The 124,363-nt window shown below is 31.5% G+C and overlaps 4 protein-coding genes across 6 annotated transcripts in view; 3 read left to right on the top strand and 1 right to left on the bottom strand.

The window, feature by feature from the left end:
* LOC123004047 (monocarboxylate transporter 2-like) overlaps positions 1 to 19,883 on the top strand; it is a 43,507-nt gene extending 23,624 nt beyond the window's left edge. For 2 of the 3 annotated variants that reach the window (XM_044397162.1, XM_044397163.1), the window contains 7 exons: positions 12,609 to 12,761; positions 12,808 to 12,957; positions 15,493 to 15,826; positions 17,433 to 17,715; positions 17,762 to 17,936; positions 17,987 to 18,256; positions 18,305 to 19,883. In XM_044397162.1, coding sequence (XP_044253097.1) covers positions 12,609 to 12,761; positions 12,808 to 12,957; positions 15,493 to 15,826; positions 17,433 to 17,715; positions 17,762 to 17,936; positions 17,987 to 18,256; positions 18,305 to 18,792 — 1,853 coding nt within the window. In that variant the 3' untranslated portion in view covers positions 18,793 to 19,883. The remainder of the gene's footprint in view (positions 1 to 12,608; positions 12,762 to 12,807; positions 12,958 to 15,492; positions 15,827 to 17,432; positions 17,716 to 17,761; positions 17,937 to 17,986; positions 18,257 to 18,304) is intronic. The other variant, XM_044397164.1, reaches the window with a different exon arrangement.
* A 1,677-nt stretch (positions 19,884 to 21,560) lies between these two features.
* On the top strand, positions 21,561 to 23,101 carry LOC123003643. Its single transcript, XM_044396539.1, has 3 exons — positions 21,561 to 21,781; positions 22,476 to 22,599; positions 22,654 to 23,101. The coding sequence occupies exons 1-3, from the start codon at positions 21,740 to 21,742 to the stop codon at positions 22,872 to 22,874; spliced, it is 387 nt and encodes a 128-aa protein (XP_044252474.1). The 5' UTR covers positions 21,561 to 21,739; the 3' UTR covers positions 22,875 to 23,101.
* Positions 23,102 to 31,202: 8,101 nt separating this feature from the next.
* Positions 31,203 to 99,198, bottom strand: LOC123003716. Its single transcript, XM_044396674.1, has 7 exons — positions 98,963 to 99,198; positions 81,525 to 81,701; positions 81,284 to 81,475; positions 56,478 to 56,595; positions 52,882 to 53,045; positions 32,873 to 32,965; positions 31,203 to 31,656 (listed from the first exon to the last, which is right to left on the bottom strand). Exons 1-7 carry the CDS (start codon positions 99,012 to 99,014, stop codon positions 31,646 to 31,648), a joined length of 807 nt encoding a protein of 268 aa, XP_044252609.1. The 5' UTR covers positions 99,015 to 99,198; the 3' UTR covers positions 31,203 to 31,645.
* Positions 51,642 to 52,679, top strand: LOC123003717. The gene is made up of 2 exons (XM_044396675.1): positions 51,642 to 51,727; positions 51,783 to 52,679. The coding sequence occupies exons 1-2, from the start codon at positions 51,697 to 51,699 to the stop codon at positions 52,469 to 52,471; spliced, it is 720 nt and encodes a 239-aa protein (XP_044252610.1). The 5' UTR covers positions 51,642 to 51,696; the 3' UTR covers positions 52,472 to 52,679.
* Positions 99,199 to 124,363: the final 25,165 nt, after the last annotated feature.

The following is a 124,363-nucleotide window of genomic DNA, read 5'->3' as shown; positions in this document are numbered from 1 at the left end:
TATAAAAATGCTAAAATTTTATTGATAATAACCATAAGCTTCTAGAACGTTTTATGATTTTACTTCTACACAGACGTGGTTTGATTGGAGATAAAGAAATGAAAACTTTATATCAGTAAATATATATTTTAAAGCCAATTGTTAAAGCTTCTGTTTCTGCAATAAGTAAACTTAATTTAAAAAAATTTAATACAAAAATAAACGAGACTATATAGATAAAAAGTTAAATACTGCTACTAACTGAGGGCAAAAATGTAAAGATTATTGTTAGTTTTAATTAAAAAATCATTTTATTGTTTAGAGTTTAGAATATTTACTTCGTCTTGATAAATTTGCCAAGTAAATTTTGCCTTATTATGATTTATGTTCAAGCACTCAATAACTGCAATAAGGAAACTTAATTTTAAAAAATTTAATACAAAAATAAACGAGACTATATAGATAAAAAGTTAAATACTGCTACTAACTGAGGGCAAAAATGTAAAGATTATTGTTAGTTTTAATTAAAAAATCATTTTATTGTTTAGAGTTTAGAATATTTACTTCGTCTTGATAAATTTGCCAAGTAAATTTTGCTTTATTATGATTTATGTTCAAGCACTCAATAACTGGGCTAAAGACAAAAGACGTCTGAGGTTTCAAAGAAACGATTTTAGCTGAGGTTTATTAAGGGGATGACATAAAATGGCACTCAAAGTGTTTCCGATTAATTTATAGTACAAGGATTTAGAAAGGCCACAATGGAATAAATTTGAATCTAAACTAACAACTGCCAAGTCGGAGAACTTGTTAAGTTTGTTTTAAACTGAAATATGTTTGCGATTTTGTGCTTAATAGTGGGATCGATAGTAAACATGCCAGATTAATTCTCAAACGTGTCAACCAGCATGTACGAAGGGACGATCAGCGATAATGGTTTGATTGGACCAGCGTATAGTTGGAATTTTCATGACCGAGGGCTTAATAGAGGCGTACGCTCGGCATGAATTGGACTTCATCTGCATCAATCACCAACGATGCATTTGTGATGATTGATCGTTACCCGAGCAAAATTAAAGCCTAACCTAATTAAAACGTTTCACCCACCCATTGATGTAACACTTTGCATCTCCCGTCGAACGCTCTACCAAACAAAAATCAGCGTTATTTCTGACACTTTGCAATTCAAAAGAGAAGAATAAATTTGCAACAAGACAGTATAAATTTTTGAGACGCAGCCGATATCACAAGGTGGTTAGAATGTATTTTTCAAAGAGCGCAGAATTGGAGAAATAGCGATGTTAATAAAACCTCCATCTAAAAACGCGCTCACAAAGAAACAATAGGAAAAATCGACCAGGGAGCAATAAACACGGCGAAAACCTAAAGCGTCGAACTGTATAAGCAGGGAGAAGTCTACGGGGGTTGCAACGCCCCCAATAAACATGAAGTATGCAGGGGGTAAGTGTTTTTTCTAATTATGCTTCAAACGGCAATGTTGCCTGTAAAAGGGTGTTATCAAAGCCTTTTCATGTATCAAACCCTTTATTAAGTTTTCTCTTCTGGGGGTGATTTTCATGTTCGTGTCATTCCGCTGCACAATTTTCGAATTTATGCAGATTGGCATGGGTTTACTTGCCGACTTTATCTGGAAGGCTCGACCCGGATCGATGCTGCAATAATTCGCCGGAACTGAAGTTTTTCAAACGCAACTTGTGATTTGTGCTCATAAAAATCTATTATTGTTAGGCTCTTTCCTGTTATTTTGGAAACGAGCGAAAGACTTTACATCTAAACAATTAAAAAACTGAGTGAAAAAACTGTAGCAACGAACCGGAAATGATGAATTATCTGCCTTAAGCTTTTAAGTACATCGACTAATTAAAATCAAATTATTCTCAGAAGGAACAAAACGGGAAATCCTAAAGCAATTACTAAAAGCATTCAGATAAACACTTTTGTCGTGTTTTACTTTACCAATTTACAATAATATACCAACAGAATAGTCAAAATTGCTTCTGGAGTTTTTGAACGAAACAGTAACGACTAAATAGTCAGACTATTTAGTTCTTTTAAATATAATAAATACCTACTCATGGCCAAAGAAAAGATCCAGTGGTTGGCTACATTTGTTACCCACCTAACAAACACAAAATAATTGCAAAATTCTACGAAAATTGTTTTGAGATAAGTGGATTATAATTTGTTTTCTACGACCCTGAAAGAATGGTTAATTTAACATTTTTTAAAGTGCTGATATCTATTTTCAACAAATCGATCATTAAACAAAATTGATAGACGAAAAATTAATCTATCATAGAGACAATACGGGTACATTAGCCGAATAAAAACCTTTCACTTAAAGTAAACATAAGCAAAAAGAAGACCATTAATCTTTTAGGCCGTTGGATATTGACAAGATACTTTTTTATTATTTTTTCACAGTTTCCTGACTATTCGCAATTTATCACTTATTTATTAGTATTGAATGATAAATCGTACCAATTTAAAAAAACGCAACTTTACTCCCTTAAACATAATGAGCAACGAAATTTTCCAAAAAATTATACACAAGTATCTAATTTGAATTTTAAATAAAGTCAGCTTTATACGATGCTTTAGAAAATGAGAGTGAGGCTACAAAGATTCTCTCTTTGATAATGTTAAATTGCTCCTTGGAAAAATTGAAAAATTGAAAAGCTTGGATGTAGGGAGGAAAACAAATTTAAAATAAAATTCTCGTACACAAAGTATGGAATTTTTCCGGCAAAAACCGCACCAGAATTTCCATACTCCAACCCCTCTCAAGATCAGGTGGATTTCAGTCTCTTTCCGAGATTTTATTTACATTTAGTCAGTTCGGTGGCAAAATTGCGCCGCTTCTGGGTGTAAAGTTGCAAAACGAACTCAGCTAAAAAGTAAAAGTCTGGCGAAGTTAGCCTTTGAAATACGGCACTTCCGGGGATCCTGCAGTATTAGCGAGGGTGGATATAGTAACCGCAGCGGCATTTTATTATCTTACATGTTATAAGCGTCACTAAATACACTTTTGGATTAGCTACTGAACGAGTTGCCGCTCTTGATTTGACTTCAAAGTGTGTGAATATTTCGTTTGTGACTCAATTCGGTTAACAAGGACTGAGGTTTGTGATCAAAGACGCCGTTTCTCTCAACTCGATGACTGGAAAATTAAATACTCCGAAATTTTGTTTCGCATCACGATTTTCAAGACAATTAAAATTTTATTCAAAGTTTGAGTGTTTTCAAATGTAATTCTTTTTATGGTTTGTTAAACAAAAACGAGATAAAATTTATTATATAAAAATTTTATTGTTATATTTTATTATTGTAATCTATTGTTTTTCATCCCTAGGGCACATAAACTGTGCTCATAAAAGTGAAATGATCGAGGCGTAAATGATTTATTTGTGTCTTCTCCAGGAACTTTACTCAACTTCTCGTAAATCATGAATTTTCAAAATGTATCTCTCATGCATGGGTAGGTGACAGAGAAGTTATTATAGCGATTATTATGTTAGTAGCAGCGTGTCAATGGCTGTTACTGATGCCATTTAAAGCTTGGCATGGAAATTATAGCGACATTTGAGTCGTCCAAAAGTCATACAGGTTGCCCTATAAAGATACTGTCTGAATAGCGAGCTCGTTAAAGCCGAACTCTGATAATCAACAAAATGTTATAAATTAACACAAACAGCGAATGTGCAGAAGACCAGAAACAAGCCTCGAGGTAGTTGTTTTGGCTAATGATTCTCTAATGGTCTGGGGTGGGATTACATTTAATAGGAGAATAGACTTGCTTGAAACGATGAAAATGGAATCCTTTCTCTAACTGATGATTCTTCAGTGGTTAAAGCGTTTTTTCTCACAAAAAATCACTTTTTTACTAGATGAGACGCTTTTGATAAATCACTGCCAGACGATTTTGATCTGGGAGGCCATTAGGTTAACAGAAACTTTGGAATTATTATTATTATTACACTAAAACAGCCATTCTTGATGTTCCGGCATAAACCTAATGTCTCTATTTAAATAAATTAAACTCAAGAGCTGAATTACACCACTTTGCATCAAAGCTAGTCAGGTTAAAATTCTGGCTTGTTAATATTTTTAGCCCAATTAAATTAAACGATCGATAACTTTTTATGAATGGGTTGTTTCACATTTAAACCTGTTCCTTTTATTACAGGACTAAAAATTATCGATTACTATGCAAACACAGGTTCAATTTAGTACGTGGCGCTTTTATTTAATTATGTTAATACGCATGGTTTATAACTTAATAATAATGCTATGGAACAAGCTCAAATTTGATTTTTTTAATAAATTTATAAAAACAATAAATTTTTGTGTTGTTTTATGCCGGAAATGGCAATGCGCTTGTGTGGGAGTTGCTTATTTGTACCGCAAACAGATAAATTAAAAAGTGGCATCTAAAACCAGCTAATTAAAGTACATATTGTGTGATTAATGTCGTACTCGAGCTTTTAAAACCTGATCACCGGCTCGAGGCTTCCCCAAATACGGCATCTCTGAGAAATATAGCCCAGGTGTTGTGGTAAAATAGGAGTGAAAAATAATTAACATTTCTAATTTATTTGTAGCCCATTATGTATAAGCAAATTAACATGAAGATTTATAGCGCCTCACATGGACTCGTGTGGCCCTTGTCGGCTTAGTATACGTACTAGTCGCTTTCCCAATTTGTTGATTGCATCCCGAGTTTTCGGTTAATAGAAACATAAATAATATTTTGTGACAACAACGAATGTTCACTTGACACACCCGAACAAAAATTAAATAGGCTTTAAATAATTTTACGAGCAAACACAATTAAAAACGGGTAAACATTTGCGGGAGTAATTAGGTATTGTCGTACAAAACGTCTTCTGTAAACAACGACGCTGAACGACTTGGTGAAATAACAAGACACCAAATTTATAGTAATAAACAAGGCCAGGCATTCATACCTAAATTTAATTAATGAGGAGACAGTTAATATTAATAAATTGGGAGCGAGAGCTTGAACAGATGTTACAAGGGCCAAGAATTCCTAATGCAGATAACAGGATTTACACTTCAAAGCAGTGCAAATAGTATTTTTCCTTATTCTTCATTTTACTGTCTATAACAAACTATTGCGAGAACACTATAGTCTATAATTAAATTAAATCAATTTTTACTGAAAATTTACTAGACTTTCAGCTGCAGCAGCTCGTAATGCCTCTCGTATTAAAATTTAAAATTGTTAAAACTGGAATTGTCCTACAATGTGTGATTGAAATGCCGATTTTATGTAATACAGCTGCATTTTTTTTTGTTCAGGTACATAGTAAAACCAGATCTAATAAGTCGATAATATGTAACGATTGCCTATTACTTAAACCAAAATTGAGATCTAGATAATGTTGATTGGTTTTACTAAACTGTAAACTTAATTATAAATATCGCCTTTCGTTTGATCGATTTGATTTACACACTTCCTGTTGCTGACAAGCCATTGGAGCAACAACATTTAATTACTAACTGAAGCTGAAATCGTGAAAGATTTTTTTCCTAAATCTAACACTCAGAAGAGTAAACAAAGTTTTTGTTCGTTGGCGTAAAACTGGAAGAAAAGAAAATTTTGTTTAATAAAAATCAACAAAGAAGTGAAGAGTTATTGGGTCGGAAAGAAACTAGCGCATTTGAGGACAATGGACAAATTTTGGACTTTTTTCTAAAATAAATGGCTGTTTTCCTTAATTATATCTTACAGCAACATCTGATTACGCTCTTTTTACTTTGACGTTTTTGAACTCGGTCATAAAACATTTTTTACAGTTAATCATCTAACAGTAGATGAAAATCAAGATTACATCACTTCATGACTTAAAAAAACACAAATCGTAGACACATGTCAAGTTTAAACCTTCGTTAACTTTGGTTTATTTTCTTTTCTAATCCATCCTTTGTTCATCAGACCGCACGCATTGTCAGATTTCTCATTTCAGGTGTCTAAAGTTGGAAGGTGTTATTTAAAGAGAAAAGAAATTTCTAATGAACATTGTCGTTTTCTTTGCACTGCATGATTTCATTATGAACTCTGTTACAAAGACCCTAGTTTATAAACCAGAACACGATAAAAAGATGCATAAATGTTAAGTCTCAAGGGAACACATTGTTAAATTTTATTCCTCCTATTTTCCCTGGAATATAAATAAACACACGAATAAATTTTAACCCTCCATTCAAATTACATATGACAAATGTGGCAAGAGCTTTCTATAGGCGTCTGGGGAGTTTCCCGTAAGCATTGCAAAGAAAAATTGGGGAAGAATTAATTCAGGATTCAGACAATTTGCAAATAATTTTAAAAAATAATTAATTTTGCGCGTTTACACATAAATTAATGTAACACTTGTTACATGCGTGGTTCGAGACAAATGTCACTTTTATGGGAATAAATGATGTTATTTAAAAAGGCTAATTGCTGGATGTGTCAAGCTGATTTGAAAAACCAGATGTAACCCCAGAAATATTAGATTGGATGAATTCCAGCTTGACAGATACAGGTCGGCACATGCAATGCTGTCTAATTATTAAAGTATTTCAACCATTTTCCATCGAAGGGTATATAATTAAAAAATGTTATAAACTAGAATCTGCTATAACACACAAACCGTTAACTCTTTTACAACAGCGATATAAATTGCGAATAGTCATCAATTATTTTTTGGTTCTTTTCTGTAAGTTGTACATGAACAATATTGTTTAGATGTACCCTATATTTAACGACAGTTACATATTTTAAAGCATTTGCTAACAACATACTGCGCCGGAATAAAAAAAATTTGTGTCAACCGCTTTTAGTGTGTTTATTAATTAATTTCTCCAATTTTGTAACAAAGTGAAATATTTACAGATAGAAAGTTATGAGAAAAACTCGTCGAGGATCGCTTTAATAATGCAGCGGCGGTGATGAAATTTTTTGAAGAATTACCGCCGAATTCAATTTTCTTCGTTAAGTCGTTTTTTTATTAGTAAATTTAAATTAAAATTAAAGTTGTGTGTATGTGAAAATGAATTTATGATGTATTAAATCAGATTTTTGCATTAGTATTTATTAAGAAACGTCGTGGTACTAGACGGTGTAGAGAAATTTATTACATAGGCGGCATCTTTGTCACCAACAATCTATCATCAAAGCTCATATTAAGTTGGTATCACGAACTAACAAAATTATGCATTACAAAGGCCATACTAAAATCATACTAAGAGCTCGGTATTCACTGATTAAATTTAAATTAATGATCGTACAAAGTGGATCCAGTTTGATAGATCACGAAAGTTGGAACTAAACCGACAGCGTGAATTATATTCAATGTCGGCTTATATTTCATCAAAGAAATAAACCTCACATAGCGTCAAAAATGTTAATTTGTCAAAACTCAAGTAGGTAGTTGCTGTGAAAAATTTGATTGTTTCAAATTTGCTTGCTGTGATTTATTGTTCCTTGGTTAACAATAGTTGTCCCATAATATATCACGGAAGCTGTGTCTAATTTGAACATAAACCTTGTTCACAATAAATCTCAATTTGCTCGTTGGGAAAACACCATATCTATTGACGTTCACATCTGATATCCTTTGTCAAAGTTCTCCATATAAAAACATGAATTTACGCCTAGAGTTGGAAGCAGACTTGGAATAGAAATTTCGTGTTGAGGACGATAACTAATTTAACTCTTCATCATGAATATTTAAGTCTTGTCAAATTACTGCCTATTACTAGATTCTTTTTGCCTGTGCATAATTTTTCTGCCATTTTATGTAAGAGTTCTCCATTTCTAGGACACAAATCGCTCGATATCATTTAATAAGACGCAGAGATTTAATTTTTGCAGTTGAGAAGTTCAAGTATCTTGAGAGGTGGATAGATATTATAAAAGTTTTATCAAGGCTCAACGTTCTCTAGAAAAAATCTAAAGCACTTAGCGATTTGAAGATTGCTCCTAATCTAGAATGATTATTATTTATAACGAAGAAAGTTTTTATTTTGTGCAATATTTGTTAAATAGAAGCTTGTAACAAGTTTCTGGTTCATTCTGATAAGAGTCGTTTGAGTATTGAACGCCATCAGAAGCCGAATACTTTTACACAGCATACAAGTCAGAAAATAATAATAAATAATATCTGTAAGTAGACATTGATGTTACATCCGCATTAATTTGTTTTACAAAAAGTTGACCGAAATATAAAGACCGAGAGACCGACTAATAAAATCAGACTATTTTTGGACAACTTCAGCTGAAAAACTATTACTGTTTCTATAAAAACTTCCATAGCAACTAACGACATTTTTATTTATTTTTAGAGACACTACATAAAAAATAAATGTGCTTTTCTTAAGTATTATTTAATTAATCCGTGTTTTTTATTTAACCAAGTTTTAAAATACTAATAAAATGACGATTTTACGATTTGATAGTAAAGCTTCTCGGAATGACAGCAGTATCTAAATTAATAAATACCTACTCTAGTATTTTACTTATTATACCTACATACAGGGTTCAATACAGGGTATCTGTAAAACACGTTAAAAGATGTCGGAGGGTGGTTACCTAGCTCAAAATAAGAAAAAGTGTTCCTGTAGACTCCGGAAATGCTTCGTGAGAGAGCTAAAGCTCCTGAAGGTGGTGGGAAAACACTTTTTTTTTCAATTATCTCAAAAACTGGTAAACATAAATTTACAAAAATTTGTATCTGACGTAACTCTTTGGTGCTAAATCTATTGGAGATATCAAAAATTCTTTACCCTAATTAGGGGAGCGGAGGCACTGGGGTTAATCTATTTAATAGGACGTATAATTTTGTTTTGGAAGAAGTTGTTTGAAAATTTTGTCAGATTGGCTAATTTTCTTCAAAATGTGTTTTTTGTGTTCTTTTTTTGTGTTGTACATAGTTTTCTACTCTCTTTTATAGAGTGTTAGAAGTGTTTTTATTGACTTGATTTTATTATCGTTTTAAAAAAATATTTGGAGGAAAGTAAAGAAACGATTTCCAGCGTTATAACACTTTCTCGTTTTATCGACCGAAGTAATAAATTGATGGCCTATAAAAATTGGGCACTAAAATCTCGTTTTACATATTAATTCTATCAATTCTCACGTTGGAATATTATTAGTCTGTTTAAAAATCACTTTTATAGCTTGTAACTCATCAAGTGAATCTTATTCGTTTTTTGTAAATTTCTGACGTTTAATTAAAGTTTATTTTGTCATTGTGGCCAACATTTAGAGCAAGTAATATTGTGATTGTTGTGGGTAGAGGAATGACTTCACTTAACCTATTACAATAAATAATTGCCGATAAATTTTAATTATCTTGCCCGAGGATCGGCGATGAATTACGGTTATTATTGACCGAAAGTCCCAATCTAACATGGTATGAGTGACAGGATTTGATTTATGCACAAATATCGAAAACATTACAGTTTTCTTTCGCCCTTTAATTATTACGATAACAATAATGGCCACAATAAATAACATTTTTATGGATCTATCTAATTGTTCATAAATTTGGTTAGGTTGGGGTTAATTGGAGTCGTTCTAGGCAACGCTACATCTCGTCAATTTATTAAAGTTAGTTTAAATCAAAGAGAATAGTTTAAAAACGTTCTGTACATATATTTCTGGAGAGGCAATTTTAAAAGGGAAGATGAAATCTCGACCATCTTCTAATATTTCCGGCAGTAGGGGGAAAACAGTTATAAAATCTGAGAGCTAAGTATAGATAACAGCTTTGTTGAAATGTTTTCCTGTAAGATGGATATGTCAAAGAATTTGATATTTTTCTGTTTGCGCTCGGAGCTTTTATCTAAATTACATTAATTGTTAATGGATTTTTTTTTCTAATTAATTGTTTAAATTGTAGATAACTAGATCAAAAGACACAAACATTTGTATCAAAAACGCACGAATTTTAACTTAATCTCCACCATATTTTAAAAGTAAGACAAACTACAAATGTTATCCGTTAACAAGCAAGATTTATTTCTTTGCAAGCTTAAGCGATTGTATCAACATCAAAAAGAAAAAAACTTAACATTCTGCACTGAAACATGCTAAGATGATAAGGCTTTGCATACTTTGATAAAAGTTGTGTGGTCGCTTCGACTTGCATTTACATTCCTTCAAGATAATTTTATTTTATTATTTTTGTCGAACTTATTGATGATTAATGTACAATTAAAAAGTTTAGAATGGTGTTTGGTTTGTATTTATTATACACGAAGTACCTATTCAATTTTCGTTCGATATACTCGTAATGAGAAAGTTGTCCGGAAACTTATCATTTTTTATAGTTTATTCCAGCGAAAAGGATGACATTTTTCGTGAAATACACGACGAAAAGGACGCCTAAAACAAGGTAAACATTTCCGTGGAAGTACGAGAGACCATAAAAAATGATATATCGAAATCAGATTCAATGAGATGAAGTTTTGGATCCAGAAATTCGGGAATCTGAACCTATAACCAGTGTGCGACCTACTCAATTTCATCCTGCGTGATAGAAATTACGAAAAAATAGTTCAATAGTTTTTTATTTTTATTTCTCTCAAAAACAAACACAGTACAATTTTTTATGATTTACATTAGGTAGGTTTTATAAAACATACTTATAATATTTTGTTTTGGCAAAAATGCTGGAACAGGTCAATTTTCTTTTTAAAAAATACAAATTTTCTACTTTTTGGTTTTTGAGTAATGACGTCATCGTTATTACATAGTTTTCGAAAAAAAAAATTATCCAAAAAGTGAAATAATATTAACAAAAAACAAACATATAATTTTAATCAAGTTGAAAATTTTATATTTAAAAAAAATACAGCATTTTTGTCAAAACAAAATATTTTCGATCGAAAGAAACACTATTTCTGTTTAATTGTAACATATTGTTATATATTATTTGCCAAGTTGTTAGTTCGTTAAATTGGAGATTAATGTACAGTGGATGTTCTTTCAATGATAAAAAATGTTATGCAACAATAGATGTTTTGGCCAAGTATCTAGGAGGACGAGAAGTCGTGTAAGAAGTGAAGAACGAATGACGGCTATCTGTTGTGAGTCTTGCTACAAAAGAGGACGTTTCGTGCACAAAAGCGGCATTTGTATAACAAAGGAGTGGCACAAAGGCCATCTTCTGACCGATTTCTACAGGCACAATAGCTACTCGGAACAAATCGAAAAATTTGAGACAGTGGACATTTTTGAAATAGCCTACCTTAAGGATGATCAAAACGGAAATAGATCTTGTAAACAGGATACAAACACGTTTATTTAATTTGTTGCTAAAATAATAATTTTAACGTTTTAGTTTTTGTTAGAATAAATAATAACTCTTCTGTTAGTTCGATATCAATTTCGAAGTAGGTAATGCATCTTGACAAAAATAAACTGCTGGGAGTCCTCGTTGAAAGTCTTTTTGAATGGTCTTTCAGAAGTTGTAGGAAAGTTTTAAAATCAATACCAAAACATTCCAAACAAATAGAAGTTTAGATCATTTCCGTTCGACCTGGGAACAACAAAAGCTGCTCTCAAATTTAATAAAACTAATTACAAGATATATGTAACAAAAGACTAAGGATGGAACAACCTTTCACGTCCAATTTTTCCCTAAATAGCATCTATTTATAATAACATGTCACGCTTAAAATCCCCTAGACGTTTTCTGGCCAAAAACATAAATAAAGAGAGAAACAGATGGACGTCTAACCCAGTTCATTGTATCACAAAAACAAAAGATAACGTTCCTGCTATTCTACTACACGCAGTGAAATTTAATATTTGTACCCTTTTACCGAAATACTGACGTAATTGAATTTTACTTACACGTTATGTGATATCGGATATCTTATTTATTGACAAAAACTAGAAAGATGTAATTCGATCAAGGCCGATTTTATTAGAACAAAAACGTTGACACGTTGTAGTCAAATCGCCCTCGGGCGAATCAACGCTTCCCCAAGGATTACGCTTCTTGATTGGTTCTTCAAATCCCAAGTGAAATAATTAAATAATGGGATGATGTACAATATAACTCCTTGAACTTGTTTTATTTGAAATTAAAAAAATTAAATAACATTTCTATCTATGGAAGGTTAAAATCTTTATGCTTACTAAACATTCTCTCGCATGGTTTTCTTTTATCTCATCAAGACAATTCTCTTCTTTTTCCGCAATTATTAATTTTTAATCGGGGCCTAAGTGAATGAGGAAGAGAGGGAGCATTGTGCTTTTTAGTCTTTTATAGAAAAATTGGTAGATAATAATTTTGCTCTCTTCTGTTTTAATTGTGTTTTAATTCAGTCTGGCAGTGCACAGCCTTCATCTATTGTCAATAAAAACGCAGTAAACCCGAATATAATAGAAAAAAATTTAATAAACTCGTCCATCGAATATAAAGTACTCATAAAGCACCGAAAGCAGAGTCCGGTATTACAATAAATTTACGATCGGGAGGGCTTTATGTCGTGTCATGTTTGATTCTATTAACAATTTCCTTAACTTTGGGTCATAAAAGTCGGCTCCTAAATCATGGCTAGTGTTTCCACATCGTTTTTTATTCCAGACCGAAGCACGCCTCTTCCTCGACCACCGGAAGACGAAGATTCGTTTCCTGTTATTTGCGACCGAGAATTGCATTCATTGCATCGAAACGTGCCAGCACTTCGACGAAGGGACGTCGATACAGCCACTATTAAACAACATTATTACCCAGAAGGTAAGCGGGATTAAAACGAAAAACCGTTTATAGGAAAAAATTGCAGGAGGATGGGGTTGGTTGGTGTGCGGAGCAGCCTTCTTGGCCCACCTTCTCACCTCCGGCTTCCAATTGGCTTTCGGACTGTTGTATTTGTATACCATGAAGTTTCTTATTAGGAAAAATCAAGACAAGGATTTTTACGTGATGGCAACGGGTTAGGAATTTCTCGTTTTATTTGCCCATCATTCTATGCCTTGAGCTCCGACGACATTAAGACAATGGAATGTTGATAGCTATTTTTTGGTGATGCTATTAACTAAAGAATTAGGAAATTTTACACATATGGATGCTGTAACGGTTTAATAGGCGGTTCAATACTACAACCACGCCCCGTATGAATTAATTAAACTTGGAAAAGTGCAAATGAAGGACAGTGGCGTAACGAAAGGCGGCGTTAATGGCTATAATTTTTTTATCTGTCATTTGCTTTTTGATTAAATGTAGGTTGAACATAAAATGCTCAGATCTCAGATAAAGGTTTTAGTACTAGTAAGCACGAGAACTTTTTTAATTTGACTTTTTCTAGGTATGATATTACGTAATGTCAAAAGTGAATTTATCATAATAGCACTTTACTCTACACTTTTCAGTTTAAATTGGAATATGATATCGTGACTAAAGGCACTTACAAACATGACGAGCAAGGAGCGAGTGAGGAAACAATGTTTCTTCATTCTTCATGAATTGACAGTTTGAAATTTATTTATGTCTGCTTTAGTTTCATGTTTGAAAGGCAGATACAAATTTATTAAGACATGTATAACTCCAGAAAAAATGAGAATTATTATCCAAATAATAAAATATGGGTTTACTTTAAATTTATTATCATTTTTAAATGCCTGTAGAAACCTTAGCTACAGTAACTCCCGACATTATTCTACTGATAATCTTGATTTTTATTTTTTTAATTAAGATCTTGATTTTTTAACGCTAATAGAAAAATATTTATATGTGAAATAACAAAACCACTGTCAAAAAATATATTTCTTGATACAGATAAGGGCTAGTTGCTTAAACTCAATCAACTGTTAAATATTTGATTTAGTTGCAATTTGCTCCAATTGCATTACCTCAAACGTGAAGGTAGGAAGGAAAATAGGCTTAAGCCAGCTGAGAATTGACGTTTTTCCAAATAATCCAAACAGAATTCAAAAAAGAAATTTTGTTTTAGCGCTGCAAAATATTACGACCACTCATTCACTATAACATTATGAAATGCTCGCTGTTGGCAGTATTAGACAATTAACTATTTTATATAGCTTTCCGTTCGTTGTGCTGTACGTTAATAGTATATTTTTGCAGTTTCATGTTGAAATAGAAGAGTTATGATAGAGCAACATTGTTCTATAAAATCTATTGCAACGTTATTTTATCTAACGATACTAATCTATAACCATAATGTCCTGTGCAGCTTCAACTCCTGTCTGAATTTTCCAGAGTTTATATTAAATAAAACAAGATTTATTTGTTGACTGTTTTTAAAATATTTATGCATTACATCGTATTTTTCTTCCACGTAACATTTTCAAAAAAATGCAAAATATTAAAATATATCTGAATCTCAATTTTGCAAAAATATACCCAAATACTGTTTAAAATTTTTAATAAAAGTATTTCAGTTGGTTTTAGATTTTAAAGTAAATCGTCAATAATAATTTAATTGGGGTTTGAAACTCAAGACCTTTGGTGTTGCCATCCTCAAATCTAATGAATAATTAATTGAGATTCTAATTGTGAAAATAAAGTTACCATTGGAATATTAAGTCTCTAATTGCACTAGCACTCACATTTAAAATTCACTAAATTTTAATTACCAAGAATGAAAAATTATGTTAACGATGCATATGAGAACGAACTTTTGAAAAAATGTATAATTTAAACTGTTGTTGATTTGTGTTTCATTAATAATGCATTCAAAAAGTTATTAGTTTACTTGACGTTTCAGTAATTTTTCACTGAACTTTTTATTGCTACAAATTTAAAACCGTATGTAGTTAATTGAAAAGCAACAGTTATTAATTACAAAAATAATTAAAGCTAACTGACTAATAATGTCTTAACGAACACCTCAAATTGTTTAGTTTTTTGTTGCCAATTTCGTTGAGAAAATTTAGTATCGAAATGAAACCAATTAGCAAATTCGTTATCAGTAGGGCCTTTGCGTGCAAGACAAAGCTTTGGACCTTTTGTTATCAGCAATCGTTGTTTCTATTAAGAATTAAGTATCACGCACAAGACACCTAGATAACAATGTAAGGATGAGGGTTACCTAATTTGGTATTGGTCTGAATAAACCATTTCATTTCTTAGAATTAATTGTGATTAAATTACATGCATCTCGCAGGTCAATTCACCGTTTAGCTTTGATCAAAACAACTTAGAAAACATCGCTCATAAAACTCGGAATTTAAATGAGAAATCGGATTTAAAACATCTGTGATTTAATTAACGCCTTTCCACATTGGCAAGTGTTTTAAGTCATCAAGCATTCCAGTTCACAACCACCCATTTCGATCCATTAACCGCGCACACCCAATAATAATAAAAATTATCATAATAACACGTTACATTCCATCCTATGATGATTGCTTACAACCGAACATTTATGTGTTTTTTTCTCGAAGGCATGGAAAGATTGCGGCCACATTCTCTACTCAAATCCTGTATTTAAATCCTCATTTTGTTGCAGCTTGGTTGGGAGCTTTGTGCCTGTGTATCTCTTTTTTGACCGCTCCATTAATTGTGGCAGTTTGTAGAAGAAAGTCAACGAGATTGGCAGCCGCGTTTGGGGGCCTTGTGACGGCTCTGGCGTGTCTTTTTACGTCTTTCGCCGTACAGTTCCATCAAGCGCTTCTCAGTTATGGGCTAGTGTTGGGACTGGGCGCTGGAGTAGTCCGGGAAACTTCCGGGTTAATGCTGGGGCATTATTTCAAGAGGAGGAGAGAGTTCGTGGAAATGGTCGCGCAAGCCGGAGCTGGGGTCGGAATCGCCTTGTTTTCGGTGCTTTATAAAGAAGCAGTGGGGTACTGAATTTTTCAAATGAGTTTTATGACACTAATTGATCTCCTGACTCATTTCTCTATCCTTTGATTTGATGCAATGACTGAGGACTTTCATTGTCAGTCGAACAATTGCATAGACTATAGCTTACATGTCAGCTTTCAAGCCGGCTGAAATTTTAATCTATTCAGATGACACTTGGAACGGTTTTCTCATCGTCGGAAAACAGACTTTGGACAGGAATAAAAAGTTTCGATTTGAAAGAAATAACAAGTTAACAAAAAGGATCAACATCTTGTATTTCATAAGCACTAAATTTAATTCTAGTATATATTGATTTAAAATAATAAATATAAACAAAGTGTTATGGTTGGGATACTATTTTGAATAAACACAAATTCTGTTAGGGAGGGAAGTGTTTTTCCACAAACGTAGCCACTGTTGCTTCTCTAACTTACAACATCCAATCAAGATGTTCTTTTTGTCTAATCGATAAGTCGGAGCAAAGTTTTAGTCGTTTGCTAAAATCGAAAACTTGACGTAAACACAAAACTAGTAATGGCTTTCTCTATTGTAATCGCTAGACCTTTTTCCGAAAAGATAACAATTTTGGTAATTGTTCTAATTTTTTTAAACAATTTTTTCTTGCCGATTCAGTTATTTTATTTTTCAAAATATTTTTTAGAAATATATTTTGCTTCATCTACATAACAGTTTATGCTTTATTGAAATTGTGATTATATTTTGTGTTGATTTAATTTTAAATAAAAGACAAGACAATTTAATTTTTTTTTAATGTCTAAATTTATATTTTTAATAAATAAATAAAGAACACAAATGTAATCACTTTTTTTGTGTTATGATGAATTTTTACCTTCAAAAAGACCTTATTTGTTAGGAGGTTGACTTATTTTTTGACATAAGATGATTTTTTATTATAATTTCTTTGTTTTTTGTACTTTTATTTTAAAAGGGTTTTCTTTTGAAGTGACCTCGAAACGCTAAAAATTCAAAATCTACTAGAAACCTACTAATATAGTAAAATTTTTAGGTTTCAGCTTCTTTTGATACATTTTTTCTTCTTAATTTTTCTTAGAAACAGAATGTGTGAGCTAAAAATAGGATTTTAAATGTTTGTATATGTTATACAAAGCTTTAGCTCTAGTCATTTTGCAAGGACAATAAACAGCTTTAAGAAACTGTAGTTATAGTGCTTTTGATAAGATATCTAGCGCAGACCAGCTTCTGCTTCAACACCAAAATAATATGTAATCAATCACTGCTGACAGCTAAAATTGACTTTAGGAAATTTACAGAACGTTTTTTACCCATTACTTGACCACATCCTTCTTTTCATCAACTTAAAGAAGAAGCAAAACAGGATGTGACTAACACGTAATCATAATCTCCAGAGTTTTAATTTACGAATTTTATTGACAATTTACGTTGATCGTATCGTAAAATGATGAACAGTATTGATGACCCAAAGCAACAGTAAACAGTCTTTATGATTTTTATTCAATTTATAACCGATTGTTTTCGTATCATGAAATTCGATCTTCCCAAAGGCATTAAAATTGTTTAATAAAATTGTTCTTTTTTAGTGTGTGATATTGTCATTTTTCTTAGGAAACTGGGATGGAGATTAGGCCTGCAGGCCATCACCGGTTTACTCTCCCTCGCGTTTTTCCTTCCCGTCGTCTACCGTTCGGCCAATTTATACCACCCACAACGACGTGCCATAACACATTTAAAAAATCAACGCAAAAAAATGAAAGAGAAGAAAACACACGCCAAAGCCAAGAAACCGCCAATGTTCGATTTCACGCCGTTGAAAAGTCGCGGATTGAGAGTATTGATGGTAGCTTGTGCTTTCGCTGCTTTAGGAATTTACGCCCCCGTTTTCTACCTTGTAAGTTCCACATTTCTCATATGCGAAACTTGATTTTGGTCGTTAGGTCTACCAAGGGTATAAGGAAGGATTAGAAGACAGTGCTTTAGTTCTCTTACAAACTTTCATGGGGTTTGCGTCGGCTCTGGGTTGCGTGGGATTCGGATTAGTGACTGTGAGACCAAGCTCGCAGTGCTTGATTTCGAGGCAGTATTTGTGCCAAGCGGCCATGGTAGGGATCGGTAAGTGTTTGCGGTTGTTGAGAAGAAATACAAATTACGAGAAATTTCAGGAGTGTCTCTTTTGGCCCTAAGTGCTGTTCAGGGGTACCACGGGTATGTCTTGTTTGTGTGGCTGTATGGTACTTGTCTCGGGGGTTATACCTACTCGTTGAAAATGTTTGCTTTGGAGCGAGTCCGAGGCCGCCACTTCACTAAAGCTTGGAGCTTTATTCAAGGTGCTAAGTCCCTTCCTGTGCTTTTAGGAATTCCTATAACCGGTTATATTAATCAAACTTATCCGAAAGCAGGGTATTATTTTAGTTTCGTTACGACGATCGTAGGTAAGTATAGAAATTCTCCCCATCGAAATAATTGATTAAACTTTCCAGGCGCCAGTTTAATGTTTCTGGTTGGTACCCGCAAAGACCACATCAATAGCAACACCAATAATTGCAACCTGAACGGTTGCAATATAACCAACTTGAACGAATGCGCTTGCAACTTGGCTCTTAATTACAACAACATCTGCACGTCCGACTTGCAACCGTACAATTTCTGTCGACAAAGCGGCAACCACTACGAACGGCTTTTCAATTACGGCCAGATGGATCGAAGCGATTTCCATCGACATTCTTTGCGTCACCATTACCTGCCTAAAAGTCTCAGCTACGCGGCCAACATCGACAGATCGCCCTACCACCAATATCCGGTACATTATCATGATTACGTGCGACTGACCAATCCCAGAACCAGGAACATGTTGAGACCGAGCAAAAGTGTTCCTGAAGGACTCGCGCGATGGGATTATTGCGGCTCTTACAGGAGACCGATAATTAGGAACGTTCAAGTTATCGAACAAATTACTACTTCGGTGTAACGTAACGGTTCCGGTGCCAATTCTAGTCATTTTAGTCACTCGTTGGTGGATTTGTGAGAAGTAGATAATTCGATTTGTGACTGTTCCAATTTAGATTACATTGTACCTAAAAAGCGAAACTTCGGTGGTTTGGAAACGAGTGTTTTTTTAATGTATTTCAAAATTTTGCCTCGCGTTTGTGGTAAAAGTGACTCCATTAAAGTTGATCACACATATCCAAACTATACTGATTATATTTCACCGGGTATTTTAAAATTTAGAGGACATGCTATTTTACAGAGTGGGGTAAAAGCTAGAAGTACACACCTGGGCGTGGAAGAGTTCACTATAAAAAAAAGGGGAGATTTTGGAAGCAGTGGCGTGTGGGTTTGCTTTATTATAGCAGTATTTGAAAAAGGACGCCACTAGTCTGCGTTTTCTCTTAATTAAGCTGCCTAAGTGTACAATGGCGAGCGTTAAATTTTAGTAGTCAATTCACTAATATACCCTCTTGTCAAAATTACACGGGGAAACTCCTTTTTTGACAAAAAGATGAAGTTTCAAAATTACATTATCTACCAAAATTTTATGCTCGCCATTGTACCTCTCTCTAGCTTTCATCTCACTATTAGTTTTGTTACTTTTTTTATATAAAAGAATTTAAGGTTATTCAAAAAGGTATGGAAGTTTTTAAATGAAACCTAATGTTCCAACAAAATCGTAAAATTAACCGATCGTGCTGTGCAAGCGGGTGGTTCAATTTTAAAACACCCGGAATAAACTCACTACAGGAAAAGTCACTTTTAATACAAGCAAAAGTCATTCGTCTTGACTAATATTTCTAGTATTGACCAGATTTTATAGCAATACACTATGGTTGTGACCACTTTATGACGAATCTAGACGAACTATAGTAGAATTTATCGTGGGAACAAAATACACTTAATCTAAAAACAACATTTTAGCGAAACATTAAAGTTGAATAGAATAATTATTGTCGCTTTATATTTTATAAAAGCCGATTCTTTATTATTAAACTTGTAATCTGTTAAAAATTTTGTTATAATTTATTTGTTAATCAATTTATTGTTGCATTATTTATTTAGATGCCAATAAAGAGATCCTTTGAAAGAATTTTATTACCTTAGAATAGCTGGCGCCATCTTCTAACTGAAGCTTTAAGGTAGACAAGACAGAATTCTAACTTGGACATTTAACAGTTAGTAAGTAATTTTACGAAAGATGGAAATAGACTTGTGAAAAAGTTCTTACACTGTAACCAGTGATTCTATAACCTTCATGACTGGGAGGGACTTCCAAAAATTCCAAGAGACAACGTTTTTTTTTTGTATTTTTTCTTATAAATATGTATATACATATTCTTCAGCTCTTGTTTTACAAATCTGACCTGATTTGCTAAGAGCTTTTTACTACAACAAGTGATTCATACTTTATACCCAGTATTCTAGTACACACGACGTGTCAAAGGTCAGAGCGAATCAAGTAAGAATTCCATTAAAAATAAAATCAGGATATCGCTTCGAATAACTGATGACCTAAGCAATAATTGCTCAATGTATAAAAATTATCGGGAGAGAAGTATAAGAGAAATAAATGATATAAACAGTAAAGATAGATTTTTACTATTTTAAACAAATTTTAGGAAAACAACACTTATAGTTAACAAATATTGGAAATACATAGATAACAAAAACTTGTTGACACATAACAAATAAAAATGTTTTTATGGTCAAGTTTCCATTAAAAACTAATAAAGTATTTTGCTAAATCTTCCAATTGAACCATTAATTGTTTACACAACAAATATTTGTGGATCACATCAATTGGATTATTTATTTCGTTTTCCACCAATGATTTATTTCTGACATCATCGTTTAATTTACCAAACGATGACGTATACATACACCCATGAATAATGACACCATTGACCATACCTATCTTTCCACGTGACATCAAAACGACAACGAAAACAATTTTCAAGGTAAATAAAAATAGTTTCGCTATTCAAGTCAATGATATAATCTGATAATTATTTACACACAAAACGGAATCAACTTTAATACCGCCTTCTATTTTCCAATTGGATGATAGTCATGACATCATTGGTTAAATTAGACCACAATCACAAGCCCACTCAACTAAAATATTACATATTATCTAAAATTAAACTGGCAAAAAGGTACCACACCACGTTTTTTTTTGAAGGAGCATCAAAAATACATAAAAAACGTTTAAATTAATTTTGTTATTTATGGTATTTTAGTTTAAATATTCAAAAAGAACCTATTTACTCTTGCATTCGTGCTTAATTAAAACATGTAAATTTTATCAATGAAATAGTTGTTTGCACTAAATATAATAATAGTGTGTATGAAATGCAAGATAAATAAACTGTTTAATAAATGAAAAATAATAAACGGAATATTATAGTAATTTGTTGATGTTTCCAAAATTGCTACATTTCTAAGAAAGAAATATATTTTTAGAGAATTTATAATCTAGAATTATTTTGAGCCATTTTACGATTATCGTGTGTTTACATGATTCAATTTCGAATGGTGCAAATGTGCCATTGTGATGTTTATTCTGATGGTTTTTTCTCAGTGGTTGAAGGCAACAATCACCTGTTACCCTAAACGCTATTTTTTGTGGTCAACCAGACGTAGCATGAACCTTAGGTTAGTGGAACGTAACGGCCGTTGAATCCACCAAACCTTTCCAACCTTGAAACTCTACCCTTTTTAGTTTTTATTCTCACCGATGACATCAACGAAATGTGTCATGGATGCGTGCTGTTGTATCACTTGTATATTGAGTTTGGTTGTGCAGGGAGTCACTGTCAGTGTATCACCGAACTTTTGTTGAGAGAGGTCGTATAGTGAGTTAGCTGTAATCAATAATCTTCATATTTTGGAAACGCCCTTACTGAAACACAAATACAACAATTATGGCCATCAGCAGGTTGTCTATCATCAAATTTTTGGAATTGGTAAGCATTTCTCATCATTGGGTGTGTTATTTTTAGAACTGACTGCAGTTTATGAATTATTCAGTAAATAAATGTTGTGTGATAATACGCGTTAATGCGTTTTTGCCATTTTTGATTTAATCAAAATTGTATGCTGCTGGTTGTCTAGCTATGTCATTTATTTTTAATTACTTAATTATACCCTCAAGTACGCTTTTAAAATTAATTACCTGTAACACTTTTACTTAAAAGTAATACAAGTTCTAGATGCACCAAAAGATGTAAACAAAACAGTAATTTTAGAAATGATACAATGGTGTTTATTAAGCTAATTGGGTTTATAATAGTTAATTTAATTTCTTAGTGTTAATTGCGTACTCGTTTTACATCTTTTAATACATGTTTTACTACGAGATACAATAACGTATGATTCATCAACGAATCTCGAAATTACGTAATGTATAAAATTATGGAAATTGTGAAAGTCAAGGTGCAAGTAACCTAATTTTTTATGCTTATTACGGTATTGTCACAGTGCATTTTTCCATAATGCAACAAGTTGTTGGTCTTAACTGTCATTTGTTGTTAGATTTTAATTATAATGTAATTTTTCCTTTCTTTTTAGTTATACACATTTTAATAGCATTGCTTTCGAAACGTCTAGACTGAAATTTTAATTAGAATAGAAACTAAACTATGAATATTATTTTTCTAGGCTATTGCAGTCACATGTATTGGTCTTCATTACAAAAGCGAAGTCCCTCACGACTTCAACACCAACACTCTCTCAGTGGCCGCTTTCGGTGGTTTTGTGATCATCCTTGTAGGCGGGTTTGCTGGTAATTACCAATTAATAAAATCATCGATTATTTTTAAACGTACTTTAATTTCAGGTCATCTAATGTCGACTCCAATTAATAGAAGGATCGATATTTTCTTTTGTTTGGTCGGGTGTGCCACATTTATTGCAGCAGGTGCGATGAACATAGAATATTTCAAGGATGTTCGTAAGAGCGAATACAGGGATTATGGTTTGGCGAAAGCTTCCTTAGCAATTATTGGAGGAGCTCTCTTTTTGATAGACTCGCTCTTGACTTGGCGTGGCGATTTTTAAATGATCATAAAATAAAAATGTGTGTTTTTATACAGTAATATTTATTTTTATATGGATGTTTTTTATGTACAAAATATTTCTCAAGATAATTATTATGCATTGTTGATTTTGATACTAAGGATGTGCCTGTATGTATAACTTACAAAAGAATGATTGTTATTAATTTAAAACTGATATTTATATTTGTAAAAGGACCAACATTTGTACAATAAATCTATAGTCCTTAACAGTTTTTTATTTTTTATACTTTAATTTTTTATCGATGACTGCTGATTCTTCATAATCAGCGTGTTATAATTTTTTATTCCCTTTTTATTTTTATAAAAAATTCAGTTGTGACATCTGTTAACATAACACCTATTATAACACTTACCAGTCGTTTCGAAGTTTGTAATGATACAGAAACGTGTTCTTCTATAAAATGGTTCAGGTTATAGCTACCCAATAAAAGAGGACGCTGAAGTATTTTTATTGAAATTTTTGTATCTGTACAAGATGACTTAACTTTAATGTTTCCTTTATTTAATCACAAAAATATTATGTTCTTATTAGAATAAGAGCCAATTAAAATATTTGTCTATAATGCAGGTACCACATTTTTTTTTATTTTCAAATTTATGAGCTTGGTTTACGCTAAATTAAATTGTAACAAAACATGTAAAAATAATAAAAACAAATAATAACTTTATTTTGATTGTTGCTTTCTACAGAAATTTGATAAATTATTTCTTATTTTTGATTAAATTTTAAATTATTCTATTGGTTAGTGGCGTATTTAGGTTCATTGTCGCCTAGGGCTACTTAATTCTGGCCGCCCCTATTGACACCATTTCATCACTAGTTTGGCATAAAATATTATTTAACTATAAACAATTATAAAACAATTAATTTCTTTTTAAAAATGCATTTATTTAAACCATCGCCGTCTCCATAGAAATAATCCTTTTCTCGCCAGGGCATTTTTTGAGTTCAAGTGATTCCCGTTGGCGCTTTAATCTGGGGAAATTTTTTGACATTTCCATTTTTTTAGCTTAAAGGGTTCAACCTCATAATATCAATTCTCCCTGGCGTATCTTGTTTTGTTGTATCCTTCCTTCCCAGCATTTATTAATTGCGTTATTTTTCGTTAATAATTAAAAATTATTCAGTTTTTCCTTAGTAACCCCCGTAACTAAGAAAAAATCGGAATCACTGCTTCAATGCATTTTTTACGAAATGCCCAGGCGGGATATTGATACATTTCATTAAGGAGGCGGTGATTTAAACATACATACCAGGTGAATAAAAAGTATGGAACGAAGCGTTTTTCTCGTAAACTAACCACTTTACAAAAAAAAATAATTAGTGTAGCGTAAAGTCCAATTAAAATGTGACCATTTATCAAGAATAACATTTTTCGAAATTTCTTTTAAAAAACCGGGCTCTCCAACGACCAAAGTCATGAAACGACTCCCTCGTTCAAGTTCGGAAAATCTTCGTGATGGGCTCGGAACGCAACTTTAACAATTTATTAAAAAAAAAGTACTGACTAGAAAACAATTCTGTTTAATTAGAGGTCATTTTTAGATCATAATCTTTAATTAAAAAAATTACCATAGTGGGTTGCCATTTAAAAAAAAAATTTCCAGAACTCGAAAACTAAAAAAAATTTCGAAAAATGTTATTCTTGATAAATGGTCACATTTTAATTGGACTTTACGCTACACTAATTATTTTTTTTGTAAAGTGGTTAGTTTACGAGAAAAACGCTTCGTTCCATACTTTTTATTCACCTGGTATATAAAGAGATTTTCGCCACACTAAAATTTTGCAGCCCTTAAAATTCTCACGTTCTGGGTTATAGCCCAATAGGCCTTTACATAAATATACCACAGCTACTTATAAATGAAAAATACATAGACAATTAATAATTGCCTTTGCACGTTTTTAAATTTGATATATTTTGTTGTGCTAAGATTTTTTACAAATGTCTTTGTTAGTCAAAATTAATCACTAAAAACAATAATATCAATAATAATTATGAGAAGTTCAAATTGCAAATATATGTTATTATTACTAGCTGTATAATACACGACAGTTTTAAAAATTAATAAGGTTTAATTTTTTTTTCCAGCCGCAATTTATGCTACATTAAGCTTCACAGACCTGAAAAATTAATTTGGTATGAAAGTTAAAACTGCGCAAAAGTGTGTGTTAATTTTTTGAAATATATTTTAGATGTTAGTTATTAAAAGTTACAATATCGGTAGGTATCGGACTTTATAATTTCAAAAATACAAATTGAAGCAAGTGGTGTTTATCAAACGTTTTTTATTCTTTTGCTCAATAATTTAGTTATGCTCAAATATATTCAATATATAGGTACATAATTGTTAGTTCAACAATATAAAAATAACAGCCTGAAGCTGAACACAAATTAAAAATTAATTGTATGTAGATGCACCTGAAGTTTCACAGCCAACAGAAATTCAATTAACTGTGGCAGGTAGTAATTATTAAATCGAGTTTAGAAACTCTATCTATAATTCTGATATAAAACTTGCACTTAATTGTTTTGAAGCCTCATACTTTACTAAACTGAGCTAATTGAATATTTCAGTCGAAACCTGTTATAATACTGCTTTTGGAATTTATGTAATAAACTATTTTCACATTCAGACTCAGTAGATATTGCATATAACAACCAAATAATTAAGAGTAAAATTTAAGTTTAATTTTTAATTTTTAAACAAACGTAGGAAATGTACATTTTTAGCTCTTACAGAGACTTTAGCTTGACATTATTAATGGATCAACTGAACTAAATCAACCGTTACATTTTACGATTGCTTCTGAAAGCCCAATTTATCATAAATTCAACGAACTATTTTGTTTTTTTCTACGCAAAGTCTAAAATTTTCTACCGACTGTTTAAAATTAAGGGCCGGTTGTAGAATATTTACATTTCAATTAGTTTAATTTTAAATTAAAATTTAATTCGCTTTGTGTGTCGGACCAAAATCTATCAAAGTTAACTGCAACAAGACAAGCCCATTTCCGTAATGGAAGTACTTAGTTTTTATAATCACATTCTTTGCATTTAATAATTAATAATACAAAAGCATGTAAAATATTATGATGAAAAATTTAGAACAAAGACTTTTAAAACTATTGTATAGTAAAATTTTGCATTGTTCGTTTTATAATTTAAAAGTATTTTTTTATTCAAAAACAATTGGTCTAATATTGTTTTTGCTCTTAGCGAGCTTTGTATATGCAGCAAATCTCTCATTTAAGCTTTTTCAAAAAGCGTAAACCACGATTAATTGAGTTAGACACGAGGGTTTTGTGATTGAGCGTCTGTATTCATCTGGAAGATTTGCGTCTAATCCATTTTTAAAAGAGCCTTTTGAAAACTTTGATAATATGGCGCTTTTGCTTTTTTAAACAAAATAAAATCCAGCCATAATAGATGCAAAACTTTGAAATTAATGATCTTTTTTAAGTTTAACACGATGTGCATTGTATCTGCTTTTATATGGATCTTGTACCCTGCTTCCATAAATCTTTGTTCAGCAAAAGCCAATGTTTTAGATTATAAGGCTTCACACATGCCTCTTTAAAACACTGAAATACACATTCCACCTTTAATATTCTCATCTCCGTTTCCTAATCACAAGCGAGGAGGCAAAGGCAACTTTTAATAAGGTTGGGCCAAAAAATGATTTGTAGATCAACATTAATGGAAATCCGCTTTTATAATGGCTTTTTTGACTTATGTTGTGCCGTGTTCTATTTGAGGATTATTTACTTAAAATATTGCTTAGATTTTACGTGAGGTGTATTAGAGAGAGTGTATTAGAACCGGCGCATCCACCATTTTACTATGGTTTCAATTTAATAAAACAATTTTTCATATTAGATTTTTGAAATGAAAGCCATAAGACATCATATAAAGTACGTAAATATAATGAATATTTCCGAGCTTTTTTCCTCTTTTTTCCCCATCACGTTTAAGTCGGTGGCAATAAAATTCGATTCCGGTCGGAGAGAAACATAACTAATAACTAATAATGAAAGAAGACCAAAATGGGGCGTTTTTGCGGTTAGAGAAAACTTGGAAAGATAGCGAAAAGCTCAGAAACAGAACCTATCTTTGATTGTTATTTTACTACCGAAAATAGAGATAATTTTTCAAAAGGTTTTCTGTTCTTTATACTCGTAATATCTATTGTGTGTTTGGCTAGAAAAATGCAACATTTTTTGTGATGACGTTTTTGAGTGAATTTTTTAGTGTTTGAGTAATTATTTACTAGATAATAACCGCAAGTAGAGAGTAACCGTTTAACGAGCAGTATTTCTTGTATCAATTGCACGAAAGGCTGTAAAAGTCTCGGTTGCAACAGTTCGTGCAATTTATATCATTTTCCGTGTTCGTGTAGGTCCCATTCTTCAAAATAATGTGGTTTAATACGCATTTTTCTTTAAAGTTATGTGAACTTTGGTAAGACTCAGACATGAAGTTGGAGCTTGAACTCACCTAGAGAAATCCGAACAACGGACCACATATGAAATCAATATATGTTACTGGCGGAAGGTTTCCAAGCGAACTATTAAAGATTCATAGGCTGAAACAGCATCCCCGGAGATATGTCTTCGTGTGCAGACCAGAGATCTTAATCTTAATCAAGCGGCAATATAACGTCTTTTCTAGGTATTATTTCTAATATTATTGCTGAAATCCCAGACAGGCGCTTGAAAATTAATTGCTTCCGGTGCGATTGTTGAATTAAAAATGGTGAAACACACCATCAATCAAATTTCACATTCAGGCCTCTCTTATGTTTATATTGCTCTCAATTCAAATTTGCACACTTCCGCACGTAATTAATATCAGGATAAATCTTTGGGAATTTAAAGCAAGGGATTATGAAAGGTTGAAGATGGATTACTTAATATCTATGGAATATTTTATGATTCCAGCGAGTTTAATGACACTGGCCGGGTAAGTCATTAAAGTTTTTAATTTGGAAAAGTTCGGAAATGTTTTATGTATGTTGTACAAACTGCATTATTGACCCTAATGTTGGAAACTTTCGGCCGAATATTTTAAAATTTATATTAGGCAAATCAGAAAATTAAAAGAATAATTTTTGCCCGCCTGCGCTCACAAATTTGTTTTTGTTCATCCAAGTTAAATTAAAAAGAGTTTGTCTATCATTACTTTGTCTCAAATTGAAGAATTTGCATTTTAAAGTCGCCACAAATAGGCATCGGTCAGTGTCATAATGTTAATTAAACTAGTGCATGTCTCGTAAATTTCGATCGATACGATTAATGAGTCCTATAAAAGTAACGTGTCGACGGCTGATAACCGGAAATTGCCCGAATCTAAACAAATTTCCATGCAAACAGCTGTCTGTGCGCGTTTTTATGAAAACAGAAATCACATAGACGGATAGATTGTCGAAATTGTTGGTGAATACTGTTCCGCAGATGTGTTCGAATGCATTTAGATGGCAGTGGGGTGTTGCTGCGACTAACATTCGTTCGGCTTCTGCGGAAATTAGAACCAGATCCTGTCTTTGATAACAGCTCAACAAATTTATTTCAAATCTTCCACCTGATTACTGGTATATATTTTGAGTCTGTTCGTGCGAATTTTCGATAATAATGATGTTTTTGCAATTTATATCTCAATTATGTGGGAAAAGCGTGACCAACAAAATAACGCAATCACCGTAAAGTGAAGCAAAGTGTCAAATCAATAAAACTGATTCAAACTGTCATTAAAATATTACTCATTTATATGCAAAAACTGCATTTAAATAAAATGCAGAATTAGGAATGCCATTTCAGTTAGAGCCGGTTATTAATTATTTCAACAAAATAGGTATTTGTGGATTTTCCACCGGTTCTGTGTACATATAGTTTTTTTAACTGTTTTTATAAATCAAAATACATTAGCTTTAAAAATGGCAATTATTGCAATAATAGTATATGATAAACAAGTGTTACAAACACTTTCATTGTGGTGATACGAGCCAGGCAGTGGCGAGTTTTAGCACGAGTTTTACAATAAGATATGTTTTTTATATTACGTTTTCTGTTGAGCGCTTTTTAAATTGAATTTATTATTAAATTTTACACTTAAAATTGACGACTTTTGACATAAAGCCTGTTTTTTCTTTAAATGGAAATTACCAAGCAAAATTTTGGTAAAAAAATTGGTAGCAGTTTGTCTCCATAGCCACAAATTTTGTTTGCTCTTTGTTTTTGTCCCAAGAAATTTTGTTAAAAAATTATGGTTATGGTCAAATTGAGATGTTGCCAAAATTTTGATGTTTATGAATCTTGTGTGTTTGCTCTTTAAAAGCACTATAATTGAATACCTGAGGGCCGACATCATTACCTAAGGTCTAAAGACAGAATTCAGTTCTAATCATTTTGAGAGAAACACCGCAAGTAAGTATAAAATGTTGTGGACAAAAATGAGGTTTTTGCTACTAAAACTTAGAAGAAAAAGAAAAGAAATACAGAAAAAAGTTATTTAGCAAAAGATACAAGTAAGTATTATGATGATTTGCAATAAATTTTGTGTAATTTATTGAAATGAGTTCAAAGTTGATGCATTTTATAAATTCTTATTCAGCTTTAGTTTCAAAATTGTTACTTTTTTAACTCGTTCCTCAAAAACGATGCTCTAGACACTAATTTAATTGCGTTCTTTTCGAGGTTCTTTCTCATTCATGACTATGAATGAATTTACTAGTGGTGCCAACGTTTTAAGACTGTTTGGCATTTCCATTTAAAAAAAAACAGACTTTATACCGTACCAAATCGCTTGAAACTAGTTCAAATTGCATTAGTTTCAATAAAAAACGTTGATATTTAACCAGTGAGCAAAAATATTGTATAAAATGTTGTCAAAAACAGTGCTACAAAGTTAAATTTTGTGCAGCTGTTTTCAGTTACACAAACTGCTCGTTGCGATACCGAAATAAAAAATGGTAAATTAACAAAACAAGTATTATAAACACTCTCACTGTGTTAGAAATGCACTATTATTACAATGAGGGGTTGTACCGCTCGTTTTATATCTTATTTTTTCTATCGAGAGCTTTTTAAATTGAATTCATTACTATATCTGACGACATTTGACGTATGCGGTACCCAAAAAAAGTTAAAAAACTAAAAGCAGTGTCGCAATGAGCATTTTGTGCAACTGTTTTCAGTTACACAAATGTCCTCGCAAATGGCCTAAAGATTCGGAAACATAGGTCTTTTGAAACAATTTTTTTATTTAAGCACTAATGAAAAAATGAAAAAAAAAACATGAAAAAATACCAGTTGCGACATTAATTTGTTTTTTAATAATTTGATTATTTCATTAGTGAATTATTTATAAAAAAAAATAGTAAACACATTTCAGAGAACTAGTAATCGTGTATCATCAGACAAATTAAGCTCCTTCTGTTTTCGGTGTATACCCTTCATTAGTCGCAATTTCATTAATTTATGATGTACCTACTGATATCTCAATTAAATATAATTTACCTGCTGATCAAAGGTGCACTTCTAGCTTTGACAGTTTATTCCAATTGCTGTTAGCTGGAGAAATGATTGACATCTAGGCAAATACTGTTTGAATGAAAGACACTCAGAAATAGGTAGCGCTCGTAACCAACTGTAGAAATTTTCCCAAGATGTTTATTCTATTTACGGTACAAAGTTTCAACGATAGTCAAGAACCATCTTTGGCAGATTACGTCGACTTGCAATTTTATAATAAAATTAGAAACCTTATTTCAATTAATTGGATCGAAGCCTCGGTGTGGAAGAATTTTCCACTCTGATGTAATTCTCAAAGAACAGAGCACATAGTAGATAAGACAGGGCCAATCGCCTTGGAGTCTAGTTTTAAGAAACAGAAGGCTTTGATAAACAACGAATAAAATGAAGCTGTGTCTAATATCACAGAAAAATTAGCTTTGGCATAACAAAAAAGCATCGGAATCTTGCTGTTTTTGTGCAGACAAATTGTTGCTGTTTCACGAGAAACTTAGAATCGTATGTCTTAATAAGAGTGCTTGGAAGTTTCTTGTCTCTGGAACAGTAAATTCAAGAATTAATTAGGAAAATATGATATGACAAGTACTCTCTCATGTAGGTCCTTTTGCTTTCAACTCGGCAACCCAAGTGAGCAATTACTAACTTCACACTTACAAACTTCCTAAGCATTTAATTATTTTAATTACTGGTCTGCTTTCACCAAACCCTAAGCAACAGTTTTAGCTATGGTCGTTTCGTGTTTACTAAATGGAGGGAAAAAAGCAACGACAGTACAAATTGAGATTTTACTCAGTTTTAAGCTACGTAATATGTACAACGGCCAACATATAATAAACAATCAGGAAATAGTTTTATCGTAACATGAATAGAATTAAATTTTATCACAAATAGTTATTATCTTAGACACTAACTTTGGATACATTTATATTTATTTCAATATGGTTCATTAATCGTCTTGATTAACAAAACATACTTTACAAAAAGAAATACTAAAAGCAATGTTTCTTATTTACGACAATTTATTTACAGTTGAAATGTCTAGTTTTTGTTTCTGTTCAGTGCTGGTAACTGTTGCGTATATGGAGGTGTTACAGAAAACAGTCTTCAAAGAAATTAATACAAATAACATTATAACATTTAGTTTTTAGCGTGAGTCTTCAGTTGCACACTAAAATTTACGTTAGAATCATTGTCTTGTCGTCCATTTGGATTATCTATAGTTAGCACAGACCTGAAACAAAACAGAATATTAAACTTACTTGCGGTTTCGTATCCACAAGTAAATACATTTCGACCTGATTAAAACTAAATTTACTTTTCCGAATATCAGCTTTACAAACGTTCCCAATTTTAGCAGCGACAGCAATCAAGAATTTTATTGATATTGAAACCTAGCTATGGTCGAATGCAGTAAAACTTGTATAGCTAACGAGAACGTCTCAATTTAACGAAGTCTTGAGGAAACTTTGATTGCCTTGGACAAATCTCAGAACCTATCAATAACTACTACTAGTTTTAAGACTGAAATATATGTTTGTGACTCTTGGCAGTGCTTTATATGTTTGCTTTTAGCTACAAACTCAAGTCTGGTTAAAAGACACCTATTTTTTTCTCTTAAATTAGTCTCAAAAATGCGTAAAGCAATATAAAAAACAACTTTGAATTAGACAAAATAATTTTTGCCAACAAATATATTATTTTTGATAAATGTAGTTAAATAACAACAATAAATACATTTATTTCTAAAAACTAACATTAAATCTCTTATTTCATACATAAATCGAATACTTTTATGTGATTTTGTGTATCCAATAATGAAAGCCAAAATATCTGATTGGATAGCGTAATTTACTAATGTGTTTGTTGTAATAGGATTTTAAGTTTTGTTGCGATAACCACAAATTGCTAGAAATATTGTTGTGTTTATAACAGATTTCCAAAATTTGTTTGAGTGTTATTTCAGTTTTTAAAAATTTTAAAGTATTAAAAATAACTTTTCACCTGTTATTTAAAGCGAATGTATTGATTGGCAAAGCTCAATTTATACTCCCTCTTTAATAGTTTAGTCAATAGGTCAACAAAAACCGTTCATGTGAACCAAGACAAGACGTCAATCCAAATGATGCTCTTTTAATCGTGAATACATATTAATAATTGTACTGTCTAATACGTGTTAGTTTTATGAAATTTGATATCGCATGTCATCAATCTTTCTTTGACGATATGAAGTCGTTAACTCTAGGTACACACAAAACTGTCAGCGGAAAGGTTCAGGATACTTGTACCAAGTCAAGACATGTTGTAATTATTGTACAGTAATAAGCTAGTTTCCTGTTCAATAGTTGGTTGTATCCTTGGGTCATAGAAATTTCAGGTTAATCAACTATTCAGAATCGAAACTGACTTTGAAAGTAAATTTAACTTATTATTAATTAATATTTACTCACCTATAAACTGACGTGTTAGGCCAAGGTATAGGGAAAATATGCAAGGGGAGAAAGCCAGCCATCTATCCATTAAAATTAGAGGTGCTTTGTTACCTGAAATGAAACGTAACTGATTACATTAAAAATTGAAACATGTATGAGGCAGCATTAGTTGGATTTCTATTATATCTGTATTCAATAATGGAGAAAAGTATTGTTTGTAAGCATCATTAGTGCAGTTTTTTTTTCAACAATGATCCAAGATTTTTAATAAAGTATTTGTGGATGAAAACCTTTCAACCACTGGACAATTTGATGTAATTGGTTAGAAGACATGTATACAGGGTGCGCCAGGATTTGCGCCCCAGAAAAAAATGCCATAGGTAAGATACCGGGAACATGGAAAAATGTTTAAAAAATTCTATCTATAAAATTTTAAAGTTATCAGAATTTAAATGTTGCACTTTGACCCTATTTATTTCTGTTGGAGTTTTTTGCTCCAGGCTGTTAGAAGAGGAAACAAGGAAGCTATCTTAAATTGTAACTCTATTTAATGTTATTTGTGGCTTTTATGTGCAAAATGTTTGTACTTTTATTAAATAATTATAAAAAAACATATACAAGATCATCAGTATCATTAAATAGACATAAAAAAATGTCAAATGTCAAAAAATAAAAGTCAAATTTTTTTTGACAAATAGAATTTTTTTAACATTTTCTTCATGTTCCTGGTATCTTACCTTAGTTGAAATTTTTCTCGGGGCGCGAGTTCTGACAGACTGTAATGACGAGTCGATGTTTTTAACTACAGAATAAATATCATGTAAGACGTATTGACAGTTTTCATCTTAGCTTGCCTTTGATGTTGCCAAGTGTGAATAGTATTCACTCTTTATATGTGATACTCGTTATTTGTAAGTGTAAGAATTATAAATAAGTAAAACCACATAACATTCTTATTAGAGAAATAGAGGATTACAGAACTTCCTATTTGCATAATTGAAATTATAAAAACTCGCTTCACTGTTTTGTGTCCCTCACAAGGAGTCTGTTCAATTTCTCAAAGACTTTTCGCTTCACCGAATCTCGTCACTACAACATTCAAAACGCGCTTTCAACTCAATGTCAATTTGTTTTTATCATATCGCTATCGTGTTTGAACTTTTACCTATTTTTCGCTTCACTGCTAATTGTGGAATTTGCCATAAAAAGTAATCATCGAACTAAAAGTCCTAATGTGATAATATCTCGGTGAGGTTCTTGTATATAATGAAAAGTCGCAGTCGAATAGAACGTTTCGTTCCGATTTTATCGTCGCTGTTCGCTTTATATGCATTAACGCGATATTTCCTACTGCGACTTCCAACTTATTTTAAAATGAAAATCTTTACAATCTAACGAAGAATCATAATGCAGTTTTGTTCGAGAAATTCTAGAGCCGGGAACAAAAGAAAATGTAATGAAGTATTGATTTAACTGCGATTGTATTATGGCATTTCTTGGAGTCGTCTTCTATCAGAAACGCGTCATTTAAATAACATTGCTTTGTGAAATAATAAATTCTGAAATGACACCAAACTGAAACAATAATCTTACTTACTAAGGGTGCAATTTGGTCACAGGGGGCGTTATTAGATTGCAACTTCCAAAGTTCGAAAGCAAAATATTACTGTATTTTGAAATTCAATTAGTGCTAATGCAAATTCGAGGATTAGGCGATTCTTCGTAACGTCATGCTCACGTAATGGTAAATAATTCGGTATATTGGATGGACCACGGGTTAATAATTCCATTTCCCAAACCGAAGATACAATTACAACCGCATCCATGTAACGAATCAAAATTTGACGCGTTTGGGTCACACTGTTATTTTCATTAATCCTGCAGCTCTAAATCGAGTATTTTTAATGTTTGACTCAACTTTTAACTAAATTCGCTTCGTGGGCTTTATTTATTTAAGCGCCGGTAATTTGTCACATACGCAGACGGTTTTATACCACCTGGAAATGTTGTTAAAGTTCACAGACAAACATTTATTATTCTTTACTTTTTACAAACTATGTGCAAAAAAAAGCATTTAAAATACTACATCAGAGCTTATAAATCTATATAACATATAAAGAGGCTTGTCCTGACTGACCTATCAACCCACAGCCTAAACCCCTGGAGACAGAAATTTCAAATTTTCACAGTATATACTTTTTATAACGTAGGCATCCAATAAGAAAGGATTTTTGGAAAATCAACCCCTAAGAGGGTTAAATGGGGTGGTGAATTCGAAGTTTTAAAACTATAGCCATGAAAATTGGTATTTAGGCTTTCGGTTAAAAATAAAAAAATACGTATTTGGAAATTTCACCCCCAAGGGGGTTGAACAAGGGTAAAAAAAAGGTCGTAAAATATTTGTATTTGTTTTTTAAGTTAAATTCATGAAAATTGGTATTTGGGCTCTCAGTTAAAAACAAAAAACCACGTGTTTTAAGATTTCGGAAAATTTCATCCCCAAAGAGGTCAAACAAGGGATGAAAATTTGTATAAATATTTATAAATTCGTCATTTTTGAAGTTATATTTATGAAAATTGGGATTTGGGCTTTCGGTTAAAAATGACGAAACACGTGGTTTAGGATTTTTGAAAATTCCACCCTCTAGGGGGTTAAACAGGGATGACATTTTGTATTAAAATATGTCATTTATAAAGTTAAATCAAGTTAAAAATCAAGTAATACGTGTTTCAGGATTTTTGGAAATTTCACCCTCAAGGGGGTTGAACAAGGGTAAAACTTCGTAAAATATCCGTTTTTTTTTAAATTAAATCTATGAAAATTGGTATTTGGGTGTTCAGTTAAAAACAAAATAGCACGTGTTTCAAGATTTTGGAGAATTCTATCCCTAAGGGGGTCAAATAAGGGATGAAAGTTTGTATAAATATGTATAGTTAAACATGGAATGAAAATTTGTATCAAAATTTGTCATTGTTAAGTAATATCCATGAAATAAGACTTAAAATTTTACGGTTTTTAAATAAGTTATAAAAGACGGACTTTTTATTTTTTCTACAAAGTTCATAATAAATTATGTGTTGCTATATTTTGTTAGTAAGCTTCTTGGCCATTCTGCGTTTTGAAATAGTTGTGGGTGTCAAACTACTACGCGAGCGAAGCCGCGGGCAACAGCTAGTATTCTATAAATTCCCACTTCTGATTACCTAAGAACAAAAATAATTGTGGAAATTGCCAAAAAAACACAAGTTAGTTAATTCGTTAATGAATTGTAGATGTCTATTTGCGTTTTCAAATTTTGTCTTAAATTCTTGCTTCATAAGCAATTAGTGTCTGACATTTTCAAAATTGAAATAATTACTAAATTGTTTAAAGTTACAATAGAGGTGAGGAAAAAATGTGGTTTTGTAGTTTATTGTGAAAATGCTTCAACAAATATGTAGATCGATGAGTATTCCTCGTATATTTCTCCCAAAATTAGGATTATACAAATTAGCATATTGTGCCTTTTGTTCCTATAGATCTTCGCTTCCCATTAGGTGGCGGACCCACAACTAGAAACGTCTTGCAATAAATTTGCATACCTACTGAAAGCACATACGGAAATAAAAAACGTTGGGTTTATAGTCGGTTTTATATTAAGGCAGGAGAATAAACCCAAATACCAGAGAAACGGCAACAACTTTTATTTAAAGCGATTTTAAATTTGCCCCAACTGTATCAACTCAATATTCTTCTCCAAAAATTTAGTTTTTGTCGTTATACTTGCCGAAAACATGATGAATTGTCAGTGTTTCCGGTGTTTTTCCGATGACACTGGCGTCATTTCCGCCAAGCACACAATTCCGGGTTGCAGTGCTGCAATGAAGAATGCATGTGTGTGCCGATACAGAATAATCAAGTGGGGCCCCAAAAGAGTCCGGGTTACGCCGCCGGCACAACATAACACACAGACCTCCATAATAAAGTAATAAACCCTACATAATGAACGCCAGTCGGCCGCCGTTATTAACTTAATGTGACAGAACAGAGGCCACTCTCCGGCGTATATTGGACCAGGGTGGACATGTAAATTGCAGACCGAGGCCGAAACGCTGCCCGTAACATTTGCATCTTCATGTTCACTTACTTATAATCAATTGCACCCTATCTAATTAAAAGTCAATTTTGTATGGGATGGAGGAAACGACGACGCGCCCATTTCCTCCTCATTTCTTCGCCTGAACGATTTTTAATGTTGGAAAAATACGACGGCTAAGTGGATCACGTGACAGGGGTGGTTCGCAATTACCTCGGCTTGTTTTATTGTTTGCATTGATGTGGTTAAAGACTATTTATCAAAAAAACAAAGTATAGGTTGTCTAGAAAACAAATGGTTGCACCTATTTCTAATATTCTCGTTCCGATATAATAAAGCAATCAAGTACGTCTAAAGCAAGTTTTATTTAATTTGTTGACGCTTTAATTAATCAAACAAACGTTTTAATCTAGCAGCAAAAATAAAAAGCTGGAATTAAGGTGCAACGAGACAAATCTAATTATTTTATTTTATTCTCCTTGCTGAATTTTCTGCATGTGGCTCTAGTGTTCTATTTAAATTTAAACCAAACAAATATTTTTGAAATAAATACGCATTGTGCTAACCCGATCATCAATTTTCGGTTATAAGCAATGTTTCGACTAAACAATGAAACTCCACAAATGAAACTAAATTTCACGCTGTAGATTATCAACAGAAGCGTTTGTATATAAACTAAATACAATTTTATTTAATTATTCCATTGTTGAATTAGTAAATATTAGCACCAATGCTAATAAGCTGTGTATTTATTGTAACAACTGATGCTCCCGCAGACACACAAGCTAAATGCAAAATTGAATAAATAAGGCTTGTTTGTAAGTAATTTTTTTTGTAAATTTAAGGGTGTTTACAAGCAAAAACAACTTATCCTTAATGCCAAAGTATAAACAAGTATCAAATAAATGTCTTCTCGTTGGGCAAAATGTGGAACAAAGCTTAAACATCAAACAAAATCTCCATTTATTGGTAATAAAGTTATGTATATTTACGCCGTATAAAACATTAAAAGCATATGCATATCGCTAATCTGTAATGTATCAATTTACAAATTTTATTATTTATAAAAGTAAAATTTTTGTGCCCCTGGTGACATGAAAGAACAAGCTAATGACTCACTTACACTGGTTGTTAATAATAAATGCACTTAAAATGCTTTGCTACACGTTTCTAGCTTTATTTCTTTGGAATAATTTATTTTGAAATGGTAAATGTGCCACTTAATTATTAAATATTATTGAAAATCAGTGTAAAACGTAAAATATTTCATTTCGTAAAAGAAATTTATTAATATGCACACAAATCGACGAGAGTAAATCGAGTTAGCATATTTTTCTTCCATTAAAATTTATTATTGATTTTAACGGCTCCCTGAACTCATCCACGTCCAAAGATTTATCTCAGTGAGGAGTCTTAAGATGTCTTTAATTTCCTTCGGGACACTTAGATATACCATTACGCCAAGTCAGGAATAAGCCGTAAAAGTTTGCACTTTTTTGTGATAACAAAAATATGTAGATGTAGAGGCTTTGTTGTCTTAAGTTTCAGCTTAATAGGTTTTCTCATTAAAGCACTAATCGATGCGGTCCTAAATTACTAAATATATTGACTTAAGACGTTAATAAATTTAGATAAGCTTTGTACATACTCCTTATCTCAAGTTACGGTTATTGCAGTCGAACATACGCGTGTTCCAATTTAAACTTGTCGATGTGGTGAATTACGCGTTAAATAATTTATTTACCGGCAAAAGAATTAAATTGCGCCAGTTGGAACTTTTAGACTGAGATATGGAAAAGTGATGTCAAGCTGCAGTAAATTTTTAATCCTTTAGGAGTCCCTGCGTGCCTTTCTCATCAAAACCCAAGTGGAGATTTTCGAAAGCAAACTGCACAAAATTTAATAAAACCGGGCCATTGTTTCCTGAATAATTGCGGGATAACTAGAAAAAAGTAATTTAAAGAATAATAGCTCAGGTAGAGTTAGGGTTTCTTCGCTGGGCGTCTTTAAAACGAAAACAAAAGCCCGGCGTTTCTTTATCCGTGATTTTTTTCTTTAAAGTTAATTAAGTCGTTTTGATGAAACTCTTTTAAATTAAATGCTAAATTAGTTTTTTCAAACGACGCAGACGGAATAACGATGTCATTTTTAATTGTTGCAGGAAATATTTTCGGGTTGATTAGATTCTTTATTTGAGACAGCGGAAGACGAAGGAAATTTGCCGGGAATACTGGGCTTTGCATGTGCATTGTAAACCACATTTAAATGAGTCCACACACAAGTTGCATCATTTCTGATTCTGTAGACATATGTTTGCAAACTGGCCAAGTTTCAGCGGCTTTAATTTACGTCTCTGTCATACATTTAGTGACCGGCTGGTCTAATTTTGTAACTGTTGTTAAATCATGTGTTGCATGGAACGATTCTCCATTAGTGCTTACAGGAATATGTATTTAATAATTTACAATGCGTCTAAAAGCTATTAAATTATTAATAATTTAAAAGTTGCACATGTAACGATAAAAAAATCTCCCGGCGCATTCACCTTTTTTCAGTGGCAGAAAAAATAATATCTGGTAGAATTTTTTTGTAATTTTATTAATTTGAATCATTTTTCCGCTATTTTTATAACAGCATGACTCAAAAATTTACTATTATGTTAAATTACTGTATTATGTTAAAGCTACTCATATTTTTAAATAATGTTTTATTAGTTGTACTAATTTACGATCAGTTACTTACAGATTAAAATCTAATGGAAGTAATGTGGATATCTGCATGACATATATATCCTAGCAATTTTCCTAGGTAATTATCTCCTAAACTACAAAGTTCCATTGCAGAGCTATCCTACGTTAACCTTGGTAAATAATAGAGATTGTATTGTATTTAGGTAAACACTATGCACTTTATATCCCCAACATAATCGTAGCCTAACTGTTTCTAAATTGCATTTTGTTGAAGCTACTCAGGAATTAGGGTTACACGTCTGAAAGCTAATGTATCGAACTTGATTCGTTCTCAAATTATTCAGCCATGAATTATACAGAATTTTGGTATCTTTATTAGCTTAAACTCAACTTCATAATTAATTCGTTTATTTTGTTTTAGTTACAGGATTTCTTCCCAACTCTAACAAATTGTAAAAGTTTACTTTTTAAAATTTTCTGTACTACCTCTAGAAATATCCCTAACAGTATTAAAGAAGTAAAAGAGAAAAAATTCAGTAAGGAGGTTTTGCACGTCAAAACCGTCTGTTGCTAGCAATTTAAAAATTACAAGTTTTTATACTCGAAATAAAAGTCTAAAGTTTATCAGATAAAAATCGACCAAATGTTATACGAGATCTAGACTTGATGTCGTGACGTGATGTATATGCGAATTCGATCTTGCCTCGTAATCAATAGTTGTAATACATGTGAATATGTGAAAAGGAAGTTAAATAAATTTGAAAAGATTTACTGCAAGATATAAGCATCTGAAAATTGTACTTATCCTTATTTTGCTTCCTGGTGATTCTGCATGACTGAAATATCTAAATTATATTTTAGGCAAGCACCACGTCATTCTTTATTCCAACAGAATCAAATTAGTGCAACAATACAATATGTATGAATTGGTATAATCGGATAAAAGTAACCAACTGGCCTGCAAAACGATTTTGGCTATTTCCGCCTATTTACTATTCATAATTAAGAGTATTGTTGCAGAAGCGGTATTTTGTGCCACTACACTATCGAGTTTTGTAGTAAAACTGTTCAACATCATCAGCAAACATTAGTTAAATTGGATTTGATTATACTTGCGAAACACGGAAAACGGATTTAGAGACGGAAGGGCCCTCATAATAATGGCAATTGTTGATTGAAATTGACAATGTTTTTGTGGAAAATATTGAGTTAATTAAACGAATTTCAAAAAACATCACTTAATAATAGCCAATCCGTCAATTTTCAAAAGTTTAGTTTTTATTTGTCGAGGATGCAAAAGTGAAACGAATGCAACTAATAATTTTGTCGAGCATGTATTGTATTTTTATTGTTGGAATTTTAATTTTTTTTTTATTATTGTGATGCTGAAAGTAGCTTTCAACCTTTGAATTTGAATGACAAGCAAGTGCATTCAAAATAATAGTGAGAATGTAAGTTTCCCTTTATGTACGCAATTAGGAAAATCTAAGGCAAAAACAATAAAGGAACCTCCTCGAAACTTTCCTCTTCAGCAAGTTCTTGTCTAGAGAGCAATTTGAAGCTGCAAGAAGATTATGATATCGTTGTGTGCTACTGTGCCGTGTGGAGAGTTACGTCTGTTTGTGGCTGTTTGTAATTGTATGCGTCGGCAGGATTCGATATAACGATTTCAAAGTGGATCCCGACATGATTGTATTTACTCTACACGATTAAAACGACACCACTTTATTTGCATAATGTCGAAAACTGCAAAATAGACAAACACCTGCCTATCAAATACACTCACGTTTGAAATAAAATTGTTTTTGTTTGACATTATTATCGTGTTGCGCTGTTCAAATAGCTGAAAGTGGGCGTAATTTGTTTAAAGAACCAATTTAAACAATGCAACATTTTTTATACCATATTTAAAATTGCACAAAATATATTGTCACAAATTGTTTAAGGGTGGGTTGCACCAACACTAGTTAAATTTAATCTCTGATTAAATCCATAGTAACCATTGTTATTATCATAGTTACAATTGTTCTTAATCAGAGATTAAATTTAACTAGTGTTGGTGCAAACCACCCTAAGTGCTTAATACTATTTTTCGGTGATCTATCTTTTCTCGTAATTATATTGATTGCATTACCTTTAGGAAAGTATTGTCCTCTTGTAACAATCATCACGTAAAATAATATTTAATTAACCACTTTGCTAATTAAGCACTAATTATAATCGCAGTTATTATTCCAGTCGTTGAAAACGTTTTATAATGACGACTACCTGCTCCCATCATCATTTCGACAAGCATTTTATTAATTAAATTCGATTCCTATTTTTAAAACCTTTCTTTTATTTTACAATTTGTTGTCATAGATGTTTCTATCTAAATATCAATTTTGTAATTACCTCAGATGAAATACTAAACAGGCTAATTCCTGATAAAGTCCATTACAATAAATGTGGAAAATAATTGCAGACCATTGGATTAATTTATGAAAAATTGAGAGCGCTCTTAGTAATTGTTATTTAGAGCTGTTATTAAAGTAAAATCAATTGATTTGCTTAATAAATAATTAGCTCGCCTAGGTGACTAGCATTTAAGAATAAAAATCGTAGAATGACGAGTTGTTTTGGCGTCACAGTTGTGTGTGAAACTGAAATTAGTTCAGCGTTGAAATAATTAATAATTTACATATCTGTGTGTTTAAGCCAACATTAATAAATGATATAAAGTCTACTAGTGACGTGTTGGCGTTTAAAAAATTCCTGAATCGGAGCGATAAAAATTCATTGTTACGAAATTGGAAGCTGTCGAATTTCCCCGACAAGTACTCTTCTCGAGTTACAAGTTATGATTTGAATACATTACAATAAATCAATTTCGTCTTCTTGTGATAATAAGAGTGGCAATTGCATCTTTTTAATCTGCTTTTCAAATCTGGATTTTCGCATGGAAAAGCTTCTTTTATTGGAGCAAAAGAGATTTACACCTCGACGCTTAATTGAATACTGGAAAAAGAACCAAGTGGAATTTTTATTTGAACGTTACGGCCGGCAATTATATGTTAATGGGCAAACATCAAACCGGTGACCTCGCAAATAAGTCTCCCATTTCGAAAATAAATGCTAAATAAAGAAGAACAGAATTTGGAGGAAAATTTACTTCCAGGAACGATACTAAAATGCAAAGCCATCTTTAATAGATTCAACAGGCTTTAAAAATCTTTATGGTTTGTTTTACAATGTCTCAAATATCGATTATGCAAATCTTACCAAACTTTACCTGAATTTATATCAACGAACTGTATAAAACAGTTGTTTGTAGAGGGTATACTTCTTTTATTACTTGTAACTTTCCCATTACCTCTACAGATTCCTTCGCTCCAAGATATAAACCTTCCACCGAACTTAAAACCAGTCTTATTTATTATAATAAAAATGTTGTTTAGAAAATTCTTTAAAAAGTGTTGTTTCTGTTGCGCTGTTATAATATGAAAAAAATTAATTTGGCAAGTCAGACGAAATTTTTGAAGAAAAATAGAAATACGAGTAGCTTTGCAACAACCAATATTTTTATTTTAATACAAATCAGTATTATTTCTCATTTCTGTCCTAAAATAGAAAAAATTGTTACTTATATTCGTTACGCGTAGACTAATAGAAGTAAATTGGTGTTTCGGATAACATTTTTTTGTGTATGAGAAAATGTGCTAAAATTTGATTTAACGTTGAGGTTTTCTGTCTGATAGAATTAGTAGATAGTTGAAAGGTTGCGTGGATATCTCGCCTTAGCAGGCGTATAGTGGCCGAAGTGTCGGTCACCGATAAAGAAATCGTTGGGCCATAAAAGACACTGCGAAATAATTTAAACCGTGAGAAAACGTATATCACAGAGCGAAATCGGCGCTGAATCGGGTACGTGTTTAATAATCTAAACGCTTGAGCGATTCTTTCACCTCTTCGTGATCTCGTATTTCTGGGTCGGCTCCAGCCATGTGGTTTTTGTCTGATTTGTAAAGCCAGAAGCTGCACCATCATATATTCTATGTGAGTACACCTCGTCTGGGGATTTATTTCCAGATTGAAAGTAAACCTTGTTCGGTATTCTAGTATTTTAGGAAATGATTATGAGAAAAAGCTGTATCACTTGCAGGGAGAGCTCACTGATTATGATTAAGTTCGGAGCACCGGTGAAATCGATTGTTTGTCAGACATACAAGAAAGTTTGGAATTCTACTTGCAGCAGCTAAAATTTCAAATTCTAGGCGAAGGATGCACGTGCACCCGTATATAGCTTCCATATCAAAATTGACTCGAAAAAATAGATTCTTACATCTGTGTACTCTCCATCTCTGAGTTTAAGACTGGCACGAAACGTATTCCGAAATTTACGGCTTCCTGCGAAAAGATTCCGACGAACATATTTCATATATTTTCTTGCGACCGGGACAACTCATGCGTGTTATTTCCATTCTCGCTTTTTTTAACCTTTCTCAATTGCTACCCTCACATTTATTTCATATTTTCTTTTACACTAAACTCCAATGCCAACTCCACATATTTTATTTACTACCAAAAATAGTGATATGGTTCGTTGATTGTGAAATATTTCATATAGTAGTTGTAGTTTTTTTTAAAGACATTATGGAAAGTGTCGCTTAGCGTCAACAAGACTTAATTTTGTCTTTATTAAAAGTTGTACATTGTCAGACGACACACTTTTGCCGTAATGTGGATGCACAGCATGCGTTGTTTTTAATGAAAACTCGGCTTGAACGCTTCCCTAGCGTCGAAAGTTTTTCCAAATTTCCTAATTAACAAGATACAAAATATATACATATTATAAAGTTACTACATAAAAACGTAAAACCGTGACAAATTTTGATGAAACTTTTGCAAAGAGAATTTTTTAATTTATGATTGATTAGTGATTACATTGAAAGCATAATTTATTGGTATTAACTTTCTATTATTTACAAACTATAGAGCCTAGATTACATATTGCATAACCTAAATGTTATTTATACAAATTTATTGATCCATTTATTTCGGTGGCTTTTATCTCAAAATTTCGCATTTATGAGCTTTTAATTGAATTATTATCTAAGATTAGTTCGTGCAGAAACCACTAGGTGTTGAGAGAAAATCTAATTTAATAATTAGATAAGTCTTAAATTTAGTTAGCCATATTTCCTATTTCCAAAGCTACCGCTAATTAATTAAAACAAAATCAATTATTACATTGTTCAGCTTTGAGCTTTATCCTTTTGTGTTGTTCGTCACTGTAATCAGATTTAATTAACAGTTCTCTATTATTATAACACTTTAAGTATTTGAAAAATTATTTTCTATTTGTGTTTTAAATATTACGCTTCTGGCGAAAATTCATTTTTTTGGTGTTTATCGTGGATTGTAAAGTACATAATTATTGGGGTCAATTAACTTATTTTCAGAATAAGGGCTACAAATTACTTGAATCATAATAGTTTATTCAAGTAATTATAATCAACAACAATTTTCATTATCTACTCTTTTAGTATTCCTGTCTGAATCAGCAAATTAAGCAAAAAGCTTTAAATTAAAGGTCAGTTTTTAGGGTGAGCTTTCAGTACTCTTTTTGAAGAGAGAGAAATTCAAGACGGATTTTAATGTAACATGCAAAAATCCATAATCACTTAGCCAGACCCTTGTCAAAAGTTTTCCCAAATTTAATATCGCATCATTGACACATGAGCTTCATGTCAGTGCTGTCGCTGATAAAACTTTTATTCAATATTGATAATGAACACCAAAACTAATAGCTTGTGAACAAATTGGATGACGCGGCGATCTTATGAATATTGAAACGATCACATAACTTATACTGCATTCGTATCCAAAGTTTCCGCTTTAATTAAACCCGGATTAAAATAATATAATTGAAATTCCCAAATTAGAATTCTGATACAGTTTTATTAATTACAAGAAACGAAACGGTGTAATTACAGTTGAATTATCGTTGAGCCCGGATCTTGACAAAAAACAAAATATCGGTCGAGCCGCCGTGGGAATATTAAATTCTTCTTCACTTATCGATGCCGGAAAAAAACTCATTTATAATTTAGAATTCACTCCAAAGGTATCAAATTAAAACCATAACTTTCAGCAGCGTCGACATTATGGTGAGTTGGAAGCCAATATCTTGATCCTCTTACTCGACAGTTTTCAAAAACTGATTACTGGATATTAAATTGGATAAATATATATTTTTGACTGGTTTCTAGTCTTAAATAATAGAAAACTTGATAATATCGCCGTGTAATCACTGTTGTATTTTTGTCATGAAAACTATTGTTATTATTTTGTCACGTTATTTTACCTGAATGACAGCTTATTTTGAAGGAACAGCATTATTCAAGCACGTTCGTGTTTGTCAACCATATATAGGCAACAACACGAATTTATTATTAATTTAATTTGGCTATAAAGATCTTTTATCCGTATATTTTGCAATCGCATTATCATAATGCATCCGGGAATCGAAAGCAGCCCCCTTGCTAACGCATTACCGACTCACCCAATTGTCTACCAACTTGCTTTTATACTTTCATTATACAAATTGTTATTCTGTGCCATTACGTGGCATCATGATATTATTACGTAATTTAATTTGTAAAGAAAAAGGTTAACAGTGAAAAATTTCAGCTGAATTTCCGCTTTTAAGGAAAAACGTGAAACAACGCCGCATTTTTCATTTAATTACATTAGCGGCGACGTAAGATCCACGACTATGGAGACCTTATTTGCCGCAATTGTGGCGCTATTATTGGATCATACACGTAATTAAATTGGAGCATAATCGTAATTAATTGGGGACTGGAGGTATCAGGGACTAGTTGATGGACATCTAATACATATTTTTGTGAAATTAAGACAATTAGGGCAAGAATCGATCGCAAAATTACAGGCTACGAGGTACGAGCCGGTGTTATTAGATCTAAATGTGTAACAACAGTAATTGAGCTAATGATCAAGCAAGTTGTGAATGCGTGTTTGTGTTTACCTTTTGTCCAAACTCTGTGTGTACGGCTAATTAATACTTTAGTACCTACCGAAAATAATTAGCGATAAAAATAAAGGAACGTTTAGTAATTAATTGGAAACAGAAATAGAGCTCGGATTACAATAAAAGCATCAAATGAGTGAAACTGATCACAAATAATCAAAAACATTTGCAGCTCTACATCTAAAACATCCTAATTAAACTTGTCTAAATATTTTTTTTGTTTTGTTTAAGAATTAATTTAAAAATGTGTGTCTATTTTAACAAAAATCCATTAACATCTTCAATTTAGCGAGAAGTTTTTAAGTTGAGCTTGTTTTACGTGTTGTAACACTAGAGGTTGTAACAATAACATACCTACGCTGCTAGAACAACATAGTTTCATCGATGAAACATATTCAAAGCTAATATCTCCCAGGTCAAGGTTAAAATGTAGATGTTACATTTAGTGGAAAATTTAATAATGCTGGAACTCATATGAATAAATTATGTAAATCTCTTATGCAGTTAGCTTGTGCTCCCAGATTTTCAACTAGCTTATTATATCTGTTAAAAATTTCGCAAATTTTAGTAATTTTGCTGTGTGAGTAAATTGTTTTTTAAAGGAATTAACCCGGAAAATGGACGGTCAGCGATGGGTCTAAATAAAATCCTGGCTTAAATTTTCACCGAATTATTATTTAGCAAATTTCCATATTAATAACCAGTGTTTAAAATTTAAATACGTAATTAAAGCCTCTCATTCAAACGCTCGTTTTTAACATTAAATTTATTTAGACTCTCTTCAAAATATTTCAGTGAAAAATGGCGATTCGTAGTTTAATTAAGACCTTTTATGCCGAGATTTAATTAATTTGTGTTTTACTATTTTTGCAGTATAAAAGATTCTTTGAGTTTTTGTTAGTTTTGAAATTATTTTACATATCAAGAGCTATACATACTTTATAAGCTTTTATGGCAAGTTTAGTTAATTTGATTCGGAAATTACAAACTTTATTACTGCTGCCGGAAGTGGTTAAATTCTCAACGGAACCCGTGGATAATAAAAGTTTTCTCAAAGTTATATAAACACCAAAGTGACAATTATAACATAAAAAATAACAATTTATTAATAGTTTAGTTCAGTTAAAAGCTTTGTGAAGAGTTTTTATTTTGTAAAATCGATTTGTTTATGCACATTTCACTTTGCAAACTTTGGTAACAGTATTGCGTTGTGAAGTTTCAATTTTCCACAACATTATGAAGTGAACATCTGGTTGAACCTCTCTGTAGTATGGAATAATGTATATTTGAGTTTACACACAGAGAAGGTTTCGTAGAAAATGCATCAGTTTTTCACAGAAATTATTTCCAACTTAACAATTGTTAACAGAAAAACTTTTACTTGAGAGAAAATTTAATTTGGTCCGGGGTTGTTTTAGATTAAAGTCAAACAAGCACTGATTGTAAAAATCCGGTTACTAAAGTGGCGATGTCGCCAGAGTATAAAATAGAAACAAAACGAATTAGAAGGTTGACCAAATGCGTGCGACATTCCATTCATTTTAAAAAGCTAAAGTAGATTGCACCCTCTTAATTTGATCAGGACTGAAACAAACGAAATTAGCTTCAAAAAAAGCGAACAAATTATTTAGTTTTTCTAGAGTTTTCATTAAAAATAAATTATTTAATTGTGGAGACAAATGCTAGCTCTTGTACTTTTTAATAGTAGACTCGTAACACTAATTATCTTATTTAACTTAATGTAGAGGAGAAGATTCGACAATTTACTTTTCAAGAGAGTCATTCTGTATGGAACACGAGCTGTTTTTAAAACGGCCACGTCTATGTTGCGACACAATTTAATTTTACACTCGATTTAAAATTTACTTAAATACTAGAATAATAAAACCGGTTCTAATTAAACTAAAAACTTCTATTGTTGTTGCTAATAAACTTCCGAGACGTTTACATGGGACAAAAACTTGAAAATCCTCTCTGAAACTTTTGCTAGACCGCGCGCATCTTAAATCCGGAATTTTTGTTATCTTGCTACTGCAGACATATTTTATACAAGCTTGGGAATATCTTCATTTGTAACGTAAAAATTTCCACGAAACTTTATAATATCGCTTTCGAGCAATTCAGAGATCTTTGAGAAACGGCCGTAAATAAATCCCGCGTGACTTTAAAGCATTCTTAATTGTCCAGCTTTGAATAAAATCTAAAAATGTCGTTGTCAGCATAACTAAAATTCAAATAAACTCAAGCAAGTTTCTGCTTAATTGCAAGTTTAATACAAAAATTGAGTTTTCAAATCTCTAGACTATACAGAACCGTAGTCTTTTCTGTGCTAGATTTCTACAAGTTCCACCCTTCGGCCACGTTTCGCACAAAAGACGTTATAACGGAGTCTAGGGATTTCTTGGCGAGCACTCCATTATATTTTATTTGAAGTATTTCATTTCATAATCATCTTTCCGACTAATATTCATCTCGATCACGTCAGACCTATATATTTTTCTCTTAAGCAAAATTTCTGCGGTCTACAAAGAACTGGAATCGGCCATTCTGCACCAACCTTTCTCAACGTTGGCTCTTACCCCAGTCTGATGATGCATGGCAGAAGCGTTTTAAAGATAATGAAAATAAAACCAGCTAAACGCCGTCTACTTTATATAAAATTGCTCTTACACTATATTACTGCTTATCTTTATGGTCACCAAGTATGGATTTTGTCTTATATCTGAGGTGACTCGGAACTCGAAAATATGGCGAGGTCGCGTCGAACAAGTCACCCTTTTATAACAGCCCTCAGTTCTTCTGTGTAATGTACATAATTAAATAACTAAACAAACTAAGACTTCAAACTAAAAAAGCATATTTAATGTTTCGTATTTCAAAAGAAATTAACTACTGTTAGAATATTGAATCAAAAATTTAATTAAAATAAAACAAAACAAGTTTCGTTCGAAATAGAAAAGACATCTCGCGGTAAAAAAATATTGTTATTCTACTATCATAGTTGCAAGCAGTAGTTTGAATTTAAAATTCTTCTGTTATAATAACTCAGTCTTTGGTGTTTCTGAAAATATGAGAGAAAGCAAGAGAAAACTTTAGTGGTGAAACAATTGTCTCGCTGACCAAAACTTGTAATGTGTAAGCGTTTGTTTAGTGGTTCCAAACTAACTGAAACAGAAAAAACCAAGCAATAATCCTCCATCAAAATTACCTCATAAATTTGAAATGCAAAATCAGCAAATGTAGCTGCAAAGCATTGTGGGCCGGCAACCGCAGTGTTTCATAATAAATTTCTTGGAATGAAAAGCGAAACAAGAAAAAGAGCATGATTGATTCGTGCATGATTTTCTGAAAGGGTTCATATTCTGTTTTGATTATATAAATTGCTGGTTGGCAAGACCCCAATAAATTCCTCTTTGCAGCCATCAATCAATATCATTCCCAAGTACGCTTTGTTGAACGATTAAAATTCATCGGAACTGCTTTTCCTCGAACATGACAAGATACACATCGTTTAATTTATTTATAAGAGAAGCCTTGTGATGGAACGTCGGTTTTAATACCGGTAATAATGGCCATAATGGGTCATAGCTTAATTTAACCCTGGCATTAATCATCTTGGACCGTGCAAGTCGTTTCTCTAGGGATAGAACGCTCGCTGCGGGTACCCAAAAAGTGAAGCAAAAACGCGGAATGGCAGTTTGGAACGGTTTGTCGGCTCTGATTTCTCACACAAATCTCTTATGGTAATTTTTATTTCTATTTACTCGGTTTTCTTTTTACCACTTCACCGGTATGAGAAAAGACAGGTGAGGGAGACAAAACGTTACAAGCACATTGCACGCAATGTTGAATAGTATTTCAAATTTATACTTAAACATTTGTAACAAAAAAAGTCTTTCAAGTAGCACCATTTCTTTAATAAATTCCAACAAAATGCTTATGTTCTTCATAAAATGCTCGAACAGTACTACGTTCTTTATTTAACTAAAAGTAAATTCAGCAAAATAGGATATTCTAGAAAATTGAATTTTCTATCAAATAGTTATTATGTTGAAAATCACCCCGTTTAAACTTGCATGTTGTGTTGACAAAAAGTCGAGTTGAGAATATGTCTCGTGCTACGAGTAAAACTTGAGAATGTTTACTAAACTCATGTCTTACTCTAATTTAATGTTAAAATAGTCGTTTTTTAGATAATGTTTGATATTAGCTTTAAATTAAAATAAATGTCAGTAGGAAAAACCTGCACTTTCGGGAGACATTTTTCGCCCGTTTCGTTAGTGAATATTTATTTTGTAAAGCTTCAATGTTTCCCGAGGGTCTCCAAATAAGCTTTACATACTTAAAAATGTTATCTTTGGGGTCGTACTATTCCTTGTTTTTTCTCGAAATCCGATAAAAACGTTTTTCCTTTTCCAATTCTCTCAAAGGAAAGTGCATTGGCGATTCACTTTCACGTATTCATTTTCCATAAAGGAAATCCGGCCTATTCTGTGTGAAAACCCCAAATTATTCATGTGAAACTCGTCCGATTTAAATAGTTAAATTGGTGGCTTTTTCAGTTGATCGTTTTGTTTGTTTGGATAATATTGGTAATAAAGAGGATGGTGAGAAGGGAAAAATCAAATTAATAAACCGCTGAAAAGGGTTGCACGTTTATAATTATAATTTCTGGAAGCTCTGCCGATCAGTGTCGCAAATAAACCAAACCGCTTAAAATGCAGGGAAATTGATTTTTCCCTTTTCACAAATATTTTTTATTTTGCTTTTTCAATCGGAACAATTTTGTGCAAGATTTAAAGAAAACAGATAAAGCGGAAATTAATTTTTACCATTTTACCTTCACAAGAAGTTTTTCTCTGTTTTCTTTAAGATTGTTCAAATGGCTTATTTCAAAAATCTTAAAAAGTTTTAAACTTGTTGAAATTTAATCTAAAAAAATTGATATGATATTAATAATCTGTAACTGATAAGAAAACAGTTTTGTATTTTGATATAAGTTGTTTTAAAAATAATGTTTAGCAGTATCAGATTGGTGTAACAATGGGTTTCAACCGAAAACTCAAAAATGGAGGTTTGTATTACTTACTATCAACTTGTCTTTGTAATTAATGTAACAAACTTTATAGCTAAAAAACACCCAACACCAATAGAAATTGATGAAATCCTTGTCGATTTAAAAAAAGTTTTACACAGTTTGTCTACAGTTACTGTTCGTCTTGAAAAAAGTTTGAGTCTTTACAATTTAAACGAATCAGAAGAAGAGGAGGGTTTTCAAAGTGCCGAAGAAAATGTGAAAGTGAATTCTGTGTCAAAGAGAGTAAATGCCTTTCAGAAACAAAGTCAAGTAGATATCAAATCACCAATATTGAGGTCATTTCGCAGTTTAGATGAACATTCAACACCCAATGAAATCTTAGTACACTCCGAAAAAATTAACCAAATTGTTGTTAACAATAATGTTGCCAAAAATAATGTTGAACACATTAAGAAAAAAATTGAGCTTTACAGCAGTATTAGTGACAGTAGTAGTGATGAGGTAGACGCGAAACCTACTGAATTAAATAAAATAAAGGTAGATGTGCAAAGTCTAAAACAGAAGTTTGAGATTGAAAATAGACATACGCCGACCTATGTCACCAGTTCAATGATTGAGGTGAATAGGAGGAAAAGCGTGGAAGAAAAAGGGAGACAAAGTGTCAATAAAATGGATGAAAAGCGACGAAAAAGCGAAGAGAAACCTAAAAAAGAAAAAACTTTTGTTGAAGAAGATAAAGTAAAGAGGATGTTGAAGTACTTTCAACCTACATCGAAATAAAGTGGTGACAAGGAACTTAAAATCTTATTCAATTACTTATTATAATAATTGAAATAAATCATGTAATGTAGATAAGGTGTTATAAATACGAGATAACGATTTTTAGATCACTTCTTATCAGTCAAGATAAAATAAGTATTTGGAAACAGAAAATATTTTGTAGCAAAATAATTCTCAATATTAAATAAAGCAGTCTTTTATTTCTTTCTGTCGCCGTCTCTAAATTTAAATCAACTGTCGTGTTAAAGTCCCTCAAGACATTATTATTTATCTTTGGATGCGAACAAGTGGGATTAACGTATCCGGAACCGGGATCGAATTCCGGCAGAAAAGTAAAATAAAACTTTAAAAGTCATGTAATTCGCGTAAATCTGGCCATGGTGTAAGGGAAGGAAGACAGGCGGACTTACCGGGATAGAAGACGGTCTCTCGACGTACTGTATAGTTCGCCTGGGGGATGCGAAGCTCGCAAGAGAACTCCTCTGGGTCCTTAAGCGCAGGCAGCGTTGCTGTCGCCGATACTTCGTACAGCTGTCCTCTTAGGCGAGCTGTGACTTCGGTCCCTTCGATCTCCCTGCAATCATCAGGATTTGTCATGAAACCACTTAAAAGAGCTTGTTTACTCTAGTCGGTAAATTCCTATCATCAGTTTTCCCTCAACTCTGTACATTTCGTTCAAGTAATAGCCTCTCTCAGATAAAATCTGAGCTCTAAATCGTCTGAGAAGGTTCCTACCAGCCGACAGATTTATGCAGGGGCTGCAGTAAACAGAACACGTACCACTAGTTAATTGCGGAAAATAGAGGCGAGGATGGAGGATGGAATACCTTCCGCCGCAACTCTGCCACTACTCACGTGACCTACTGGCGGGGTTTTATTTACAGTTAGAACGCCGTTAAAGGAAGCTTTTAATCCCTTTCGAAACAATACGCATACTATAAGGGTATAGAGCTATTCCGAAGTCAAACCAAGAAAACTAAACAAATCGAACACTAGTTTAGTCTTACGTTTTTATTGTTCGATTTTACTCCACTATAACTTTCTATCGGGCCATAAATTGATTTTAAAGTGAACGAAATCGGTAGTGCGTAAAGTAACTCAAAATATCCGCATTTGCGTATAAAGAATAAACACCATATTTGTGAGATAAACCTTAACTTTAGTGCTATGTTAAAAAAGTAATAATTTTACAGTCATTATATTAATATGTCGATTCCTAATTGTTTAGAAGTCGAAAAATACGTGATTCTGAGCCTTGGCTGGGAGATGATTTAGAATTGATGTATGTACCATCAATGTAGGTTAATGTTACGAGCCCATCATGTGTCACAAAAACAATTTGTTTGCAAAGCAACTTTGAAGCTTAGTTAATGCATCAAGTTAGTAATAAAAAATTATGCTTTTATTATTTAAACAAAAGGTGTTTGTAAATAAAATAACGTAATACAACTCTCAATTTCATTACACATTTAAGCTCCATCTAAAGGCTGAATAAAATATTTTTCATCTCGGTTGTAATATATACCATTACTACAAGGTAAATAGACTTATAATTGAATTTTTATACTGAAAAATATACATATTATATAATTTCATCAGTGGCGCAGCCAGAGATAGACTTTCGGGAGAGTTTACCTCGGCCAACTTTGATCTCTCACATGAAAAAACCGCCATGGAAAAACAAAATTGTATTTATAACAATATTAATCACTGAAACGACTTAATAATCAAACACTACTGTCATATACTGCAGAAACGGGTTGAGTTCAGTTCAGTTCAGTTCAGTCGTGTCTAGTGGAGTTTACTTTTGAGTTAAGTTTCAGAGTCAAAGTGCGAGTTTAGTTATCAGAGTGACATGTGCTCTTATTGGAGTATTCATACCTCACAAAGGTAAGTCAACTTTCAAGTCATTTTTCAATAATCTAATATAAAACACACCCATGACTTTCAATCCCACCCCATGACATATGGTGGAGGCGTCTTAGTGGCAGCCTATGTCAGTTTATTAATCTTAAACTGTTTTTTTTAATAACAGGTGTTTTTTTTAATTTAACGTCAAAGCTATTCGTTGATTGTGAACGAACCATTGTAGTGAATGTTATTAATATCACATTTAATACCTCGCCGGGCGTGTTAAAAATTCTGATCTGTTCAAAACACACTCCTATCACTGTTAAAAAACACTACATACGTATAGTTTAAAACATTAACCATTATCAACACACTTTAGTTTTTATTTATTTCTATAATTTTTATTATTATTATTTCATTTTACTTACCTACCACCTTTTGTTTATTTATATCTATTTCACTAGTACACTTATGTACATGTTTTAAAGCTCTGGTGCTCTCATCTTTTACATGTATTTGAATTATTAGTAAATAATAATTAATAAAAAAAATCCTTTATTTTTATTACAAAACTTGCCTTTTCTTTATATTTTTTTTAACTTACCTTTTATTTTCTTATTACACTATTTAACACTTTTGTGGATACATGTTTTAAAGTTTGCGCTCTTATGAGCCCACCGTCGTTTATTAATTTATTTGAATTAGTATTAAGAAAATTAGTGAAAAATTGCTGACTTGAGCGGGGTTCGAACTCCGGAAAGGGGGACCTTATGGCGCTACAACATTTAAATATAATTTTACATTTTTACAACGTTTTTATACTTTTCTACGTTTCTTGAAACGTCAAGAAAATGGTTCAATTTTGGGTTTTTTATTTTTACGATTTTTGTAGTAATTTTAGGCGAATTTCGATACCCGGAGCGGTTTATTGGTACCAACTTCAGAATTATTGACGCTGATACCGTTTTTAACTCCCCCCTCTTCTCGCTGCGCCACTGAATTTCATATAATGTAATTTTTAATTACTTTTAAATTGGTTCGGTGTATATTTGCATTCTCAGTTTGCATATTTGAAAAACTCAGATAAATTATTAGAACTTTGAAAATAACGTAATGGAATAAATATCACGTTTCCAATTATCGCAATTTAGGTCAAAAGCGAATCAAATTTCTTGTTGTTTTTGTACCACTGAAGCTAATTTGTGGTATCTTTAGATGATTGGTTACCACTTTTACAGATTAGAAGTTTAGCACCAAACAGTGTTAAAAACGATTACGTGTTATAAATATTGAAGTGACCTGAAAACACCCAACAATTTTCCGAAAATTTATCACATGGTATTTTCTATCGATTCCTTTGTGTTTGTGCGTGTTGATCCTTTCTTTCACGCAAGCCCGCGTCGAAGATGGCTAATTGAAACGAAGCACCTGTCCACGCTAACACCTGTGTCCAAATGAATTTTCCGAGGTCCCCGAAGTGTCGTACTAAATCGTTCGAATTCCATATTTTCCAGTGCGCTATGTTTTCCGTCTCAGAGACGTAGAGATTCTTTTCATTTTTATGAAAGCCGAAGTCAGTGGTGTGTGAAAAGATAAGAGTGGCCCGTGGTCATCCCAAGTGCTGTATAGTGTGCCTCGTAATTTGGAAGAAAGGATGTAGAAATAGAATAACCTCTCAGGATCTACAACTTTTATATAACAGCCACACGGCGTGCTGTGTTATGTGTTCCCCGCCGGAACTTTACTTTTATTGCTTTTCTCCCTCAGAAAAATCTTTATTACGTGATGAATACTTTCCACGATCTCTGCTCAAGCGATTTAAATAAAAATGAAGCGTCCGCAACGCCCACCTATTATTCCGACACTGCGGACCCTCCACTAAAATATTAATCGCCTGACGGACGGTAACTTTTAGACCGAACTGAGAATTCAATTACGGCTCTTTTCAGATAAAAATAAATTATTAAAAAATTTTGCTTCTAACTACGTGACTAGATTGGAAACTGACAGTCCCAAATTTTCTGGAATAAATATTATTAACATTTCAATTGTGCAAGAGTAATAGTTTCATCGCGACTCATAAACGTAATGCTCAGTGCTGTAATAGTGCGGTGTTTATTAGTGCTTTGCTCCTTACGTCGTCGACTATAATTACCTTTCTTGAGAGTGCAGACTCATAACTGGCCTGGGAAATACTCCGTCTGCCAGACATTGTACCCGCATGAGTCCTTCCTCAGCCTCCAGTCTCCTCAAAAGAAGCTCTTTTTCGGGCACTGAAACAAGGACCAACTTGTATAAATAATTTGAAAATTATGTCAAGTTTTTTATTTAGACATTAAGCATAAAAGTTTGTTTGTTAATAACTTGATGCAAAAGGTGATATGTGGTCACGAATATCATGACCAATTTGACACTAAACTTCTAATGATTTTAATTACAGTTATTTCAAATAATTAGGTAATATAGTGTGAGAAAAAGAGGTTTGAAAGTTTAGTCAATATTGAACACGATGAAAATGTGAAGAATTTCTGTAGCTGAAGCTATGTGAAGTAGTTTCTTTTTAATTTCGTTGCTCTCCACTGAACAATTTAAAGTAAAATAAAAATGAAGTAAAAGCATGTGATCGCCGTCATTGACTAGGTCGAGCAATACTTTTAAAAATTGATTGGATTGGCTCAATTCTCAGCAAAGGCGATTATAGCTGTATCGAGATTTGGAACGTTTGCGATTAACACAGCGTTGTGATTAGTGAAAATGTTCTTTAGCAAAAAGTCCAGGAGTGGTTCAATTATTTTAATTATCATCATTAGCGTGATTTTTATCAGAAATCCGATATAACTTAATAATCCGAACTGTAATGAAGTAGGTCACGAATAATCTGAGTGGATTTTGAGGGTTGAAAGTCTAGCAATGTTTGTTATCTCTTCCGCTCGAATAAATTACTGAAAGAGAAAGGTTTTGTTTTTTTACGCAAATCTCTTGTAGCGTTAAAAAAATATTTCAAGAAACATTGATTGTAGGACAGAGTTTTGACTCAAAAATATTAAAATAAATTACAACAGCCGGTCGCCATTAACTCATAAACGCTTTGTTCGAAAAGTTTGGACATAAAATTTTCAGTTATAAGTGGAAGTAATCGATAAATTTTAAATTTCATCGGCGCTCTTTAAAGGACGAGACGTTTTATTCGTTTGTTCATTACATTTCTAGCAAAGTTTCCAAACTTTACTCACAACATCTACGACAGTCTTGCCTGGTTATCACGTCTTATTAGACTGAAACAGACGAACCATCGACAATTCTACTTCATATTTCAGGAATAATATCCTACTGTGTTTTCAGAGTGGCAATGCCAGATGCTGATGAAGTTTCTATGCAGAAGAGACTAATGCGATCTACTTTGATAAAAAAACTTTTATTTTCTGGTGTGTCAATGAATAGAAAATTTGTGCAGCTGGAGTCGCTAGTTAAAAAGCAATTTTGAATTTCAACTTAAAAGCTCTTATAATAACCAAAGCATATTAATGACTGTGAGGTCAAAATTTTTGATTAAATTTATTAATGAGGTACACTAAATTGAACGCAGTTACCTTATTATTTCGTTGCTTCCATTAAACTTCAATTACTTCTGAATTAGTCAAAGCAAATTTTACTAAAATTGTTTGATGGTGGCAGACTAGTGCTCGTTTACATGTTGTAAATTATATATTGGCTTGCCTCTAGACCATACTCCTTTGGTTTGGTTAAATGCCATATTAGAAGTGGTAAATAGTTAATTTTCAAAGTGATAAAACCAGCAGAAATAACTAAATATAACGAGATAATTCGCATTGTCCAACAACATAACGGTGATAATTTAGTTATTTAGGAAATATAAAAGTAGATAAGGGTAATAACACTAAAACATGAGGGTAGTTAAATTGATCGTATTATCTCGTGCGTGTAAATAAAGTCCACATTTCTATAAATGCCACTGCAACTCGTGCACGCCATATTTCATTTTTCTGTTTATATTATATAAATATTTAGGAAATAAGTTTTCCTGGGGCCACACGTTTGCAAAGCATGCAAAGGTAACTGACAGTGACGCTTTACTAATTGGACGTGAAAAGTTTTTAAATAACAGAAAAAAATGGAAACTTTTGCTTTAGAATCGGAATTGGAATTGTAAAAAAATCCTAAAAGATGCTTTTTTGAAATACTTGTATTGTATTTTAAATAGTTAAAATTTTTATTACAAACAGGAAATAAATACATACCAACAAAAATTAAATTAAGTTTCTCGACTCTATTTTTACGAGTCTCACTCTTTGTAGAGCAAATCGATAAATTTTAATTGATTCGATGGGCGAAGCGCGAGTCTAGTTATTTCTTAATTATAAATGAGTTCTGATTAAAATCTATATGAATATTCCACTTGTCTGTCTGTAAGAGGAAAGGGTGTTTTTGAAGGTTGTTAAAGTAGTTAAAAATTCTGTTTGACGCTTGTGCTCTTGGACATTTTAAGAATTTATGTAGTTTTCTTTTTCCGGGTTTACCCTTTCTTGCTCTTGACACTATCAACAAAAATATCTCTTTGATATTTTTATTTTTGGTAAACTTTAATAGCATTTGAAATGATTTAATAACGAGAAGTTAAAATCAATGCTGGAAATTACAGGGTTAGCTTGATTATTTTCAGTCAACTATTAAGTTTATTATACGGCAGTTTAAAATGTAATTAATGGTTGTTCCTTGTTCATAAATAATTCAACATTTGAGTTTTTTGTCATGTAATAATATTCATTACGAGTGAAAAGATGTAGCAAATGTTTCCTTTCTATTCTCAAACTTTTATTTATCTTTCACTCTAATTAGATGCAGAGTTCGTTCGAGCACAAGTCAACAGTCCTTTCGTGACTAAAGCCGTTCGGTTTTATGATTCAGATACTCGAAAACTTCCAACTTTGTGAGCTGGACGGAGTTAAAATTGATATAGCACGAAGACCGTGTCGATATTCGCTCCGGTCAAATTTGTTTATTTTTCCCTGCTGTGTTGATGCTTTTTTCTGCTGATTCTCTTTTTCTCTTTCATATGGGCCGTCCGTTTAGATCAGGGCGGGTTAAAGAGCCGCCGTTAGTGGCGTTGCCGACTACATCCTGATGCTCTACGTCGATGGATTTACATCCTTTAGGCATTACTTATGCATGCATGCACTCAGTTGGACTCCGCGACTGGAGAATTAATGGCGTAACGCCAGCTTGCCCCATTTATGCGCACTAAATGTTGCACCTATTCAAATATATCACCGGAATATCTATGGCCGATTCTATGAACGTCCTAATGGCGGACTACACACACCATTGGCCATCTAATCGCTATTAAGTGCTCGGAAAAGCAGTCCAACCGGTCGAGCATCAATTGCACGTTGAAGACCTTTTCAAAATGAAACCGAATTTGTCATCTAAATTGAATATTAAGCCACAACATAAACTTGGACGACGATCCATTATAGGCTTGGAAAATTACTGCTTATGAAACATAACTTTTTCTCTAAACTTTCGATAAATTAGTACTACTTACTCTACCTAAAATAACAATAGAGTGGGCAGGTGAGGTCAAAAACAAAACTGTTGGTAATAAATGAGATATTTGAAGTTAAGAAAAAAATGTTTAATTTTGTTCAACTCAATTTATAGCAACGAAGTAGAACAAATGTCTCCCAAGTTTATTAAAAAATTCAAAATCGGCGTACAAAAACTCATTTAAATTTTTCGATTTTTTTCAACCACAATTCCAATTGTAACATTTATGAATACGAGAAGTAAATTTATCTTGTATTTGCATTTTTATTAAGTAAGACATTCTGCTACGGTTTCAGAGCAATTTAATAAAACCTTTTTAAATAAAGTTTAAAGCTGTAATTTCATATTCTATGTGTATTATAAATTACATTAAAATTTTATTTTATATTTTAGCGACAAGATTGCTGGGAAAAATTTGTCGGTTTCCCACAGGAGTAAAAATTTTTACCAGATAAAGTTTTTGATTTACTTATAGCTACCACCCGTCACAGAATATTTGAAAAGTTTTATAAAAAATGTTAAGCGTAAAGCGTGTAGTATACAGGATGCACCAAAACACGCGCCCCAGAGAAAAATGCCATGTAAGTCACGATACCAGGAACACGGAAAAAATGTTAAAAAAAAATTATCTATAAAAATTTCCAAGTTATGAGAGTTTAAATTTTGCATTTTGACACTATTTCTGTTGATATTATAAGAGGAAACAAGGAAGCTCTATCCTAAATTGTAATTCTGTTCAATGTTATTTGTGGCTTTTATTGGCAAAATTTTTGTACTTTTACTAAAGAATTGTAAAAAAACCATATAAAGACATAAAAAAACGTCAAATGTCAAAAAATAAACGTCAAAATTTTTTGACAGATAGAATTTTGAAACATTTTTTCCATGTTTCTGGTATCTTATCTTACTTGAAAATTTTCTCTGGGGCGCGAGTACTGGCGCACTCTGTATATACTGCCCTAAATAAATAAAAACAATCCACTATCTCTACAATTATTAATAAATATTATTATATATATATATATATATTATATTTCATTTTAATAAAAATAAACAATGTAAAATTACATTCATGCTTTTAATAAACATTTGGTTGTAGATATTTATCTAAAAATCATAAAAAAATACCAAGAACTATGCAAGTAAATGTACATATTAAAGTAGGTTTTAAATATTCTTAGCAAAATTTCAAATGAATATGATATACGAGTGAAAAAATGTAAAATAAAGCCAACTTTGATTTTTTACATACAATTACATATTTGAAAGGCTTTTTGAGTTGATTACTTAATCACATATTCAATTTTATTTAAGAAAAAGTCAATTACAGAAAAACAGTCAAAAAGCGTAATGAATTTAATGAACGAACAGGAAAAAGTCATCAAGCCCAATAATTAATCGATCCATGAATGTCGAGTCTTATTGGAAAATTGATTAGCAATGTGCCGTGACTTAAAAAGACAAATCAACCACAAAAATAGAAACGAAGTCGTAAAATGTTCTTATTGCTGGCAGAAGACAACAGATTAATACAAGATAAATACTTTTGTTATTATTACAATTTATTAAAAGTAAAACTGTAATAAATTTAAGAAATGTTAGATTTGTTGTTCTTAAATTAAATTTATTAAAAACACAGGGATAAATTATTTTCCGGGTCGCAATTACATGTAGACATCCTGCCTTTTCAGTCTTTGAATTATTGCGCCTGTATAATTTTCGTATTCCTTTCAAGACACTTCATCGCCACTCTTGGAAAGGGTTTAGAGTCGTTAGCATTGAAAATTAAAACTTTAGAGGGCGGAATAAAAGCAACATTATTTAGAAAGTGAAGAGATCCACGATAAAGTTGTAATTTTATGTGTTCCACTAAATCCAGCAGTATCCCTATATGTAAATAATAAGTGTAACCTATAGAGGTGAATAGGTTAGGGCTGAAAAAATACATAAAATGCTTATTCTGTGAGCCCACCAGAACATATACGGAATCCATAAAATACATCAAACATAAATTTTACGCCCGCTCTGAGGACCAACAAAATTTATTCTTGCATATTGGCGGCCGCCCGTTTTTCTGCATTTCCTGACTCTTCTAATTAATATTTATTACTCCTAAACCTCATTAAGTAATTAACCGTTAAATTTAACGACGCTTTGTAGCCTCTGTCAATATTATACCGAATTAATCATACCCTCAATCAATTTATTGTATGCAACTAGCCGAACATGAGAACACCTACGTCTGGTGGTGACGTGTTGCTAATTATATGCGAAATAAAATTTACATAAAATATTACCAGCATACACAATATATTTTATTTATGTTTCAATGATTCGTGTTGTATTTGTCCACCGAAAAATGGAAGCTGTAATCATTTTAAATTAATTACCTGGTTAATTGATTTATGTTAAATATTAATGGTTTATTTCGATTTTACGACTGCAAAATGGCTGACTTTGCTGATTTATGACGCAGGCTTAGATTATTAAATCGGGGAAAGTTCGTGTCAACAACGAATAATTTACGATTTGCAATTAATTGGAGCAACAATTAAGATATAAGCCAGGTCGATAGAAATTGAAATTATATTCCTTCAAACCCCACTTGTCTTTGTTTGATTAAAAAACTATTTTTTTCAGACAACATTAGTCAGTTATAAAAAATATTATCAAATGTCAAAAACAGCGCCTTTTATTTTTTTGTATTTTTTTACTTGTACATATGTATTTTCTTATTGTGATTGTATTAGTTTAGTAACGCAAACAAATGAATAAAAAAACTGAAAAACAAATTTTTTTTTTAAATATTTAGTCTTAACCAAGCGTTTATTTCAAAATATTCAAAATTAATTTAATGCAATATGTGGAGAGTAAATTTTGTTGTTTAATAACTATGCAAACGCTAGCAAACGAAAAATTAATTGATTCTAATTAATTCGGACACTGTTTCAGTTTTAAGTTAAATTTTCAGTTATAATACGAGTAGTCAAAAATTGTCGAATATATTTATGAAGGTCATGCTTATGAACAGCATGAGTGCGTAGCACGAATGGTGTTCGAAAGCATAATCACCATAAATAAAAATATTCTACAATTTTTGACCACGAATTGTATTCAACAGACTATTCAATGTACCAAATGGCAAATTTGCGTTACACATGATTTCATTTTCATAGAAATAAATAAATAAGTTACGAATACGCTTGAATTTGCAATTGCTAGAATACGAAAGTAAATATCTGCTAATTTGTTGTTAATACTTTAAAAAAGAGAAGAAGAATTGAATTGTCATTAATATTTATCAAATTATGTAAATTCTATGGTCTTACTTTAAGTTTTTTTTTGTATTTTCATGAAATAAAAAAATTTCGATTTGTAGAATAAGTCTCATTCTTTCATTCTACTTATATTTGGAGAATTACAAAATGTTTTGGTTTTTAATAATATACCTAATGATTATAAATTTGAGTAGATCATTTTCAGTTTCCATTATTTTTTTCTAAAATTAATACTAAAACAAATCGTTATTCAATGTTAAAATAGAGCGAGTTATAATTATATTAAATGTGTAAAAGTTTTCATCAAAAACCGCATTCTGCGGGTTCTCCTAGTGCTTGAGCTAGATCGATGACACCCAGATATTGACGAATGCATTTACAGCTACTGAAGACCAATTAATTTTGACATGCAGTGTCTATATTAGATCAATTATAATTATGTAGGTATGCATGGAATCGTGGCTTGACGAGAAGAGAGATCTGTTTGATAAGGTTGATTAATTGGGCTTGTCATTTTATCAAACTTATGGAAACTTTGTTGAAGAGGATTATACTATTTTTTGACTTTTACGTCGAGTGGTAAAAGGAATTAAAACAGCGCGTGCCACCAAACGAGGCTAAATTTGGTTTTATTGTTACATTTCAGGATTTAATCACGCTTCAATCAGAACTGTATAGAAAATTGCAATAAAGCTGTCAATTTTGATCTAAAAATATTGCCAGGTGTTGGGGTGCAGAAAAATTAAGAGAAATGAACGGGAAAATAGATGAGTGATACCTAAATCAGTCATCTAAAAAATTGAACAAAATTTTATGACTTGGACATTTGCTCGTAAAAATATCGCAATTATGTCGTTTTATTTCTGGGGTTTATTGGCAACAAAAACAATTTATTTTCATGTTGAGATGGTCCCAAAACTGAAACAAAGGTTCTATTGATTTATCAGTTTACATTTCGATAGAAATTTAAAGTAATCATTCTAACCGTAAACTTTTACCGCAATTAAATACATCGCTATTTACCCAACCAGCCAAGTGCATGTAATTCAATTCAACTTTGCTAAATGAAATACGAAATTTCAGTCAATATTTATAACCGAAATTTGTACGCTCGCCGCAAATCGATACTAAACGAAGTATTTAAATCAAAGTAATTAATTTTCTTAAAGATAAAAATAGCTGTCGGCAAGAATTTAAAGAAGCATGTGATCCATACTTTGTTAAATTAATGCATCAAAAATTAATTTTCTTGACTCAACTGTGCGAAGGCTCAGTATTTCAAAATATTGTTGTGCGACTTTATAAGCCCCTAAACTGTTTGCATAAAAGCTTTTCGGTTGCTGTCGCGCTTAAGCTTACACTGCTTTTGTAATCCTTCGTCGTTTGACAACTAATAACCGCATTAAGCTGTTTGAGTGGTTTAAATAAAATAAATTTCAGAGCGATTTTCAAGATCAGTTTACACAGTTTTTTACACAATCACCTACCTACTTGGCTAAGATAACAAACTCAATTCTTAGTAAAACTTAATAATGTATATACAAAATCTATCCAAGAAAATGTTGGAGTAATTGATAATTGATAAATAACTTACGAGTATGTTATACCTATAATTGATTGGATTAAAGCTTTTGGTTTCATTTTTATTGTTACAAATTTAACCGGGTGACAGATTATTCAATTTTAAGATAAAAGTTTCCTATAAACATTTATCGAAAAATTTTATATAAGGGAGCCACATCCCCTGAAAGTTGAATCTTTTTATGGATTTTTTTCAATATTTCAGAAACCATCGTAGATAAAATTACAAAATTTGGTACAATTGATAACCTTTCACCCAAATGAATTGAAACAAAATATGTCGAAATTTTTTCTCAGGGGCGTCCTAAATTGGGGGGTTTAGGGTAAAAAGTACCCTAACTATTTTGGCGTTGGTTTTTGACACTTTCAGTCACAAAATTCTAAATTTCAGTTTTTCACAAAAAAGAGGTTTTCTGCGTTTTTTCGATAAAACTTACCGTTTTTGAGTAAAATCAGTTTACAATTTGTCTTTTAGACCATAAACAGGATAAAAAATTAATAATTAAATTTGTTTCACCGTTTAAAAGACCCGTGATTAAAAATTTCGGCAACTAATCTTGAAATTCGTTCAGGTGTGTAAAAGTAATCAGCTCTACTAACTCTTGTAATTTTATTTATTCTGCAATAGTGGGAAAATCCCATTAAAAACGCATCTCTTTTAGGGGGTGTAGCTTGCTTACGTAACATTTTTTGATACATGTTCATAGGAAACTTTTGTCTTAAAATTGAATATTCTATCACCTGTTTAAGTTTGTATCAATAAAAACGGAACACCTGTAGATTTGTTTCAAGATTTAGAATCTTTGGGTTGAAGTTTATTAAAGCTTGTTAATGCTTTTGATACTCGTATTAATATAAATATTTTGCTACAATAAAGCTTGAAGTGTAGAGTAAATTATTTTTGAGGAAGGTATAAATCCAAGTTGCTAACTTTACGTTTATAATTATTGCTACTGTAGGTAATATTTAATTAAGTAGCTTTGTTGATTCTAAGAAATGACGAAGAACTGGAAAACCCCTCTAGACTACAACATTTGCACCAGACGTCATAACGTACATAACAAGTCTCTGTAGCAACTGCAGTGTTAATTTTGCGCATTTCCCGGCGTTATTTTTCATTTCCATCACTTCGTAGTAAAATTTGCAATTTAAATCCAAATAATGGTTTGCACAAATAGAACATTTGCTTTACTGAAGACTTGTAACAAGACAGTCGAATATCGATGTATGTATTTGGACCACCACAACTAAATTTAAAACTATTTTCCTGCCTTGAAGTCAACCAACACTTTGATTCGCAAATCGAGTTATCAAGCGTGCAATTTCCAAACGGGTGTTTGCGGTTGGTATTTTAAATTGTATTTCTTGAATCTGTTGTAGGTAGGAATCTGATCAGCGGTTAAAAGCTCATTCCAAAAGGTTGGAGCAATAATGTTTCCGTGTATCAGAAAGAAGAATCAGGGAAAATGGTTGTGCACATCAGTTGTCCTGCTTCCACCCCTCACACCGAGCGTCAGGACCGCCTGTAGGATAAAGGGTTGTTATAACTAATGACTCTGTTCGTCTTTATGGACACAGGCCTCAGATATTTAGACCCTTTCTGTAGGCCACCTTTTTATATAGGAAATTTTTATTGACCACAATCGTCCGTTATTAGCTAACATTAACCCGGGCATCACTTTGTATAAATGTACCGTGAGATGGAAGATAGAGTTTACGACCTTTTCATCACGGTATTTTTATGCAAAAGACGGGCTTTTACTACTTATTAATTTTGTTCTTTGTACATTGGAAGCGTAACGCAATTTGAAACAATATCGTAAACTAATACTATTATTATACCAATAATTCAAAAGCGTTTTAATCTATCAACAATTAATTTAATACAATTTGCATACAAATATACCTGAAGCCCATCAGAGACAGTAAAATAAATAATTCGTTGCACTATTTAATGACAAGCACATTATTGTTAATACCCAAGGTCAATTTCCTAACTGCACTGTGTTTAATTACAAAGTAGAGTACACGTTTGCATTACTACTACTTCTGTTTCAAATAGCTTAGATTTGCATGTATGCTTTTATAAAAAAATAAACAGGTCTTAAAAATGGATTTTAAATTGGAAGTGCTACTATTAGAACTCAGGAATAAGTTATAAAATCATCAATAAAGAAAGCTTTGTGTCAATCATCTGAATGGATTCTTTCCTGCATGCAACTCGTGTTCGTAGACTATAATCATGCAAAATGTATTATTTAAGATACTGAAAAGTTGATTGCATTTTGTATTCTCAAGTTATTTTTTACGTGAAGTATTGTTTTAAAATGAAATTTTTTTTCGAAAACTACAGACCATATTGATCGTGCAAAGCCTGAAAATGTATTATTACAAAACGACTACGAAAATATCGTATAGATCCTTGAAAGTGCTCGACTGAGTAAATAAACTGACAATTGTTTTTTTAGAATAAAATGGATCTTTGAGGTTTAAATTTAGAATACATGAAAAGATAATTTGCCGGCAATTGGAGTTATAAGCTTGGCGTTTTGGTCAATTTTAGGTGGGAACATGCTGTGGGCGAATACCAATTATCACGCACCATTAAAAGGGTGATTGATTGACGTAGCATTCCGTCAAGGCCAAAAACCATGATGTTGTTTTCGCCCTTAAAACAGGTGGTGTAGTAACTTTCCCTCTTACCTTTTTAATATTCATCAGTCCTTTCGCCATCGACTTACCAAGACATTTATGGTAAACAACGTTAATTGTCCGGATTACGACGCGAAGAAATACAGCAAGACAGTTCATCACGTGCCCCGAAGTTGATTAGAATTAAGTGACGTGTAAAAACTAATTATTCAGAGCAAGTCGGGGCAGCATAATAAATATTCCATTCAAAAGGAGTGCAGAAGAGAGAGCAAACTTGTTTATTGTTTCGGTTCGCGAAATTAAATGTTGGCAGTTAAAATATTTTCCGCTTTAACTTAATTAAAACAAAACCAAAGACATAAATTTTTATTTCCACGACTTCTAATTGTGCAAAGTTTCTAAATCTAGTGAGAAACACAAGAACACGAAGAGTTACTGCCTTTGAGTCAACTTAGACCTACTTGCGATTCGTTCGCTTTAATTAATTTTAAACACAACGAGAAGTCAGACACCATTTGTCAAAGAAAAAGCGAACGAATTGCCTGCGATTAACATCGAAATGTCGAATTTACGCCTCGGGAAAGCAGCTAAAGAGTTTAACATGATCTGAAGGGTTTACTATTCTTTAGGCATTAGCGTCAAAAGGAAACTTTTAACAAGAATTATGCTATCGTAAAAACATTAATTTATTCACTAGACTGTAAAGTTAATTTAGACACAACTTTTCTAAAAAATATTATGAGTTTTGTGTGAGTTTCAAGTTCCGTGAGAATAAATCTCTGTTTTTTTTCTTTTAATCTTGTAAGTTGCAAGGTGTGGTATTTTCTTAACCGGAGCGTTAAGCGTCCGCAACTTGTTGGTAATGTTCGGAGTACCGAAACGTTAATTTCCCCCGTTCGTTAATTAAGCAGTTCATTTAAGCGCACAATATTCAGTAGGTTTCATTTAATTTTAATACAGTTTATCTGTTAGGTACAGTCGTAGATAATCTGGTTAGTAATAGTTTGAGAACGGCGCAAGTTCTAAGAAACAAGAAACTGAAATTGCATTCTGCATTATGGAAGTAGAAGTTAAACATTAACTCCGGCAGACTTTCTGGGACTCCTAAACGTTCCATACACATCGAACAACTTTCACATTATCATAGAATTTACGAACACTGCGCTCGTCTAAGGGCGTTCCGTTTTCGTAATACAATCTGTGGACTTTAAGAACACCAGTCTCAATTTCATACTGTTTGAGTTACACAGTTTACATTACCCGAGCTGTCTTAACATAAATTTCTCCACTGTTGCAGACGAACATGGCGATGGAAAAAAAAATTAATGAAGTTGTTAGACACCATACATTATTAAATTCTGTAATCTAGTTGCTTGTATAAACTAAATAGAGCGAACTTTACACTGACATCATTGCCTGCTGGAAGCCATGCACGACAATTGTCAATTATCTATTATGTGCATGTTCAATTGAACTCTACAAAAACTCACGCCACGACACATACAATTTTTATTTTCACATTTTAACATACAGAGACAATTTTTTATTAGTATACAGGGTTATTCATAAATATGAAGCAATATTTGAACCTCAAAAATTACTTATGAAATAAATTATTACGAGAAAACACTTTTTACAACTTTTGCTTTAGACATTTCATAGCTTCTATTATTGCAAGCCAAAGACATCTATTATTTTTTTACGAATTTTCGCAAACACCACTTTTTACATTTTTTAATTAATCAAAAAATAAATGAAAAAACGCATTACACAGTCTGTTTCGGCTAAACCTCACATTAGAAGTATTGGGAGTTCCAACAATGATATTTATATAAAATTTTGTTAATGGTCATAAGCGGTTGCACAATGACAATATTTTTTGGAAGTGGGTAGACAAAGGTATGTGTTTTATTATGTTTTTAGATTACTCCAGTGATTTTGATCAGCCTTTCCTACACCTAAATTTAACCGATTTCGAAATATTTAGAATTATTGGAATTTTTTTAGATATGCATCTACTTCTTCAAAAATCGACCATTGTTAATTATTTTGAAGTCGTATTGGCCATATGAAAAAAACGGTTAGATTTTTTGGTGTATTCGTAACGGCAAATATTATTAACAAACCCGCAAAATTTACATTTGGGAAAAAGAAATGATAGAGTTATCGATTTCAAATAGGAAAGTGCAAATTCAAAAAAAATTCAAAAAAGTGTAAATACTTCGAAAACGATTAAACTTAGGTATAGAGAAGGCTTAATAAAAACTCTCTTAAAATCACTTGATTAACCAAAATCGTAATAAAAAATATATCTTTCTCTTTAAAATAACGAAATTGATAACCACTTCTGGTGTATCCGGAAGTGCCACTATCTCGTAATTATTTTCATTTAGCAGGACCTCACTATAAACAAAGTTTTATATAAATATCATTGTTAGAACTCTCAATTTTTCTAATTTGGGGTTTAGTAGGAACAGCCTGTATAAATTACTAAAAGTTTATAATTAAGCTTTCGTTTATTCTTATAATAACAATAGATTTAAAGTTATTTGTTTATTTATTGTTAGTTGTTTAAAATATAAAACAAAAAATTGCAAAACATATATTTAGAATAATATTGAGCAGGTTTAATACAACATTGATTTGACACAAGATCTATGGGTATATTCAGTTTCACAGTAATACTATTTTGTGGGGAGAACACGTTATGTTGGAAATAAATTCGGTTTAAAAACCCAAGTGAGATTTTTCAGGTTTTATAGGTTATAATTTTCTTTTGGGTCGTATAAAGAGTACGTAAAAAGACGGATTACGAAACATTACTTAATGCAGAAAATGTATCAAAGTGAAATGAAAGATATAAATTATTGTTTAAAAAAATAATGTTAAACACTGAAAAATTTATTTGTAATCAAATGTAAACACAAATTAAATTGTCTTTAGTTAATACTAAATTATCCTCAAAGAAAATTAAAGATTTTAATTGTTAATAATTACATTAATAACAAAGTTACTTCAAGATCCTCTCTAATTGGCACTCTATCATTATTTTCCGTAATTAAACTGAACACTTTTATTTTTACAATAAAATTGTTTGTACAAGATTTATTTTACGTATGCTTTATTGCAATTCCCTTCGACAGTGAGTGCTCTCGAGAGATTTGTAACGAGCTTGCAGCTGTTCAGGTCTTATTTGTCTAAGTTTGTGAACTGATAAAACCCGCTCGCCGATTTGTACATTATAGTGGTCTCCCTGTCACGAGCTTTTTCGCAACACAACTTTAAATATGTTTATTGAAGTTGAACATCGCATTAAAAAGTTTTACGAGAAGGAAATTTACTTTACGGGAAGTTAGTTACACGGTCTCTGGAAAAACAACATATTGTTATTCGTTGCAGGAGAAACTGAAAGCGAAAACAATGAATAAACATGTGTTAAGAACAGTTGGTTACTGAAAGTGTAAACGCAGGTATTGTTTAGTCAAAGCATTTTTCAAGATAGCAACAAATAATTTTGTCTAAAACTGAACATTGTTCCGAAATTCCAGCCGCGGTGGCTCATAAGTGATAATTCAGATTTAAGGCACTTGACTGTCCTTTTTGTACTTTGTGCATTTAAATTTCTGGCGTAATATTTAATGTGCCTCCCTAATACATAAATAAAAGCAGGGTTCTGCGGTCGTGTGTGTGGCGTATAAAGCGTTCGCTTGAAAGAAACTGTCACACCTCTCCTCTAAATAATTATTAAAAATGGCCTTCTAAAGCGGTTCCGGGCACACTAACCCCTCGTCATAGACGACCCGATCACCTAAGTAATGTATATTGAAATCCCTGCAGTCAGCAAACATGACGTGACAACGGCCCTGTAACGACGTCACGGCGATTCGGTTTCGTCGGAAACTGACTGAACCCAACGACTCGATAAAATCAATCTGATTACGATATGGACTTGGAGCAAAATGTTATCCATTCGACCCGGTTGGACCTCGAAAAATTGTTTAATCTGACAAAATTGCCTTTTTAAACTTTGCATGACTCTCAAGCTTTTTAATAGGTTTCATCAACACGCTTTATCTAGACTATTTTAGGTTTGATTTCTTTTCAACTTAATTTTTTCAACAAGGGTAGAATATTAAACGTAAACTGTGTGATGGTGCACTTTGTTGACAGAGAAATATGAAATCATTAATTAAGTGCACGTTACCATCGCATCCTTTAATTAAAGAGACTTCAATTTTTCATTATACAGCAATCTTCATCATAAATTTCAAAGTAATTACTTTAAGTAGAAAAGACAATAAATGGAAACTACTGTTACCATTTAATCTGAGCTGCAATTCCGTGGTGAAAAATGTACCACATTTCTTTACTTAGCAGAATGAGATTTGATGTCAAACATTAAATATCTTGATCAAAAGTTTGAAAATCCTTTCATCGATTCCAGAAATTGAGACACAAATTCTAGCAAGTGCGATAAACATTGTGATTTATGACCTGGGAATGATTTCGATCGTTGACCCCTCGGAATGTGGCATCGTCACGAAAATGGCAAGATAATTAAAAGGCAACGACTAATTGCCACATTGATAAAGCGGTAAGGTGTACCAACTTCTAGTCTTAAACGAGCACTCCCACATCCAACGCTATTGTTGTCGACGACATATTACCCTCCAACATGCATCGCATTTTTATTGATATTAATAGATAGGTGCAAACGGATACTTGCCTCCCTTTCTGGCATTTGCTGCTCGAGATATTTATTGCTTCCCACGATAAACGCTGACTTATGGTCCGTGTTGCTGAAATTATATTAATGTAGTTCGAACTTACATATGGTCCGACATTCTGGCACGGGATATTTATCTTGTTGCTAAGAATTCGTGGGATTTTTGGCGTGGTTTTGTTTTATATTTCCGTGGTTTACCGCCAAGAGAATGTGCAATATTTCGTTTTAAACTTTTCACAATTGTTTTGATCTTTTTGTCGGCTCTGGAAGTGGCTGTAATTTATCAAATAACAAAAAATTCAACTAAGTATAAAAATTTCGATGAATTGTGTGGCAGAACGAATAAGACTTTTTCATTGCTTTGTAAAATTTTAGAAACGCGGTGATGGAACGTTTAGTTTGGAACTATCTAAATTGCAAAGTTTCGGTGATCTCATCTACGATCTACAAACAATTTAAGTATTTAACTTAACTGCAAATTAGAAAACTTACTAACTAGTCCAGATAAAATATTTGATCTTAGATTTCAGTAATTTTGCACAGAGTATTATTAAATTTCTGGCATTCAGAACTACGCTAGATCATGCTGCATCACACTGCATTCATTCTTGCAGAGGTCAGGCGTAATCAATAAGTTTTTAGGTCATTCTTTCTTGCGGTTAAAATAATGGTAATGAGAGATCACAATAAAGCTCATTTCTAAATTATAAGAAGCAAAGCAATTCTGTTTTTAAAATAGACACAAATTTATTGAAAGTTAATGGCTTACTAAATGGCTTAAATTCATTTAGGTCAAGTCACATAACTCAAGTTAAAAAAAAGTTGAAAAATAAAATATTTAAACATTAGTACACATAGTTTTTATGGTCGTCTGCAAAATAAAAGAGACAAAAACAATAATTAATAAAAAATAATTTACATACATACTTTTTATTGTTATTAAAAAGCCGAGATTTTTATTTTATTAATTATAGAAAAATATACACTTATAAAAACAAATTGAACTGCTGAAACCCTATAACTTTTTAATTAAAAAAATTGTAATTAGTTAAATTAAAAAACGTGATCAGTTCGTGTTCAAGTGCAAAACTTTGTTTGAGCCATCGATTCAAAAACACTCTCGCACGATGTTTTGTTAATACCCAAATGAAAGGCAAACATTTGCGAACTTTCATTATGTGCTCTCATAATTTTCTGAACACTTTGAGAAATACATATAAAGCTCGTGGCACTTGTGGAAGAAAGAAGCCCCTATGGACAAAACTATGCCAAGGCTTAATGCAATGTGAATTAGGAGCGGGCTTTCGCAACATGATATCCTTATTTTATTCTCTTTCTTGTGACATTCTATGCGGGATAAAAAATTGTAATTGTGGAGCGACAAACTTTCAGTCGAAGAATGACCCACATTTCTCTCCCGGATCATCGATACAATAAAGATGATTATCCACGAGTGCGAGACGAGTGCTTGGAGTTTTCTTTTTCATTGTGTCGCAATAAACTCGTGTTTATCCCCACGGTTCTTTTCCTCAAACCGTAACGGAAAGAGATAATTGCCATCTTAATGTAATGTTCTTGCAGCTATAAAGTGGAATAATGTGGCAACAAATCATAGATACGTCTTTTACACTGAAAAGTAGACAACCGAAACACTAAATCAGAATTTTCTTCCGCTGCTAGTCATGACTGAATTTTTATTTTTAATTTCTGAAAACTGAATATTTTTGAGCAGTAAGTTGATAGTTTATGAGTTTATGAAGCCGAGCCTTAATCTGCAGGATTCCCCTTTCAATCAATCATAAAATTGAATTTGAGTAGGCGTTAAAATTAATTTCATTTCATTTCTGGAAACATATTTTTTTCCACCTAACGGAAATTGATGATAGGCCAATAAACCGATAACGGCAATAATGCCATCAAAACTATAATTGCCAATTTTCCAACGATATCCTGTACAATTTTAAAGGAAGTGATAAAAGCCTCCTCTCACAAGTAATTGTGTTTGCTATACACTTTTAAGACAACCGTAAATTCTCTTATTCTACAATATATTTCAGCGGCTTTGTTAAGATACACACTTACAATTTTCATCGAAATTGAAAAGTGATGTTTTAAACCGTAATGAAAGCACTTTATTGGGATGAGATTTGAAATTTTAATCCCGGAAACTTACTCTCAACAATGGTCGTTTTTGCATATAAATTGCATATTTCTTTTTCCGATAGAATTTTATTTTCCGCTAAAATTACAAACTCCAATCAATGACTCGTGATTTCTTTGCACAGTCCTAAATATTTACTTACAATAATGCTTTTATAAAACACAACAATAAAACATACCCAAAGTAGGTACAGAAATATTGTCTCAGCTAACTTTTGATTAAATTTTTTAATAATAATAAAAACGCTTTACTTTATATTTCGTAATAATTCTTATCCTTTTAGCTATTCTAATAAAGTCTGATAAAGCATAATAGTAATTTTTGTGAATTATATTTTGTACTCCTCAAACTAGTTGAATTATTAATTTATTTTCCAATTACTTTTTTTTCACATAAATAAGTTTAATTTTTTTTTATCAACACATACGTATAAAGTGCTCTCTATTTTGCATTCGTAAATTGAATATGTGCTAATTTCCAAGCTCCTATATCCCTTGACCTCAAACTCAACAATTCTCTTCTCTCCTAAGTAGGCTATTTTCCCCGTAAAAGTACTATTCATATCACCAATTTCTCATAATATTTCAAACTAATTGCTTTGTGTTACATTGTACTTAAAAATGTATGCTTTTTGGGTTCATTGTGCAATATTAAAATGCAGTAGTAATTTTCTTGCGATGTATCTCATCGCATTTCGATTTCGCTAGCTCACGCTGTGTGCCTAAAAGCCGCAGATTTTTATGTGTGTGTCGTATTTTATGTCTGAATTTATGCATGTATATGTCGTTGAATAACTGTAAACTAGATTGGCATTTTGAAAATGTCGTAGCCGCGAATCGTCACTCTATTCCAATATCCTTCCCTGCTTCAGAGCTTCCGTTTCCGATTTGTCATAGGTCAATGCTGTAAGAATAATAATAGATGGCGTCCTTTGTTTGAAAATCAACAATAAAGTTAAGCAAAAGTGCTTCACGCTCACAAAGTTAAATTATTATTGATGGGCGTTTCGTGCTCGATTTACATTAAATTATTGTGTTTCGTCGGTTTTAAATTATTATGGTTTAGGACAAGTCTCATTTGTCACAATTCCGAATCTGATAAAAACAAGGATATATTTAGAATTGCAAATTGCAGAAAATGTTACTTTCAAATTCTGCATTTAATTTTTGTTTGGCTAAAAAATACCAATTGATTGCTCACATTTACATCTGTCTTGTACCATAAATGATTAAAACTGAATTTTTAGCTTGTAAAAACTATCTCTTCACTTAAATTGTTTGTGTTTTATTTTAGCTCGGTGGGAGGTGATATCAAACTCGCCATGCCCAAAGTTGTAATCTCCACTCGCCCTTTTTGCTCTTCATTTCCTCTCTTAATCAAAATGAAACGCCCTCTATTTCCGTATTGACCTGTTGCAATTTACAAAGCGTTACGACACACAATTTCAAAATTTTGACAATTGTTTTCATTAAAAACAATTGATTTACACTATATTTATTTAAGTAAATTATAGCTATTAACATATCTAGGATGTAACCAATAACAGTCGCAGATATAAGTTAAAATCCGGTGGAACTTGTGAGCAAGAACTTTTAAGACATCTAAGGTTGTTATGAGTTATGACATTGATTGCATCTGCGGTACGTTCAAAATTTTATCGGTTTCTGTCGGTTGAGTCGACATCGACAGTTGAAAATGATTAGACCCAAAAATTTGTTAAAAAAATTGAGCTGATCGCTGTGATGGTTGCATTTTACATTGCACCATCATGTTTATTTTGACGGCGATAATGAAAAGCAGTTGTAGTGAATTTTTCCTGGAATTTTCATTATTATACAAAGTGGTTATAAATCTAGCCAGCTGTGAATTTTACATGTAAAATAAAAAATGCCGCTTTACGAAAATACTTGTTGTTACTTGTTTTAACTCAAAATTAAAAAATCGCCGTTTGCTAAGCGTCCACTTCGAAAATAGACTTCAATTATAAACTTGTTTTCCTCCAAAGTATACATTATTACCAATTATTATTGGCAATTAGTTGAAACAATAAAAGTTTAATTAACAACAATTTATTATTAATTAATAAGTGACACTAATGACAGAACTATAGAGCTGTCAAAAAAGTAGAGCGGCACAAATAAAGTTACATGCAAAAAATTCCAAAGCTGGCTAGATGAAAATCATTTATAACCACTCTGTATTAAGCTATAAGGTATTGTTGAGTTCTTTTTTTATAAATGTAAACAGATGTTTAAAAATAAATAAAAATAAAATTAAATGTGAGCCATTGTTTTGGTTTTAGACCATTGCATTGACCCAGAGTTAAATACTGTTTTCATCACGAATTATTAATTAGTCAATTAGATTACTTCTATGGTTTTGAGCACCGCCTCCCTTAATGAAATGTATCAATATTCCGCCTGGGCATTTCGTAAAAAATGCATTGGAGCAGTGATTCCGATTTTTTCTTAGTTACGGGGGTTACTAAGGAAACACTGAATGATTTTTAATTATTAACGAAAAATAACGCAATTAATAAAAGCTGGGAAGGAAGGATACAACAAAACAAGATACTCCAGAGAGAGTTGATATTATGAGGTTGAACCGTTTAAGCTAAAAAACTGGATGTGTCAAAAAATTTCCCCAGTTTAAAGCGCCAACGGGAATCAATTGAACTCAAGAAATGCCCAGGCGAGAAAAGGATTATTTCTATAGAGACGGCGATTGTTTTGAGCAACAAAATTATTTTTTATAAAATAAATTAAAAATTAACTACCTAAATCCTATTTCAATAAAAAAATATTTTAATTGTGTTTCTCATAGCAATTTAAAATATTATTTATAATAATTCAACAAATAATATTTATTTATAAAGTCTATACAGGCTGTTCGTTTTCGAGCTCCACCATGGGGATCTCAGTTATTCTAAGAGATACGAGCTCGGTTAAATTAGGGCAAAATTTCGCATTTTTATGCTAAACAATAATCTGAAAGAAAATTTAATGTGTCACTTTTAGTTTTTGAATTATTGGAAAAAAACGGAAATTTGTGATTTTCGTTTTTATTTTTTCAAGCAAAAACTAAAAGACCTAGAATTGGAATTGGAATTGGAATTGAAATTGGAAAATTATTTTTTTAATAGAAATAAGTAGAGTCAAAGTGCAAAATTTAAACTCTCGTAACTTCTAAATTTTTATAGATAGAATTTTTTTAACATTTTTTCCATGTTCCTGATATCGTACACACCTTACATAACATTTTTCTCCGGGGCACGAGATCTGGCGCATTCTCTATATTTTTCAAATTCAGTTACATATTACTTAACAAGCTACATTTACTTAATCAAAATTTATAAGTGGAGGAATCCTCAAAACATTCTTAATGAAGTGGTAAAGCGTAACTTTCTGTTGGTCAGTTTTAAAGCTTTGTTCACGAGTCATCAATTACACCCTTCCAGTACCCTCTCTCTAATTAAAATAAATAAATTCCTGAATCCTTGCTCTAAACTCTGAAATAGCTGAAGTTCCTTTGCGGACACTATTTCGTTTAGAAATTTAGCTAAATCAGCAAAATTAAACGCCCCTAAAATGTCCGAAATATTTGTAGCATTTTAATTAGAGACTTTGTCAATTTAATAAAAGTCGCTCGTGTCGCATACTTTTCATTGTTTTTGTATAACACACACTTCATTCGGAAAGATTGATGGTTTTAAAATAAATCAAGCACAATCCTGTTGAAATTAAATTTGTTACGAATGGATATGGAACAGTGTTAGTTTACTAATTCACTCTCCAACAGTTCAATAAATTATTATTGATCAGAAGTGGTTACTTGCTCATTTTGGAAGACCAACAGACCATTTAAACTTGCATCGTACACGAGTTACTTGAGATTAAAAACCAATGCTCAAAAACAAAATCGAACTTGCTACTGATTCTAAAAATGTAAGTATTTCTTTTTTTTAATTTCTTTCCCACCAACTGGTGCTATGTTTCGTAAGCCAATAATATAGGAAATTCGATATAAAGTCCTTGCTGAGATAACAACAGTCGAATCGCAAGCAAAGAAAAATCCGTAATCAAAGGTATACGAGACTAGGGGTGTGAGGAAGCCGCATCCCGGACTTTGTTCTCTAAGGACCGAATTACGTGGCAAGTAGTGTCCGAAGAGGAATCGTGAAAGAAAAGTTACGGAATCTGACGTGACTTATTTCAAGAGTATCTCTAACAAATCTAGCACACTCTCTTTATGATTACAATATAAATTTTTAGTTTCTTTAAAACCTAATCGGTAACAAATTGCGTCCGATATTTAATCCAGAAATCTCCGATCGCAGGAGGTTGGAATTAAAGAAGACAAATTAAAAGTGTTTTGTCGGAGAATAATCTGTTGGCTAAATTATGGTTTCAATCAGAGCGTTGGTCCGCCTGGCCGGACTCAAATTACATGTGATATCCATTTCAGGATTTTCAGATTACGCCGAGTGAACACTCGTTTGCTTTTATTTTATTCAGTAGCGTATTGGCTCGACCTGGCGTTATTGTTCTGCCACCGAGTAACTTTTCTCTAATATAAACAAAGCGACTTAAAGATGTTTCAACTTTGAGCGAAGTGATTTAACTTGGGACATGTTGGCGACCTATTGAACAAATTACAGAAAGTTGTTTCCTTAGTTGCAGCCGGTGTTCTAACAACTTAATGCTCCACTATAGTCGGAATAGAGACATATACATGTCTGACTTTGTGACTCAAAGTCACGTCACAAACACCGAAACTTTATTAGCACTTAGTCGGGGAGGATTCTTTTAATTGGAACTTAGTTTGGCGCTTTTGCCAACTTTCTTTGATTACGTTTTAAATGTTTAAGAGTTTTCTTCGCTTAATTATATCTCTTGTTTGAGATCGAGGATTGTTCGCGCGTTAAAAACTTTAATTTCAACATTGGCACTTTTTATCATACAAATCATTTAAGTTTGAACGGTTTTCCGATATCGCCATTATCTACCGATTCGAATATCATTCGCTTGTGCTAATATTAACCCTCCGCTCTGATTTATAGATAATAATTAACTACGGTAAACATAAAGAGCAGAAATCAACAGCTAGACTTGATATACTTTGTAGTGATATTTACTCTAATATAATATAACTATTATATTGTCTTTACCACAAGAGAGAGTCTTATTATTACAAATTTCTTTAAACGTCTACTTTTTACAAAACAAAATCTAGCTAAAATTGATAAAATTGTTCTTTGCTATCACTGTGTAATACTACAAGATTTGAAAAAGTATCATTTTTTCTTGTTTTTTTAAAAAGGTTTGATTTATTGATACGTAATAGCGTTGCAGCTTCAAAGACAAAGGAAATTGGATTTTATCAAAAAAAATAGTTTCAAAATCCTTACAGAAAGAATTACTTTTTATTCTTCGACACTGTCAAAATTTACGGTTTTTCTCCCGTGTAAGGAAGTTTTGACAACTGTTTGGCATTTCTCAATAGGAAACGTCAGATTATTTTTAACAGATTTAAAGCAAGTTTAAGCCTTATTGAGTCTAATTCGAAGAATAAAATGTTGTATTCAACTCTTTTGAGTGTAAATCGGACGCTTTATTCCACCTCGTGGATGATAAACCACTCGTTATACTCGTGGTTTAATAACCCACTCCGTGAAATAATCCGTCCCATTTACACTCAAACTCGTCGAATAAATAACTATTATCGTAATTTGAATTTAAGCATGATATATCAAAAAATAAAAATCATATGTTTTTTTATTAATAATAGAGTTATAAAATTTTACTAAAGTATTCACAAGCAAAGTAATTTCGTAATTCGAGCAGGTAAATTAGAAGAAAGATTGACAAAGTATTGTTTGAAAGCCCGTTAAATTCGTAACGTATTTTCTCGATCAGTTTATAAGAATCCGAGATAAACTTTAAATGCTCGATAAAATAGTTTTAAGTGCAATTCCAGATCTAATTAATTACATCTCTTGTGAAACCTCACCGTTTCATCTTGGTTGCTTGTTAACAAATTGAAAAACAACTTTACTCTAAATTGCACTCGTGAATTAATTTTGCTAGAGTGAAACAGGAGTTGCTTATCTTGAACTGCGCTTGTGACAATTGTGCTCAGATTATTCAAAGCTACTTTACCATCGTCATGCAACAAAATCCAAGCATGTGTTATTATTACACGTTGGGATAATTTGAAACGTGAATAACAAAGCTTAATGTATGATCAGAAAGGGAAAATGTTTGAATCATATCTGAAATGTCAAAGGGCTTGATTACAATATTCATTCATACGTAAAGTGCTAAATAGAGCTTAATTAAGGCAGGTGGAGTTAACGATTCTTGTTCGTTATTTTCGACCTAATTGTCAACAGAAATACCAAAAATAAATTATTGTATATTTTTGAAAAGACAACTTAGAAATTAATTACACATAAGGATTTTTAATCAAAAAACACATAATTGACGTAAAATTACTGTCTTTTGATGTTTGTTATAACTTATTTACTAGTTATTAATACAAATTTGGTGGATGCGCCGGGAAGGGCAAAAGTAATTTTTTATTGTTTCCAAAACTAAATATTTTTATTTGAAATAAATTTGTTGTTTTTTTTATAATGTCTTCACTCATTAAAATCTTGTAAACATAACTCGACTTTCGAAATATCTCGACCACGAGAAGAGAAAACGATTTAGAGAAAACATTTGCTGATGTCGTGACCTACATTATTCTTTAAACTTCTGACAAAACGATTTGAATCGAATATTAGGAGAGGTTCCTGTGGAGTTATTGAAAATGAGAAATCATCAATGATCCTATAGAAATATATAAACCCGATTTAAATTGTTTCCGTTGACACACATTGTTAAAAAATTGCTTCTTTTATATGTCTTAATCGAGCAAAATTGACTCAGTTTCTTTTCAAAGAAATCGTAAATAATTTATTTGCAAAACCTTGTTTTTTAGTCAAGACCACTTACCAAATACGAGCATGCTTTTAGTCCTGATGTCTTCGCTCTGGAGGGTTGATACCGAGCACGTATAGTCCCCGGAGAGGTCAGGAACGGCCTTAAGGATATGCAGGGCTCTGTGGACACTATTCGCATCGACGCTGGCGGCATATTCAAGATTCAAGCGATCTTTTAAAATGCCTAAACCTTGAGGCTTCAACGCTAAAATAACAAAATTAATTTTATTTTCAATTCAATCAAATTTTCTCACCAGGTATCCACTGATAGACTAGAGTTTTATTCTTGTTAAAATACCATTTAACAACGAGATCCTCTTCTGTGTCATCTAACGTAAAGTCACAGTCTAAAATTACAGGGGCTCCGTGCTTGATTACCTCAGGAACTTGCAATTTGTTGATTTTCACTCCTGTTCCAAAATTAATTGAAACTGAAAAAAATAACACGTGTAGAATGAACGTTGAATTTTAAGATAAACTTGTGGTAAACAAATTGCCCGTAGATTCTCGATAAATGCAGACGCTTAGTTAAAAAGTAAATTTACGACATCTTTAAATGCTGGGAGAGTATAAAAATAAGCCGTAGATAACAATTCTAGTGAAATAAAGACCATGAAGAATTACCTTAAGTACTCCCAAGTTGACTAACTGGCCTTGGGGTGTTGAATAACACAGATATTTCTTTTCCCCGTCGACATTACCGCGGTTAAAATATTTTGCATAACGAGGAAAATTTAATTTGCTTTATTTTTTTATTACAAATACATACTGAAACGTTAAATTAGTTCAGTCACCAGAACAAGTTTATTGCATTAAATATAATCTAGTACAATTTAATTCATTATTAAGTCTATAGAATAAAATTCACTTTTGATTTGGACTTCTATTAAAAACGAGTTGCTATTCTATTTTCTTATAGTGTTTTTTTTTGACTGGCAGTTTAATTTTTTTGTCAGAAAGTATAAGTGCCTCAAATAGACCTACTTTGAACAACTGATCTCATATGCTAATAGTTATTGAAATCACCACTTTCATAAATGGTACTCTTAATAAATATTCACAATAAATAACGTCCTTATTTACCAAACGCTTTACTTAGCTTTGTATTTATCTCTATTTAATACACTCAAATGTAATTTAGTATAAGTATTTGTCGCGATATACTTAAAACAATCTAATCCAATATTCCATGAATGTTTTATTTTGTCATTACACTTATTGCAATCTAAACCCCATTATGTTTTTGCTTCATCTTTAATTTATTTAGTTAACTAGAAAAAAATTGATCCGAGGACACTCTTAATGAATTAAACCGTCAAAACACTCCTATCGGGGAAAGTTCGTGTTTTTGTAATCCTACACACAACGACACTTCCGGTGAGATAGCGCTCTTAATAAACACCTAGAGTATCGACCGGAGGCATAACAGTCCAGACAGTTTGTGTTAAAAGGTTATATAAGCAAACATATAGGTTAAATTCAGCAGTCAAACAATTTATAATCTCTGGTCAGTTCTATACAAATTGTATTTCCATGAATGTAGAAAAAACAATTGGGTTTATGAATGCATGTGATATTCGAAAAACACAAAACGCACTTTTAATTGTTTGATGCAAAATGCACATATTTATGGAACTGTTTTAATTCCCAATAAGCAAAATACATCGTTAAAAAAATATCGACTTCAATGAATAACCAGGAATGAAATGAAAATGTTGCTCATTGACGAATGAATTGGCGATATGTAATAAACAACCAAAGAACTAAAAAGTACTCTTTCACTAACGGAAGATTACATTTTTGAGCTAAAACAAAACACGGAAAAAATTTCTGAACTGTAAAATTAATTAAAATTTAGGAGTAAAAACGAAATGAATGTGAAGAATTGAATTGCTGATTAATATTTAATAAACTCATAAAGTTTTAAGCGGTTTACACACTGATAGAACGAGTAAATATTTGCTACGACGTAAAAAACTTAATCACGAAATCTACTGGCGGCATCGTATTCGGTGAAATATAATTGCAAGTTTTAGTGGTTACTTATCGGAAATCGATACGCACATTCAATTTACTTGTAAAATAAAAGCTTTGCTGCAAGTTGTACATTTTATGTTGCCTGAAATAAATCTCATCCCTCTGAAACTAAATTAAGGACGTTATCGAGTTGACGTTTTTCAGCGTTCGTCCTGCATAATATCCCTGAAGGCTCCATTGACAGTGATACCGAAAGAGTGGCTGTCGAATGAGATCATTCCGATTAAATCGACTTTCATTTTAAAAACCCAAATCAGTTTAGGAACGATTGTTTTAATTATTCCTGGCGGTGTAAACAATACGTATAATAATAGCAAAGCAAGGATTTTGGAGCATTAAGCCCGGCATTATTATAGCTTTTATATGGAATTAACCTAGTGGAAAGGCTGTATCGAAATAATTACGTTCAATTTCACACTCACCTCGTTCCTAATAACGAAAACGTACAGTGTGTTACTTTGGTATCCAAGGGAAAGAGATAACCGAGCTGTTACTCACCGGTCTATTCATAGAGGATAGCGTTGATTAAATGAACAAAGGACCTAAACTAGATCGATGCTATCCACGGAATTATCGCTCTTGCGCCAGAAAGAAAATTTACAGAAGAGCAAATCGACGATTTTTCATTTTACTTTAAACTGACGCTTTCATAAGAACCATAACCTAGATAGGGGGTAATTTAAAAAGCTTTCTAACGAAAAAAATAATTTATAGTGTCGAGACTTGACAAGTTATTGCATCGGCTTTAAGAATAATATCAAAAATCTGTTTTTATTATAATTGAAAAATTCGAGGTCAACGTTTGATAAATGTCGTCAAAATTCGGATTTTCAAAATGACGTTTTTATGAGCCCATTAAATATTAATAATTGAGATATTTCTTCAAAGAGACGTCGGAAATAAATAACCCCGACACGCAATATTTACGTGTACAAATATGTAGACCAAGTAAAATTAACTAATATTATGAACACATAAGTTCAAATTTTGTGCGAATAAAAATCGAACTATGTAGCAAAATTCCCTGTTGAGAGTACTTCAATTTATAGATATCCACACCTCCCACATCAGATAAAAGATAGGCATCGGCTATAACTTGAAACTTATGCCATAAACAAATCAACTGAAACATAAGCGTGAAATATGAAAAGGTGTTGTGTTTCTCCTTTATATAAAGCTCTAGAAGATTTATAAATATAACACGCTGGTCAACTAAATTTACGTTTAAAATCAATATCGAAAGATAAAGATGAGAAAATCTCTTGACAAATAATTTCACATTCCTTTTTAAGCTTGGAAGATTGATGGCTTTTAGCATTTCAGTTATTATTTTTTACTCAATGCTTAAATCTTTAACGTTTTTTCGTGCGCAATTTTCTTGACGGATTATTTAAAATACTGCCGGGAAGAAATTAATTGAGCATCATTAATTATATTGGATAATAGCCATTTGACATGGTATTTTTAATTTTTGCTTGGAAACTTGTAAACAGTGTAAAGAAATTTTTAACGTTGTTTAAAGGCTTCTTACAATTATTGACTAATAAAAAATAATGAAAAAAATTTGTCGCTGGTATTGCATTCACCAAATCACGCTTCAGATATTTATTCGGGATTTTTCCTAATTTTGCTACAGCGGTTCTTATTGCTTTTCTTGCACGTTTTCAGTTTATTTGTTGAGCAACTATAAAAGTCTTCAATAATCTAACTTAATTTAGAGTGTCGAAAACAGTCGATTTAGAACAAAATGGGCTATTTTCTTTTTATATTAATTAGACAACTTAATATAACAGCAATTTAATTACCTACTTGCTAACTAAATTTTTGATAAAACTTAAATGTAAGTTTCCAATATGATACAAAATGGATATAAACAAATATTTAGTTTTTTTTTAATGTACCTAATTCAAAAATATCTTCTTGTAGAATGCGTTTTCAGCAGCAATTAGCTTGTAGTTAATGAATGAAACTCAGTCTGTCAGTAATAACCACATTATGATGCCATAAAATGTTCATTTCATTTAAACTTTTATTGTTTGTATAAATTATCACCTCTTTTTTAGTTGATTTGACTTAATTTGTTTAATCAATATTTTTTAACTAAATACTAAAATTGCTTTTAAATTTGTAAAAAAAACTTAAAAATTTTGGTGGAAAATAAGCCACTATACAAAACAATAGATACTTTTTATTTTGCGGTATTGTATATTAACATTTTGTAATTAAATTTTCGTAATGGGTAGGTAAATTCGTTTCTTACTTATTACCGAGTTCGAATATATTTTTGATGAAAGAGTTGAACTTTTGTTTTATTAAAAATTTTCAATACGTTTCATAATTTAATTAAAAAATTAAATTTATGTATTGGAACGGAATTTTAAACTGCAGTGTAATCGATTGTAGTGTTGGTTTAAAATGCATGAAAATTAAAGAATTTTATATTTGAACGTCAAGTATGTGAGTTATTATGTTCAGGTTGAACGGTATTTAATTGCAGGAGGCATAATAATTCCCCTTGTTGCTATTATTGCAGATTGCGTGTGAAGTTAATGAAATTTTTTTGTGATATCATCGGCGAACCGGAATAGAAAATATAAAACGTCGGTGACGTGCATCATAGGAGAAAGACCGGATTTTCCCGGTCCCTATTAACCCGAGCATATACTTAGCAGAAAGCTACCAATTTGACGGTGCATATCTGGTCTTTAGATTACACCGAGCATGTTATCCGTAAGCTAGAGACTCGATTACCATATGTAAATATGCAAATAGTTTGTTGTTTAATAAGCTGCAGCGATTCACATGCACAGCTTGTCTTTCCTCCGGTCGGACGTCCCCTTTGCCTTGTCCCAATACCAACTAATTAGAATATATTCGGATGGATAGAGGAAATTTGCTTATATTAGAGGGTTTGTTTCGCAAGACATGTGTGGAATCTAAAACAGGAGACGGAGAAACGCCGCGTGAATCTATTAACTCCACCGTTTCACTTAGTTACTTCCGGCCTTCAAGGAACTCGTTTCACACTTTAAACCCCGGAGACCGGTTCAAACTACAGCACTGATATTTAAATTAACAACCAACTTTACGAATTGTCAAGTGCTTTGCTCAATCTTCTATAATATACAAATTTATTGCGAAAAGAGAACCACAAAAGAGAACTCAAATCAAAAAAACGCAGTATTACCAAATGCAAAAACTACACATTTGAGCATAAAAACGAGGTACTTGAAAATATGTAATATCTCATACCACATTTTATTTTTACAAAATCACAAAAGATACGGCAAATTGCCTGTGTTTCAACAAACATTTTATTAAAGCGTCAGAACTTTACTTTATTAAAAAATCTCACAAACAAACAATTATTTTATTTATTTTATGAAAATTTTTAAAACTTAAAAATTATCTGAAAGGTGGAACATTTCAAAATAAAGATAACACCGATAGACAAATAATATAAAGTTACGACAAATTATTGCAAATATAAAATATGTCTTAAAATATTAATAAAAAATTATTCAAAAAACCCTGTATTTATTTTTCTGATCCAACGGTTTTCAGTTTTAATCATAGTCATTTATTATACAAGATGATAAAATTGAGTTTTATCTCGAAAAGATAATGAAAATTTTATCATCGTGTTCAATATTAGTATATTACATAACGAGCACGGAAAGTGATAAATAACGCACAAGCGGGAAAGTTGCGCACGAGGCGTCAGCCGAGTGCAGGCAATACCGCGAGTGCGTTAGACACATTCCTGCTAGTTTTGTACACTATTTTTCCTACGACCATAATTATTTTTTTTTTATAATGGATACGTTGAATAACGATTTATTTTTTATAATGGATACAAAAAATACGTTAAATGAAAAAATACAAAACATTCAAGTGTGAATTGTGCGTTAGATTTCTAACACACAGCGCGAAAACAAATCGCACAGGTTTCTGACCTCGTACGATATTGTCAATTCTCGCGCATATGTAACTGTGCGTTATGATCTAGTGTCGTATATGGTCGTAGGAAAAAAAAATTATTCAATCCTCATTAATTTTGTAGTCAATTTGGACGATTTTTATAAATGTCAAAGTAAAATTCAACAATGAGATCTAATGTCAAAGATCGTTGGCAACTAACAACCGCAGATATACAACAATGGATGTATTTTTCTATCATCTAGACGATAAAATTTCATTTTAACATGAAGAAAAGAGTAGATAAAATTTAATTTTAACATAGAGGATTGAATAAAAGTAATTTGTTTGCTACTTTATTGCTTTTCCATTAGTATAATTTAAAAAAAGCAAGAAAATTGAATTATTTGTTGATATGAGATTATTTTTTGCTTTTTAAATATAAAATATTAATAAAATGTGTTTAATTTTACTCTCCATAATTAAGTCTTTTTTTTAATTAAAACATATCCAGCTTATGAAAAAAAATGTTTGCATAGATGAACACTTTGAACAAGTAAAGACACAGAATAAATATCCTTATTTGCCTCTAGCTATTTTTAGAAGTCGCGTTTATACAAATTTTGCAATAAATTAAAATTTCGTCGTTCTTGTGTTCGGCCTGGAAATCTAGAGTGTTGTGTGTACACTTGAAGCTACAACATTTCAAAGGTATTGAGTTTGTCTGACCAGCCACAACCTGATTTACAAGCTAATGTAGAGCTAATGCATGTTCCAACTAGCTTTTATAAAGTCAATACTTTATTCTTTCCTTTCTTCTTTTATCGTCAAAGAGAGCTGAATATAGCCATGGTCTTGTTAGATCTACGACAGCCCTGACCTTACTTCGCTCAGTTTGTGAGGCTTGTTTGAAACGCACTTGGAAACTCATGTCCGAATACTTGAGTTGCACTTTGTTCTTTTTAGTTCGCAAGAAATCGAAATGAAATTATAAAATTTCTTGTAAGAATTTTTTAAGTTTTGTCGGAACTCAGTTATCAACTTTTTGCAATAATAGTACACTTTTTTAAATTAATTTAATTTTATTTAGAATAGTTTTTTAGTTTATTACTAATTCAGGAAATGTTGAAAGTGTCTTCAGCTGTAATCTATTTACCAAAAGCGTATATTCGATTTTTCAATTACGTTTTTCCACATTAGTTGCCCCAAATGTTTATTTTTCGATATTCACATTAACAGCAAAGTACCCTAAGCAATCAATGAAAAAACAAATCTATATGAATTATCAACAAGTAAAAAATAAATACATTGCATGAGTGAAAAAGATCACTTATTTATTTATAACGAAACTCCGATATATGGTATAATGGAAAAGTGAAACATTAATGAGAAACTGCTTGTCCGGCGTGATGAAAAAATGAAAATTCTCTTAATGCCATTACGTTCAGTAAATATTGTCGGAAGGTTTTGCGCACAGATGACTAAATTAACGACAATAATTTATGCATGAAACGACAATTTGTCGTTGGCCCATGTATTTTATATTTATGAAATGTAAACAGCCGAGACATGCAAGTACTTTCATATTCTTTTTATTTACTTGAACATATGAGTATTTATTCAGAGTCGTGAAATATTTTAATCAGTGCTATCTTTCGTCAAATGTAACGGCACATTAATATCCGTTACTGAATATTCGTTCAATAAGTTAGCAGGTTACTTATTTCATTTCTGGATGGTTTTATCGCATCAAAGAATTTGATAAATGTTTGGATACTACGGAAAGCCAGACGCAATTAAAACGCATCACATATTTTCTGGGTTAATTATTTTTATTATGATAAGGTAAATAAATAAATGACAAGTCGTGTCCAACATTGTAGTTCATAATCGTTATAAAGTTCATCACTCTAAACAATCCTGAAATGTAATCGAATCAAAATTTTAATAAGTAACTTTATCAATAAACTTCCTGTTATTACAATTTATCCTGGCACAAAACAACCTACTACGTAATTTACACAGTTCGTCAGTTAATTTGGTTACAACTACCTTAATTTGTACACTTAAGCAAACCACCTTGTTTGTTTATTGACTTGTACGAATTAACTAGCTTAATTTACCTTTACAATAACTGAAATTTATATCTTTTGCTTCTAATGAACAGTCTGAAACAAAATTACAGTGAAAACACAAAACTGTTTTTGCAGCTTTACAAAGACATATTTATTCAATATTGAATATTTAGATATTAAAAGAAATATTTTATTTTATTTTTTTTTAAACTTAAACAGTTTCGAAGGCAATACATTTAACTCGATGCATAACAAACCTTATAGCTTATTTCATTGTTACTATTTACTATTTATATGACCTGGTACAAGTATGATCATATAACTTAAATATTCAGAACATCATGTAAAGCTTTAAACACATAAATGTGTTTTTCCGCGATTAGACTCTATTCGATTATTTACTACATCTGTTTCCAAGACAGTAAGTTGTATTTACTAGTTGCTAACCCAAACTCGTCGGTAAGTATTTTGTTTATTGTTGCTAACTCGGTAAGCATTAAAAAAAACTAACAAAAATCAATCGCGCAAAAAATGTTGCTCTTCCTCCAAACAATTGTCTTCGATCGGTAAAGTGTCCTTAGCGTTCTTGATGCTTAATATAAACACTATTTATGCTTCGTGTATTATTAGCATCGGTTAATACTCTAAACTATTGTGTATTTATAAACCGGGATTTCGGTCCAGTCTATAAACCAAGAGGATTAGTCGTAAAAGTCCTTGCTAACCTTGAAAACTTTTAGGACTCCCCGATCGGCTGTTTAGGCTTAAGGTGATTTGAAAAATAAAAAATTCTTCCGTTCTTACAAATTTAATAAAGTCAAATTGATTCGGTTTTTAATTAAACCGGTGCACCGCAAACATAAAATCGATTACCAATCCCATCGGACAAGCCGAGCCGAATGATTTAGAAAGATATTACATGAATTTATGGACTATTACTTATGGTAGAAACACGCGTTCCAATCAATTTATTAAGCGTACATTGTACATCAGACCGTACTGTACATTAAATTCGTAACAATAAATTGGAATCTGTTTAATTTAAATCATGCACGGTATCGGGCTTCCTATTTTCCGGTCATAACTGCTGGTGTTGCTCTTGTCGATGCGGTCGTGTCATGCACATTATATTCACGATAGGCGCACACACTCCAAGAATAATATCTGAAGCGTTGGCAGGAAAGTTGACTGCTGGAGGCGACGTTTTATATCAATATTATAAAACTCACGAGGGCACGAAGTAATCAGTGATCGCTATGTTGTGTTTGCTTTTCATAAAATTTTACGTGGGAGACTGAAAACGGATATTCACCGATACAGATTTCTAAAAAAGAATTAATAGGTTTTTAAAAGATTTTAACTGTTTAACGAAAAGCTCACAAAATCAAATCTATTTAGTTAAAATTGCATTTTTTTTATTAGGTAGGTATAATAATGGTTAAATTATTTTATTTAAAACATTTAGTTAACTATGCTTAGTTTAATATTTTTTTGGTAAATTATTAGTAATACAACAACTAAATAAGCTGACAGGAATTAAATGTATATAATTATTGACAAAAATCAAAGCAATTTTGTATTAGTAAATGTTTTAACAAAATACCCAAAAGTTAACATTTTGTAAAATTACTTATCCCCATAACAAAAACAAAATTTTGTAATTATAGAAAATATTTAATTAAACTCTATAAATTCGTAATGTAGATAAAACACAAATGGTGTAATTAAAATAAACTACAGTAAATCAATGTCATTCAATTAGTTTTCAAATGTATAGGATTAATGCTGATTATTAAATGTCATTACATTAAATACAATATTTGCATTTATTTTGAAAAATGAGTATTATAATTAAGGTTAAACAAAGCATAAAAATTTAATTTTTTGCTCTGCTATTGCTATAAATAAATGACAAGGTTGTTTTAAAGTACTAGAAAAGAAATATATTTTTTTAATATTACTTCTTTGTCGCCATCTACGTTCAATTTATTACTTACAGTGCTGACAGTGCTTTCAAAGCGAATCTTCAATGCGTAGAAATTCTAACAATTGTCACTTTCTGTTGTCGACGACTTTAATGAAAATCGCAGTCTCGAGAATTAATCCAATGGTAATGTTCAACTTTTCAGAATCAAACCAATTGGAATAAGGAAACTAACTGAAAGAATACCAAACAAATATAAAATTTTCCGCATTATACGATTTTAAATCACGCCATCAAATTATCGTAACTAGAATGTAAAAATTAAAACCAAAAACAGTATTTCAGATTTTTCATTTGTCTCCATGAATGAAAACTTCACAACAATAGCAAAGCTGTGTTGAAACTGAAATAATAAACCTGCTTTGGTTTTAGAATTACTGAAAACAAATCAGGTTTATCCTAAAAGTTTCTAAAACATCATGCGGCATTGTAATTTAAAACAACATGTGTTAGCTGGCCAAATATTCAAATGTAGTTTTAAGAAGTGTTTTATCACATTTCTGATTTTATCCGTAATCTTTGTCTTTAGAACAAGTATTGTTCGAAGGTAATTGGCGAACTAAGGACATTCAAGGCGGAAAACGAGGTCAGCGTCGCTCGTCAAAGCTATAAGATCTGAAAATCCACCTACAATTTGCGCCAGAACACTTTGTTTTTACTGGTCTCAAGTATGTAATTCTTATAATCACTGAGAGGCTTTGCTGCCCTGCAGCGGCAATTACACCTTTTAACTTTTGAATTGCTTTGGAATATAAAACTTTAAAACGTTTTGTTTAATTTGAAAAAAAATGAAACATTTGTTTGGATAGCTCCGTTCCGGCGCATCCACCAGAAACCTAACTGTTCGTCCCATCGATTTATCCTGTTACACGTTGATCCTCGTCGACTTTTCTGCTAAATAAAGTATGGTTTTTCGTTGAGAAAAAAAGCGTTTCTTGCGCAAAGCCTATGGAAAATTCAACGAACTGCTGTAATATCAACAGTAAATAAAGGCGAAGAATACCGATGCAGGAAGCAGACATTAGACAATAAATCAGAGCGGTTATACTCCAGAGAGACGGAGGCGTATTACCGAACCTCCGGGGAGCTCGGTTTCACTCTATGTCGTGTCCACTAACACAATTTAGAAGTGAAGGTATCGATTATACCCTAAACCAAAGTCGAGATGGGAATTTATAGAACTTTTCTCACCACTCGGACCATTAAAAATTTAACCGACAACAAAAACAACTCCGAAAAGGAGAAAACAACAATTTAGTGTGTCAATTAAGAGGAGATGCGGGGTTATTAATTGCTACTTCGTGTTTTATCTTATTAAGTAAATTTTGAGACGATCTGGCCCATTTTATTTCAAGGAGTTAATTTATATTGATTGCAACGAATATTGTGAAATATGAGGTAATAAACATGCGAAGCTAATAATAATTTATTATTAGCATCAGGCGAATTTGTAATGAAACATCGTAAACATATCACAATAATTCTGTGTTTTCAGGCCGGTCAATACTGTTATCTGTCGGACTCTATCACTCTTCGAACATCAAAGCCAAAGCAAAATAAAAATTTTAAATACATTTTATGAATTAACAATTTTGTGCACTTAATTCGCACCTTAAAATATTTTTCTTCCTATTCTTATTCTGCCAATTAGAACTTTGCCCTTAGAACAAATCTCAATTCTAGATTATTTACTGGAATCGTTTGGAAACGAGATAATTGATGAGAAGTGCCAGTTCCCACCCTTGTATTTTAAATGATATGTATGAATTTTAAACCAACTTTAATGCGATCAATGTCACTGTCTTTTAAGCAAAAACTTGTCTTATTAATTAATGTTTTTTATTGAAAATAAAAATACACATGAACAATAGAAATTAAAAACCATTTTGAGTATTTAAGATTAAAAGTGGTTAAATTTATTATAAAGTGACAACACAATTAAAATTATCATTTTGGAAGCCGGCGACAAAAGTGCGTTGATTTATTGTTTTCCGGATAATAACCCAAGCCAAATTGAAATATTTATGAAGCAGCAATGCGTGGAAGATTATCAACCTCCGAGATGCAATATTTGTGAAATACAAATAAGCAAAAAACGCGTTGGTCACATAAAAAGAATATTTAAGCGTTTGAAAAAGCACTCATTTCTGCCAGAGTTCAGCATTTGCATTTGACATAATTTTTCACTAGCGTCCACCGTTAAATCCACTAACCTCATGTCAACTGGATTTATAAAATATTCTCTTTGATCTTGCACAACCAAGTTTTATTTATTTATGATAAGCTTTTGTTCTTGTCGAGGTCTTTGCAATTACAGCTTTTCTGAAGGGCGTACTCATTACATATCCTCAGGCATTTAAAGAAAATGTATGTACGTTCGTAGGAGGTTTGCTTCTTTATTATTGGGCAAATTTTAAGCCGGCAAAGCGCTTTCTTGCAAAGAAACCACTTGGGGGGTTATTAATTAAAAATGCCACAAACACGAAACCGGCTTTAGAGAGGTCCGCGTGTTTGCCTTTGATGCATGTTTTCATTGTAATCCACATTGCCAAAAGATGAATATTTTCAAATTTAACGATTAAACAACAACTGTTTTGATTTCAATTTATTAGGAACTAGGTAAACATTTTGTAAATGAAAAAATGCATATTTTGCTGTTAAAAATTTGTAAAACTCGTTAAATTGTGAGTTTATTTGCAAAAAAAACACTTCGAAAAAGCTTTTAGTACATTTTAAACTTATTGTAATCTCTAAAAACGACATTGCAAAAACCGAATTAATTTAATCTTGTTTTACAGGATAACTAAGGTTTATTGTTTAAGTTGTCAACAAATGTTTGATTAAATACATTTTTGTATTTTACAATTCTGCAACAAAATTTTTCTTATAAAACATTGATCAATATGATACTACGGCTGTTCCAGATTACAGTGAATTTTAAATTAAACTCATAATTGGCAACAAAATGGACCAGTTGCATTATTAATTCAGTTTACTTACGTTAAACTTGACAAAGTTGCCAAGTTGTACAAAATTTCATCTTGCATATCATTTCAAAGCTGTAAAATATTTACGTCCCTAAAAAGGAAAATCCGCAACTGACAGAGCACAAAAGATTAATTAATCGCCTGCAAAATTTTCGTGAAATGAATATTTTTTACTAGGCTTGAGATGACAAAAATTTGAATTTTTAAGACTTGTGGGTTTCACAGGTAATTGCAATTTCTTAGGGTTTGTACGATCACATTTTTCTTAAACCAAGAATACAGGTAGGCAGTGAATACAAAATTTATAACGGTTTTTAAGGCACTTGAACCATACGATTTCATACGACGATATTTTTTTCCTAATAATTACGGCTCTTAAAAACAAAAATATAAAGAAAATAATATTTATAAAAATAAACGTTATACAACCAATTCAATAAGCTTATAGCAAAAACAAACTAATTTCAGTAAATAATTTCCATAAACGAGTAAAACAGGAAAATCCACTCCGATGCATGACACGATGTAACGAAGTCTGAACATTCACCATTTACAATAAATTTGTTATTAGGACTAACATTAATGTCAAAATGTTTCAGAATCAAACAAATAAATTGTCGAGAATTGAATAATTTTTATGTTTTATTTACTTACTTATTACTATATTATATTATTATAATTTTTATATTATATTTACTTACTTAGTATTAAGGCAATTATTCATTAAAATAAATTATTTTTTATTTTATTGTAGAACTCTGCTGGAGATCTTATATCGTTTGTTACTAATGTTTGATAGATATTATAACGTAGTGACTACAATGTAATAAAAATATTAATGGTTCGAAAAGCACGACACAAGTGGAACGAATCAGATTAGAACGTGACAATAGACCACCATTGTACAGATATACGTTTTGCTCTTTTAATAAAATACTGACAATGCAAGTTTCCTAATTGTACAAAAGTGGTAAAAAATATGACATAACATTACTCTGTAGAACGAAACACGATCAGCAAGCCAAAAAACTAACCTCAATATACGAGCAAAATAGAAATGGTCTCAATAAGTAAAACCGTAAGAAACCAATAGTCAATTTCATATCATCACGGAAATAGAGAAATTACAAAAAAGCTAAAAGTATCACAATATTAGTTTTCATCCTTTCATGGCTGGTCCGTTTCGACTCAACAAGAGTACAAAGTGTTACAAGATTGTAGACGTGACTTGATGACAAAACGAGTTTGATATGTTTCACCCACATGGTTCCTTTCCTTCATTTATAAATATGTATGACAGGCCAAATGTAGCCGGGACACAAAGGACCTAACATAAATAAATTCTTCATTGCATTATACTCGTGAAGCTCTTGAAAAGGAGAACTGACGTGATGTCCTTACTTCATTTATAAATAAAACTTTCACGAGCGAATTTTTCTTTTTGTTACGGAATGCTGCGGCGTTTTGGAATCCCAAGAAAACATAATAAGATCATGCCAGGAATTTTGTTTTATGTAGAAATATAGAAATTAATAAACAAGAAATATTTATTCAGATATTTTGGTTGAAGACAGCAAAATTTTCAGGTAGTAATTAAAGATTTTCTAATTTGTGCTTGTAATCATAATAATTATACTAAATTTAAACTTTTAACGTTAGAAGCAAGCTTAGAGTAGTAAAGAAAATAAAAATGTAAACTTAATGTTTAGTTTAAAATTAATAAAAACTTAGCTTTTGCCGAGTGAAGTATCACGTTCGAGTAGTTTTTATCTAAATTCCCGCTCAGTATTTCCTTTGTATGCATTTTTTCATTGTCAGCTTTGTAGTTTCTGTCAATAAATCATCGGAATATGGTAAAGGGTTGTTTTGAACAAGAATTTAAATAAATAGCGAGTCTACAAAGAATGACAAGATGAATAAAACGCGATGCAGGAAGCCGGTCTAGGTGAAAATAACGAAGGCAGTTTTGATTCCTTTGTCTGTCCTTAACTGTAAAAATATCGCCGCAGGTTGCAGATCTTAATCTTTTTAATCATTTCTTCTCATTAGTGTGTAATGAGGGGGATGATGATATATTTAGATAAAATTTTGTAGCGTCTGGTAAAAAGGCCTTAGATTTATTATCGTTTCCGTTCTTTTGCTTCGCTTCTAACGTGATTCCTTTTTTCAGACCCCCTTGAATATTTTAATTATTTCAGGCGCGGTCTTAACAGGATTCTTAGCATTGCCAAACCGTAATAAAAAAAAATAGATACGATAATGCACGACTAATGATTTTCATCGATTCGATAATGAGACGGACGGTACCCAAACGTTTTCTTTAAGTAACGCAAGTAATAAAGTTCATTTGCAGGAATATCAAATTCTCTAAGCTATTCAGAAATGAACTTTTCTCACATTATTTCGCTAAAGCTTTGAAGCTCCAGTTTCAAGCGTTTCAACAAATTATTTTGTCTGTTTTATTCCATTTCAAAAAATATTAACGACAAAGGGCAAGTTTTTCATAACTGTGACACAAAAACGTTATGAGACTATCTAACTTTGAAATTTGTTTACATTTTGTTCTTTTGTGCACTTGTATAGAAGAGAACTTAACTTGGTTCTATAAAGCTAATTTGGAAGTATATTTGCAAATGGCGCCATTTACTCCAGTAACATGTGTTAAACATTAACGATATTACTGTAAGCTGGATAAAGTTGAAGCTAGTAATCAAAATAGTCACTAATTAGTTAAGCTCGCGTGTAAAATGTAGCTGAAGGTTTTAAGCCAGAGATCAAGATACCAGGTGCTCACATGTAGGGAGTGGTCGAGTGAAATGAACAAACATGGACATTATAGAGCAACTCATGACTCAATAATGAAAGGTCAGTGTATCATTATCGATGCGTTTTCGATTGATTTGCTAATAATATGTGATTAAATTTAGAGAAACACAACGTACACAAAATAAAGTAAAAAAGTTTCTCATCTCTGTTGTTTCTGAAAAAGAAAAAGTCTCTGAAGTGAATTTTGCAGATTCTTGCTTCACTAAAAAGTTTAATCTACCTGCACGAATATTTGTGCAAAAAAATTACAAGCAACCAACGCGCTTTTGAGCAGCTGATTTTGTTAGCATTATAAGCCAATTAATTTACACTATGTGAAAAAGTCTACGTAATGAGTCTCTTGAAATTTGATTAAGCTATAAAAACAATTTTATTAAGATGAAAAGCGTTCAGTATTAAAACATTTTTAAGTGCAATATTCTACATTGTTTCTAATTTGGGAAAATAGAGTTTTTATTCCAAACGTTTACGATTATTCTCAAAATTTTGTCCATCCAATATTGTAGGATATGGCAATACGACGTTGATGTAGCTACTTTAGAACAAGCAGACGCGGAAAAATTTTATTGGATCGTTGAGATAAGAACGCAAAGATCATTCTGATACCATCTTTAAGAAATAGGAATGTTACCGGCGATTACAAAATTCACACATGAAAAAAAATTTCATATTTTTAATTTTAGAAAGAAAGTTAAGTTTTACGACTTCTTAATCTCGGTCTTCATTTTGATTTTATTTGGCTAAAAAGTTCGTAAATTTTTGATTACAAAGTGCAGTTTATTGCTGTAGTTTCTACCAACCGTATTACAGAGAGCGCATATTTTTACATAATATAAGAGTCAAAAATGTATTTAGCGTTTACTGAGAAAACAAGATTTTGTATAAAAATGCAAAACAGCAGTGTTTTTATACTTTGATATATGCATTCTCCACGAAATGTTTAGTCAAACCAACATTCCATTTTTGCACAAAAACTGAGCTAATAAGTGATTCAAAGCTTCCCTACAAATTATATTTTTTTATTACACGACAAACTGATGACAAATTGATAATATCAAAATATGTCACATCTATAAAGTTTCCTTACAATTTTCTTAAAGAAATTATGAGACTGAATAAATTGGAAGTAAATTATAGCAATCTATTCCAATCTGTACTTATGTTTAATGTACAAGCGACTCTATTCTATTGCAAGATGATTAAATTTTTTATGTAAAATAACTGATATACTAAAGTACTATAAAAAAATTTATATACTCGTACTAATATAATTGATCAAAAAATACAATTTGTACCTTTATTTATTTAGATAAATCTAAAACACTTTTACGTTATTAAAAACACAATTTCATTTTAGTTTGTTGCTTTAACAGTTAAATAACTGTTTTTGTATTTAAACATTTTATTTATTAAATACATAGTACAGTATAATAAATATAAAACATAATCATAATCACATAAAAGAATAATAACCAAGTAAAACTTAAAATTCAATTACAAGGGTTTGAACCGAACTAAACATAAAGACAACACTGGAACTTTTATAAGTACTAAAAAAATCATGTTTCTCTATAAACTTTATTCTAGCAAGAAATTGTTATAACTTATAAATTAGAATATTTTGTAAAAAAATGTTTAATTTGTTCCACAACTATCAGAGGCTTAAAATAATAAAAAAGTTGTTATTGATTCTTTGGGAAAGTTTAATAAATCGAATCAGTCTGTGGAAATATCCCACGAGGCAACGTAGAGAATTCAAAGCAATACTGGAATAGGAGCGTGACCAACGGAATGATTAAATAATGGACGTTAGGTTATTTCATTAGGAAAGCAAACATGACAGTAATTCCAACAACCTTCCTTACCAGTAATGAAAAATATGGTAGAAATATGGCACAGACTGGAAACACTCATCATTTACAGGACACTCACATTCCTCTTTTACCATCAACACTCGACTTATCTTACATGCAAACCATTTTCATCGAGGAATTGACAAGTCTGATTGATTTTAAATTAGAACACGCTACCGAACGCACGTGTTCTCCCGTGTGATGAGTGATGACGCGATGTTCCGACGTCGGCGTCCCGACGCTGCAAACTGACGTCGAAAACTGAAACTTTGTCGACGCGAATCCGCTAACCAAGGATTTGTGACATGCGCCACTTGATACGGTTTTCCTACAATGTTTTGTTCTTTATTTAAGTTGGATAAATGTTGCTTGTGTTTTTATAATGCAAATTCAGAAGTGAGAAATGATGTCGAGATGGAAATTTACACTGGTTGCCTTTTGAACTAAGGAATCTTAGCGGAAATGGGTTGCGCTGTTTACAATTAATAAAGCGTCTGTAGATAATAGCAAACGCAACAAAGTGAATTATTTCACGACCGCAGAGTGCACAAAAATCATTATTTATTTCGTACAACTAAAAGCGTTTTAATGAAAACTTTCCAGCTTTCAGTCTCTAACTGAAACATAGTTACATTTTTCCAACTAGGGCTTAGACAAGAGAAAATAACATCTATACATAGTGGCCTTCCTCTACCCATAAAATTGATGCCGGAGTCTTTCGTATAAACTGAACAAGTTTGGGCAAGTTTCAGCCGCTAGATCCGCGCTAAAATATTACACGTGGGCGTTAAAGGATGTCAACTTCTTTAAAATTTACGAAGAGATCGATACTCTCAACAGATGCATCCTATCAAGACTATTTACGCAGCACACAAAAGTTCTACCCCAACCCTAGTCAGATGTAAAATTAAAACTCTACAAAAATTATTGTTGTATTTTAGACCGGACCATAAAGCTTTATCGAAGAAAGATACGCGGTCTCAGGAGGGCAACTTCTGGAGCTGAAGTATTCTTTACGATTTTTCAACATAACTTTTTAAAATTGGTTGCTAACAACTCTTGATGGAAAGTTTTCACACGATAAGTTTGCAGAAAATAAATAAAAGCCCGCTTCTGCCGTGGTTAAACTGATCTCGTGACGAATAAGTATTGTTATAAAAAATATAAAAATGTTATTTTTAGAAACGAAACATTCATATAATACAAAAAAAGTAAATGAAAGCAGTTTGTATAATTTTTACTTATAATATCCTAAGTGCATTGATTGTTTCCCGAAATTTTTTCCAGTGATTGTCAAAAACGTTATTAATTAGCTTGAGTGGAACACGAAGGCTAATTTACACGTTTTTGCCAATCACAAGAAAAAATTCCGAATTCAATCAATGCACGAGTGGTATTCGGGTGAAAATTGCAGGACATCACGAATTCAAGTAAGAAAATCTTAGTTTTTAATGTTTAAAATTACTAAATATTTGAGGTTACTTTTGGTGTCAAAAAAATTCCACTTATTAATTTTAGCTAATGAGTCAAAAAAATTTCGGAAAATTTTTGTGTTGCTATGGTAATAAATACTAATAATAAATAATAGAGCTTGTACCAAATCTGGTGGCGAACTGACGTTGTCAAAAATGACTGAAATATGACACTAAACATATGTTTACTAGTAAAAAAAATATTGTTCATTGGCGTCGTACTAAATAATATTTCAAAACCACTGTTGTTCTTTAAAAAATTATAATAAGTAGGTATTCATACATAAGATGAAGAATGATGAACAAATTATTAAATTGTTAACGCATGAAAAGAATTTAAAAAAATGATATTCCTAACAATCCTTGTCTTCAAAATCACTAAAGTAAAAATTGCTTTCATCGCTGCTATCGTCGGTTATAATAAGTTCATTAACGATTACATCTAAACGATTTTCTTACTTAAATATTGATCTTTATTTGCGATCACCCGGTTGCAAACTCTTGCAAAATGACACCTAAGAAAATTTTAGAGAAAAAAAGTACACCTATGTATTTTTTTATCTTAACCAAGTGGGCGCATTTCAAGTGTCTTCTCTGTCACTGTCAGTTCGCCACCAGATATGGAATAAGCTCTAAATTCAGATTGGTTTTTCCATTGGGTCATGCAATTTTTAGAATTCTTTTTTCAGACCGAGATAATTATCTCAGTTATAATAACATTGTTGCCTCTCCAGCAAACTGTGACCAAATACGCAAAAATTGCATGTGTTTTGTTTTATTCGATCTAAATTTTACTGTTTTTGTATCCAATTTTGCAAAATTGAAGTTTCCTTTATAGTCCAGCCTGGCGTAACCCACACTGCATCTATAAATTCGTCCGTGCGGTGACGAATGTCTATTTTTGTGCAAATACAATCGCGTTAGAGGGTTTTCGTTGCCGACTTTTCTTTTGAATGTAAAAATTTATTACCGGGATCTGGTAGAAAACACATCGTGAGTGAATAACTCGTACAGGTGCCTCCGTAAGGATGGCAGAGAGAAATGAGTGGATTGGAAGAAACAAACGGCTGGGTGTCAGACATGCATCAAAATAAACTTACCAACAGTTCAAAGATAACAAATTTTTCACGGTTTATGAAAAGTTTAATTTGAATTCGGCAAGTGTTGGGGGAAGATCGATCGGTATGCGACGAGTTTCTACAGTTTTTGCTTTAAAGGAAAGATGCTAAAGTCTACAGTGTCAAAGGGAATATATCGGAAACAAGATACCATAAGTCATTGCGAGCACGTCTCCACTAATGGGACAATTCGATACCACGAGGCGCTTTTTGTATCTTAAGATGAAAGAACGAAACACCAGATCCGGCATTTTTCAAGTGACTACAGTTCAGAAACAAAGCTTATTTTACGTTACAAAATCTTGTCTCAGTTTATTCGTTTACAAATACCTACAATTATTACATATTAGCAACAACATTTCAAGAAACACTTAAATGTAACCAACTTTAAATGCAACAATACTATTTTAAGAGCCTTAAATACATCATTTGAAGTAAACTTTGTAAAGAGGATTGTTCCAACCATTGGCCAAACTGTCAAGTAGAATTTAATTTATAACAACGTGAACTTCTTATGGTTTATAAAAGTACCATATTTTAAAAATGACAAAAATATTAAATTGAAGCGGTCGTTGAACATCTACCCAATAAAGAAAAACAGCATGGTGGCAAAAACCAATTAGGTACAACACGCATTTTAAGTAGGTTTTTGATTATTTTTTAGTTTAGTAAAAAATAAAATACATACTAAAATTATTGTCAATTGTTGTTTTAAAATTGTAAGTAAAAACTATAAATTTTTTAAGAAATGTAGTGTCCCTTTTTTGTGTTTTTAGTCTTGATTTTTATTTGTCTTCTTTTATATTTATAATTATAATTAAATATTTTTTCTTTTTAGTATTTTATTCTGATAAATAAAACGCATTAAAACCAAATTTCATTAAATATTTCTAAATTCTATCCAAATATCGTAAAGTTTCACCTTAAATTGGTAACACTATTAAAAAACTTTTTTCCAACACTATAACATCTTATACATCTCCCACCTCGATATACAGGCTATCCGGTAAGTCGCGCACTTCCTTGAAAGAGAGTAATTGGGTAGTCCGCCAGAGCACTAAAAAATGTTTAAAATATTCTATCTGTCAAAAAAATTTGACATTTATTTTTTGACATTTGACATTTTTTATGTCTATTCAACAATACTGATGATCTTATTATTATTAGTATTATTATTTAGTAAAGGTACAAAAATTTTGCCAATAAAAACCACAAATAACATTAAACAGAGTTCCAGTTTAGGATATAGCTTTTCATTTCCTCTTCTAATAGCCTTAGCAAAAACTTGGAAAATTATTTTTCCAAGAGAAATAAATAAAGTTTAAGTTCAAAATTTAGACCCTCATAACTTCGAAATTTTTATAGATAGATTTTTTTCAACATTTTTCTTGTTGTCTAGGACACCGTGTCACGGAGGTGCGCCACTTTTCGGACAAACGAATTTCAAAATTAATTGTAATTTTTGATCGAAAAAGTGTTGAATCGGTTTTGAAATTTAATTGCGATTTATTTAAAGCTGTGTAGGTATGAAAAATCACTTGGTGTTTTTAAAATTCTTAAACTTTATATCAAACCCACTTGAAAAACTTTTACAACAAAATTGTGCATGGAACCGTAAGGACTTATGCTAAGGTTTGTAATTTCTTGTGAAGTGGAATAGCGCTATCATGTGTGAATAATACCACTTTTCTTCACAGCTACTGAAAAATGAACGCTAAATTTGAACACTGCGATAAGTCTGCACCGTAAGATGAAAATGGCATGTACTTGAAAACAACAGACTATAATATGTTCTATTCTACTAAATCTAACATTTTTTATGTTAATTTTAAAAAATATGCAAAAAAATTAAAACAAAAAAGAAAATTTATATAAATAAAATAATTAGCTGTACAAATAAAGAGAAAAATTGTGCATTCAGCAGGATTTGAGTTAATTAAAAAGTGTTGCAACAAACAAATTAGCTGGGAGCTAGGTGATGCTGATTAGAGACTTATTGAAAAGTTGATAAAAATAGCAGTGCTTGTGTTAATTATAATAAAGAAAGCGCTTTTTACGCTTGAACCTAATGTAGTTATTTTGAAAATTTCAGCTACGTTCTGCAATTTTGCGGTGGATTTTTTATGCGTGGCTGCTGAAAGCAGACATGCAAAATTTAACGTAAAAAAAACAGTCATTGCCATTTAGCGATTTTCGTGATGAATAATAAATTTCATTTGGCACAATGCGTCTCTATCGTGTCTCGAATAAACTAAATAATTTCCTTCAGGCACCTCCATTAATAATTTACTTCTGAGTAACGCTTAGAATATTATTTATTGACGAAGTATGAATATGGTTGACGAAACAATAGCCGAAATGTGGGTTACACTGAACGGTTCGATAATTGAGTCCGTACCGTGATGAAAATGATTACCTACGAATTAGCAGAGTAATTTTACTCATTATTAAGATTATAATCGTTTCATACACAACACAATTACTTTAATTATGAAAACCATTAGACGTTGCACAATAGTTGAAAGCATTTACTGTTGAATTTATACAAGAAAACAAAGCCTTTTGTGCAAAGGGTACACAGCAGTCGAATTTGTCAAATTATTTTAAAAATTGCTAATTCTAGAAAACAATTTGTTACTCAAAATTCAGCTTTCAAAAATGCAATTACCAACATATCATAGTTTTTAAAGAACAAATCAACACTCTTTCAACTTTTAACTTGCTGATTTAATTTTAATTGAAAATCAAATACATTCGCGTGACATTCTTATTTGGAACGAAACTCGACAAAAAAGGTTAATTTTTGTCGCCGCAGTAACGATTTTTCTCACATTCGTTGCATTCTTTCGTTTTAATTCAGCGACGGAAAATCATAATTCGTAAGCGAGATTATGATATATTTATTTGGACAATAGACTGAAGTTGGAATCGAAAAAGTTTGAGCGGGATGTAATTGTGAAAGAAAACTAGTTATTGAAAAACCATTCCGTGAGATAACAACAGTCATATAACTCGACATCAGCTAAAAGGATACTCGTGTCATTGCATTATCTATTTACCGCGTCTATGGAATATCGATGAAAGAAAAAAATGAAAGAATTAATGCTGGGTTTCAAGAGCAAATAGTGAGATTTTGCAGTGTTGAAATTTAATTTAACGATGCGTGGCGTGCATGAAATTTGTGAATGGGCAAATAACAGCTTGAGTAATTGCACAAGTAATAAATCTTTTCCACCGCCTACGAAATATCAACTGCATTTTTAGAAAATGCAGAACTGCACATATTTGTAATTATAGGATCGTTTTAACTTTTCCTTTCAACAAAAACAGCTTTCAGCATAAGCTGACCCGAAATTGGATAAGACCAAATCGCGTACAAAAGCTGACCTATTTAATATGGTTAACACTGAATTCAAGAGACGGCCATACATATTCAGTTCATTGATAGCGGATGCCTCCTTTCCCATAAGCTTTTCAATATTCCGCATGTATCGACGTGAAATTTGATTAAGATGTCGCTGGTTTGGAAAGGTAAACGACAGATGACACAAAACGAGCAAACTTTTCGTATTAATAAGACTTCGAAATGTGAATTTTATCCGACATTGTCTTGGGGCAAATAATAGAGCAATTTCCTGCATGGATCTTGATTCAATAAGTTAGTAAAAAGATTCCGAAAACCACCAGTGACATATTTATACGTTTTTAAGTTGACAACTTAATAGACCTATTATATTGTCGGTGGACGCATAATAATTATAATAACCCCTTGTTTGTAAAAATAAGTTTTAACTGTGTTTACCACAACTTGCATGTCGAAGTGTATCACGTGATGGCGGCTTTGGCTGCGTTCACGCCACCACTCAAAAGCTTATAAATTTTAAAATTATGTAAAACTGGAAAGCAGTCGATTAAAAACTAACAAACTGTTTATGGCTGGAGCTCATAAGATTACTATAAATTCATACAATCATGCGACGAAAAAACTAAATCATTACTTTCCCCAGGTTCTAACTTTTGGACCAACAGCTGCTTCGGTCTCAGGTAAATAGAAACTTTAGCCAACAATAAAATAACTTCGCGACTGGGTGTCGGCTCTGATAACTTTGAGTAACTCTCCAGCCCTCAAGTGTATTCCATTTAAATAAGTCGTAATCAATCTTAAACACTTTCTGTCGGATTTAATAAAAAGTGCCAAATGTTGAAAAATTTCAGCAATGTAAATTACAAAAATCTTATTACTCTCCGAGATTCTTCCACTTGACAACCGTTCCAACTTGCGGAGATGCATTCTGGGTTGTAGAGGTATTTCTAGTGGAGAAGAGTCGGAGATTTAATTTTCTTGTTCTTTCAGATCCACTACAAAAGCACGAATCGAATAATTTCACTAAAAAACCGAGTTGAATGTTGTTAATTGTGAACAAAAACGGTGGTTATAAAATAAACACTTGTGGTTTATTTATGTAAAAATTTAACCAGGACCTGTTTGCTTTAAAATCGAATATTTACGCCTATCTGGACCTAAATTGAAAGCTGGGTGCTTGTTCCGTACCGTAATCACATGGCTTGTTTACATATATTCAAATGGACGACATGTTTATATTATTTCACAGCTGATAAGAATGATTTGTGCGTTTGCACTCAGATTCCCCGTGCTTTATAATTGATGCAATTCGTGTTCACTTCACATTAATCAAATCGCCATTAAATGTTTTCATTAGACGTTGTTGCTGAAAAAAGTTTAATTGGACTTCAAAACAGTTCGTTAGGTACCCACTCTACCACTTATTTAAGTATATTTTTCTTGAAAAAGCAATTCAACAAAGTTATTATTGTTTATGTTAACCTTGTCATAAACAAGGCACCTTGGAGGGTTTAGCAAAATAAAACAAGATATTCTGTTTATTCTTTGTAGGGTAATTAAAAGGCATTAATTAATACGGTATGTGCTCGTGCAAGTGTTGGCTTATTGTAACTATAATCGTCATTATTTTGTAAAATAAACAAGAAGAAATAAAGTATAACAGCAGTTTTTAGATTTTTATTTAGAACAGCATTAACTAACCGCATATTCAAGTTTATTTAAATAAAGTTTTACTTAAAATATTTAAAAAAGAATGTTTATCATAAGTGCTGATGGCTATGAAAACTTTTATTTTTGATGAAAACCTGAAAAATTGTCTTATTTTATTTTGTCAGTTTACATGCAGTATTCTCATGCAACAAGCAAAAAAATGAAGTAACGCTGACGTTTACAAACATAAACACGTCTTATGAATAGTTAATATTAGTTTGCAATTCTTTGCTCTACATAGTAACTAAACTGAAGAAAGAAGCGTTCTACAAAACTAGACAAAGCAAAAATTGGTATTCACATTCAGTTTAAAAGTACTTTTTAAAACTTTATTTTAGTTAATGCGGACTTTCATAAAGTGCACGTGGAATTTATTATTAAAATTTAGGATGTCTGAAAGCTCCAAAAATTTCAACTACACTTACATAAGTTATTAAAAGTTTTTGTTGTAGAAAAATTTAGTTGGTTTAAGCTTCTCTTCGGTCAATTACTTCAGTAATTATGCGAAAGGTCTCTAATCCGTCCCTGCAATAATAGAATACTAAATTCAGCGAAATCATAAATCAGCACAAGGATGAAGGCTCTAATGTTATAGCAATATCGGGCCTCGCGTGAATTATTTATTAGCACTTCCACTGCTGGCTTCAGCTACTATTCCATTATTCTTGGCGCGGATTATAATTTTTTGATTCCTCTCCTAAACCATCCCCGGCATGTCTGTGCCGCTTGTTCGTACCAACTTCCGGTGCTGCTTTCTCATTTAAAATTGTTAGTTGGCGTTTAGCAAATAGCCCCCAACAAGGTATTTCCTGCATCATAACGAAAACGGGAATTGTTACTGAAATAGTTTATACTTTCATGTCGAGCCACTGAACATTATAAATTACACGTCGTCGAGAACCCCGACCCGAAACAATGGTTAAAACGGTATTATCGTCTCGTATTTTGGAAATACGACCAGTGGTTAACCTCATTACATGATAATTAGCCACCAGCTGCTCTGGTCAGCGCGTCCTACTGCATCTATTCGACCCCGTAATGTTGTTTACAACGAAACACTGACACATTCAAACAACACGTCAAAAAGCTTAAATGGCCCGAAGGCACGTCTATTACCTATCGACATTTGTGACAACATATTAAAAACTGAGTCCTAATTTGTTTTGGTAAAATGTGGCAGATAAAAACGAGTACAGAGCTTAAATTCAGAAAATTTTATTCGTTTTCGTGTTGTTTTGCCTGAAATCTGTAAAAACTACAAGCTGAAGCCGCATACATGAACCATATTGGACAACTGAAATGTAAATTTTTGTTCATATGTTTGGAAAAAATAAATTCCGTAATGCCAGCAACTATTAAAATTTGAAACCGTGTTTACATAAAAGTGGCAATAGCGTAATGGAACACAAAGAATACGCTCATGTGCAACTTTTTATAGATATTTTATCATCAAATGTACAAAAATTATTACAGGGTCCGCTTTTTAATTAAATATAAAACAACAAACATAACCATCGACCAAAGGAAAAGACAAATGAGGCTATCAACTTCTGAAATAAAATAAAAGAAAATTGCTCATTTTTCATTTATTTCCAGGACTTTATTTTCAATTAAATTTTAACGAATACGAATAAAAAATAAAAGGAACACGTCTAAACACTATACTTCTGTAACAGTCCAGTAATATCAGTAAAATTTAAAAATCAGTTACATAATGAATGCTACCACTGACAGATCACATTAGCCTTGTTCATTAAAAATAACATGCTTTTTTTCTCAATAACTAGTACATAAATTAATAGACACATATTAATACACATACATATATAGAAAAATGTTTGCTTTACTGAAAATATTACAATAATGACCTCTCAATACAATTTCAGTTCTATTGTGTTTGTACAATAAATTTTAATTCTAACTCAACTAAATTATTTTATTAATGAATGGCACACATTATTAACATCCAATTGAATTTAATAAAATGGGTTAAATATTTCAGTATTAATGTGGTATTGTTCCCAATAACAGACATTAAAGCTATTTCACGTTAGGATAGATGCAAAATTTATAGACACATATGTAATTACATTATTCTGAACTAAAGAGGATAAATAAATATATATATTTACAGCCTATGGTATGACAATCGCAAAATAAGACAAAGTCCGTTTAAATTGCGACACTAATCTAAAATTCTCTTTGCATTGATTGTTTTCCTGTAGTCAATATCCATTTGCTTGATTTTAAGAGGGAATTTTGTATGAGGATCTTAACTGTAAGTCCAATTTGTTTTAGTGACACTTATTCTAGCAATAAAATAAATGTTGCTGGAATGATAATTTTTACTATTAACCATATACCTACATAAAACTGAAATGCTTAAACAGAAAGAATAATTTATAGTCGATGTTCTTATCTTAAAAAAGTCAAACATAAATGTGCTTTTATTTCTCATTTTTATTTAATAACTAAATAAAGGGATATCGTGACTGAAAAATAAGTTGGCACCTGTTCTAATCTCAACCACGCATATTCTTACTATTACTTAATGACAAGGTGCAAAATATTGATGTTGTAGTTTTTGACAAGTGTTTTAGTTGAGTAAAAAAGAGCAAGTAGGGTTATAAATTAAATCGACCGACTAGCGAATAAGAAATTACGTTGACAGTGTACAATAAAATGAGAGGAAAATTTTGTGCAATGATAATTAATTTGCGCAAGAGGCGGCTGAAAGGGAAAGAGACAAAAAGTGATTTCAATTAAAGTTAGGAAAAGCAATTATTCATCTTACGATGAAATAACTGGCATCTTAAACTCTTCGGTCTTATTAAGAGATGATTTATATTTTCCCTTTTTTAATTCGTATAATGAAATACAGAGAGCAAATTATGATTTATTTAATTCATTATTTTGATAGCCTCGGAGCTGTTCGCGGAGTTTATAATGTCTTCTGATACGATCTTGCCTCGGGAAGGTTTTGTTTCGTTTGTTTGTGTGTTGATTTCAATTTAGGGACTTTCAGTCGATTTTCCTAGCTTGTAATTCCGGACGCAAAATCTTGTTACTCGGAGTTAATTTCACTTCCGAGAAAAATGTCAGCTGCCTGTTCTGTTAGTCTTGAAATTGATAATAAATTCGAACATTAGACTTTGAAGGTTGGCGAACAAGAAACAAAAAGACAGCAGAAACTTTATAGTTGAAAAATATAATCATTAGACAAGTTTCGCTGTGATAACGGTAAATAATTTTTGTTTGTGACATTCTCTCCATTTGAGCTTTAGATATACTCAATGAAAGTATTCTATTAAAAAAACTTTCAAAGAAAAAATTTATTTGATTTATAGCATTATTAAAAAAACACTTAAAAGAGATCGTATTTTTGACTTTACTTTAAAACTCTGACATAATCTACTTTACGACTTACAGATATGATACATGTAGAAACGTTATTCGCATATGTTGTAATAAAGCTCCTAATCGAAAATTGCAAAAACATGTTTCAAAGTAAATTGGCAGTTTTTGAAAATATGTAATTAATTATCTAATTCGTTTATTCAATTTCTGTTGATGTTAGACAATAATTGACTGATACGAACAAAATAGTTATTTTTCATACAAGTAGTGTTAAAAGTAATCCTACGAGCAAAATAAAGACACTTTCAATGTGTATCAAACAACATTTTTTAAACAACCACTTGTAGGCTTTAACACTATCAAGAATGCTGAAAATCATAACAATTCCTTGATTTTGTAGCAATACCAAAACTCATCACTAAGCAGTAAGAAAACTTATCCGATCGTGACCAAACTTGTTATGGTGTTAGACCTAGATCTCAGGAAGTAAACTACTAGGTTGTGCAGTCTTTTGGTTTCTGTGTCACAGAAATGCACATTATACTAAAACTTGTCCAATTGTGACCAAACTCTATTATATTCGCTTAATTTAGACTTTTTCTAAAAATCAATAAAAGAGTGACTTTTTCGTTTCGACACTTGTTCGGAAATTTAAAGTAGTGGTTACTTTTAACGATCAGTAATAATATCTATAATTGTGATCTGTTAATTAGAACACCCTAAATTAGTTAAAAGTATTCAGTAATGCCTGCATGTAAAACTGAAATGGGAATGAAAAAATCGACTGCACTAAAGAAGCTAATAAACACAGTTTTGTGTAACGCTGGTTATAGATTATTATAACAAACAATTTGTAGGAAGCTAAAGTTTGATTTTTTTAGAATAATCACAATCTTTTAAATAAATAAAATAAAATAAATAAATTGACAAATTGTGACAGTTTAAATTTTTATGAATTAAAGAGTCAAGTTTTGTTTCTCAAAATCAACTGTGACCTCGAATTATTATTTGATCATACGATATATCTAATTTAAAACAGTTGTTTTAATGACATTATTATTGAAATAACAAACCACGTTTTGCATATCTAAATATACATAAAATTATTGTCCTAAGTCAGTTTACAAAGATATTTAATTTCAAAGCTATCAACTTCATTAAAATCATCATGAAAGTGTATTTTTTCAATATTCAATTTTAGCCGATAATAATTCAAAGTAGTCACGCGAGGTAATCAAGAAATTACTAAAACCAATATGAATGACAGTGACTTGAGTTCGTGTACCTGTAGGGGATTCAACAAACTCAAAACACGCTCTCATGTTGCAAGATTGATTGATTTTCATAGAACTGCAATGCGTCCAAAACTTTTAAGCTAACGGTTAAAAACTTAATTGATTGACAAATATAATGTTTTAACAAGTAACAAAGAGTGACTGCATTTATTATAATTTTTAGTTTTATGTATACAGGGTGTCAATTTTAAAAATTGCAATCGGCGATATCTCTAGATCTGAAAAAGTTATCGAGCATCACTCAAAACCGTTTCGGTGGTTTTTAGGGGGAATCAAAAAGACATGGTAAGTGACGCAGCTCCCCCAACCTTGAAGCCACAGCCACCTCAAGTTAACAATTTTAAATGGCACTACCCAACTTGTGGTACATCGTTGGAAAGCTCATAACAAGCGCTTTTCAAAAATGTCATACAACAGCATATTTAGTAAAGCCGTTTTTCCAATTATTCAAAAACAAAGACTTTAAATTTTTATTTTTTTTTATATTTAAGGGTGGGTCGAGGTGCGTCACTTATCATGTCGTTTAGGTTCCTCCTAGGAACCACCAAAACGGTTCTGAGTGATTCTCAATAACTTTTACAGTTGATCAATATTGCCGATTGCAAGTTTTAAAATTGACACAGTGTATGTAGAAAATTTTGGACAGAAGTTTAATTATTATTAATAGTGAGTTCATAATTTTGAAATTTAATGATTCATAAGGTTATGCATTTTAATCCCCTGTATATCAAAATTCAATACCACACAAAACTTATACAAAACACTAGATATAATTGAATAAAAACTATTGTACCTCTTTGTACATATCTGTATGAAAATAAGTTATTAATAGCACATGGCTCTAAAGTTATGGAAATTTTTTAGAAGTTTATAATTTTTTCAAATTTTTATTTTTCAAACTAATTAAAATATTGACTAAAACTTTTTAATTGGTCAATCTTAAAGTACATCAAGAGAATTGTTTATTTTAGGTACAAAATTTATATTGTTTTCTCTAAGTCAATTTGTAATTTTTCTAGCATAAAGAGAGTCAATCAGTCCGAGGCAAATCCGGCCTCATAAATGGCGCATTACACTAAAACCTTGTTCTCAAATTTGCCTTTACGTTTAAACTTGACATTGTCTGGTGTGTTTTCTATCTTGACGGTTTCTCTTTATCTCTTTATCAAAATAACATATTTCTCATCATTCATAGGAATCAATTTATCGGCAAAATGAATCTGCCTTTTAACGAACGACGTCTAACTACGCTTACACCATTGTATATTATGGTCATTTCGGGAAATTGTTCTAAAAACAGTGGTCTTTAAACCAGCAAATTTTAGAGTTAATGTTCACTGTGAAACTCCAACTTTGTTCATTCAGTCTTAGTTCTTTAACGTGGTTCAAAATTTTGGGTCGACCACTTTGAGGCAAATTAACACAATGTATGTCTCTTCACATTTCTTTATAGTCCGATGAATTGTTAGAGAAATATTTTGTTCTGTATAAATTACAACAATTTCATGGTTAGGTATTCGCTGAATTAGATTATAAATGCCTTTACGAATATCTAGTTAATAAGACATTTTCGAAAACCCGATAGAAACAACTAAATTGTCATAACTTACAATACAATATAATTGTCATTTTTTTTTCCAGTTTCTTAATAATTTCTAAAACTTTAAAACTGTATGTTAGTCCCTGATTAGTTTCAGCTGCTTAATAATCTTTACTTATTTTTTAGCTTTATAAACAATTTAAAGTTCGATTTCTTACATTTTTGTGTCTTCTTATTAAATAGTTGTTTATTCGACGAGTTTGAGTGTAAATCGGACGCATTATTAATGCTTTAAATAATGCGTTCGATTTACACTCAAACGAGTTTAATACATTTTATTCTTCGAATTAGACTCAACAAGGCTTAAACTTGCTTTAAATCTGTTAAAAATAATCTGACGTTTCGTATTGAGAAATGCCAAACAGTTGTGAAAACTTCCTTACACGGGAGAAAAACCGTAAATTTTGACAGTGTCGAAGAATAAATATTATTTAGTGGATTTGCTAAAAATCCGTTTTTGTTTATTTAATCACTAAGATAAACACCCCGACCCTGCGATCAGCACACACACTATCCTAAAGTTTTAAATGAAATTTCCGTGCGATCAGTCATAATCCGAAGGGTTGATCATCATTTTTCGCACAAGCGACCTATGCTAACGAAATTAGTTCGGTCGATTTAGCGTAGGCAAGGGCCAGATTGCAAAATTTTGCAACTATCAGAAATATTATTTGGGTTAAACTATTAGTTATGAACGCTTATCTCAGCCGGAATGCGGATGATTCGCGCTCGACGCGCTCGAGCCAAACCGGAAACCGCAATAACTCCGGGTGAGGGCACTCATAAAGCACCGGATCATGGAAAACTTGTACAACTTTCTGCGCTTTTTAGCCGCAGTCGCTTAATTGACAGAATAACTGCCGATTGGGAGTCCGATTTCGCACAAGTCGATTGTGAGAAATAACTTTGTTTTATGTATCTGCATCCAGGGTCGGGTTAATATGCAAAAATGGAATGCATCCTGCACGAGCACGTATTTGTTCGTGGTTTTCGTATCGCTACGGGATTTGCTGCATACGTGGGCCGATAAATATTAAAATATAGGGACATTTGCATGCGGCTAGGCTCCAAATTTACTTTTGTCGCTTTTTGTTTAAATTTTTACCATTGACAAATTTAATGACATTACGTTGCGAGTTTGAAAATTTTCCCAAAAATATTTGATTTTATTAAACAAAGCAAAAATAAAACAATGGCTTTCGACATCTTTGTCCTTTGATCCCTGCTTTGTATTAGCTTTTACGACTCGAAAACATACGAATTTACTTTTTCAATTAGGATATTAATTAAATATTCTTTTTGTCGTCTTGTTTTAACATTCACGTAAATAAAATATTTTTGTTTCGTTCCGTAAGCATCACTCGAAGAAAATTAGTTTTGTGCATTGTCGTCACAATTCTTTTTTAGGTCAGTCGACTTCATGAATATGTTATTTGAAGTACCTCAGTGTAGCATTTTATGAAATGGGAATTTTTCTCTCCTACAACTCAGAGAGATCCTAAATGGTCTCCTTCAGACATTTAGAGAGATCAGTCGGATTAGTATGTCACAGAAGCTGACAATTAAGTTAATTAGTGATAAAATAATCGACGTGAAGCCCAGTATTATTCGCGATGACTTCGTACTAAATTTGACGAAATGCCCAATACAACATGTGACATGCTCACGAAGCACGAACACAACGACAACACAAAAAATGAAACACAATTTCATTAGGAAATTCTTGTCAGAATATACTTTACTGACACTTGCAATATTATTTATTTAAAGTTACATTTACATAATTATTCTTAAAATTCATGTAAGTTGCATTTTCATGATATTGATTACATTTTATACCTAGTACGTTTGGTTTTATTTAAAATTTAAATAACCGTGATAATAATGTATATTATTACACTGGTATAGGGTTACGAGTTTATTAAACAGCACGAAACATAGAAATGTTTTCCCATTTTTCAAATAAAACAAACTTTACGCAATTTTTTACGACATGCTATTTGAAAAAAGTTACTAATATCTTATACCGTTTCTGGGGTACATTTAAGCTTAGTACCTCTTATGTTGCCGTTACTATACCGAGTGAGGCATCCATTACGCACAGAAAAGAAATCCTCACTTATAATTAAATAAAATTGTTGAATTTTTTCACACTTACCTGGTCATTGGTAAGGTACATTCCTAATCCCTAATCCCTAATTCCTAATTTTTTGGTAATTTTTTATTTAGAAAAAAAATAAATAAAAAGTAATTTTCTCCCAAAAAGTTTAATTCTAATTTTTATACTGACCTACGCATTCACAAATTTAGTAAAAATTTTATTCAATAGATATTAGTAGGTATTAGAAAAATTTTGGAAGATAATAAAGTTTTATAGTTTAGAACTCTTTTTGTTTTAATAGCTACACAATCTGTAACTTGTGCTATCACACCTGATTACTAGTCAAATAAAAAAGTATTAATGTTTTTATTTTAAACAGCTGTTATATTTATGTAAAACACAAAACATAACACAAAAGTAAATTTTTATAAATCAATTTAATGTAAAAAATTAGCTATTTGTGAACACGTATGCCTTCCTAACAGTTTTTTTTATGTTTGGGTACAAGCAAAATATCGCTTCACAAATAAAAAAGATTTTAGTATATGCCATGATTTGCAAAGTTATTGATCCTGTGTTTTGAGTGATTTCTTGCCAATGTTCGTCATAATAATAATGCTGAGTATTGTGATAATAATTTTAATAACGTAACGTAGCTTGAAGTTAGTGACGTGTTCGAGTAATTTGAAACAAAATAAAATCGTACAGTAAGCTAAGCTTCAAATTGAGCTTATTTCATCCCAATAAAGGCCGAGGCAGGTCTAAAATTCAGTTCTTATTAGTGTGTCGAGTAACTGGCGCACATCATGTTACAGAAATAATTGCCACATGATATTCAGGCCTCATAATCGCCCGTCAATTTATGTAACAATTAGGTGAAGCAACGAGAATTGTCTTAATTAAACTTTATCCACGTCGTGGAATCTGCTAAAATATAGCCTAAGTGTAAATCATAAAAAAAATACGTTAGAATGTAATTTAAAACTTAATAGTGTCGTTTCCGAGTCGCTGATTTTTCAGGGACAGGGCGCAAACATTCTATTGATCGTTTTCTGATCGCTTACTTCATATTAAAATAACCAAAAACCCAACTTTTAGAACAAATAGCCGTCGAAAAGATTGATGACATTCGGGCTGGTGAAAAATTGTCTCGAAGAATTATCTTTAATAATTATAATGGTGGTAGCGGAATATTAAACTAAGCAGAAAAGTCGCTTCGCATAAAAAAATTGCTTGCCATAAATATCATTTAGTGCACAGCCGTTGTTTCACATTAAAGATTCGTAAAACTGTGTACATAATAAATTTTAATTATAGAGTTATTTGAAGTTCCCAACCTAGCATGAAAATATAATATGTTAATTCTAACTCTCTTTTCATTGTGTTGTGATAACGCCGAAATAATGTAAGCGCTACACCAGAAAGCTGTTAACAATTAGTTTAACAAAGGATTTTTTTATATAATCCGCGTTGTGGGACTTTATCCAGGTACAAATTACACTACTATTCGGCTTTCCCAAGCATCAAAAACACAATAACCAACAATTAAAAAAAAATAGTTTTTTACTTATTTTGATTTATTTTCACGATTACATTTATGTAAATAATCATTAGTAATTATTTGTTTAAAATTAATAAACAAAATTGATTTTTAAAAACACTAACTACTCGTAGGACCCTTTTCCGAGTGTATCTACAAAATACCTTGAAAACGGTCAATTGTTACTGAATTCGTCATCTTACCCCGCCTTCCCCTACTCCATTTTTTAAATAGAAATAAATCAAATAGGTGTAAAAATCTTATTTTTTTATAATTTAATATTATATAAATTTACATAACAAAATAAACAAGAACTCTTAATCAAACTTTTAGTTGTTAGTTTATATCTGCCACATCTCAGTTCTGGATTAAATCTGCAGAATGGTCGTTTTCTTTTAGAATTGAAAAGGTTGAAGGTAATAAAGTTGCTTTTCTAATTGTAAAAAAATTATAATTTACCGTCTGAGCAACATGTTTCGGCAATCAGTTGCCATTATCAGCCTAAATTTTAAAAAATTATCACAAATTACTAGAAATTACTTGAACCAAAGAATAGAACTAACTCGTAATTCTTGTGGCTTTAAAAAAAAATCTGATAGTAAAACGGGAAGAGCGGTGAAACCAACATCTTTCCAAAATGATTAAGCCATTTTGTATCTTTTTCGTTTATTGTTCTTTTTGTGAAAATGCCTAAAACCTCCGTAAAAGAATGCTTTCCTGTCAAAGAAGTAGAGACGAAAATTTGGTAGATATTATATTTTATGTTTATTGGCAATGTTCGAACTTCACTTTGAAATAAAAATATAATCTTTAATATAAAAAGTTGTTTTTTTTTTGAAAAATTAAAATTACACCTCTTGTTGGGACACCTTTTATCTGTACTATTATTGATTAGTTGCTTTTGCACTGGGAACTGCTTAAAATTGTGTTCACTTTATTTTAATTTTTGAGTAGTATTTGTAAAAACTAATGAAAAACACAGTATCTGGCACTATTATCTTTTAGAGACTTTTAAACTTATGTCTTAAAAAAAACAATATTTTTAAGTATGACTTATTTAAAATATGTGTGCTTTCCACACATATTTTAAATAAGTCATATTTGGAACTAGTAAAACATTAATTAAAAAGCAGATACTGTGTTTTAGCTTGGGATAGCCGTATTGATTATTAGAGTATGTTTAAAGCAACAACTTAAAAAAATTTAATATTTTTAAAAAGTTACAAATACTTATGTAATTAAAAAAATTAAGTATTGTCACATACCGCGGAATTTGGGTTAGTTTATCATTACTTAATATTCCGTAACGAAAACTTAGAATTCTACCTTTAATTTTAAAAATAAACCAAATATAAATACATATTTTTTGGGTAGAACATCATGTGCCAGGAATATATGTTTATTTTTAGTAATATTTCTACAAGTAATGACAATTTATGTTTCCTAAATAAATTAAACGACATTTCATTCTCAATTTATAATAAATGAGTAGGTAAATAAAATCTTTTAAACTCTCTATATTTATTTTATATTTATTATTTTATGTAAGTCACATAAAATATTAACTCAACCTCTAACATCCTATAAAATAATCATTTATCGCTTTATCTCTTTGTACTAAACTTAGCACAAGTTTTAAGTCTATTTGTGGACTTTAGAAAATTGCGTCTTGCAAGCTTATTTTAAATTTATTATCAAATTAATAATAAATGAAAATAAATTGGTAAGTAATCAACTTCCTTTTTATTTGAATATTATTGATTTTTATACTAATTTAAATACATATTAAAAAATATTTTTCCGTTGACATAACATCCACATGTAGTATAAATCATGCATATGTTTAGATGTAATTCGTTTCTTATCTATAAGTCAGCATATCCTACATGTTTATTTCCACGTGCATGTAAATCATGCTACTCATGTATGTTTATATGAAATTCGTCTCTTATCTATAAGTCATAGCGTATCCTACATGTTTATTTAATTATATCAGTTTGAGTCAACATAAATTCTGCACTTGTTGTGACAAACATATGGAGCCACAAAAATTGTCGATAATATTTCCTATAAGCTAATTTAATATACATTACTCAAAACCCTTAATATGGTGTTATAAATTTTTTAGTAAAGACAAATATCCAGAATGAAAAGAATGTAATATTTATAAGTAAATTTAAGTTTAACCTAAATTTAGTTAAAACTTTAAATTATGTTCATTTTCTAGCTGCACTCGAATAATTACTTTTATGTCCATCTCTAAACTTTACTACTTTGCAAAATGTTTTAGTATCGCTGACAGTCTGAAATTAAAAAAGTCTGGAAGCAACTATAAACGAAACGAAGTCAACTTTTGCATAAATTTTAATACAATATAGTTAAAAGTAAATTTTCCAGAGAAATTAAATGTTAATTAGCATTTATATTAAATAATTATTGTTAAACTCACGACACAACTAAAATGTGATAAGTGTTATTAGCAAGTAATGAAATGTAAACACGACACTGTGATTTGCACAAGAATGGGGACTATGATACAAATTATTAAATTATGTAAATAAGATTGCTTCTAGCATTAACATTGTTGTATTTTAACCTGGCCTTCTGACAATCACATTACGTGTAACCGATTATTCAATCAAGGATTTTTTGTAGAGTACCTTGTTGTTTAATCAGTAGAGTAATAAAACTAAACACTTGCAGAAATAATGTTAAAAGTCGGAACACTAGAAAAAGCACAATATTTACGGCTAAGTTTGCATGATGTGATAACAAGCTTTCCTGTAAAGCGGCACTAAATCTTTTAAGATTGAAAAAATAAGTTAATACAAAAATCGTACTTTCTACAAGCAAAAAGGTTTAACAGCGGCATGTAAAAAGGGAGTAATTAAACCATTTCTATTCGGTATGAGTTGGAGTAAAATCGAGCAACATTCTGAATTTTAATCCAAGTTGGTTCAAAATCAGATTAAACATATATACACGAAATTGTGTTTGTGCTAAACCAGCAAAAATTAATTGAAGCAATTAAAATTACTAATTACTTGAGCTTTTTTGGTCTAATATTATTGATGTTTTAATTTCGAATAGATAGAGATTAGTGGAGAATAAGCGTATCAATCTAGATCGGACTGAATAATTTATGCTTCTATCCACCTGAGGTCGAGGCAAAGATGACTTATAGAGGGCTCTGATCCCTCTTCAGCTTTATTAAATAAGGAAAGTCTGTGTATAAAATAGCGTGCGGATGACGATTTATCAAAGATCTGTCAGAATGCATCATTGTTGGAATATCGTGATCGCTCAACCCACTTTTTCATCAAAGTTCTTGATTTTTCGACATCTGGCATCGATTGGCTCTTCAGACCGATTTTCATTATGGAAGATAAGACGAAGACACTCATGTATAAAGATAATTAGAGCATAGGCGGAAAGTGACAGATGTAACGGAGATTGATAACCATACAAGATAAAATTTTTATGTTTTCTGTTTCAATTAATTAAATACAAAATTTCTAAATTAAGTGATGATTAACTAGAAATAGCAATAATGCTAATTAAATTAAATGGATAAATACACAGGTATTATTAATTAAACTTTACTGTTTAGTTTACCACGTAATCACACATTATATCTTTATTATATTAGTAAAGATCTAAAGCCTTTGATTACTGCTAGAAGGAAGCGTGATAACTTATAATATGAAAATAAACTTTCAAATGTAGGATTAAAAAATAAATTACCCCAAAAAAATTCCAATGAGAGAGATAAAGGTACTTGAACTATTATTCAAAAACTGCTCTTTTTGTAGACTGAAACTAAATCGATACTCCTCCTGATAGGTGCTGTCACCAACATCCAACGCAACAAAAATATTTCTGTCAATATTTCTTCTAAACGTACACAGTTTAATTATGTACCTTCTTCAAAGTAACAAAAACTATTCAAACTTTTAAATAACTTTAACACTGTTCGCAGAATACCGATTTTGTGAAAGATAAGTTATCGTAATTGTAGTTCTAGATACATCAAAATAGTATAAGGTGTAATGTACCTAATAAGTTTCAAGTTGAACATAGCAACAACACAGAATTACAAAATCAAATACATAAAGAGAAATTTTTGTAACTGGGAACTTAACTTTAAAGATCACAAATCAATGCATTGCTGCTATTCAATGATAGTCTCAGAAGCGTGTCTACAATTTTAGAGCAACAAAATAATAAATGTTCTTATTTAAATGAAGATGATGACCAAACAAACAGAAAAATTACAGGCAGATAAGACATTAAATACTTTACAGTAAAAAATGATGTTATAACAAAATTTTGCTGAAAAAAATAATTAAAAAAAATTAAAAGAGAAATTTTTGTTCGCCTTATGATTTTGAGTTTTTTCGAAAACGCTGCACATACCATTAAAGGTAGAAAACAAGTGTAAAGAAAGTTGTAGAAAACTAGTTTTTTTTAAGTCCGTGACTCCATATTATCTCAATATTCAACGGTTTAGATTTAGCGTCTTAGACACGCCACCACCGCAAGTGAAATGTTTTCGTCACTACATCTTTGACTGTTTTTGTGGTTGAAACCGTTGAAGATAGAGAGGTATGGTATCGTTAACCTTTTCAAAGCAAATTTAATTGTCTACAACTTTGTCGTCCACACCTTTTTTCTATATTTGATAGAATGTGCAGCGTTTTCAAAAAATGTTAAAAACATGCAACGAAGCAATGTTTTTTATTCTTTTCATTATGTTAAATTATTGTTTTCGGCAAAATTTTTGACAAATTCTTACTGTAAAGTGTTTAACGTTAGATCTGCTTGTAATTTTTTTGTTTGTCTTGTCATCATTTTCATTTAAATAAACGATTTTTTTAATTTTGTTTCTTTTAGATTGTAGACACGCTACTGAAATTATTATTGAATGACAGCAATAGATTGATTTGTGTATTTTTAAATAATACACCTACCCGACTTTTTATTTCTTTTAATATTTAAAAGAAATTCAACTTTTTTAATTATACTTAAATTTGAATGCGTAATCTCATTTACAGTGGCACAGTAATTGCTTGAATATTTAGGAAATTACATTTGTACACAGTAATTCTGAAATGGCTTTTGATGACTGTGAAAATCCTTATCCATGTAATCCCAACCCTGACCACCTAGAAAATCTCTGGAGCATTAATAATTGTTTGTGGTTGCCTGTAGCTTTTATAATGAACCAAGAAACAGTTTGCCTAAGAAGTATCCAGTTTTGAGGCGTAGGTATTATTAATTTTAAAATTTACTTTTTTTGTAATATTGCAGTCTGAAACATAAATACATTTTGCAATTCTGTAAATATTTTTATTTTCAATAAATCAATTAAATACAATTCATAAATGTCATATTGTGAACTTTTATGAAATTAAATATATACACATATGATTTTAACCTGTAGTTCATAAATAACTCTCCAAAGGCATCCAACTAGACCTCGTTAATTGAAGTACTAATTAGTACGCCGGTTTAGTACCCTTTGAAAACAACAAATCGTTATCGATAATTAAAAACACAAGCGGCTATTTGTTTGTTTCACAAAAGAGATCAAAGTTCACATATTTACTGGCTTAATTAATTTGAAGAAATAAATTCCCCGTATAAACGTATTGATTTTAACGAGAATAAATTTAATTATCGTTAGAAAATCACTAAATAACACGTTACATTGGTGTTGTACAGCGTCAAGCTTTTTGATATGTATAGAACTACGTTTTATAAAAATTTCAAAGCTCTATAAATGAATTCATTGCCAGATACCATCGCAGCACAGTCGCACATTATGTTTAAAAAGAAGTAGTTTTTACCGTTGACGTGTCGTGTGGTAAAACAGACATGCAACTTTATGAAAAACTTAACCTGTTATTTGATATATTGCACATGAGGCGAGTCTTTTGCAAATTTAGCGTTGGTAATGTGAATGTCTGTATTTGTCGTGCACCTACTAATAGTTATCTAAAAAAAGCGATAATGGCATATTGTAAAACACGGATTAGAAAAACTTAAAAGTAACCACTGCAAGAAAGTTTCTGTTGTGAAAGGGAACAAAAAAAACTCAGGTAAACCTTTAATACAAAAATAAGTAATAAAAGTACAGGTCACCATTTTATTCATATACAATTTGTTTGAATACAATTTTACCTTTTGGCTAGCATTAGCTTCTATTCAAAAGTACCTATTCAAAAGCTTTGTAATCTTAATTAATTACTTTGTCATAAAATTATTTCCAGAAGTGGAGTGTTACAAGATGTATGATTCAATTAACTCGACTAGAAAACTGAGACATCACAAAAGATAAAACTTATTAAATCGAATTAGCATCTAAAATTTAAACGTCACTTAGATGAAGGAAATAAGAGTAGCTACTTTGAATGATAAAAGCATTTTTTGTGGTTAAATAAATTAGAACGTCTTCAAGCAATTTAACGAGAGTGACAGAAATTTTCAATGCGAGTTACCTAATCTAAATTAATCCATTTAGCTTTGTAACGAGAAAGAAGCAAATATGGTGCTTTAATTGTTATTTTAACACGTTAATTATTTCATTATTCGCCACACAGGGGCTGTTAAATTATTAAACATTTTTAAAGTGATAATTGATAAATATAAAGTATGTACAAGTTATTATTAATCAATAAGTTAAATCGAAACAAATAATCCAAAATAACACTTGACTCCGGTCTTTTGAAGCATCAAAAAAGCGAGCATTGTGTTAAATACTGTATTTTTTTTGTCATCTTTTCAACAAACTATGTATTTGTACATATGTATATTTATTTAAAATAGAGGCATGGTGGTGGTATGAAATGCTGGAACTTATATTACTGCGCCCTCTGTATGGCAAAGGTTTAAGTTGTTGAAACTCCGGTAAAGATTGCTTGTTGAGAAAATTAACAGCTCCAAGTTAGTTTTCGTACTGTAGTTTTCGTCTAAATTACTCTAAATTCTTTGTTAGTATCCTTGAAAGCAGCAGAAAAATAAGCTGCATTTTGTATAGTAGAGCATAGGTGACACCCATATTAAAGTAAACTACAAAATTACAGTATCTGAAAAATTCTTATGTAAATAAATATATTATACTTTAACAAATAATATAATTAATTAATCATCTTTTACTACACCTTTGGCACGTGTGGAAAACTACCTACTAGAACATTTCCAAATACAATTTATTGTCATCTTAGAAATTCAACAAAATGAAAAATAAAATCTCAACTATGATACAATGTCTTTTTAATAAGAAAATATGACGCAACTGATCATTTGGTAATATCGGTTTACTTTTGGAGTAATTATTATGTTTATTAAATTTTTACAGTAAGTATTTGAAATGACAGCAAATTTTGATGAAAATATATGGTCTGATTATGTAAGTATTTAATTGCTGTTTGTTTAGGTTTAATTAATTTTCGTGTTAAATTAAATACAATTTTGTGAGTCGATGACAACATAATGAGAAACAGAGTTTTAATTTGTTCTTTAACCTTCATCTTCATATGTATATTTAACAATAATTAAAAAAAAAGATTTTTAATTTTTAGAACTCTATACGTTATTTGAATAATTATGTGATTGGTTGATGTTATCCTACTTTCCATTTATCTTTTGTGGTCGATTTCTCTGTGGGTAGACAACACTGAACTTAACTTAATGAAACATTTATTCCTTTTGTAATCCATTGAAATTTCTAATGAATCTAAACAAATTTTACGCCTGTATCTTTCAAGCTTACCTAAACCTGACAAATTCTGAAAATGAGCAAAAATTTGCTTAAAAACGATTCTTTTAGTTGTTTTATTTACTTTTTATATAAT

Source organism: Tribolium madens, unplaced genomic scaffold (assembly GCF_015345945.1).
Source record: "Tribolium madens isolate multiple individuals breed KSU strain unplaced genomic scaffold, Tmad_KSU_1.1 Scaffold_1;HRSCAF=32;Tcas5.2_LG8, whole genome shotgun sequence".
In the NCBI taxonomy this organism is placed as follows: domain Eukaryota; kingdom Metazoa; phylum Arthropoda; class Insecta; order Coleoptera; family Tenebrionidae; genus Tribolium; species Tribolium madens.
Note: the sequence above shows the minus strand (reverse complement) of the source record. Positions and strands in the feature narration are given on the sequence as shown.

Coding starts and splice junctions, on each gene's coding strand:
- LOC123003717 (XM_044396675.1), top strand. CDS start 51,697: ATGGGTTTCAACCGAAAACTCAAAAATGGAG. Junction 51,728..51,782: donor CCGAAAACTCAAAAATGGAG/GTTTGTATTACT, acceptor CAAACTTTATAG/CTAAAAAACACCCAACACCA.
- LOC123003716 (XM_044396674.1), bottom strand. CDS start 99,014: ATGATGAGTGTTTCCAGTCTGTGCCATATTTCTACCATATTTTTCATT. Junction 81,476..81,524: donor AGTCTATCAGTGGATACCTG/GTGAGAAAATTT, acceptor TTGTTATTTTAG/CGTTGAAGCCTCAAGGTTTA. Junction 32,966..52,881: donor AGAGACCGTCTTCTATCCCG/GTAAGTCCGCCT, acceptor GTTTCATTTCAG/GTAACAAAGCACCTCTAATT.
- LOC123003643 (XM_044396539.1), top strand. CDS start 21,740: ATGGCCATCAGCAGGTTGTCTATCATCAAATTTTTGGAATTG. Junction 21,782..22,475: donor TCATCAAATTTTTGGAATTG/GTAAGCATTTCT, acceptor TTATTTTTCTAG/GCTATTGCAGTCACATGTAT. Junction 22,600..22,653: donor CCTTGTAGGCGGGTTTGCTG/GTAATTACCAAT, acceptor CTTTAATTTCAG/GTCATCTAATGTCGACTCCA.